At 42.8% G+C, this 125681-nt stretch overlaps 5 protein-coding genes and 11 non-coding genes across 17 annotated transcripts in view; 11 read left to right on the forward strand and 5 right to left on the reverse strand.

Annotated features, from left to right (window-relative positions):
- The window catches only part of fgd5a (FYVE, RhoGEF and PH domain containing 5a), a 29000-nt gene extending 26526 nt beyond the window's left edge, over positions 1-2474 (reverse strand). Inside the window, exons 1-2 of the mRNA XM_070843050.1 lie at positions 2422-2474; positions 1-542 (exon numbers count right to left, since the gene is read on the reverse strand). The exon at positions 1-542 is cut by the window's left edge and continues 2246 nt beyond it. Of these exons, the coding sequence (XP_070699151.1) occupies positions 1-542; positions 2422-2431 (552 nt within the window). The 5' untranslated portion in view covers positions 2432-2474. The remainder of the gene's footprint in view (positions 543-2421) is intronic.
- A 21008-nt stretch (positions 2475-23482) lies between these two features.
- On the forward strand, positions 23483-28309 carry uba3 (ubiquitin-like modifier activating enzyme 3). 2 transcript variants are annotated; one of them, XM_070842235.1, is made up of 17 exons: positions 23483-23503; positions 24336-24456; positions 24556-24636; positions 24737-24819; positions 24930-25010; positions 25181-25224; positions 25565-25629; positions 25747-25902; positions 25986-26088; positions 26257-26370; positions 26678-26731; positions 26894-26930; positions 27034-27115; positions 27207-27307; positions 27432-27495; positions 27634-27688; positions 27803-28309. In XM_070842235.1, the coding sequence occupies exons 1-17, from the start codon at positions 23484-23486 to the stop codon at positions 27889-27891; spliced, it is 1350 nt and encodes a 449-aa protein (XP_070698336.1). In that variant the 5' UTR covers position 23483; the 3' UTR covers positions 27892-28309. The 2 variants fall into 2 exon arrangements, with proteins under 2 accessions (XP_070698336.1, XP_070698327.1); XM_070842226.1 differs by lacking the exon at positions 23483-23503 and adding an exon at positions 23519-23665.
- Positions 28310-28972: 663 nt separating this feature from the next.
- Positions 28973-38807, forward strand: tmf1 (TATA element modulatory factor 1). Its single transcript, XM_070846663.1, has 17 exons — positions 28973-29566; positions 29659-31046; positions 31401-31504; positions 31875-32001; positions 32084-32189; positions 32831-32973; positions 33571-33737; positions 34189-34345; positions 34585-34677; positions 34812-34968; positions 35084-35276; positions 36091-36160; positions 36240-36332; positions 36423-36545; positions 36650-36808; positions 37012-37137; positions 37243-38807. The coding sequence occupies exons 1-17, from the start codon at positions 29431-29433 to the stop codon at positions 37381-37383; spliced, it is 3483 nt and encodes a 1160-aa protein (XP_070702764.1). The 5' UTR covers positions 28973-29430; the 3' UTR covers positions 37384-38807.
- trnar-acg (transfer RNA arginine (anticodon ACG)) lies at positions 35743-35815 on the forward strand. Its single transcript has one exon. It is a non-coding gene; the product is annotated as a tRNA-Arg (tRNA).
- A 1900-nt stretch (positions 38808-40707) lies between the features above and the next one.
- eogt (EGF domain-specific O-linked N-acetylglucosamine (GlcNAc) transferase) lies at positions 40708-57787 on the forward strand. The gene is made up of 15 exons (XM_070848441.1): positions 40708-40911; positions 41572-41672; positions 41952-42060; positions 42266-42360; positions 42455-42559; positions 46152-46258; positions 46837-46940; positions 47885-47977; positions 48284-48355; positions 49411-49497; positions 55482-55550; positions 55844-55905; positions 56075-56194; positions 56577-56679; positions 56978-57787. Exons 1-15 carry the CDS (start codon positions 40708-40710, stop codon positions 57122-57124), a joined length of 1578 nt encoding a protein of 525 aa, XP_070704542.1. The 3' UTR covers positions 57125-57787.
- trnae-cuc (transfer RNA glutamic acid (anticodon CUC)) lies at positions 42651-42722 on the reverse strand. Its single transcript has one exon. It is a non-coding gene; the product is annotated as a tRNA-Glu (tRNA).
- trnae-cuc (transfer RNA glutamic acid (anticodon CUC)) lies at positions 43858-43929 on the reverse strand. The gene has a single exon. It is a non-coding gene; the product is annotated as a tRNA-Glu (tRNA).
- Positions 44703-44775, forward strand: trnar-acg (transfer RNA arginine (anticodon ACG)). The gene has a single exon. It is a non-coding gene; the product is annotated as a tRNA-Arg (tRNA).
- Positions 45772-45844, forward strand: trnar-ucg (transfer RNA arginine (anticodon UCG)). Its single transcript has one exon. It is a non-coding gene; the product is annotated as a tRNA-Arg (tRNA).
- On the reverse strand, positions 49677-49748 carry trnae-cuc (transfer RNA glutamic acid (anticodon CUC)). Its single transcript has one exon. It is a non-coding gene; the product is annotated as a tRNA-Glu (tRNA).
- Positions 50195-50266, reverse strand: trnae-cuc (transfer RNA glutamic acid (anticodon CUC)). The gene has a single exon. It is a non-coding gene; the product is annotated as a tRNA-Glu (tRNA).
- Positions 50832-50903, forward strand: trnae-cuc (transfer RNA glutamic acid (anticodon CUC)). Its single transcript has one exon. It is a non-coding gene; the product is annotated as a tRNA-Glu (tRNA).
- On the forward strand, positions 51779-51850 carry trnae-cuc (transfer RNA glutamic acid (anticodon CUC)). The gene has a single exon. It is a non-coding gene; the product is annotated as a tRNA-Glu (tRNA).
- On the forward strand, positions 52232-52303 carry trnae-cuc (transfer RNA glutamic acid (anticodon CUC)). The gene has a single exon. It is a non-coding gene; the product is annotated as a tRNA-Glu (tRNA).
- Positions 53331-53402, forward strand: trnae-cuc (transfer RNA glutamic acid (anticodon CUC)). The gene has a single exon. It is a non-coding gene; the product is annotated as a tRNA-Glu (tRNA).
- A 20138-nt stretch (positions 57788-77925) lies between the features above and the next one.
- tafa4b (TAFA chemokine like family member 4b) lies at positions 77926-97669 on the forward strand. The gene is made up of 4 exons (XM_070848395.1): positions 77926-78040; positions 85689-85844; positions 95123-95247; positions 97395-97669. Exons 1-4 carry the CDS (start codon positions 77926-77928, stop codon positions 97404-97406), a joined length of 408 nt encoding a protein of 135 aa, XP_070704496.1. The 3' UTR covers positions 97407-97669.
- The last annotated feature ends 28012 nt before the right edge of the window (positions 97670-125681 follow it).

Consider the following 125681-nt stretch of genomic DNA (forward strand, 5'->3'; position numbering starts at 1 on the left):
CATTTCGGCTGGACAAGGTGTCATGTTCTTGTCATCAGTGTGATTGCCACCTTCAGGCTGGTTCAAGTCATTGTCAGTGTTTTCATCCTCAGTAGTGTCAACAATAGAACAATCATCTGCTTTGACTGTGTCCTCAGAGGCAATGCTGTCACCATCATTGTCTAATATATCTACTTCTTTTTCAGCTTCCTTCCCAATTTCTCCTTCTACTACGTCCTCTTTGTCATTGTGTCCTGCGTCATTGTCATTAACCCCATCCTCAGCCTCACTACTCTCTTCTTCTTTGTCCTGATTCTCCTCAGCCATTTCATGGAGATCTTCTATCTCCCCATCAGAGTGTGCCAGGTCTCCGTTACTCAGGCTCTGTGGCTGGCAGGGCTCCCCATGGGTGTGAGGCTCATACAGGGCTCTGGGCTTGGGGGCGACAGGAGGTTTTGGACCATGGATAGGGGGACACGACCTGGACATCAGCTTGGACTGCACTTTGATGGTCAGATGACTGCGGACCTTTGGTCGAGGGACTTGCAGAGGGTTCTGAAAGTCTGTGCAAAGAGAGTAAAAGTTAATGAAACAGAAAATCTAAACCCCACTTGATAATAATTAATTTCTTGGATTCTTTTTGCTGCTTTACTTAATATCTACCTTTATGCAAGGATAAATATGTGGGTCCTGTTTTGGTATAGAATGCTAAGAGGAAGTCAAGTCCCGTACAATAGTCAGTGACATGCAGAATGCTGCAGGGGACATTATCAGCAGGAAAAACAACAGAGCCACAGGGTACTTAGAGGAGGAACAATAACATGTCCCTGTCTGGGAAATGACACATGCTGGTTCGACGCTTATAGAAGAATCAGATTTAACAAATGATTGGCTAAGTCTAATCAAAAGCTTTGAAGATACTTTTATTATTAATCCAAAAGGACGAATGATTAAACAGGCTTTATCCATAATCGCAACATCCTAATTTTGTGCATCTTGCTTTCAAATGTGGCAGCGACCTTTAGTTAAGTGTTAAAAAATGTGAGCTCATTAAAGAGCACTGCTTTCGAAATGTAGAATCGTCATGAAACACTCCCGTACTTAACACAGTGTATACACCCCTTGTCTCTTCCTGTTATTTAGTACCTGCCCTGACGCACATCCTATTAAACCCTGCGTGCACTCTGGCTATCTCTTGGTGTTTTCTCTCTCTCTAGAAATCAGTCTGATATGATTTTGTTTAAGAAACTGCCCTTGTCATATATGGCTTTTTGGTCACACTTAATTTTTTTATCTCTATTAATGTCAACACGCTCTCTCTTTCAAGAATTCCATGTTCAATAGCTACTGCAACAAAGCCTCCTTGAAGGACTCCCCACAGGATGTCCATGGGGGGAAGGACATTAACATCATGGCCCCCCATCACTCCTCCATGAACCTCTCTAGGAGCACACATTTTCACAACACAAATGGACTTCCTTCTCGTCATTCTTCCCTGATTCTCACAAAACATAACTCACACCGCCTCACGCAGACGCATATAAGCACACACACTTTTTTTTTTTTTTTTTTTTTTTGTGCTGAAAAGGTCCTTTGAGTGCGTCAAAGAACAATAAAACTGGGAGAGAAAACAAGAGTCCCAGTCTGACAAAGCACCCAACTGCAAACAACAGGATGTGAATTATGCAACAAGAATTCAATTACAACAAATGTTTGAAAAACAAAGGAAGAGATAGACACTGGGACCTTGGCAGCACCAGGCTCACAGGATATGATTTCAGACTGTGTCCTCATCAAAAAATGTCACCCACTAAGCCTCAACAACGTGTCTAAACTCTAAAGTGACATGTCTGTAGAACAATTCTGAAATAAAGCTTTTCCTTTACAGAAATCACTTACAACTGAAGCATTTGTAACTTCTTTCACTTCATAAGGTCAGAGGACACTGCACAGGTGACCTTCGCTATAGAACAATGGCTCTGACTGATTTCCCAGACAGGGATTATAATCCCAGTTCTAACCCTTTTACTAATCTTAGAACAGATCATTTCTTCCAGTGGAAACTTCCACTGAAAGCACTCCAGATATTTGCACTTGCATTGTTTTTATGGGAAAACACAGCAGGATCATTTATAGGAACATGTCACTATCTTTTAGATAATGTATGGATACTTTTAGCTCTGTTGATATTTTTATTTAATCTCTGGAAAAACTACTGCAGAATCCCTCAATTTGCATTGAAAAATCAGTTAGTATGTAAAATATGTGGAGAACAGGTGACACAGCCGATGTTTCCAGATAGAATTAACCAATTTCATGAATCAACACCGCCCCCATCCCTCTCACACAGGCACACACACTTCTCCCTCTGCTGTAAAACACTTAAAGTCTGGTTTCCAACTACTTGACAAGAGCAGAAAAGACAGAGAAGAACAACCAAACCTGCGTTCATTGTGGGACATCATTATCCACGGGAGCCCACAGTTCTCATCCTCATGCTTCCTCACAACGACCGCGTCCCTCGAAATCACTTCAAACTTAATCCGGACACAAACACATTGCGGGGAAATCAAGTGGTAAAAAGGAGTCGTGCCTTGGTTTTCTCCAGTGAGAGTCTACTTGTGTTCTCAGAGTGGCTCCTGAGCGGTCAGCCGGCGTGCATCTCCACTGCTGATGCTCCAGTAAACTGGTGCGCTCTTGTGTGGAAACGGGAGGTGCAGCTTGGCGCTTCCTGAGGCAGGACCACAGCAGAGCGCGGACACGGAGCGCGAACCAAACCCTCTCTCTCTCCCTCTCCCTCTCTCTCTCTCTCTCTCTCTCTGTGTTTCTTATATTTGCGATGCGCAGCATTATATTTCAGTTACTGCTGAAGTTTTTGCATAAGAGAGCATGCGTTGGCTTTTACATTCACATCTGGCCACGCTGCGTCTCAGGACACTTTCACAGGTGTGTGCAAATGGCGACGTGTTTTAGAGGCAGCAAGGTAGACTAGAGTTGGGTAAGTCCAAATCTGCTCCGTTTCCACAGGTTTGCAGCGTGAACATGAAGTTACAACACAGAGACAAGATACAGTCCATCTCTGCAACTGCAGCTTTAAATCTGCTGCTACCGTTTTTTGCACACTATTATTCTTTCAAATTACATTTGCCCGTGTTTGGGTGCATGGCACATGTCCCTTCACTGAGATTCAGTTAACAACAGCTGAAAAGTTAAAACCCACACAATAACATGGGCCGCTCAAACGTGTCCTGATGTACTTTTCATCCTTGGAATGGCTGTAGAATCAAGTACATGGAGGATTACTCAATATACAGAAGATATTGAGAAATCAGGCATTTCTCTCCAGCATGTTTTGCTCAGGATTATTTCCTGGACCAGAGCAGTGCATAGAAAGGTTCCTCAAAGCAGTTTCCAAATACAGTTTCTCTAGGACACGAAAGCTTTTGCTATTGGCCAGGCTTCCTGGCCCGGCATCTGTTGCATGATTGAATGAATGCAACCCTTTAAAAACCTCTCTTCATAACAGGAAACCGCTCTCCCTGTTTCCTGCACAACAGGCAACACTTCCTTAGCAACAGATGGGAAAGGTTGGCGATGTTAACCCCTGAGGTAACCTCAAACAGAGCTGATTGACTGGTGCTGTGCAGAGACTGATGGTCTGAAGAACAAACAAACTTTGACCAGCTTCGTTGTGCGACTCATGGTGGGCTTTCAAGGACAGAGGCACCTTGTGCAACGCAGGGAAGCTGGGATCGTCGCCCACTTGGGGTCTTTCATTTGACAGCTCCCAATGCTGGTTTTACACCCACACACTGAAGGTCAAACAATGTAGCAGACTTCTGGGACCTTTGCAGCAGAGCTGAAGTAGATGGTGATAGATTAGAGAAGCACAATAAAAGAATTAGTGCTGTATCACCGCAGGGCTCTGGTCCTGACTGCTGCACTGGTGTACAGACCCATACATTATACGCAGCAAAATTCCCATTCCAGATGGTTTGGTGCAGGAAGGATTAAGCTCTGCTGCAGGTGCGAAGCTCCATCAGACTCATAGAGGTGGTTAGAGAGTGTTCATAATCACCTCATCTTATCTTTGCGCTTGCATGAACGTGATCTCAGTAAACAATATACATTTCGGTGCGTGTGATGATCCAATTTCTAAATTATTAACCGTGTCACTAAAAAGGATATTAAATATGAAATAATCTCTGTTGAATATGGAGCCATTGTGTCTGCTGCAGTAATTAAGCTGTTTATTTGTGTAAATAGGACGCTGAGTAATGTATTTTGCAAGATGCTACAACACCATCAGAACAATTAAATCACTGTGACTCAGTTGTTTTGCTTCCCCCTGTTACAATGTGATTCTGTAATAACAATTAAGGGGTGTTGAAGCCAAGACAATTTCTAATGTGTCAGTAGTAGCACATTTATAGCTGCCATAAAGTAACCTTTTGTTTTTGAATTGGATGACTAAAGATAGCTCCACTCTGGTCTTTTGGCAGCGCCAAATTGCCCCTCTCAAGAGTATTCTCCTCACAATCGCTACATATGACCTTTTTTTTTTTTTTTTTTGGTTTCATTTGTGCAAAATATGTTTTGCTTTTGCAGGGCGTGCAAATAGAACCTGTCAAGAGTATTGTGCCATGTGGCTTCAGAAAAGAATGGCTTTAGGAGTAAATATCCCTCCAGATGTGGCACAGACGGTCAAAACATGTTTTTGGACGGAGGACACAAATTTCCTGGACCGCCTGTAGCTGCGTGCTGTGCTCTGTCACCCCACCTGGAACACAACTTGACTGGAAGAGAAAAGGGGAATGGAGATATTAGGAAAAACATGCCGTAGTAGCGGGGAACAAACTGACTCTATCTCCCCTCACCTCGGCTACACACACTAAACCAAACAGGAAAGGGATCAGGGAAAGGGGTCAGCAACTTGTTCCCAGAGCTGAGACAATCCATAACACCTGCCTTGCCAGCGACTGGACACTGGACTGAATGGATTTGCTGAGTGTTTTTATTCCCCTCTGAGACTACAGCTAGGTGCCATCGCATTTAATACAGCAGATTACTGGAAAGCACATCTTTCGGTTTGTGTCCCACTACGGCACATTGTGTTCTTTAATGTATGTCAGCGGCAGCTTTGCCACAGAATTAATTTCTAGGTATAAAGAAGTAATTCAATCATACTGTTATGCATTCTGTAGTGTATGAAGTTCAGGTATTGATATATGTGATAATCAAGTGCAATCAGGCTTAGGTCTTTCACTCTTTAAAGTGACCCGAACACCTTTGTAATTAGATGGCAAAGCGTTTGACTGCCCTAAAAGATCGAATCATTATTGACACGCTGTATTGATTTCCAGCTGTGTACAAATAGTAAGGACCACAGCGCTCCTCGGAGACTTGTGCGGTCGCCCTTAGCCTTAGATTCTGATTAAGGGACTTCAGAGTAAAGGACATTTATATAACAGAACAAGAGGCTATATTGAAATGTCATAAAACTGAAGAGTGTTGAGATTATTTTAGGATTAATGGAGCTTTGACGCGATACTGTAGACAATGCATTATTAAAAACAACCACATAAACTGCTGGCGCACAAGAAACTCAGGTGTCTTTATGCATAAAAATAGTTTTGTGTAACCTGAGTGAAATAAGAAAACCCTGTTGTCAGCAGTGTACACTCCACTTTCACTACAATATAAAACCAGCAACCCCCAGTGACTGACTTTGCATCCACACACACACACACACACACACACACTCGGAGATTCTGCAGTAAACAGGTGGACCATAGAAGTCAGCACTTCATCACAAAAGCAGCAAATACAGGTTTAATTCCCCACTGGTCCTCCAGAACTCCACAGCAAATCAATACATCTGGCCTGTATCATTGCTGTCATTTGAATAACAAAGCCACATTCAATATTACAATATTACATTCAAAAAATATTTGAGGGTTGTTATTGCTGCAGCGCTGTAGTCATCACAATGTGTCTTTCCCCCCATGTGTAAGCACTTTTTTTAAAAATGACACATGACTTGTCCAAGCAGTGACCGAGTGGTGTGTCAGAGGCTCATTAGGTCACATCAACCTGAAATTTCAGAAGGGCTGTTTGTGTAAAGTCTAGCCTACTCTAAAATAAAGTGGCTGCACCACTCCATTACCACAAACACAGAGTATTGTTGCTCTGCGGTGAAAGGCCGTGGCTGTGGCACAATAGCTGTCACATTGCCGTTAATTAGTCTGAAGCCAAGAGAGTAGGTCAGGCTCTGATAACAGATGAAATTGTTATTCTTTTTCCCCCCAATTGCTGCAGAGACAAACCTCCAAGCTGCACTGTACAAACAGTGATTTACTGGTGCAAAATATAATTCTCAGGGAGCCCTATAAAAAAAGATCCTCTCCAAATAAAGCACAATGACACAGTCAAAACATTATACGCTGCCATTTGGCGTCACAGATTAGCAAACACTGTCGAGGGCCTTTCGCTGTGAGAGTGTTGAGTTTGTGTGTTCTGCGTCTGTAGGTTTCTTCTGCGTTATATATTTCCTCAATCTCCACAGTGTGTTTTTGTTCATCATTTTAATGGCCTTTGAACACTCAGGTCCCATGTGGCGATAAACATGAATTCCCCGCGTGGGATCTGCTCCGAGCGTGTGAGGTGTGTGCTGTACATGCCTGCATATGAGTGTGCATGAAGCAAGTGAGTGTGTCTTCCACTAGCGCCGCTCAGATTGTGTACTGCACTACAGGATCTAGAGGGAAAACAATAGGAGCACAAAAAAAAAAAAAAAGCCTTGAGCGAGAACTTACTCTTTCTGTGAATGTTTTCACATTTCTCAGCCAAAGGAGACTGGGAGGATGCAGATTCTCTTGCTTGTGAACGGCACGTCTTTGGCAAAGCTTGTTTATTCTCTCACGCAAGTCTTAACTGTGGATGTAAGCACACTGTAAGACTTATGTAACAACATGCAACAGAAGAAACTTGGTCATTTAAACCCACAAACAAGGCTGAAGTATGTGTGTCGTTAGCTAGAGTGCTTTCACACTGGAAAGCTAAACCATTTATTTCTTCATGGCAGAGTTTCAAAATGAAATGTTTTTTTGTCAGATGAATAAAAAACACAATAACTTTCTGCACAATACCAGCACGACACATACGTCAAAGCTCTGATAAACTAGGACTATTTATTCTGAGAAGTAGCATGTGCTTAAATTATGAGTGCTACAAAAACAATGATACTCATACGCACACATCACAAGCAGGAAAACATATCTGGGGGCTTTCCAACTTCTTCTGACAATGCATCTTTTATCACCCGCGTGCACAGATATGAGTGAGCGATGTGATGTCTGTGTGCGCTCCCTCAGCCCGGCTCTCCGTGGTCTAGATAGCTGCACCAGAGTGTGTGGAAAACACAGATGGTTGTTGCTTTTGCTTCTTCCGCTAGACCTGTGTGACCTTTTTTCACAAAGATAACAGGGCGGTCTCTTATCCCCAGGACCCCCCGCCCAAAAAACAGCCAGGCCTGGCAGCTCAGACAGAGCACTTCCTCCCTCCGAGCTGTCCGATAGAACAATATCAACAGCTACAACCACAACCTCCCTTTTGTGTCTCCACCAGGCTTTTGTATCGGAATAATTAAGTCCTTTCTAATCGAGACCGTTCCCTGGCGGACAGGAAATGAGAGATCTGCATTAAAATGAGATGAAGTTTTTGGTAGTTACAGTGTGAGACCCATTCTAACTCACTGGCCTTGTGAAATTTTGCTTTCAGATGAGAAACGCTGTTCATGCCATGCAGCACATGTGCTGTCGATGAATAATCAAATCAGAAAAGCGCCCTTTGAAATTTAAATTGGAAAAATTTGATCTGTGATTTAGTGTGATTTAAGAAAAGCCAATTAATTAAAGTGTACAAACGCATACTAACCATGCTATAGGCGTCCATTTTGGATCACTGTGCTGTTTTTGTGTACTTTCATATGCTGATTTTCACTTACCCTGCCCATCACGGCACTGCACAGCTACTTTCTGACAGCAATTGTAGATGATGTCGATTACTTTTCTGCATGTTTGAGCATTTGTATGCAGTCCGTGCTCCCTCAGGCTCTGGAGATAAAAACCATTCAATTACACACCTTGAAAATAAGACTGGCATTATTGTACATGTCTATATTTTTGTTATCATCAACAAATGTCACACAGCCAGACAGGAGTAAATAATGCTCTTGCTGGGAAGTACTCTATGCTGCAGATGAATACACTCTTGGTTTTCAGCGTCACGACAGTGCACTCAGAATAAACTGCAGCGTCCAAGCTCGTGGTTATTAAAGGAACATGTCACCCAGTGCATCTTTGGGCAACAATGGATTATTTACAGGAGAAATATACAACATCAGCAGACTTACCCTCTTTTGATTTCAAATTACGATCTGAAGTCAAGTCCTCACACATCTAACATCACTCCAGCCAACTAATTTTGTTCTCTACATCCACTGCGTGTGTCTTATTGTGTCCTTTCTGAATGTATGTCGTGCCAACTGATGCTCAGATTCACTTCAGGTCATTGTGATTTCTCCTTTGGCAGGACACTTTTTCCCTGGACACTGATGTCCATACTGTGAACACAAGGTGACCCCACAGGAGGCTGTTATGGCGAGATATAAAAGCTTATTTGAATATTTTTTTTTTTCTCGTAATTCCTCTCTCATTCATTCTTAGCAACATCCTCCCTCATGTTGTTGTTTCTCTTTTGTCTTGCATTCCTTTTGATTTCTCACACACACACTGTGAAACACACTCACGGGACATGAGAGGTCTTGCTGTCCTGGCTCTGGTCAGATATTTTTGCTGAGGTGGTTCCAGCCAGGCTCTTGTGTATTCTCACGCGCAGTGAGCCTCGGGGGATGAAGGGTGTGGTGCCGGGGTGGGGGGGGGAGGATGCTTCATGGAGAAACTGGAGGGTTTTCTACCAACATCAGCACAAACAGCCCGGTCAATTTTCATTTATGGAAGCGGCAAAATCACCAAAGTGTGGAATATGCTAGAGCATGTACATTTGATCATGCGATTTATCATGAGAACAATGCATAGGACACAACATTGCTGCAGTCTATTGGTGTGGTTAAACTGGTGATATGGAAAAAGACGCTGACCTGTGGAGACCTGTGTGCTCATCTGTGTCTCAGTGGGAAAGAGCAGAGGGCGAGGACACTTATAATTACATTATCTATAAGTAATATCTGCCCCGAGTGATGGCTGTCATTGTCAACACCGTGTCAGCTGATGTCAATCGAGGCTATCACTCCCACAGAGGCGATGTGTTTCCATGGCAACCTAGAGGTCAAAAGGGTCAGCTTTGATACAATGAACCACAATCAATCGTTACTGCCGTAGCAACACATTGGCAGGGCGATATTGCCCGAGTTGTCATTATTTGGTGCAGTGAAAATCCCTCTTGCTCCGTCTCCTGGGACTCACTCTCTCTCCTCACCCCTCATTGACCCAGTGGCCACAGTCTGTAATGCCCACTCTCGCTTTCCTGCGTGGGGCCTCGGCTCTGCTGTGTCGTATTGCTTTATGAATCCAGCACTGTGGCGCCAGTGCAATAACCAAGATTTAAATGTCAGCTGATGGAGCCATTTTAAGATTAAGTAGGTGATAAAGATATATTACTGTAGACAAAGTGTCTTTTTAAGTGTCCAGTGTGTAAAGGCTGGAATATTTGCTTATATCTTGTGTGTGTGTGTGTGTGTGTGTGTGTGTGTGTGTGTGTGTGTGTGTGTGTGTGTGTGTGTGTGTGTGTGTGCTCATGGGTAGACAAATAAATATTTTGCACGTTTTTTTTTTCCCCATTTTCCTCTAACGAGGTTAAGTGGCACCTGGAGGTGAAGCACAGCCGAGGTAATAGCTGGACCACAGAACAAAAACATTTGGAGCGTTCATTTTGTCATGATTTATTCAATTGTGTTTGGTTTCCCTGCAGTGAAACCAGATTCAACCCCATAGTACTGAGTCATGGCAAAAAATATTTGACTATTATTGAGAAATACATGTTGCAATAGAAGCAACAATCCAGACAAAGCTAATGAAATGTGGCTGATTGGATAAACTAGATTTATTCAAATGGCATTGCTGTCAATGAACTGAATTAGCCGGCGTAACACAACTGTCATTATCACCATTATCGCCTCTTCAGCTCTCTGTATATACTCAGACTGTATCCTGCAATAAACTGAATTGAGCAGGATGTCAGTGTTGCATCCTGCCAGGCAGAACATTTTTATTGTATCGTTTCAAAAAAGGTAGCTGTGAAAGCCTCAAACATGATTCCACTTTTTCAGTTGTGTTGCAGAATATATGAAGACGAAAGAGATATAAAAAGAAAATAACATTCAGAAAGTATCAGTGCTCTTTCTAGTGTAGCAGCAATAGGACCCCACTGTGACAAAGTGTGTACCTTGAAGCAGTATGCACATTTTATGAGCTCCATTACAAAGTTTGTGCTAACACACACATAAACAGGTAATAAAACAGGAGATATCATCCTTAGGGTAAACCTCACTATTGGATTCCTGTTCTCCTCGGGATGGACACATGCTTATAGTGCTAAACAAAACCCCTGCTCCCTTTAGCAACAACACCTTTCAGCATTTTTCCCCTCCTGCCTTTGGGAGATGTGAATGTGTGTGTGCACAGGGAGGTGGTCTACATTCATCCACAACTGCACTTTCCATAACACTCATAAAGGTGAGGTCAAGGGGTGAGGTCTGCACGGGTCCTACAGCGTGGGTGCACAACTAGTGTCAGTGAAATGAGATGTAATATGCGGCTGAGTGGCTTTTATCAAACCGATGCGTCCTTGCAGCAGACAGTGAGCGGGACGGACGGTGACAGGCAGGGAAATGAAGCTTTAGGTGACCACTGAGATGGAACAGGAGATGTCTCAGTCAGATAAATAGCAGCAAGCTAACAGCAGAGCCACTGGGCTCCCTGCAGAGACTGTCAGTGGAGCCCGACGTAAATTATAAGACAGACACATTTGCACCAGTGGGGTGCATGCTACAGCAACTTCGGGCCAAAAGGGCACATAAACATAAATTTTCATCAGTAAGGTGTATGTTATCAAATTTGAAGTATTAAATTTGATGAGATTAACACAGATTTAGTTTTTTGCGCAGCTGTGAGCAGTGTCCTAACCTCCAGAGGACAAGGCTGTCACAGTCTCATCTCCGATGTGCATCCATTACTGTGTGGAATTATAATGGGACAGAGCCACTACAAGGGCAGAGCCAAACACTAACATGATTATGGTAATGACTGCCAACAGCTACTCCTCTGAGCGCCTGAGAGATGTGCACAGAAAAGGCAATTCCTGACAATTAATCAAAACACATAAATAGACATAATGTCATTGACTTTCACTTCTGCCAGACAAGCGATTGGTGAATGTTTTGATACCGCTAAAGCTATTCAATCATTGTGATGCATGGGGGGGATTTGGCAGACTACAATACATCATGCCAGCATTTAGTTTACACTTTGTCAGCAAATGCACTTAGCCAGAATCACAATTTTACATGTGGGAGACCTGTGGCAGATATTTCTGCTTCTCTCTGCGACTGGGCTACAAAAACTGTGAATTGGCTGATTGTATTTCAGATGAAACATCCCCAAGGGGTTTGCATTGTGATGACAAACCACATGGAGTAAAACGATTCTTTTCCTTCGGCAAAATACATTGAAAATTTTGCTTTTAATTATATAAAGGTGGTGATGAGTCTGAGCATAAGGAGCTTAGATGAAACAAAGCCAAGAGTCTGGAGCGATGCTAGAGGCACTTCACAGATTCTTGGTCTTGACTATTGGAAAACAGACATTTTGGCCTGACGGTGGCACGAGATGAAAAGTTCAGGGATCATCAAAATTCTTTAAATTTCAATTTGTATCACTGGGGATAAGCTTTTTGAATAGTTGAGATAATTCAATCTGGACCACACGGGTGACTGACCGACAGATTTAATGACATACAGAAAATGCATAAATCCATGGTGTGGCTAAAAACAAAGGCATAAATAACACTCTGGTTAACTACGATCAAAATGATGTGAAATATGATGCAAACATTCTCTTATCTTTATGTCTGATCTCATTAATATCATACAAACACTTGCGCCGACTACAGAACGAGCCGTATTTACATCAGATCGTACTTGATGGATTGGAATTACATTCACAGCAAGTCTATGCTAATTTCTGAGCTAATCAGAATCAGTGTGAGTTTCTGCAGCGTATTTTAGCAGGGCTCTATCTGCCTGACATCCCACTGATTGGATCCTCCGCTGCTGAGGGGAGCAGCATTCACCCACACAGGGTGTAAATCCCAACACCCCCTGTGAGCCACCAGCCTTTCACAGGAACATCCCACCTCAGCACACACGCTCACTGATCTAATGCATGTGTGATCGGTCGAGTATGTGCTTAAATGCAAGAGTTGAGTAGTTTTTTGGGTTTTTTTTTTTTTCAGACAGATGGTTGCCCCCCCCCCCACTCTCCACTTACAATACCACCTTCCTACCCCCTCCTTTTCCAAAAACACATGGGTTTGATTTATGTTCTAACCCCATTAGCAACTTTCTCTATTGCTCCTCCTTTCTTCTTTTAATTGCAGCAGGTTTTTTCTTGTCTCTCACCTTTTCCTGTCCACACACACACACAAAAGCTGCTAAAGGAAACGATAAGGGAAGGTGCTGCTTCTTTGTGGGGTTGGAGTCGAGCGGTTATATATGGCTGTGGGCTTTGAATCAGTAGACAAAGCCTATCGTGCTGATCCACCTGAGGATGGACCCACAGGAAGGACTGACCTCCCGCCTGAGAGGACTTTATACGTTTTTCATATTAACTACCTGGGAAATCTAAGGGGGATGTCTCTGTTTACTGGTTTCAGGCAATATGAAAATTCCAAATCCACAATAAACAATGATATTTTCCTGTCCCCCCCCCCCCATTTATGTTTTTATTGCTTTCCCTGTAACATGTGGTGGGATTTTTCCATCTCAGTATCACCATGGGAAGAATATAACCAAGACAAATACACTATATTGTTCTTATCAAACAGTAGCTTAAGGGCCCCCGTATTTCAGCAACCTTACATTATCACAATGTGAAAAATACGGCATTGGCAACACCTGCTCTTATTTGATTTCTCACCATTCAGATGCATAGTGTGTTTTTCTTCTTCCAGCAGAGGATACATTAGTTTAACACTCGCCGAATCGTGGGTAGTGGTACAGAGCCTATAGTTGCTGCAGGCGAGGCGTCAAGTGCTTGTGATATTTTGGGGCAGATTGAGCAAGAAACAATACAAGATGGGCAACTTTGATGTGTGTGATCATGTCAAGTGTAAAAAAAAAAAAAAAACAGAAGCCTCGTTCCCTGTCCATATCTCTGGATATAAGCGCCTGGATTCAAGTGTGTGTTGCATTTTATTGGTCCGTGAGCATCATAAAGTGGTGCATGGTGTGTTTATTAGCAGCGAGGGGCCGGCTTTAGCCATGATGGAGCTGTATTGATCTTCCATCACCACCCCACATGCTAATCTTGGCAACTGTGATTGAACACTTAACAGATATTTGCTTGTGGGTTGTGAGTGACAAAAAGTAGAAATTGTCAGCGGTGCACCTGGTTTTTCAAATAGAAATGTAACTTTCTCCAAAAGCCCCACATGCATTGACGAAGAGTGCCATGTGTTTGCAGACTGCAGGTTCAGAACCGGAGCATGTTCTTCGGCTGCAGCAGTGAGGGTGTAGCACAGTCTGGAACAGGGCGAGCGAAGGAGCCCGGTGCAACACCACCGACTAGAAGTGCTGAAGTATGTTCTTCAATCGCAGTTCCTTAGGTCTCAGGCAGGCAGGTAAACATAGAAACTCACAAAGACAGGCAGACAGGATCCAAAGTCCAGAAGCAAGATCTTGAGGTCAGTGGCAGAAGGCAGTGTGGTTACCGAGGAGCAGGGAAGGTCCGAAACAGGCGAGAAAGCAGTCCGATACATGAAGCACAACGTGGCAGAGAGCAGCAGGAGAGGGAGGCTTATGTAGTGGCATGGTTGATTACAGACGGGCAGCACCTGTGTGAGGGCGTGGTTGATGGGGTGGGTGTGGCTGATGGCAGTGTGGAAAAATACTGAGAGGTGGCTGCAGGGAAGAGCAGAGCAGAATAGAAGAGCAGTGCACTAGCTTGTTGCCAAGACGATTGAATTTTGCAGATGGGTATTTTGTGCAGGAGCTTCCAATTTTTTTGGACTGCTGCTGCCTCACTTTTCACTGCGTTTAAAAACGGTGCATTAGTGCACAGAGGTTTAGAAATGTAAATCTCCAAAGTTAAGGCCTAAACTGAATTTCTGTCCTCAGAGGTGAATTAATTTGTTCCAAATGTGGCCCGATGCTGATGACAACCGTTTGTCCCCTGCTGAGCCAATAGATTACTTCATTCTGAAAACATCCAGTCAGGCCGATCAACTGTAGAAGGACAATGGGTAAACTGCAAATAGATACTCCACCAAACCCGAAGGCTGTTTACTAAGTGCCAATTCTGTTCTACGTACCTGTGCAATCATTTTATTGTGTAAATGGGGAAGGCGGCTAGCAGGAGACTTTTACAGTCTTTGACTCAGCGAGCTGAAAATGTATTTAGTGGAGCGCCGACGGTAGGGTTCACATGAAAAAATCAAAGTAATTTACTCTCTTTCAAGTGTAATTATGAGAAATTATACATTATGCATGTCTCATTGTCGTGGTTTAAGGGTGGAACTGAGTTATTTGATTCTTCCCTTTTTACTTTTTTTTTTAATACTCTCCCATTTAAGAGACAAACAACTGTTGGTAGCTCATAATCTGCAAAAAAAGAAAAAAGTTAGTCAGTGGTGAAAGATCTCAAGGACTTCATTTATAATCAAGCACTTTAAACAAGACTGTGTGCCAACAGTTATGATCGCTAGCAGAATCATTACCTTCTTCTTCAGAGAGTTATAAACTTAATGACTCAGCATAATCTCATTTTCTACTTCATTATTAATCTGTTCCTCAGCAGCTGTTATCAGTGGGGAAAATCTGTTCAAAATGAATGGTTTTATCTTGTTTGTTGCCGTCACTGTGCAAGCTGTTCATACTGCCTCACGAGCTCATAGTCAAACAGAGGTATAGATAGATAGATAGATAGATAGATGGATAGATAGAAATACTTTATTGCTCCCCGGGGGGAAATTCTGGTGTTACAATAGCATTGAAAGTTAAAGTGACCACCACCATAAATACAAACAAATAAATAAGCAAAATCAAAATGTACAAAATGTACAAAATTAGATTAGGAAACTCAAAAATCTGTACATGTATTCATAGTTTACATCCATATTTTGGATTTTACGGTCCAAGATAAAATCCTACAGGAAAAAAGAATAACTTTAACCTTCACATACACTGTTCAGGTGAGCTTTAATGATGTGAACAGGCAGCTGAGTTAGACAGTCTCCATTCCATATGCACAATACCCATTTTACAGATAAAGCCAGCATGTCATGTGAGTGTGACAGTGTAGCAGGACTTTCATTCAGCAAATTTATTTGTATTTATTAAATTGCATCAAATGCACCAATTCACAATAACATGTATGAAACTACTTCCCTAACTTGCACGGCAAAATGTTTGTTTTCAACTGGCATACGACCCGCACACAGTCCAGGCTAAGACTACAGCTGTAGGCAAGCTGTTTTTGGAAAAGCCGTAAATCCCCACTGGATGAGGTGTAATGAGGGAGTGCCCGGCTGTCATCCCCCTCTGCACTGGGCTTAATATGGTAATACCTGCCCTCGCAATACCCCGGCCATCAGCAGAGAACACAACCAGGGTTTACTCTCTTTATTACCTCAGCGGAGCATTTAATTTCCAGGGCATTCAGGTGGGTTAGTGGCATGAGCAGGTGGGTGTCAGGATTGGCAATCACTCAGTGTGATGCTGGGAGACGGTGACACACGACAAAATCATCACTTCTGGCAAGAAGGTGAGCGGAAGAAAGAGGGACAGAGCGAGTGGCTGTGATGGGTTGAGAAAGGGAATGTGTGCAACAGACAGTGCAGTGCAGCGTGTTACGTATGAATGTGTGGGTGTCTCTGTTGTGTTTTATACAGTCAGTACACTGAGTCATGTGATGGCCATTACTTCACTGAGTGGCCCACAGGAGCTGGTAAGCACTGCTTAGCCATTACCTTAATAAATAAGTTAGCACCCAAATTCTTTTTAATCAAGATCTCATTTTAGCTGCACTCTAATGAATACATTACGGTGGGTTGGGGAAAACACTGAGCTCAGTACCGGCTGGCGAGTTGCTTGCATCTGCACTAAGGGATCCATTGTTATTATTATAACAGAGCTGGATCTAGGACAATCATGTGTTGTGCCTCATGTCAATCAATCAATCAATCAATCTTTATTTATATAGCGCCAAATCACAACAGTGTTATCTCAAGACGCTTTACATAAAGAGCAGGTCCAGACCAAACTCTTTAATTAGAGAGAGACCCAACGATTCATGAATTCAAAATTAAGGATTCAAGAATTCCCACATGAGCAGCATCAGATGTTATATTGAGCAACAGCGGAGGAAGAACTCCCCTTTAACGGGAAGAAACCTCGAACAGACCCAGGCTATCAAATATTCCTGAAAGTTAAACAGTTCAGTGTTTTATTTTTTTCAAAAACGTACTTAGAGTTGTGGCCATATCTTCATTAAGTCATGATAACATTGGGTTGGACACGAAAGATGAAAATTCAGATGGTTTATGCAAACTAAGGGTTGGGGGCGCTTTTAGTTTAGTTAGTGACAACACCTGAAAGTTAGTTTTTAGCAACTAGCAAAGAGGAAACAATAGCTTATTTCCACATCCGGTAGACAAGGACCAACATTAGCGTTCATTTGGAGTTATCTAATCCCTGAGAGAAATACATGTGGCTCATTCAGGTGCTACTTTATATTTACCAGTTTGTCTTTCTGCCATCTGGTGCTGGTGGTGTTTTTACAGCTGTGGGTTTGATGAGAGCAGTGACAGTGAAGCAAAACAGTAAAGTTGTGGCTGTAGAACCAAAACAATGAGCTGAAAGGTGCTAAAATGTTCACAGAGCTGTGGGGAACATTGGGAGGGGAAACACTCAGGTGAATGTTGTTACTGTAAGAATATTGATTGATTGAAGACATGGAGACCAGTGCTGAAAAGGGGCCAGAGGGAGGAAGACGGTGTGGGATGAAGGACCAACGATATTAATCCAGTAACAATGTTAGCTGTACATATGATTATTTGTTTTACACACTTCTTTTCCCTGTCTGGTGGTTAGAGTCTTTTTAGAGGCTTTTTAACTACCTCGCTAATCGATGTGTATGAAAATCTGCTAGATAATTAGAATTATTATCTACTATGTTGTTATGGAATTTAGGTTTTTTATGTTCCAACTGAATCGAACAATAATCCTCAATAACAATTCTTAAATTGAAAAAAAACGAACAGTTTTTGATCATAATACCATTTGACTTTGTTGTTTAAAAGAAAAACCTGTATGATTGTTTGACTGCTTGTGTTTCTGGCACCGTCAGTGACTCCATATTCCAGCATCACCTCAACTAACTTGGGAAGATAGGGACGATTACCGGATTACCAATAGAGGTAACAACAACAAAAGTAAGATCCAAGCTGCAATAAACAGAAACTGTCATTTAAACTGCATCATTCTTGTCATGGTATTAATTAGAGTGAGGAATTGAAATTGATGGTTGTTTTATGTGCTCATGGATTAAGTTATGTCTCTTTACACTGCAGGCCGCATGCAGACAGCCGCCATAAAGATTTAAAATCAGGAGGAAAACACAAATGAATAATCTCATGATTCATTAATATGTGATATGTCGAAGTGAAAATGTGACTCTTTTCATTATGTGATATAGTCGGTCTTAAATACGAGTGCATATAAAAATGACTTACAGCCTCAGTGGATGGAACATATAAATCCAACTAATACAGAGAGAACTACATTATTACAAGGCTAAAACATATTTTAATACATATTGCTGCAGTGAAATATCGAAGACAGAACAGCACGTTTTCTCTTAGGTGTCACTTTTACAATGCAAATCTCACAGGCGGTTTAACTTTAAGGGCTGCCAGGTGCCCTGCTGTTTATTACTACGGTGGCGATGGTGACAGATTCCAGGACACTTTATCTTGTAAACATCTGAATCCATTGACGGAGGAGATACGCTGTAAGTTGTGGTGGTCCCATCGCTGGTTCAGAGCCCCAGCCGTCCAAGCCTCCAGCCTCTCTCCTCAGTCGTGTTCTGAGCGGAGAGGAAGGATATCCCCCACTTCCTAAAGCTCCACCCTGCCCCGTGCTCTGCAGAGGAAAGAGGAGAACATAAAATGCAGGGCGAAGGAACTCCCTGGGAGTTAGACATTAGGGTGGGAACAGCACAGACTGCTTCTCTAGCATAAATCGATGGTTGGTGATATGGTTTGGCAGGGTGAGGGGCTTGTCGTGCCTTAATCCGAGTTTGTGCTTGTTGTTTTGATCACTGGACTTATTTGATTTGATTGAAATATTAAGATCGAGCAAAAACTGCCCAAAAGTGAAAATGTCAGAGGAAACTTCTGAAGCAATCCTCCTTCGTTGATTAAATGAATCAGCAATGAGTCATTGTTCTACTGTGGTTTTGATGGAAAAGGGAAATCACATCCCCCACGCTACCGTCACAGTTTGGGGTAGGAATGAAAGATTCCTTGAAAAAAATGGACACTTGTGTCGTTGTTATGGTCATTTTTGCTGTAAGGTGATGAGCATCTGAGGTGCTGACAAAGTGCCACTTAGCCAGGTGCTCTTCTACATTATGGATCAAACACACCACACAATATATTTTAGAGAAAAGTGAGCTACCTTTGGATACATACCTTCTCTGTCAGGTTCAACATCCTGCTGGGATGGAAAGTCTAACACTTGAAGTATCTGTTGTTTTCCATGTCAGTCCTCGGTGTGTTTCACTCCTGCGAGGAAATTCTTGGGTGACTGCAGATGGACTGGATTTTGTCTCCACAACGAGACGATGTCTCTTTTTAGCAAGGAGGGGACAATAAGGATGGAGGAATGGCAGAGCAGGAAGCATGGTCAGGAGGACAGGAAATAGGAAGCACAAGCAGGAATAAACGCTGTTGAAATAGCCGGAGGGAAATTTCCGCTCCACTGTCTTGAGCCTCTCCTGCAAGTAATTCCTCTGCTGCCCTCGAAAGACACAGAGAGCGAGCCTCTCACCAAAATTAAGGATCTGATAGAGGGAATACATCATGTTTGATACTAAGACCACACTGATACAAATCAACATAATGTAGACATGCGTCCATGGGGATGTGCTATTTATCTTTCAGACCAGTCGGAGCTCTATAGGCTACAGTAGGTCTGTAAACACATCAGCACTTGTTCTACCACCCGTCTATGCTATGTTGTATGTGGCTATAAGAACAAATTCCCTTGTGGTGTAACTGTGAGGAACTCAAGCTGTCAAAACCTGAAGGTATAGCTAATTTTATTCTCTGTCTTGCTCAGACGTAGATCAGAATATTGATACCACTCTCAGATATGAGTGGTTTCAATATTCTTAACTTCCTGCAAGAAAGCGAAGGAGCGTGCTTCTAAAAACGATGCTTAAATCTTCACAACAGATGCTGGAAATTAAAATCAGATATGTATTTTCATTCATCTTTGTGGGGATTATGACTCAGATTTGGCATTTTACTGGAGTTTATTGGTTTTTTTTTTCTGACTTAGCTTCTTGCCCTGCACGCACGCATGTCTATGCCTCCGTCTCCTGATAGCAGGAACCCGACCGACTCTGTCTGCTGGTAAATCCTTTAGTTTAATGTAATTATTTGCCAGGTGCCCTTGTATGTTGTTTTAAGTCCTTAAGTGCCATGAGTTCAAATATAAGCTGAAAAGTGTACTGTTGTGTCATTTGTACATTTCAGTCATCTGGAGTTCAAACAAACAGTTTAGTCATGTGTAGTGAATAAACAGACTTAATGAGAAGCTAAATGGTCAAAGGTATGTTGCCTTTAAAATGAAACCACACTATTGTAAGTAAGTAATGAAAAATTTAAATTATGTTTAATGCCCGGCATTGAATCACACATCAATCAGTTGATTCAAAGTCAATACTTTTTGGTCTAAATCTTCAGCTTTTCCTCCATCTCTGAAATAGCTCATGGGGGCCAAACAGCGGGGAAAAAAATAAAAATCTATGTGCTGTTAGATCATGGCAAGTCCTCCACCCCTGTAGGCAGGAAGTGCCGAGCACAAATCGTCTGTAGGGCTCTGCCCATCAGAAACAGGAAGAACAAAGTGCAAACCAGCAATGGCGCTACACCCCTCACGTTAGGGAGATGGATTGTGTTGTTAAACACCTTGGTGATGTTGCAACAACCGAATGTAAGATCTGAGCCAGTCTCTTCACTTTGGAACAGCTTACAATGGGGACGCTGGTCGCAGTGCTGCTGCTGCTGTTGCTCCACTTTTAAAAAATAATGAATTAGAAATAATGTGGAAAAAAATATTGAGATTTCAATCTTCATCGGGGGAAACGGCAAACAGAGTCAGATTTTTGCCCATTATCAGTGGTTGTTTTTGACTTCATATTTTAAATTGAATAAGAGAACCCACAGCCCTGAACCATCAAACACATTTTCACAGCAAATAAGATCTATTTATAGAGCTTCTTGGCAATAGTGAAGTGAATAAACTCCAGGCAATTTCACTTAAAGGTAAACACATCCATCAAATATTAAATAATTTAATAAATACCTCACATTTCCTGCTTTAATACAAAAAAAGTGAAAGGATAGATGTGTTTTTTTTCCCAAGGAATCTATTCAGAGAGACTTGTGCAGCATTTAGATGCACACCAGCACACTATAATGTAATAATATATGAAGATAACACACAAGCGTGTGCACACACACGTGTATTGGGATCATACAGCAACACAACACTTTGGTTGAGTGTATATATAGAGTCTAATTACACCGTGAGCAGTGGCGATAAATCACTGGGGTCTTAATCAAAGCACTACAACAGAGAGAGTCATCAATCACTTACTACAGCACAACACAACATCAGCCTGTAGCGTCTCGTTGTCTTCTGGCCAGCAGCCCCACTCTGTGCCTAACATGGGACATATCGCTGTGACACATTATCATTAGCACAATCAACACCACTTTGGACGCCCTGACGGAAAGCCATCAAATGGCAAATGGATATGGAGATATATGGGGCCATAAAGCTGACAAACCCTGATTCCCATGTCAATGCATGTAAAATGAGCAAAGGAAAACGGGATTTTCTTCTTTTTTTCTGACACAAAACATCAGCCGCTCCTCTGAGGTTCCTCTTCCCGGCAAGGTGTCACGTTACCGATGGCCTGCTGTGATCAAGTATTTCAAGTAATGGTCTGTTCAACTCTGGACTCTTCAATCTCTGCATGGACACGCTAACTGTAGTTGGCTGTGATGGATGGCAAAGCGCTGGGTCACCTCAAAGGCACAGTAGTGACATTCAGAACGTCTCTTCATAAGATGGGGGAGTGACAGATGGCATTTCAATGGAATCTATAAAAATGTGTCACCACTGGAAGATGTTTTGACTTCAAGTCCTCTGCTGCCCTACTTTAGATCCATTGTGCATTAAAGACCTTCAAAATAACGCTGGGGGCAAAACCAATAGAGGAGGCACTGCCTTCAGCCTGAAGTTCTGAGCACAATCATACCTACTGAGGTGTGCTTGAGACTTATACTCCCTCAGCACTGGTCCTCATTCACAATACAACCAATTTTTCAGTGTCTTGTGGGCTTCCATCTTTTTTTTGATGCAATATCATAACATTTCCCTGCTGTTTAACACGAGAGCACAGCTGAGGTTAAATGAAAGGGGACAAGACAGACAAGACCAAATAGAAAAAAGAGCGGAGAGAGGAGGGCTGAGATGGCAGGCAGTCAGCTATGAAGGACATGGCCACTGCAGTTATTTTTAGTTATCAGTTTTCGGAGGCTGTCATTCGGAACATCTCATTAAAAATCAGAAAGAAAAAAAAAAAAATCGCAATGCTCCATCAAACCATTCAAATCACAGAAACTCAAAAAAAAAAAGCCATACGTCCTGCTGCACCCCCCCCCCCCCCCCCCCCCCCCCCCCCATCTCTCTCTCTCTCTCTCTCTCTCTCACACACACACACACACACACAGTATCCTTTATCAGAGTCTAATAATTTGCCAGGCTATCAGTGCATACATTAGCCATATCTTTGGTGACCCCTGCAAAAGGTACCTCCACCACATTCCCTCTAATGTTAGAGGGGTTGGGGACAGATGGATTCAGGCGTGTCTGTTAAAATGCACAGAAGCTCATTCAAGGTGTATTAATCATTCTGTAATGAGAGATCAAACAGCGAGATTCATTAGGAGAATGTGGACACACTAGATCGAGTGCTTCAGGGAGATATCTTCTCCGGTTAAGTCGTTAAACTTAATAATGTGATCTCAATTTTATGTCTCATTCATGCCGAGCGCCTCGTGCAGCAATTGGCGATGAAAGCAGCTCAACGCAATAAATCTGCAACACGGTCAATTTTTATGCTGTTTCACGCAGCTGTTTCGTCTTGATTGTTATTGCAAGAAAAGGACATAACAATTACACAAGAAGACACGCTGTAAATCAACTGTAAGACTGAATTTTTGATCCAGTTGCATCCAGGCTAACCTGAACAAATTGAATGACTATTGCTCTTTAAACAAGTGTATTTAAATCAAAACGGGCAATTTCTCACTTCCTAACTCTGCTTGACTGTTGACTGGTTTTATAGATAATTGCTTGAGTTATATGGCTTAACCATACAGAGCAGAGCAATTAGTATTAGAGCCAATTATGTCTCTCTTTGCCACTACACAGCTACCTTCTGCATTGCTTTAGAAAGGCCACACTCATTTTGCATGCAGAAGTGCCAACATTTGGACATCTGTATCTCAACATTAATATGTGTGAGATATATTAACACAGTGTGATAAAGTGTGCAGTAGGTGTGCACACAGTGGAGGATGTGCTTTGTCTGTGGGCCAATTAGAAATAAAGGGTAAATGCTGCCACCTGTTGGATCTACAGTGAATCTGCCATCTTTGTAGTGGTCAGTTGACAAATGCTGCATTCATAACCATCGGAAATCTTGACATTCTCTTAAAACTGTATAGCTAATGCTACGCTAGCTTGCCTCTATCGTCTCCAGACTATTACTTCATAGCTCTGATAATCTTATTTTAAACTAGTGTTTCAATTTATCTACGTCTGTGGGACCACTTTGTTATTCTTACCTTAGAGATGTTGCTTTTCCTACCGCCGACTTCAGCATTTGAAGGCAAATCAGTAGCCAAACATGGCGGACACGGATGAGCCGTAAGTAGCTGCCCCGAAGAAACAAGCAAGAAACAGTCATTAACTGCCCGAAAGATGCTTTCAAATCTCATTAACCTACGAAAGCACAGCATGAATGAACCTTCTTTTATTCTCTCTTTTTAGGGAGAAGAAAAGAAGGAGAGTAGTGGAGCTGACTGAGAAGTTAGTGATGAATTGGTAGAACTGGCGGAAGGTTTGAGGTTACTAGACAGGAGGAAGGGAAACACAAGCTAGCTGAAGAAGCTAAGCTAATATTTATTGTAAACAGAGTACACAGACAGCCAGGCTACGGACAAATAAAAAAGGCTAGTAGGTCGTGTGTAGCTGACACCGTGCAGTAAAGAAAAAAAGCGGTGTCATTCACCTCTATGCAAAGTTAGAGGTCTTTCCTGTACCTTGTTGACATGCTAGCTGTTCACTTAGCCTAGCCACCGGGAGCTGTGCAGGCAGGAGGGTAACTTTAGATAAACCCTCAAAATGCCAGAGGGCCAGAAACGCCCACCTGTCAGAAATATGCAGTTTTACTTTATTTTCATGGAGTGGGTAAATTACAAAACGTTATGCATGCTAGAGCAGACGTCAAAACACAGTGTCAATGCAGCACTGCAGTGTAGTTTGTTGAATCCCTCAAGTTATTGCATGATCTGCTGTGAATTATAAATAGCACCTTCACTATGTGACAGTGTTGAGTTTAGGTTTTGATTGATTTGTTGTTTGCATGACTTCTGTGCGTAAAATCAAACCCTGAAGTATTAAGCATCTACCATGAAACACTTTGACTCTGTTAGACCTGCTGCTGATGCATCCTAAATGTACAAATTGTTGTCCTCAGGATGGTGGTTGATGGAGGCAATGGAGGCACCTGTGAGTGGGAGGGGCGATGGAACCATGTCAAAAAGTTTCTGGAGAGATCGGGGCCCTTCACGCATCCTGACTTTGAACCCAGCACAGAGGTAACACCTACAAGGAGCAGAGTTATTGGTCATTGGATCCTTCTGTGCCATCATGCGTGTGTCTCTAATATATAATGTCTTGATCGTGTCTCACCACAGTCATTGCAGTTTATGTTAGAAACCTGCAAAATCCTGATCATTGGAGCTGGTGGTCTGGGATGTGAGCTGCTGAAAGACCTGGTATGATCACCATTAGTATGAATATTTGGAGGGTGTTTTATTTGTGCTGAAGTGAAAGGCCAACACACTGTTGTTTGTTTTTGTTCATGTTGGGGCTCAGGCTTTATCAGGCTTTCGCAACATTCATGTTGTCGACATGGACACCATTGATGTTTCAAACCTGAACCGACAGTTCCTCTTCAGGTCAGTAGTCGCGTATATGTCTGACCCGTATTATCTGTTGATGTAATGTTTGAGGCAAGCAGGTGTGTGTGTGTGTGTTTTTTTTTAAATGTGGATGTAATTTTGATCAGACGGAAAGATGTAGGTCGGCCCAAGGCGGACGTTGCAGCTGATTTTATCAACAGCCGAGTACCTGGGTGCTGTGTTGTCCCGTATCCTTTTGATTGAGCAACTATTGCAAGATTCTGGATGCTTGATATGAATGCAGTTGTTTAAAATGCCCAATGCACAATATAAGAATGTAGGCATGTTTACCGTACAGGCTCTTACAGCAAGTGACCGTTCTGTCCAAACGTGAACTTTTCCTAAATGCTTTGTGCAGACATTTGAAGAAAATTCAAGACTTAGATGAAACATTCTACAGACGTAAGTATCATCTGGTCTATTCATTTCCCAATTCTCTTACGAACACTCACTGATACTTTTCATAAAAGACACAGACTAAAAAGTTATTCCAGCACAGGAGAAATTTATTTCACTTGCAACTTGCTTGCTATTTTGGAGAACACTGGTTCCCTGACTGAAAAACAGCTTTGCTCTTCAGTCCCAGTCTGTAACAACGTTTAAATGATAACGTGTTCCATTTTTCGCTCTTTTACGCATCTCATGTTCTTGTATCATGAGATTTTGTTGCACTTCTAGTGCTTGAACTGTTTCATTATCAAACATAAGATATGAATTAACACATTTTTCTGTTTTCACGTAGAATTCCACATAATTGTCTGTGGGCTGGACTCTGTAATTGCCAGGAGGTGGATGAATGGCATGCTGGTAAGTTATTTCTCCTCACTACCGTCTTTGTCTTCGCTAAATCTTCCTTTGTGTAATGCTGGCATTAAAGAATGGTGAAGCTGTAATCAAACACAGTCCATCTGTCTTTCTGTGCAGCTGTCTTTGCTGGTGTATGAGGATGGTGTCCTGGACACGGGTTCCATCATTCCTCTAATTGATGGTGGGACCGAAGGTTTTAAAGGCAATGCCCGAGTCATTCTCCCGGGCATGACCGCCTGCATCGACTGTACATTGGAGCTTTACCCTCCTCAGGTGAGACTTAGTGGTCTTACAGAAAATACAGCAGTTCCTGGTTCCTGGTCAGTTTGTTGTTGCTAAAATACACTACTTTGTAGGTCAACTTCCCCATGTGTACGATAGCCTCCATGCCTCGTTTGCCAGAACATTGTGTTGAGTATGTCCGAATGCTGCTGTGGCCCAAAGAGAAACCCTTTGGAGGTATGAAGACACCCTGCAGTTACTTTTATTCCAATGAAATGGTCTTTGTAATGTTTAGAATTGTAATAAAGGACGACTTGAGGCTCAGCAAAAACTGTCCCATGACTTACAAGACCATTACAACTCTTGTTAAGTTCTTTTGTGTGTATTTGCGTGTGTGTGGATTAGATGATGTGGCCCTGGATGGGGATGACCCGGAGCACATCCAGTGGGTGTACCAGAGATCTCTGGAGAGGGCAGCAGAGTTCAACATAACAGGAGTCACATACAGACTAACCCAGGGTGAGCACACACCGCAGATCTATCTGTCAGCACCAGAACAGTGCTACTTTTCTAGCAGCTACGCTGGGAGATGAGCCAAAGTACATCAAGCACACAAAGCTGCTGCTGTTCGAATGATTTTGGAAGTTTGGTATCTTAGTCTGTGTGTCTAAAACACTATTTCTTTTGTGTAAGAAAAGCAGTAAAACATTCCAGCAAAGATGTCTCATTGATATTTGCTATGATCAGCACATTTTTACAGCTGTTATGTCTTTGATTGTCTATATTTGGAAGAAAGCAAAACATATGTCCTATTTAAATGTTGCAGGTGTTGTTAAGAGGATAATTCCAGCTGTAGCGTCGACAAATGCTGCCATAGCTGGTAAGTAGCTATGACTGAATAAATGTGAAGGTGCTTTAAAAGAAGCCTGTATACCTTAAGTTTTTATGCCCTGCTGTATAATAGTTAATCATTTCCAAATAGTACTGACTATATTGACTTGACTCGGACATAACAGTTTTTTTTCTGACTTATTTGACCCAGCTGCTTGTGCGACCGAGGTTTTCAAAATAGCATCAAGGTGAGTTTGCAGGCTCTGTTTGGCAGACGTATGCACAAAGTAGAAGCTGTAGAAGCTGTGTTCATTTCACTGTTCCTCATGACATTACCTTTTGCACCTGCAGTGCCTACATACCTCTCAATAACTACATGGTATTTAATGATGTCGACGGCCTGTACACCTACACTTTTGAAGCAGAACGGAAGGTTTGTCACTGAATTTCATCGACCAGTTCAGGTTTACTACAGCGTTGCCTTTTTTTTTATTAAAATATGTTTGCGTTTACTTGTGATGCAGGAAAACTGTTCAGCCTGCAGCCAAGTACCACAGGACTTGCACTTTTCTGCATCTTCCAAACTTCAGGAGGTGTTGGACTACCTGACTGAGAGTGCCTCCCTGTAAGTTTGCCTGCCCGATTATGATTTATTACTAATTACTGTGTCACCCTACTGAAGCTCTGCTTAAGGGCACATTTGCTTGTTCTACATTGTTTTTAACAACCAAGTATAATGCACTTTTCAGACAAATGAAATCACCAGCTATAACAGCGACAGTGGAAGGAAAGAACAAAACATTGTATTTACAGGTAATTAACGTCTGGTTTCACACTGTGTAGTGTTTTCAGTTCAGTCTCATGGTAATGTGAATCTGATGAAAGTAGGCAGTCATGCAAGTTTTAGTTTGTGGTTGACGTTCATGACGTAATTAGTATTTTGTTTTACAGTCTGTTGCTTCAATTGAGCAAAGGACGCGGCCAAATCTGTCCAAAACCCTGAAGGGTGAGGTGCTTTACTTAATGAATATATTTCCTGCCATGCCCGTGCTCTGAGTTGGTCTGATGACTACACTGTGAATATGCTGACTCACTTGTGTTATGAACATGTGTTTTCCAGAGTTGGGGCTGACTGACGGACAAGAGCTGGCTGTAGCCGATGCCACCACACCCCAGACCATGTTGTTCAGACTCTGCTTTACCTCATAGGAGGCCAGCTGTGACAATGAAAATGGCATAAAACTAGAACATTTTACAGTGTTTTCATTCAGAGTGTAAATTATTGTAGCTAATATCATTGTTTTAATGTACCTATTGACAAAGGTTAATGTTTTGCACTGAAAAGCCAAATCATAGTCAATAACGTGTCATGTTATTGTTGATAAATTGTCCACAGATGTTTAGGGTTTCTGCATTAATATGTTATCTGCACTACAACCTGAAGTGTGCTCTATGCAAACAAAGAGATGAGCATTGGTTACTTTGGAAAAGATGATTCTGTACTTGTTCTAGTTTTGAATATTTTGAGTATTTATTTATTCCAACAAAGTTTTTTTTTTTTTTTTTTAGTTGCTGTAACCACTGCAGTGGTAATCAACAGACACTGATAATGATGTGTGAACTGGAATAAAATGTTTTTCTTACACAGTTTTTGTTTTCTCTGCACGCCTACAAGAGAGAGAAATAAGATTTACTGCATGAAATATATTTGGTGTCAGAGGCCATTTTGTTTACAAGTGTCAACACAAACTGAGCATTTAATTTTTAAGGTATTGACTGACATAAAAAAAAAAGAAAAGAGGCTGCAACAAACATATTTAGCTAATAATATATACTAATTGTAGTTGCATAGAAATCACCAGTCCAAGAACTAGGAGTTAAAATCCATGAACAATATGCAGATTTGTGGATTTTAGGTGGATCTAACTTTTTTTCCCCTCTTTATTGAACATTTTATGTGCAGACATTCTGCACAAGTCATGATTAAAAAAAAAAAAAGCAGATATCATTCCAAAGAAATACGAGGTGAATAAATAAAAGAATAATCTAAACATAATGAATTATAACATCAATAAAAAAGTACATCTTTATTAGGAGCTACAGAAAATAAGTCTTGCACAAATTAGATTCAGTCAGAAAAATATTAAAAACAAAATCTTTCCTAATTAAAAAATCTCACTTAATGTGAATCTGATAAAACCAAAGAGACAGGCCTAGTCAGACCGGATCATGACGTCATGGTGCTACGTGGAAAGGAAGTAGCCAGCAGGCTAATGCTAACTATGCTAACAAGTTGAGAGCGACCAAAACAAACGATGACGGCTGAGCAAAGGAGCCGAAAAAAGGGCTTGGATTAACCGGGATGCCTTTGCTTTGCTGGTCGCAGTAGAGGCCCAGGTGCTGTAGTAGACAGCCGTGTGTTTGTACAAGACTGGCGTGTAGCGATTATGTGATTTTGCCTGCCAACTGGACAGTTTTCGAGCCGAGACCGTAACGCTATCTGGGGTAGATGCAGCCACTGTGCACTAACGCTATGCTCTGGCTAACTTACCGCTTTGCTAACTCGCTAAGTGGTCGCTAGCTGCCCACAAAGCTTTTCTGGACAGAAGAACATTTGGTTATCGTCGATAACGCAGAATGCAGAGCCGGTTAAAGTGATTGTGCTTCGTGTGGCAACGTCAGGTCCTCCTTTAAGATCCGTGTGACATTCCCTGAAGTTGGCGATAGCTAGCTAGCCTTGGAGTAGAAATGAGTTGGTTCAACGCGGCTCACCTGTCCAGCTTCGCCAAACAGGCTTTAACATCAGCTCAGAAGTCAATCGACCGAGTTTTGGACATAAAAGAAGAGGACCAGTGGGGTGACACCGTTGTAATGCCCTATGATGGTGAGTATTGTGTCACAGGGTGGTAACAGCTAATGTTGTCATATGCAAATCTGGGATTTCTGTTACAACTGGTGCATTTTCTGTTCTGTCAGATGTTGCACTACCTGGCAAGCTGGCCTTAAGTGGAGGATGGGGAATGACACAGTGGGAGGCGCCTCCTGCAGAGAAGACCACCACTCCTCCTCCTTCCTCCGAGGCCATCACCACTCCTGTCACCCGCATGGTTGTGGATGAATCCGAAAACTTTTTCAGTGCCTTTCTGCCACCCGGAGATGTACAAGGTGTCACCAAAACCCAGGTGGTATCTGTACCCCCTACTAAGTCTCAGAGGCGGCCTCAGGAGAAGAAGGAGGAGGAAAATAAAGAGGTCCAGTATGAAGAGGAGACTCAAAACTCAGAACCGAGTGATGAGGATCAGGAGAATCAGACGGTAGCTGAGAGCCAGTCAGTGGAGCTCGAGTCCTCACCGGCTGAACCTCATGCAGACACTATCCTCCTGGAGCCAGTGTCTCCCGCTTCTTCGTCCAGTGATCTTCCCTGTAACCCTGACAGCAAAACGAGCGATGAAAAAACAGATGCTAGCCCAACAGTTTGTGTAGACTCAAAAACAGAGGAATCACAGGCTCCACCTGATCACCAGGTTCAGCCGGACACCACAGACTCCGCCGAACCTCCTGCCGTCACTTCTGAACCTAAGAGCTCTACCCCCTCTGATCCCTCCCCCTCCCCCTCCTCTAAGGAGGCGCTCATGGAGCAAAAAGACTCAAAGGTGGAGGACCGTCAAAATGACACCCCGTCTCCTCCAGTCAGCGCTTTCTCCTCAGGAACCTCTACCACCAGTGACATTGAAGTGCTGGACCATGAGTCTGTGTTGAGCGAGAGCTCAGCCAGCTCCAGGCAAGAAACAGGGGAGGGCAAGGCTGGCCTTCACCTAATGCAGGGCTCTTTTCAGCTTCTCACTGCCTCCACTTGTGGAGATTTCCCCCGTCTGGAGGATTATTCCAAACTCACGGAGAGTTGTGGCTCCTCTTCGGATGCATTTGAGCGCATAGATTCATTCAGTGTGCAGTCACTGGACAGCAGGAGTGTCAGTGAGGTCAACTCAGATGATGAGATCCCTGGCAGTCGGACACTAGCGTCTGTCACTGCAGGCCCTGCTCCTTTAACAGTGTCATCAGCTGTATGTCAGAAGCAGGAAGATGGAGTGGTGGCGAAGGAAGAGGAGGAGGAGGAGGAGGAGGAAGAAGAGGGCTTTACTGAAACAATGAGGGAGCAGTCGCTGGATGAGATGGAGGAGAGTGGACGGAGTGCGACGCCCGTTAATAGTGAGCAGCCCGAAGAGTTGACAGAACCAGAGCAGGAGTCGGAGGCTAACGTCACACTGACTGACCCCACCTGCAAAGCTGCAGAAGAGATCTCTCCACCAATCACAGAAGAGATGAAAAGTTTCTCAACAGTTAAGATTTTGGAGCTTCAAAAGGTACCAGTTGGTATTGTGTTCCTATGTAGCAACATGTATACGTTTAAGAAGTCACAACGAATGCATTTAACCAACTCAGTATTTTGCATAGAATGCAAAGTAGAAGTAGATTGTTTTCAAAGATTGTCATGTCATACTGACGCTCACTGTCCAGAGCAGCATGTTGTTTGTTTCCCTCTACAATATACAATAGTATTATTATAATAGTAGTATTTTAAAATATCTGCATAGTTGGATTTTGTGTTCATAAAGGTTTTGTTAAAAATCATTTCCTTATGAGTACGTTTTCTATTTTCTGTGCAACTGCTGTTATGAACAGACAAAAATATTATATATAATATTGTGCACATGTAGGTTATTGATGAGCTGTCAGGCCGCCTTGAGAAGAGAGAGTCTCAGCTGCTAGCAGTCAGCAAAGACAAGGCCAGGCTGGACGAGGAGCTGGACAATCTTAAAGAGTGAGTATATGGCGTAAACCCGCTTCGCAATGCTTTTGATGAGGAGGCTGTTTTGAACAGGGGACTAATCTTCTTCAGCTACGACATCGAGGTCAGACAAGGCAACGTAGTTCCACTGTATTCTGTTGTTTCTATAAAACGAATACATGCCATGAATTAGTTGAACTCTTTAATCTTCACCTATATACCTTTATGCACACGTGTAACTACTCTACCTATGAAAAATACTGTTGAAATTTTCAAGCGATGTTTTCAGTAACTCTCTCTGATTGTTGGATGCTTAAATGAACCTACTTATGCCGCCTCAGCCTTGGGGCTGTATAAAATTTGACAATGAACTGTTACACTAATGAGTCTGTTCATCCTCCAGTGAAGTGCTAAGCCTGAAGGAGGAGAGCTCCACTGTTCAGTCTCTAAAGGATGAGTTCACCCAGCGCATCGCAGATGCAGAGAGGAAGGCTCAGCTGGCCTGCAAAGAAAGAGACATAGCCAAGAAGGTATGTATTTATCTGCTTTGATGTTAAAATCCAAACTTTAACATGTCCAAAGTGTCACTGATGGTGTATTTCTGTGCTACAGGAAATAAAGGGCTTGCGAGAAGAGCTTTCTACAAGACTAAACTCCAGTGATACATTGGAAATCATCAAAGAGAAGGAAGAGCAGATCAGAGGCCTGCTGGAGGAAGGCAAGACTTATTTAAATAGCAGACTGTAACTGTTCTTCTCCAACCAACCCACACACTTCCACTGTAGACAGGCTGCACTGTCGAGAAAACGTTTTACACAAAGCCACATGTGAAATCTCTTATAAAACCACAGCCATGTTTCACAAAGTGTTGCTCAAGTAGTACATAAGGTGATGAAAGAATTAACATGGGCATGATTTTGGGAAGTGGGCTCAAGAAATATCAATGCAAGACAGGTTATTTACCACCAGGGTATATCCATGCCAGAAGGCTACCTGTCCCACAATAGCAGGAGTCCCAGCATATTTCACTTAACAAATTTTATTCAGTATGGGACACTTTATATTTCTGACCTTAGTGTGACAACTAATAATGTCTGCAGATTTGCAAACTGATTTGAAATTGTGTAAAAAGGCTCTAAATGTCCCTCACAAACTGTGGGACAGCATTGCGCTCTGAAAGACTTGCAATTTCATGACTACAAAGTTATAACAAGTGATTTATCAGGGAAGCCATGCATAGAACAATCTTGAAAGGACAGCAGCTGACTTTAAACCAGTGCTCAGCCGTAGCAGGCATCATCTCAGCATCTGTTTCTAACCTAAGCTGACTGAGCAGGTGTTTGTTTCTGTCACTTTTAGGTGAAAAGCTGTCGAAACAGCAGCTGCAGCACAGCAACATCATCAAGAAACTGCGTGTGAAGGAGAAGGAGAGCGACGCAAAGATCGCCAAGCAACAGAAGAAAATCAAGGAGCAGGACGAGGAGCTCAGGCAACTGCAGCAGGTCAGACTGTAGTAGATGGTTTAAAATGAAAGAATTTTTACTCCGCCACTGCAAAATCATGCTGTGGTGATACGAGCGGTCAACAAATGGAATCCAAATCTGTTCTCCTCACTGTCTAAAGCTGCCGACACCACCTTCCCTCAAATGCCATTTGAACCACACTCATGAGACTTGAAAATGACAGCAAAGCAAATTGAAACTCAAATACAGACCTCAGAACTAAGCTGTTGCTGCTGCTGCTGCGAGTTTTCTTGCAGATTACGGTTGTTTTTAGGCTTTAACATGATGATAATGGATAGAGTAGCGTGGGTCATGTCCGAGTTAGTTTGTGGTTGATATTTTTATAGTTTATAAGGATGCAAAAACATAGTTAGTAAATGTTAAGTGTCTTTGCCTTCTTGTTTCACCATGATTCACTCCTTTTCCCTCGCTCTCTTCCATCATGTATATATGTAAAACTAATTTTTCCATTTCCGTTTGATATTTGTTCCTTAGTTAATTTTCTATGGTTTTTATAGTGTTCTAGTTATAACTTAAACAACAGTATGTGGTATAACCCTGGCTACAATTCCAAATCCATGTTTTGTGTGTTCTCAGGTTCTAGATGCGAAGGAGGAAGTGGAGAAACAGCACAGAGAGAACATCAAGAAGCTGAACGCCGTGGTGGAGCGGCAGGAGAAGGAGCTGAGCAGGCTGCAGACAGACTCTGAGGAGCTGCAGGAGAAGAACAGGAGCCTCCAGGCTGCTCTGGACAACTCTTATAAGTAAACACTGACACACCCTGCTACCCACACGGAACAATACCAACCAGAACTACTGTCTATCTAAGCCAGCTACTGTATTGCATTGTTCTTCATATTTCAATGTAGTATTTCCTGTTTGACAGTGTACAGGGCAGACTAAGAATATGGAAAGTGCTATGTTTATTCTGTGGATCTCCAGTTTGAAATCACACAACGTAATTGAGGTTTAAATTTTGATTTCCACCTTTAATTTGAGGATGTTTACATCTACATTTGGTAAACAGTATTGAAATTGTGTTTTTGAGGGACAGAAAATAAAATAAATACAAATTATAAAATGTTATTATTAGATAACAAGTATAATCCCCAATCGGCATTGTTCCATTTTAAATGCAGCGCGCTTCTTACAATTAGGACAGCTCTATAATAGGGTCATGGTGTTTATGGTCTAACGCTACGTCTCTGGTGTTAGGGAGCTGGCAGAACTTCACAAGGTGAATGCCAGCAGAGCCAGTGAGGCCGAAGAAGCAGCTTCCAGCAGGGAAACGCAGGCCAAGGAGCAGCTCGGCCTGGCTCTTGAGAGGGCACAGGAGGAGGCCAGGATGCAGCAGGAGGCCCTGGCTGACCAGGTAACACAGGCTCACGCTGTAGATCTCGCTATGTTTGCTATGAATGTGACTAAAGCATTGAAGGCTCATCTGTTGTGTTTGTTTTCCTCTGTGTGTGATGTAAAGCAATGCTGTTTTTTATACACACCCTTATTTAGAAATATATTATTTTTACACCCTTGCTTAATTTTCTACACTAGACACTTATTAGATCACTGCCGGGTTTAAAGGTTATTAATTCTTTCTGATGTTGCTCACAGGTGGCTGACCTGAGAATGGCTCTGCAGAGGGCTGAGCAACAGCAAGCAAGGAAAGAAGATTATTTGAGGGAGGAGATCAGTGAGCTGCAGCAGGTAACATAATGTAATGTTAGAAGGTGTCCTACCAAGCTGGCTCCCTTTTGACAAGAAGCAAAAACGACCATAATTTTGACAGGGACGGGACTAATTTCATGGGTGCCATTTTTTTTTCTTGTCATCATCCACAGAGGCTTCAGGAGGCAGAGACCAGGAACCAGGAGCTCAGTCAGAGTGTTACCTCTGCAACACGGCCCCTTCTGCGACAGATCGAGAACCTACAGGCCTCACTGGGCGGACAGACAGCATCCTGGGAAAAACTTGAGAAGAACATCTCTGATAGGCTAGGTAAGACACAAGCCTTTTGGTGTAAAACGATCACTAAATACAGTATTGTACCAAGTGAGCAAAGAGCTTCACGCCTCTCTCGTGCTCCCTTTATTCCACCTTTTCTTTTCAACAGCGGACGCCCAGGAACAGCTCGCTGTTGCCGTGGAGAAGGAGCGATCGGCAACAGAAGAACTGATGTCCATCAGGTCCCAGCTGGCCTCTCTGGAGTCCCAGAATTCCCTGCTTCGCCAGGAGAAGGCCAGAGTCCTGGCACAGCTGGACTCTGAGAAAAACAAGAGGGAGAAACTGGAGGATGAGAGCAGCAGGTAACAAATTACAGCTTAAAAACTCAAGTCTACAACGCTGAGTGATTAAGGTACATCCAGCTGTTATTATCACTTATACTGTCTGTTCTCAGTGTATCAATAACTCCACAGCAGACTGCAAGTAGGACTTTTTTTTTAGAAACCTTTACGGTAAACTTTAAAACAGTTGTAGATAACATAAGCACGATTTGTGCTGCATTCAATTTCTCTCTGTTGCCTAGGTTCTCATGATAATCTGTAAAAACTATCGGGGGGGGCTTCTTGTGGGTAGAGTTAAACCACACCACATCTCCCGTTCCGATGCTAATGATCCCTGGAGTGTTTTTGTTTTTACAACCGACCCATTTGTGAGTCAGTGTGAAGCAGAGCCGCCCCCCCCCCCCTCCGTAATAGAAGCAGTCATGCATGAACACGTGGCCTTTGTCCCTCAGGGTTATCCTTTGTGAGTAGGCCTGTCGTTGTGACGGGGCCAGTGGCGCAATGGATAACGCGTCTGACTACGGATCAGAAGATTCTAGGTTCGACTCCTGGCTGGCTCGTACCATTTTTAGCCCGTACAGAACGGGTGTAAATTACACATGGTGTGCAGAGCAGGAGGGCAGCGCCACAAAGGAACAAAATATAACTGGATACTGTGATAAAATGCTGGAAATATGACTGTTTAAGTTCTTGGCTGCTTAAGGAACCATTAGATCGGCATTATATTTCACACCATTGTACTGGGTTAATCTAATTTTAAGCATGCCAGAGGAGTATTTCACTGGTTTTGAGTCACTGGTTTGTAGTGACGCATTGCTTTATTCTCTCAATGTAGGGAGCACGTGGAGCTAGAAAATCTGCGAGGAGAACACATTCGGATGCTCGATGATGCCAAGAAAGAAAAGGTACCATAATACTCTTCCTACTCTTGTTATCCTCTTTGAAACAGCGGCCTCATGCGCATCTTTCTGCTTCTTCCACCAGCTGCTGCTGACCAATCAGTTAGAGATGGAGAAGATGAAGGTGGAGCAGGAGAAGAAGAAATGCTACTTGGCACAAGAGGCACTCAAGGAGAAGGTTAAAGATTATTTACACCGATTTGAATCTTTTAAGACTTGAAATTTTTTAATTTTGTCCCCTAATATTTGTGAATTTATTCCCTATCAGGAGCGAAAGGTGATGACCCACTCTGTAGGAGAGCCGCCAGCCTCCTCCACTCCCTCCCTGTCCCGCTCCAGCTCCATCAGTGGGGCAGACAATGCTGGTCTGCACACGTCTATTCTTTCCCAGGTACATCCAGGGAAAATGTAAAAACCTAGAAATGAAGATAAATGTGTACATGCTTGGCTTTATGTAGCTTGACTGGTGTAATACTTTGTTTTATTTGTCCACAGGATGACTCTTTAGATCACTCACTCGGTACCATGACCATGTCCGTGTCGATGAGCGGGACCAACCTGTACGAGGCCGCCAGGCTGTCTGGAGGCTCCAGTATCTTTGAGAACCTCCAGTCTCAGCTCAAACTCAGAGAAGGAGAGATAGCACAGCTGCAGGTAGCAATTCAGAGCAAACACACATACCTTTACCTGCCAGCACCGCCTTTCTGCAGACAGAAAATCTACAATGTTTTTGAAAAAATTATATTTAATTGTTAAAAAACAACATGTATCAACAGCCAAAATTAAAAAAAAAAAAAAAGGCCATGTCCTGTATTAAAAGGCAGTAATGTGGCACTGCTTTTCTCCTGCCGTTGCAGCTTGAGATCTCCAGTCTAGAGAGGAGTCGTTCCGTGATGGCAGAAGAGCTGGTTCGCCTCACCAATCAAAACGATGAGATGGAGGAGAAGGTGAAGGAGATCCCCAAGTTGAAAGTTCAACTCAAGGTAAGGGCTGACACTTGGATGGAGGATGGAGGTCTGTGTGAAGTTTCCTCCCGAGAGGTGCTGTGTTTGCAGAGGCTCCTCTGACTTGGCTGATTTGTGTTTCAGGATCTGGAGCAGAGGCACAACACCATCCTGCAGATGTACGGGGAAAAGGCCGAAGAGGCGGAGGAGCTGAGACTGGACCTGGAAGATGTGAAGAACATGTACAAAACCCAGATTGATGAACTGCTGCAGAACCAGAAATAAACAGTTTTCACGGTGCTGCGTGAGCTCTGGGACACACACAAACAAATCAGCCCACAGTCTTAGCCACAGAAAAAGATAGGGCAGAGAATCTAAGTTCAAGCACTGTGTCAAAAGAAAATTCATTTATCATTATCTATTATGTTATTTTAAATGATTATCACATACTATATTTAAGTGGGTGTTGGAATTATACATAACATACGATGTATTATTACCGAATCAGTATGAAGGACAGCCACGGTTATGATTCGAGTGTCCATTTGAAATCTTTGGGACTTGCTTTTGATATATTGAACCTTTCACATAATATTACATAGACAGTTTATAACTGTAGGAGATGGTGAAGGTTTTTCTTTTTTTTTTGCACTATACAAATTCATCCTTGTTTATTTCTTAATGCATAATCAGGAAATAGTTTAAGGATTATATAAAAATATTGTACAGAGAAATGTATGTATTGTTCTTAACTCCCTACAAATCACAAATTGTGGTGTAGACTTGAGAGTAGTCTGTGATTGAAATCCCCAAGACTGGATTTTAAACCGTATAAATATGTAAAATAATAAACATTTATTTGGGTGGTGAAAAACACTGATTTTTAATTTAAATTAAATTAAAGTTATGTCAGCCGACCCTCTAGGGATAAGCGGTATAGATAATGGATGGGAAAGCACATTAGTAGTCAGCAAGTACATTAAACACTACATTATCTTAATGATGCGCAAAACCCTTTAAATAAATCTCCATGTTCTGAACAACTTCCCACAGTTGTCCAATCTATATTTACACACTGTATTTTTAAACTACCCCTGCTCGTATAAATGTTACTGACACTTTAATACACTTTTTTTAAACTGACAAACATCTTTTTGTTAATCATATGTTACAGACTTTGTGGCTCAGAGGTAGAGCGCGTCGTCCATTAATCAGAAGGCCGGCGGTTCAATCCCCATCTCCTATGAGTCAACGAGACACTGAACTCCTAAAGCACAGCTTCAGTGTGTGAAAGAATAGTCTCCTCCAACTTGGATGTAATGTAAAATCGCTTTGCTGTACAAGTTCAGGCCGTTTACATAACCTACACAAGAACAGGCGATGTACTTATTCTAAAGGGAATAACATCACTTATCACATTTGGATATAAAATTCTATAAAAATATTGTAAAAAATAAAAAATTCTGATAATTCTTCACTCTGACTTAGATGACTTAGTGTTGTTTTCTACTGTAAAATAACCCTTAACCTATAACAGGGGTGTCAAACATACGGCCAAAAAACGGGATGACTTTGCAAAGTGTAAAAATGAGAAGCAGAGAAGACAAACTTCAGGTCGTTCATAATGTTTTGTAAAAAGATAGATCATTTAATGTGAACATTTTCAGAATGTACTTGTACTTTTTTTTGCACTAAAACAAAGGGAAAGACTTGCAGTTGTTGTTATTTATATATTATATTATATTATATTATATTATTATGCTGTGATTTTGCTGGGGCGGCACACTTTGAGATCAAATTGGGCTGCATGTATGTGGCCCCTGAACTAAAATGAGTTTGACACCCCTGACCTTTAAGAGCCCACAGTGACACAGACCTCTTTATTTATTTATAATATAATTATAGCTTTATCCTTGAATGTAAGTCAGTGACGGCTCCTAAACATCCAGTTTGTGTTCCCAGGACAGCGTTTCCAAAATGTTGGTCTACCTAGCTGATTTTAAACAGCCTGTTCTTGTCATTAAAAGGTAAGTTTCACACAATTTAACCATTCTAACACTGTCTTAGATTACAATTAACCTGTCCTGACTATATTTTAGGAAAAAGCTGATGCTGTGACACATATTTAACATTTCAGATCTTGGACATTAGGGGTAGAATCTCAAAAATAAGTTCAGAAATGAGTTCCTCATGGTCCAATTAGTCTGTTTTAAACCCCCCATAGTTTATTTAAAGGAGAAAAGGGTTCTTATGGGTTAAAGGAAACTTCACTGAGCACCTCCAGTATTTGGGACCGGCTCACAGCGCCGCCCTGTGGCCGTGACCGGACACCGCAAGCCGGTATGAGGTTTCCGGTGTTATGGCGACCACCGGCAACATCCCCGCTTCAATCTGCGGTGCAGCAGGCTGTGCTCTCAGGTAACCTGCCTCTCACTCACACACACCTTGATTAATCCAGCAGTAATGGAGGGTTTAGTGCCGGAGGATGTGTTTGAACCGTGGAAATGTAAAATATTCCCCCGGTCGTGTCTCTTGTTCTCTCTGCTCGGTACAACGTAAATTAACGTTAAACGGTCTCAGGTTAACGTTAATGCCGCGCTAGCATAAATATGTCAAACATTAGCTTCAAATTTAAAAGTATTCTCACATTTTACCCCCCTGATAAAGAAAGGAGTCAGTAATGCGTAGTTACCCGCACTTATCCTCAGTCTTAACATCTCTCATGTCAAGTCTAAGGCGTTTAGTTAACGCTTACTGGACTAACTAGCTCACTAACTAGCTCACTAACTAGCTCACTAACTAGCTAACTAACTAGCTTAAAGTTTGGTTGTTGAGCATGAAGGTTAACCAGGTTGTTAAAATGAAGTTTGCTTCTCCTCTGTAAAGCAAAGCAACTTAAAAGATGAGAGTAACGCGTTTTAGGAGGAACAAACTCAGCTTTAAATAAACCATAATAGAAAATTAGCTTCAATTTAAATCCATTAAAATACAATATAAAGCCTTGTTTTCACATTTAACCACCTTGAAGTCTCTCATGGAGATGATGTGTAATTGATGACTGGGGATATCTGAACAAACTGTTGTTACCAAACCCACTTTATAGACTTTATAGCTTTGTATTATTAGTATTTATTTTGCTGCAAGTGATTTATAGCAACATTAATCCTCAGTAGCTTCTTCAGTTGTGCAAAGATGTGGGAGCCTTTGTTATAAAGCACAGTGTGGTTTTCTTTTCTCTGATTTTTGAATGTCACTGGCTTAACAAAACCAGATGGATGATGGATTTGTGACTGTCTTTGTTGCGCGTAAATATTGTTTTGGCCTCCTGGCCCTGCACAGCTCACATTATTACCAGTCGTGAGTGCTCGGACAACAGTCGGAAAAGGGTCAAGGAATGCTTCCTTTCCTTATGTGGCGCTCAGATCCGCCTGCAGCTAAGTTCCCACACACTTGCTTGTGCCCACATGCTTGTACACTGCGGCGTTGGGCTGTCAACCAAGATTACAGAGTGCAAGTCTGAGTCTGTGTCTTTCTTGTTTTGTTTTTTTTTTCCTCCGCAGAGTGCTGTGAAGAGGGGCGGCTGTCTCACATGTCTGCGTAATTCTGACTATGCTGCTCTTGGTAGTGCTGGGCATCGTTTTTTCTTCCGCCGCGGTCACCGCCGAGAAGGCTGACAACACCGACCACAAACCACCAGCACTGCTGCTGCACCACAGAAGTGTCTCTCTGCCGCCAGAGCACGTACCCTACTTCCTCCACAACAACAAGAGGGTCGCCAAGCAATGCCGCCTGGACCCACTCTGCCCTTTTAAAGTAAGATATGCACTCTTTTAACTTTCCACTGGTCAAAAGTTTTTGTTTTTTTTCAGGGTAGAGCAGTAGCATGTTAGTTCCTCTGAGTTGTGCTGTACTGTGAGGAGAAGTCTTTGTTAGCTGACTGTCTTAAGATTTTGATCATGACCAACATGAGACTGGTTGTTGAGTTTTATTGTCTTTTAGTTTTTGTGTAATATTCTCCCGGCCTTTCGTCTGTGGCGTCCCACCGATGCTCCATACAGCATGAATTAGAAAAAGGTAGAAAAGACGGCTGTGTCAGTCCTCGCAAGGATAAATATTTTTCACACGTCAGGATTTGATGTTTGTCTATAACTGTTAGCTCACATGTGACCTGCTAGGAAAGTGCCAGATGGTTTTAGAGCGTTTTGTTCAGCACTGGAGATGACTGGAGACAGACGAGTTTACTTTACGGTTGCAATTATGACCATCGAAAGAGGAATATTAGAGAAAAGCATGTTTTAGATACTTGCTTTTGTGAAAAGTTATTTTATTTTGACCTAAATTGCAATTTGTTCCATAGTTTTAAACAGATTTTAATCATCAGTGTCCTTTAAAAAGATCAAATTTGATGGTAAACTTGTTTCAAAATTGTACATGAAAGTCCCTCTCTCCCTCTCACTCCTGTTTTTACAACAGGATGCACTGCAGGATCTCTCTGCCTGTTGGGGTTACGAGAAGAACTGTGATCCAGGGAAGCGCTTTAGCTATCCAGTCTGCACCAAAGCTGACTCTGGATGGTACTGTTCCTCACATCCCACTCTAACACACTTCATGCTCTCACTTTGTCCCTCTCAGGGGTGTAATGCAGTTCACATAATGCATTTATAATGAGTCAGTGATGTGTCAGGAGCTCAGTAATCTGAAGTATAACAAATGATAGCAATCTTTTACTCATAGGTATTAAATTTACTGAACAACAGTCTCCATAATTCTTAGTAAAAGTGAACACATTCATATCGTGCATCATTGATGAGCCATAACGGTCTTGGCTTTGCTGATCTGCCTAAATCTGTCAGGGCCCGTTCACTGGAGGCAGCCCAGGAGCTTTTCTGGAAGCAGGCTGATTTTGGCTACGTCAAGGAGCGCCTCTCTGAGCTCAAAACACTGTGCAAGGCCAGCAAGCCAGTAAGTCTGCTCATTTCCTCAGTTCCCACGGACCCAACTGAGTCAACAGGAAGAAACAACAGGTAGAACCAGACGCTGCGTTAAACAACAGCCTGCAGACAATGGACCTGGACATGACAGGAGTGTAGAGAGGCTCTCACAATCTCTAAGATCCACAGTTTATTGATTTAAATACTAAATGTTTTCATTCTTGATATTTTTCCAGGGAGACTCATCATTAAGATGTAGTAGCCAAACTCGCTTCTGTAAGGCAACTAACCTGTACCTGGATTTGCGAAAGCCGCGCAGGAGTCATGAGAGGTCGGTAGATCTGAAAGTGACATGCACGTGGAAAAAAAGCATCACCCCAATGCAGATGACAATGTGTTGAAACTCATCCATGTTTATGCTGCAGATACAAGGAGGACTTCGTCCAGAAGGGCGAGATCGGCGGTCACTGCAGACTGAACCGACACACTCTTGCTGCAGAGGGACAGCACAAGAGCCCCTTGCAATCTTGGTGAGGCAGGACGCACACATCACCACGTATAGTTTAGCCAATGACTTTGGCACGAGCTCCAGGTTCATGGTTATTATTAGACCAAAAACTTTTCCCTGACCGGGAATCGAACCCGGGCCGCGGCGGTGAGAGCGCCGAATCCTAGCCACTAGACCATCAGGGAGTGGAAGATGGGCTTTGTGCTACTCTTTTTGAAATGAATGACATGTGTCCATGGCTACATATGCATAGTTTTGTACATTCTAATGAGATTAATTCATAAAATGTTTGTGTTCTTTGATTTGTGGCTCCATGCATTTAGATATATAAAATTACATGATTTCAGAGTGGATATGTTATCAATATTATTTTAGTTATTAAATAGGACTAAATTTGTGTTGCTTGACCGGAAATCGAACCCCGGCCGCAACGATGAAAACACCAAATCCCACCAATTAAACCACCAGGGAAATGCCCCTGTTGTTTCAACAACTTGAGTTTTAGGTGCAGTGACAAAGACTATCACTAGGTGGCGCTTTTCTCCCTCACTGCACTATGTTGCCAGTAATCTGCTGAGCAGACATCTATAGATATTAATGCCCTGTACCACTTACAGGCGGCATGTTCCATCATTACAGAGTGAACAGTTTGGTCTGAAGGATGCACAGGTCTGCAGACACCTGGTACAGACACACAGGCATGTTGAGTGATCCGTAACAACGGCAGGCAGCAAAGACGAGCCGCTCCCCCCTTTCCCCTTCCTCTACAACATCTCAAATCACTGTTGCTGTGATCATATTTCTGAATCTAGTGGAAAACACGTCGCTGCTTCTTAAACCAGTCCTCAAAGGGGAGGCAGGCAGGAATGTGAGGGGGGAGTTTCTGCTCCATGCGTGTCCTTCTACAGAAAAATGTGAGAGGCTGCTGGGCCAGTGGCACAGTGGACATTAAATTCAAATAACTGTTTCAGTCAAACAACCTTCAACACCACTGAAGGAAATACTCGCTATCATCACTTGAACTGAAGAGCCTGATATTAGGCAGTGAGGTTATAGGCAGTAAGGCTTGTCATGACGCAAGTCGTCAAAGGCTTGAGTTTGATGAAAAAAAAACCTTGTGGATTTAATCATAGTTGCTGAGCTTTGGCCAATGACTTCGGTATGAGCTCTGAGTTTATGGTTAATAAAGTGAGGCATGAACCATGTTCTTTGATGTGTATGTCAGTGTAAATATCCTTTATGTTCACATGGCCTTCTCAAGGCACACAGCCTGATAATGAAACAAGCCAGTATTCAAACAGTGGTCACATAAAGAGTGTATTCCCTGACCGGGAATCGAACCCGGGCCGCGGCGGTGAGAGCGCCGAATCCTAGCCACTAGACCATCAGGGACAGTGATGATATTAGGTTGTCAAATGTCCACCCTCAAAGCATCATAATGAGGTTAGATTTAGCCTTTGAGTTGTCTGTGTTCCTCTATTTGTGAATTGAAAATGGCGTATACACTCTCATATAGTGACACAGGCTGTCAGTAGGTCGATAAACTCCTGTACTACTACTGTGTTGCCAGAAAACTGCTGAACAGGCGTCTGTAGATATTAGGGTCCTGTACCGCTTAGCGTCCAGCCAGGAGAATTCACATTATGTGTCATGCGTACTTTGAGTCACATCCTTAATCACAGAGTGCACAGTGTAGGTAAAATCTGAACGATGAAGTCCTCTGCAGACAGCTGGTTCAGACACACAGGCATGCTGAGTGATCCGTAACAACACCAGGCTGCAAAGAGGAGTAGCTTCCCCCATTCACATCCTAGAGAGACTTGTTGACTGAATGAATTAACGGTCCCTATTGGCACCTTTTGTCATTACAAAGGATCTAACAAACAGCTGGCGCAGTGACCTTCCTTTGAAACTTCAAACAGAACTAATGAAGTCACTCCTCCCCCCAGACCACAGCATATATTTGGTCTCATTTAAATGATTAATTTGTCTACTTATACACTGCATCTCAGGTCGCTGTTGTTATTGTTGATCGTATTTCTGACTATAGATGAAAGCACGTTGTTGTCTCTCTAACCAGTCCTCAAAGAGGAGGCTGGCAGGAATGTGAGCGTGGAGTTTGTGCTCCACCTCTCTGTTTTGTCAGATAAATGCTACACACAGAAGGGCCAGTGGCGCAATGGATAACGCGTCTGACTACGGATCAGAAGATTCTAGGTTCGACTCCTGGCTGGCTCGGAAACATTTTTTCCTTGCATGCAGAGAGACCTGACTGCAATAAACTAGAACACTGTGACCAAATTTGACTTCATATATCAAATTGTGCTTATAATGCATATCTAATTTAACCATTTAAACATTTTTTTTAGTAATTAAACACTTCTGTTTGCTATTACTTAGTAACAGTAATGGTATTACACTAACAGTATTGCAGTAACAGTATTATTATCCTGTTAAGTTGCATAAGTTGTTGTTACGTTGTTAGAATTCAGCCCTTTCTTGGACACTTTACTCCATAAGCCGGCTTTAGACCGACATTGGCTCTGCATGAAAAAGCTGTTGTCTGTGCGATCACAGCCTTACACAGACGACAGCTGGACCCTTCCTAATCTTCTGGATTTGACTCACCACTCAATTCAAATACTCCTGTCTATCATATCTGTGTGTTATATTATTGGAACAGGAAACGCTCCACTGAAGGGCCTGGTATAGTGAATCCTGTGCCTGTTAGTCTTACGTCTGTTTCATCTTGATCATTTACTCTTGCTAGTCCCACCTTTACCTATGTTTGAACAGAAAATGATGGAGCTTGACCTCTTCCCCATCACCACTTGAAATCAGAAACTAGCCTCCCTTAACAGGTTCTTATCGTGTGAGTTAAAGGGCCTGGTGTTGTTTGAACAGTGAGATTCCTGTGTGGTGAATGTTGTGTCTGTCAAGTCCTCAAATGAATTTCATCACATGACTCCTGCCTTTAAGCTGTGCCGTATCAAAGGATGCTTTACAACTGATAGTTACAATATCCAGAAATGTTCTGTAAGTTTGAAATGATGATGGAGTATAGTGTGATAGCCACATCCCTGTTGTGGTTCTCAGAGATGTTTTCCTCCCCTCCTACCTCATATGAATGGTTGTATAAAAGCACTAATGGCTTCACCCAAAATACCACCACATTTTTAGTCACTATAAGGCCTGTTGAAGTTTCCAAGTGAGTGAAATATTGATCACTGCACGGGGCTAGTGGCGTAATGGATAACGCATCTGACTTCGGATCAGAAGATTCTAGGTTCGACTCCTAGCTAGCTCATTTGTAGATTTCTCATTTGCTGACACAGTTGTGCCGTAGAACCTATAATAAACTAGAACAATCAATCATTTCAGTTAGATGTAGGAAAGCCTAGGACAAGTTTATGTTTGGATGCGTTGGATTACTGATCATAGGAAATTATATTGTTCTAATGTTAGATGTGCATCTACCAGGCATGGAACTGCAGAGAAGATGGATATCACAACATCATCTACTGCTTCATGATTTTATTACAGATTGAACATTAGAGACAACATAATCTTGCTCAGGACTTTATTGAAATGATGATGCTGTGCTGGTTTCGTAGGTTTGCTGAGCTGCAGACATACACGGAGCTGGACTTTCATCCCATAGAGGATGGACACTGTGACATCATCATTGAAAAACCCAGTGTTTTCATGAAACTGGATGCTGGTAAGTAACAAAGATTTATGCGAATCAATTTAAAGCCCGACTATCTAAATATTGCTAAAACGTTTTTTTATTATTATACTTTAAAAAAAACTGTGCACTTGCACATACACACATTCAACTTGTTTGAAGCTCGACATTCGATGAGGATATTCTTGCAGTGAATTGATGATTCAAATATGTGTTTAATGTAAATTCTATTAAAACTCTCTGTTAAGGAGAGTTTTCAGGGCCGAGAGCAGAAGGTGAGCACACAGACGCAGACCAAAGGTTGAGCTTCAATTCAGCTGAGTTTATTTTTCGGCTGAGAAGTCGCCACTCATATATACCCAAAATGTCATTCATCATTCACACCACAAAGCAAACCCTTCTTGCTTCACCAGGCCCCTTGATATCAACACCAGACCGAAGCAGAGGCTTGAAACATCAGCAACACATAAATGAATGATCAGAAATACTAACAGTTTGCATCTGCTTGTATAAAGTATGCCCGTTCCTGTACACATATCTATAAATTGATTTGTGAGAGTGTGTGGTCTAACTACTAACACTCACTTAATAATTGTGTGTTTTTCTAATAGGGGTGAACATGTACCACCATTTCTGTGACTTTGTCAATCTCTACATCTCCCAGCACATTAACAACTCCTTCAGCTCGGATATCAACATCATCATGTGGGACACGGTGGGTACCTGACAATTTCCCCTTGCAGCTTCAGTGGGTGGAGAGGGTGCAGCTAATTCTGAACATATAGTTTCTATGTAAAGTTAACCAGCACATACTACACAATCAGGAAAACATAGCTGTAAATTACAATAATTTATTAACTACTTGCTTGCCTCCTTTGCACTTTCTTCCACCCGTACAGACTGTGGTGAAATATTGAATCTATTTTTCTGACTAAGTAAAACACAAAGCAGGATTCCTGCCTCCAGTGAAATAGTTCTTCTAGCTACATAAGGAATAAACACACTTTTATGAAATAAATCAATACAGATTACATTAATTTCATCCTTCTCATAGAAAGAAGAGTCACACTTTGGATCACAGCGATACTAAACATAAAACCTCTCAGAATAAACACAGTAATACTGTAATACACAGTAATATTGAAAGGGTTTTGTGTCCAAGACAAATGAAAAATGTGTCTGAAAACTGAGTTTGGATTTGAGATCGTTTGTCTGCAATGCACCACAGCCACAGTTGTTTTAACTAGTCGGTGGCAGTGTGTGCTTGATGAAGACATCAAGAGGAAACACCAGTTGAAAAACACAAAGCTTTGCTGACAACCTCATCCGGCCCATTGTTCCCCCCACTGTGCACAGAGGGAAAGAGGAAGAGGGAAAGAGAGAAAGAGAAATGGGAGGGAGAGAAAACTGTCAAGGAGAAGGAAAGCAGTGACCTTTCAGCACAAGACTGCACACTGCAGTTCAAACAGTGGCAGACTGCCGGATAATAGTGTGATAATAGATTTGATATAAAACCCAAACTTTAGAGAGATACAACCAGATGACTGACTCTGGCACTGCTTAAGGCTGAAGCTGAATTTAAGTTTATTGGTTTGTTTTTCATTTCAGATGTCACATTAATTCCTTCTCTTTTTTTTTTTATTTACCTCTTTCCCCCAGAGTTTTTATGAGTACGGAGATCTGTTCGGTGAAACATGGAGGGCCTTCTCAGAGTATGGCATCATCCACCTGAAGACATATGACGCCAAAAGAGTAGGTCATTGTACACTTTCTTTCTTCTTTGAAAGCGTTGAACTCATCAAATCACATCAACATGAAAGCCGACGGAAATGAAGCCCACGTTTAAGCACTCAAGTGATCTCCGAGAACAGCAGCTCAGAAAACACCGCGGCAATTTTATATTTATATGTTGCCTAATTGTTCATATACACCCAATCATTGTGGAGCACTTGAAGAAGCCGAATGAGTATGCATGTACAACAGCATGACACAGACACAGACTGATTTCAGTGCCACGCTGCGTGCTTACTTTGTTGATTTATTCATACTTGTCCATAGGTGTGTTTCAGAGATGCCTTCTTCTCTCTCCTCCCAAGAATGAGATATGGCCTGTTTTACAACACACCTCTCGTAAGTTACGCCTCTTGTGCATGTGTGTGTATTTGTGTGCGTGTGTAGCCACTAACCTGATGTACTTTACATACGTATTTGCTTTGAGCAAATTGCAGTGTCTCATACTTTCGATGCCGCCTTGTTTGCGTCTTCATTTATATGTTTTTATCCCACATTTTGTGATAGATTTTTTCCCCATCATTTATCTGCCTCTCCTCCCACACGCACAATGATATCCAGTTTAGTCATAAACATGTAGTTCCGGTCAAATATTTATGCAATGTATTCAAAAAGCTCAGCAAGTGCTTATGTTATTTAAATGATAATTCCAAGGAGATTACTATAAAGATGATGCCATGTAAATATGTGTTGTCCTGTGGTTTCAGCCTTGAGGTGTGAAATATTGATAGGTCAGCCTCAAGCTGATGCTTTTGATTGCCCCTGCAGCACATGTCATGTTTATATTCATGTGCTTACATTTGCAGCGGCAGTGCAGCAGTGTATGTGTGAGATTCTTAGATTTGAGAAATGCATAGGCTCATGTCATATTCTTTCCAGGGAGATTAGGAAATATGTTTACAATTGTGAGATTCCCACTGTGTTACATATTTTTCATCACAACCCGGTGCAGTGCAATGACAAACAGCTTTTTCCCCAAAGCTGCGGACAAGCTGCTGAACCCATAACCCCCCTCCCCCCAAAAGCAACTATCCCGCTCCAAAGTGCAATATACTATATAACCGCTGCTAATGCAACTGCAATAACTGCCAGTGATTATGGTATTTTATCTGACTATGCCTATTTATTAAATGTATTTATTTTCATAGTAAGTGGAGTGTATTGCTGCTGAACATGACTTTTGTTGTGTTTTAATGACAATGAAGTATCTTTCTGTCTAGTGTGGCCAGGTTTGCCATTTCAAAGAGTAGATTATCTAAAAATACACATGTTGTAACTCTTATTGCATGACCATATACAACCTACAACAAAATAATCATTTTAATATAATATTTTGAATTGAATGCAAAGGAATTCTTATGTGAGTGACACTTCCTGTGTTGTGTTGATGGCAGATCTCAGACTGCTACAGTGAAGGGATGTTTAGGGCGTTCTCCCAGCACGTCCTCCATCGACTGAACATCCCACAACATGGGCCAAAGGTAAGAACCACTAATTAACATAACACTTGTTAACATACAGGGGAGGACATGTTTATAATCCAACACAGTTTATTAGTGTAGTAAAGGTGGCAGTGAAACTTACAATGTAAACTACTCTGACACTTACAGAGGTGATGATATCCAGTAATCAAACAGTGGTCCCATAAAGTGTGCATGTGTTCCCTGACCGGGAATCGAACCCGGGCCGCGGCGGTGAGAGCGCCGAATCCTAGCCACTAGACCACCAGGGAACTGTCTGTTAGCTTCAATATTTATTCTGTTCAACATTATTCAGTTTACACTTTGCATCTTCAGTTACAGGGGTTCAAATGAAGCCTTTGTCCTGCTATATGGATGAATTTAATGATGATTCATGTTAGTGGTCAGTCACTCATATCTTAGTCACTGACTAACGTGCACATGCACACTATTATTCCAAATATGACAATATTCTGAATTTGATACAGGTCATGTAAATAGCATATTGTGCTCGGATGTGGGGTATAGGAGGAGATTTTTGGATATTTGTACAGAGTAGTCATAATGTGCATCTCCATTAGGTGTTTTTTACAGCAGCTTGTGACACAGGGCTTCTAGCCTGTTAATGGTCATAACAGTGTTATGTGCATTTATGATTTATGGTTCTTAAGGCAGTGAAACAAGTCAGTAATCAAACAGTGGTCACATAAAGTGTGTGTTCCCTGACCGGGAATCGAACCCGGGCCGCGGCGGTGAGAGCGCCGAATCCTAGCCACTAGACCACCAGGGAGCTGAAAAACTAAACCCACAATCAAAAACCAGAATATAAGACTTGCATGCCAACCGACCACAGCATGTATGTGACACTGCTGCTATCACTCATGCTATTTTGGTTTGTGTGCTCTGTCCATTCACTTCAATGGATATTCTGTTCAACACAAGATTATCAATATTACAGCAATATGTTCAATTCCGCAAAATGCCTGTTTGGATGATGAGTAAAGAGGACCGTCAGTATCTAGTAACCATAGTAACTGTAGTCACACTTTCTTTATCAGTTTAGACGTCAAAACAATATTAAATGTAAGGGTGAAAAAACATTTGAAACTGACTATCATAGTTTCCTGCCCTCTGTTTGATAAATGCTGGTATAAGTTCTAGCATCAGTCTGAACAGGAGTAAGTACATGGGGGTAAGACATGTAGTAACAGATTACTGAAGGCCTACTGAAGTCATCTGCTTTGTCCAGTGTCATTGTCTGTCCTCATGTAGACATAAAAGACCCCACCTGGACCTGACCCGGAGTATACAACTCTCCTTGCAAGCGTTTGTGGTGCAGTAATTTCTGCAACAGCTCCCTGGTGGTCTAGTGGCTAGGATTCGGCGCTCTCACCGCCGCGGCCCGGGTTCGATTCCCGGTCAGGGAATGCCCTTTACAAACATTTTCTATCTATTATTCGGTTTTCCTCTCAGACTCTAGTGTCGTTGAGCGTGTTTGCAATTTTACTTCTTTGGTAGTGGATTACAAGGATTACATTCAATTTTAAATGAAGCATTCAACATACTCATTGTTCCGTTGGTAAGCTCTTAAGAAGTATTGCCTTGAAGATTATGCTTTTGTTCAGTGGGCTGAACATGAAATGGGCATGTCAGACTCTGACTCTCCCGTGGTGTTTATGAGCGTCAGGCATCACTCAGCCAGATAAAAACAAACCCAAAGAATGGTTCAGCTTGGACAGGTAAAAACAAACCCCAACCTCCAACCAGATTACTTTTATTTATGTTATTTTAAGCCACTCTCTAGAAAAACAAGCTCAGGGTCTCGGCCTGCATGGCTCCAGAAAGCTGTTATACGGCACATACTGGACTTCTTCTGTGCTCTGATTTGTCTATTTCAGCCGAGTGAGTATTACGTTCCTCTACTGGTATTGATGAAAGACTGACAGATTTCACACAGGAGTCTTATGAATCTTGCTGTTATTCAAATGAAAAAATCAAACTGTGATTTCCATTTAATTTTTTATGTGATTTGATGAAAAATTATGATGTAATTCAAATACAAAAGCCCAGCTTGCATCTTCACTTCCAACATTAGGTCGTGCTTTGCCTGCCAATTGAAAAATTAAAAAAGTAAAATTTTGTGATGCATTATCACCCATAGAAAGTAAAACTTATTGTACATCATTCGCTCACTTATTCAATATAAATTTGACTGTCGCTAACCCTAACCCTGCAAACTGAATTGTGTTTAACAGGATAAATATTGTGTGGAACAGAATAACCAGTGACAAGAGTATACAGTTCCCTGGTGGTCTAGTGGCTAGGATTCGGCGCTCTCACCGCCGCGGCCCGGGTTCGATTCCCGGTCAGGGAACACACCAACACTTTATGTGACCAATGTTTGATTACTGGCTCATTTCATTAACAGTCTGTGTGCCGTGAGAAGGCCATGAAAACAGGAGACAAACACATGATGCTTGTTAAGTGTTTATTTCTTTACAGTGCTGCAGAACTGACCGTTAACAGGGAAGAGGCCCAGTGTCACAAGCTGCTGTAAAAAACACCTACATACTCTGTACAAATGTCTCCCACCTGAATAATATCTGCACACCCCACATCTCAACCCCACGTCCATATAGCAGGACAAAGCCCTCATTTGATCCCATGTAACTGAAAATGCAAACTGAAAACTGAATAGTGTTGAAAAGAAGAAATATTGTGTCGAACAGAATAACCATTGAAGTTAATGGACAGCTCCCTGGTGGTCTAGTGGCTAGGATTCGGCGCTCTCACCGCCGCGGCCCGGGTTCGATTCCCGGTCAGGGAACACTGTTTTTCACATTTGTTTTTAAACCATGGTTACTGAAGTTCAGATCACAGGTCAATAAGATGCTGACCTGTTGATCTGTGTTTTTGGTGTCCTGCACCTCATAATCTCTCCAGAATCTAAATACACTTTGTGTGCTTTGTTTGAATACCTTGCAGTTCCACTTCGCTTGTTAGACATTGGAGTAGTTTATTTTCGTTTATTCATACATACATGTTCTTGGTGGTGTAAGCCAGTGATTCCCAATCGGGGGCGCTTCTTAGGTTGCTGGGGGGTATGTAGAAAAATTTATGAGTAGCTCAGCGAAAAAATAGAAATTACAATGTGATGGAAAAAAAAAATAGAAAACACAGTCAGCACTAATATATGGACACTATTTGTGAATTTTTTAGCAAGCAAGAAGAAAAAATTGAAACAGAGAGCTGAAGGTAAAAATGGTTGAATTGGACACATAAAGTAACAGCTAGATGGTTGAAATGATTATATGAACCAAACTATCCTTAACACTGGCTGTTTATGGAAACATATGGTGACAGTATTCACATCGATATCATTAATGGTTTATGATTCAAATCAACACTGTAAAAAAGCACAACAGATAACAAGGTGGCTTTCATTATCTTGAAAAATTCCATGTTCAAAGAATGACAACAAAGAATGATGATCATGTTTTGTAAAAGCACCAGAAGTGCTGGATCAGCAGACACTGCTTGCAAGTTTGCCGATTTGGTGTCGTTTAACACACGTACCAAAATAGCACGAGTGACAGGAGCAACTGGCAAAACAGAAGTGACAACAGCAGTGTGACATACATGCTGTGATCGATTACTCATCTCAGGTTACAAGTCTTTGCAACTTCAAATCACTGCGTTGAAAAATGATCAGCAGTTATATAGTTGAATGTACTTTCAGGCTCGTTAAGTTATAGATGTAAAAAAAGATCTCTCTTCATCCTTTCATTCAAGACTCAACTCTTGGCATACAAGTCATATACTCTGGTTTTTGATTGTGGGTTCAGTTCTCCAGCTCCCTGGTGGTCTAGTGGTTAGGATTCGGCGCTCTCACCGCCGCGGCCAGGGTTCGATTCCCGGTCAGGGAACACTGTTGTTTTCCTGATCTGTGTGACAAAAACATGAACGCCTTTCTCCTGGCGTCTCTGCACTCTGACTTTTTTTATCGACTCCTCACTCCCTCTTGCACCTCTTACTCGCTGATTCCTACTTATATCAATACTTCTCCATTTGTGACCATAAACCTAAATGCATCGAGGTTGAATATCTTGCAATTGACTCTGACGTCTACAACACTTAGTGGTCCAACATGCACAGCAGAGGGAAATGTTTAGGAACAGCTGTCGTATTCAGGATTTTCTTTTTACTATTGTAGGACATTTTATTCCTTGTGACAGAAAACGACACAAACCAAAAGAAGAACACCCCAACTGTGTTCCTGTTTGACGTTTTTGATAACAAAGCAAAATTGTTGATTCTGCTTAGACAACAGAATTAATAATTTCTTCTCAGGCTTCAGTCAGACACTAAATCTATAGCCATCTTGGATTGTTAAGACTTTTTGCAGCTTAGTAACATTTTAGAAATGTATTTTTTCTTTAAAGTGAGCAGTGAATATCAGTTTGCAGTAGAAAGTTTTTTTTTTAATTGCTCAGTTCGCCTACTGTAAAAAAAAAAAAAAAAGTGCATCATGTTAGGTTCAGGGGAAGCCACCAGTGAAGTTTTAGACCTGTGTACGCACTCCTGTCAGGAAAAGCTTTTAGAAATATTGTTTTGTATGATAATCTGAAACACTTGGAAGCTGCAGACGGACCAACAGGATGCTGCTTTTTGAAGCCGTTGTCCCATATTGCATTTATATTCCCATACCCAGTTGAGTGGTGTCTAATTTGGCGGATTTCGTCTCATGTGACACAGTCGTGTTGTAATGCTCTGGGCTCTGTGCCACAACTGAGTGTTATGTCTTCCAAGCATGTGTTTTTTGGGTGTGGACTATTGAGCTTGGAAAGTTGTTCTCTTCTTTCACCGATCAGGCTTTCCTCGCAATTTTTAAGCCAAGATCATGTTGTTGTTACAGTAAACTTTGCATTGCATATGCGATGGAGAGCCAAGTCACTGGGACTCACTACAACCAGACTTCACCCGCCATCTCATTACTATGATAAACAAGGGAAAAGGGCTCCTCTCTGATATGAGTAGCCTTGTAGTTTTAGTACATGCATAAGTACAATACATGCACGCACATTTACATACTATCACAGCCATGCACTTACCTTGTGTTCATCTCCTGCATCTACAACTCTGCAGCCCTCCTCACAGGTGTTTTATGATCCCAGATTTGAAGTGCATGACTGTATCTTTATGACCAGCAAAGGCCAATAACTTCTTCTTTCCTGTGGAGCAGCTCATTGGGTATTCATGGCCCTCACTGGAAATATGCTAAGAGGCTTTTCAACAAGACACGGGGCTGCTAGCGATAGTGGGCCCGGCGACTGAATGAGAGGTCTTCTCGGCCCTGACCCTCTCCCCAGCTCCTCCTTTCATCCCTAGATTAATGGCACAGCCAAAGACTCACCGCTGCTCTCCTCTATTGTGTCCTATTCATCCGCCTCTGCCACCCCTCATCCCCTATCTCTCCCTCGTCATAATTTGCTCTGGTCTGCTCTTCCACAGAATGCCATCTTTTTCAGTCCTTTTTAGAAATTGAAAGAAAGAAATTAGCTCTGTGTTGAATGATAAATGTTCACTGGTTGCACGTTAGGTGTTTCGCTGAAGTTTGGCTTATTCATTAAAGTCAAACTGTTCAGATTGTAAGCTGCTGTCAGTTTCATTACTCTGATGTAAGAACATTTATTCCCATGTTACAAATGTTGATACCTTAAAAAAGACTAAATTCTCCCTCAGAACACAAGGTGGCAGTAGAAGAATATAGAAGCATCTTAGTACACACACTGTATTAACTAGTACAACCACATCAGAAAAGAAAACCTGTGATTCTACTTTTCATGTGATGTGATTATAGCCAACTTATCCTTCCCCTGCGCTGTATAAAGGAGAGTTTTTAAGTAGAGCCTTTTTAGTTAGTTTGAATGAGCATCATGTTTTTCCCAGCAGCCTATCTTTTCTGTCCTTGGCTGATTGATTATTGGGTGCATTGCTGTTTTTAGGAGGGGCGTGTTCGTGTCACCCTGCTGGCTCGCAGCACAGAATACAGAAGGATATTAAACCAAGCTGAGGTGAGTCCAACGCTTCTCTTCTGTCTCTTACTTTCTTGCACTTGCTGCCTCCTTCTCCTTTCTCTGTTGTCTTTCCCCTTCCCTCTTTCTCTTCCTTCACTATATACAACTCTGCCACTCCCTCAGCTCCTTTCCCACCATTGATTTACTGCCCACCTCTGTTAAGGGCCTATTTAAAATCTTATTTGTTATAAACAGTACAAGTAAAAAACGCTTGTGATTTATATGGTCACTGCCCGTATTTGTTTGCTATCCCATTGATCAGAGAACACGCCTCTCTGTTGTTGTTACAGCTGGTAAATGCCCTCAAGACTGTGCCTTTACTGGAGGTCAGTGTGGTGGACTACAAATACAAGTGAGTTATAAAGTGCATGGCACATTACTATTCGGCGCTGCTTAGCATTGGCTAAGGATGTAACCGCGCTGTATAGGAATAAAGAGAGTGTTTAGCTTTTAAGTGGTGTAATAGTGACAGTGTTTACACAATGAAGATGATTGATGTGTGACTCCTGTCTGTCTCTCAGGGATGTCCCCTTCCTGGTGCAGTTGAGGATCACCCACAACTCTGACATCTTTATAGGGATGCACGGGGCAGGTCTCACACACCTCCTCTTCCTCCCGGACTGGGCTGTCATCTTTGAGCTGTGAGTGACACCCTTTGTCTGCATGTGAGTGATAGACAGAAAACGACAGAGAGGGGAGCAGGGAGAGCGACAAGTTTGGCAGCGTCGTGCGCCCAAAGTGCCCCTCAGACACTTTGTGTATGACTGTGAAAAACTGTCTAATTAACCAGGCTTTCATCACACCTGGCTACCCTGGGTAGAGGAGCTGATTGGAATGTGTGTGCGTGAATGAATGAGCATGTATGGGAGTCTTTTGTGTGCATTTGGGTGAGTGACAGAGCGAGAACCACGGTGTGTATACAGAGAGAGAGCGAGAGGGGGGAGAAAGATGGAACAAGAAAGAGTGAAAGTGAGGCAGACCGAGGAGAGCAAGAGATAAAGTGTCTGCATCTGTCCCTCCCAGATATAATTGTCAGGATGAGAGCTGCTATCGAGATTTGGCTCGGCTGCGGGGCATTCGATACGTGACTTGGCAGAAAATGGACAAAGTGCTCCCACAGGACAAGGTAGGGGAAACTCCCGAACCAGCCATTAACTCAGAGGCACCTCCGCACGAGCTTTCTCGGTTCATCTCACATTCTCCCACATAAACACACTCACACTCTCATGCACATATTTAATTAGGTGCAATTACAGGCCCAGCAGTACAAATGAACAGACTTAATTTCTCATTTATTCCATCTCTCTGTCACCTAAACGCAAGGACACCCGGACAACACAAACAAACACGTTCCGACGCTCTGTGTTTCCCCATACTTTATATTGCCTTTTAATTTCTACACTTTCCTTCATCACTTCTCTCAGGGTCACCATCCCACCCTCGGGGACCATCCGAAGTTTACCAACTACTCCTTTGATGTGGGGGAGTTCATGCGCCTCGTGCTGGAGGCAGCTGATTACGTCACACACCATCCCAAATGGCAGCGTCGTACCCCTCATGATGAACTCTAGAGTCTGTGAGTGTGGGAGGCAGATATCTGGCTGCTGACGAACTTTTAACACGAACCTGCCATTTATTGTGAACTGAGGACCTGTCCACATTAGCAGATTGTTCTATTGCCTCATCCACCAGTGGATATTAGTGGTCTGGTATGATGTGTCTCCTCCTGTCTGCTGCTGTGATAAGTTGGGAGAGTGAAAGCAGTATGGCGGACAGGCTCGGGGGTTGAAAAGCTTCCACCAGCTCTATTAGCGTCAAATCAGTTAAAGGACGAGGCGCGTGCAGTTGAAGCAGCTGGAGAGCGATTCGATGAGTCCTATGTTTCTTCATTACCGCCACCGCGTCTACTTCATTCCACGCCGACAAAGTTAGCTAATGAGCAGCTGTTACGGCGTCTCTTCACACGCGACATCTTGTCACATTTGATCAGAGTCACCTTGATGCAAGCCTCTTCAGAGCTGTTGACAATCACACCAGAGTTTCTGAGCACACCCAGAATGCAGCAGACTAATATGACGTGCAGTACTATCGTGGCGGACTCATACATAACGTGGCAGACCTGGACTGGTTTTGCAGTTATTTTGACATGTGAATTCATGCGGTTTTAAGTTATGCTCCTCACAAACACTAATAACTCTTAAAATAAGAGACAGAGGGTAAGTGAAACACTCCTACTGCCAAGAGGTATTTTATTTTACACCAGTATTAGCATTTGTATGTGTGCAAATACAGTAATACTTTTACACACTATAATAGTAATTGCTGTGAAACATGTAGTGCTGTGCTTAAGTCTTAGGCAGGTGTGAAGAAATGCTGTAAAGTAAGAATGCTTGATTGTTTATTTGTGTCAATTAACAAAATGCAAAGTGAGCGAACAGAAGAAAAATCTAAATCAAACCAATATTTGGTGTGACCACCCTTTGCCTTCAAAAGAGCATCAGTTCTTCTAGGAACACTTGAGCAAAGTCAGGTGTTTTGTACGATCATGTTTAGGTGTGTGATTAACCAGTTATACCAAACCGGGCAACGTTGAGGACGCAGTGGTCACATTATTAGACACATTATGCTTATTTCCCTTCGAAATCAGAAGATGTCCAGCAGCCATCAGCTCAGAACCAGCAGAAACCAGAGGGACCAGGTACACCCATCTACTGTCCCGAGAAGTCTGGCCTGATGTGGTCCTCATGGAAGAATTATGGCCAAAAAGCCTCTGACATGAAAACATGGCTGAGCGACTCAATATGCACGAAAAGGCAGCAGATGCTCAAGCTGATGAGTCCACGTTAGAATTTGATTGTAGCAGAAGGCAGTTTGTTCGCTGAAGGGCTGGAGAGCAGAACAGTGACGAGTGTCTGCAGGCAGCAGTGAAGCTGGTGGAAGTTCCTTATAAGTTTGGGGCTGCACTTCTGCAAAAGGAGTTGAGGATTAATGGTGTCTTATATGTCTTAGATACTTATAGATCATGCATCACCATCAGGGAAGCGTCTGATTGGCCCCAAATTTATTCTGCAGCAGGACAACGACCCCAAACAGACAGCCAGTGTCTATAGGAACTATGTTCAGTGTAAAGAAGAACAAGGAGTTCTGGAAGTGATGCTGTGCCCCCCCACAGAGCCCAGATCTCAACATCATCCAGTCTGTCTGGGATCACTTGAAGAGCGAGAAGGATCTGAGGCAGCCGACATCCTCAGAAGATCTGTGGTAAGTTCTCCAACCTACCTGCTGAGTTCCTTCAAAAACTGCAAGTGTACCTGGAAGGATTTAAGCTGTCTTGAAGGCAAAGGGCGCTCACAACAAATACTGATTTGATTTAAACTTTTCTTCTCTTTGCTCACTTTGCTTCTCACCTTTTTCTTCACACCTGCCTAAAACCTTTGGCTCGGTACTGTACATTCAAGTATTTTAACAGAATTCAACACTCCAGTGTTTCATGCAACATAATGGAAATAATGTTGCTGTTGTCAGTTAAACATCAAAAATATCTGACAGGCTTTTAAAATCTACCTTTTATTTTTGCTTCTTTATTTACAGTTTACATTCATAACGTTTATTTAAAAGGCCTTCTGTCTTGTTAGTTTGATGAAACATGCCATTGATACATTGATATTGATGTCTATTTTTGTTATTGGGTCCTTTTTATATTCTACCAAAGGAAAAACCTTGTCAGTGTGGTCAAATGATGAAGGTGCTGCTGTTGTCTCTTACTTTTGTTTTAAAAAAACACTTTTGAATGCTGTTAGTTTGATGTACAGTAAATTGGTCTGACGTGTGAGCACAATTTGCATGCAGTCTGATGCAAAGCACGCGAGTATTTTTGAGATATCAGAAGACCATTTCGACGTCTCTTGTCCTCTCTGTGAGCTTGATGTTTTATTTATCCATGAAACCGCGTTGGACTCTGTCAGACCTTTTTGGTCGGGGCTCTGCTTGACTTGTAGGCGATTTCATATTCAAAAGCCGTGTGGTATTTTGAAATAAATAATTCTAAAAAAATGCTGAAGCATGCCGCCCTGTCTGTGCCGGCCATACAGGCATCAGAGACTTAATTCATCTTAATTTAATCAATCATCTTCTGAAGTCTGACCTTGGAGAGGAAAAACTGAAGCCTGTGTGTTGTGGGATCTCGCTGATACCAAACAGCCATTTGCTGTGGATTTCATTACTTTAGCCAGTTTGGGTCTAAGGAGGGAAAGGGCTCCTCGCGAAAGGGCACCGGTTCAGTTTTTACTGTCACTGCAATAAATCTGGATGACCTCAAAAAGTTAGGAGTGTCGCGGCTCGGCCACACGGGGGCAGTATGACACCACACATGAGGCCAAAGCGTCACCCTGCGCTGTGTGATCGTCCCTGACAGGCCTGCTCCAAACAGTGCAGGGTCTGAGGACAATTTATTCACAAATATATCCAATGGGTCATAAGGAGACGACGCTAGTTGGAGCGGATTTAGCTCCAGCATTACAAGTTTGCTGTCAGCAGTGGTGGTCCTGCTGCGCTCTTTGCGGATGTTGTGTCTGAACTTTCTGAGTATTGACAGACACCGGGCCTGTCTGGGATGGACACTATTTATGGCCCTGCTCGGGTTACTGCCGGTGGCCTCGTAAAGAAACGAAGAATATCTGTGCATGAGGAAGGAGGAGGAGGAGGAGGAGGAGAGGGGGGGATCAAAAACAGAGGAACCAAGATGGCTGTTCTCATTAACCTTCATAACCTTCAAATCGATGAGCGCGTCCTGGTTTTTTAGCGCAAAACCTGCTCACTGGGTGGATCCTAAACGACGCACTTAAGCAGACCCAGCTGACCTTTTAACTTTAAGCATAAAAGTATGCAAAAGCCTCAAGCACACATTCCTCTGTGCGTGGCGTGGCCGTTGTGCGCGCACAGTGTGACCTTTTACTTCACTGGCCACCAGGGCGCAGCGTGTGCGCACTTGTGTTATTAGTGATGACGCTGGCACCCTCTCCATCACCTATAATCACCGAACAGGCCTCACATTCACCGCCCAGAGCTCCTCAGCAGACATGTTTGGGTGGCCTCGTTTAATCGTGCCATAAGAGTTCGCGCGTTTTTCCTCCAGAAATGATGTATTACTTTGCTCTGCCGCCTTTAAAAGGCCTCCTGCAATGAAGAAACGCGCTTTAGACGCGTCTGGATAAGAGAGCAGAGGTTTAATCACTGGCAGTAAAGTCCTCAGATCACGTCTGAGTCGTAATTCACACTTCAGAATTGTTTTTTGTAAAGCTCGACACACCTTACTGGCTGTTTTGTCTGACTCTTAGTGTCCTATTTAACTTTGTCTGACACTTCCACTGTTACAGACACCACCGCAGTAGTATTCTGAGCTTTCTGCTCCATTATTTACACAACTGCAGCAAATATTGACTTTATTTCTCCAATTATTGCCTAAAACTGATCTTACAGCCATTTTTCTCTGTGTTTTACAAAGTGACCATTAGCATAATCTAATTTCTCTCAAAAGACAAACATTTCTCTCTACTCAGACAAATCAATCACAATCTTCTCATCTTACCTTGGCCACTTTTCCAGACGCACCCCCCCCCCCCCCCCAACACACACACACACACACACACACACACTAGGAAAACTGTCTTTCAGAGGAATTAATGTGGGAATATCGATTATGTGCAGATATTTCCTTAATGTTTTTCTCCCCCGGGTGATGAATACTGGGGGAGTGATGCCCCTATGAGATCCTATAACCCCACTCCTTTGATACACGACACCCCAAGAGGACGCCAGCCTCACCTTTCCCCCAGCATGTAAGGATGCTTCTGCAACCTTTAACTCGCCGCTCCTGCTTCAGAGTGAAGCGGATACACGCAGTCAAACATGTTAAGAAGACCGATGGCTCTGCAGCAGCAGCCGGACATGTAATGGGGAAGCAAATTAAATTTCACAGCTCACACTTTTCTAAGTCCGTGTTTACGTCACATGATGTGGGTTTCCTCTGATGCTATCTGGCCCCTGTGAGGAGGGATAGATGAGATAAGTGCTACGGGCTGTTGCATCCATTAGTTGCCTCACTTTGAGATAAAAGGCCCTCCATCCCCAGTGTGACGCACGGGTCCAGCACTGTAGACGCAACCACTCACCGGTGTAGACAGGATATATTGTGTTTTATCAACTTTCTGCTATTCGCTTACACTTTGCACAGTTAAGACACTTTCCGTCTCTTTCGCCTGCAAACTGGATTAGCTGGCTGTCAGCAGAGAGGAAAGCACGGTGACAGGACAGGCTGGAGCTGTCCGGCGTCCTGGATTTACATGCAGCGCGTCTGGCTCTCTGTCCACGGTGCTGGAAGTAGGACTTTAACTTCAATTCAACGTTTTTATCTGCATCCTGCAACTGCAGGGCTGCATGTACCTGAGCCCACATCAATGACTAATCTCTTCTCAGTCAGACAGTCAGACAGATCGATTTGTAATAGATCCAAGCCTAATTAATCGGTTGAAAATATCACGCACCACTTTCTCGCTCATGCACAGTTAGCAAAATGCCCATAAGGGGCCGAGGACACTGCCAGACTGTGTTAGAGTTTGCTTTGAAGATAAATGCCCGTGCTCTCTCTCTTTTTTTTTTTTTTTGTAGTCCTGACATCCATTACCTCTCGTGGCACATGGGTCCTTTTTTTTTTTTTTGTGCTTAGATAAGTTAAAAGGCACACGTCTCTGAAGTACTCCCAGCAGAAATGCCTCCACTGCCACAGGGCTCGCCGCGCGGCCCGGCACTGCTGGCAACAACAGGAAAACAAGGAAGACATCTGAATGTATCGGATACTCCTCACCTTGGGTCGTTAGCAGACATCGACCTCCTCCAAGTCTTAACGACTGCAAATACAGCGCAAAGCAATCAATCGCCATCAACACACTAGAATATTCTGGGGATGGAATAATTGATAGGCTGTCTCCTGGTGCGTAACGGAGAGGCGGTGGTGATTAAATTCTGTTTAACATCTCGGTGGGGGGGGGGGGTGGAGGGGTAGGTATGTGGTGGTGGTGGTGGTGGGGGGGGGGGGGTATCCGCGCATATAGCCGAGTATTGATATCCAGACACCATCTGTAACGTGATCGAAGTGTGGAGGCGAGGTGGACTATTATGTGATGATGAGGGGTCATGGACTCGAGCACCTGTCAGTCAGTCAGGAACAGTGACACCCATCAGGCCCCCTCCTCAAACACACACACACACACACAGCTTACACACTCTTAAGTGAAAACTGAAGTGTGAGATGTGACTTCCAGACGGTGATTATTAGGCAAACCCTAAACTTTGGCAGAATATGTTTCTGACAACTTTAAACGGTGGGTGAGCAGCTGTAACCTGCACCCAAACTAACTCCATCTGTTGGCTTTAAAATCATCGTTCCTCCTATAACAAAACATTCTATTCTGCAGTTTGGATAATGGATGTTTTTCCTGACACGTCTTAAGACTCATTAGCCATTCAAGATGAACTCTTTGCGGTGTAAGAATGGCTGTCATGTCTCCCATTTCTCCTTGGACATAGTGGCACAGGATGCCCCCACCGCCTTCTCCCTCTCCCTCTCCCTCTCCCTCTCCCCACCCCAACAGTCCAGGCTACTTGTAAACTACATGACATCAGTGAGGAAGAGGGGGTGTACTTGGGAGCTGGTGAACTGGGCGGGCGCTGTTGCACGTGTTCTGAATGGGGAAGACGGACTCGCATCGCATTTCTCGTGTCCAATCGATCCCCGGTCGGGAGGAGCGACGGGAGCGCAACTATCACTCCTGCATCACTATACCATCACTCTCATCAGCATCTCTCCGGCGGCTGTAACGCCTCCATGTGACAGTCGTGCGCAGGGGGATGAACTTGTGTGAAGTGTTCGCCAGAAACAGCAGCCCGGCGTCTCTTTGGGGGAATTACGCACTTTTTATGACTTTCTCCTCAGTGTGGCTTCGAGATGGGACGCGGCGAGATCGTGGCGGGTTGGACCACGGCGCTACTGCGTGAGCCGTGTTTTCTCACCCGGCTCCGGAGGGCTCGTACTCTGGCGTGGCAGTAGCCCCCCTCCCTCACCCCCTCCCTCACCCCTGCTTCCCCGTGCTTGTGTGTGCGCGGGCTCCGGGAACTGGACAAGAGGCTCTAAAGGATTGCCCCGTTTAGTGGAAACCAAAACCGGTGGAGTTGGGAGCTGAGAGTGGCAGAGCGCTCTACTACCTCACCTTTACAGTCCCCTGTGATCATGCCGTCGAGTTTATAGATTTGGGTAAGGTGGTGTTTATATTTAAATTCAATTAGCATAAATTGGCATTTTAATCCCCTGTTTCTGTTCATGGCGCGCGGTCAATAGGCTGATAATGGGGTCAGGCGGGGACTTTGGCTGTGGGAGATGTGGGACATTTTCTCCGTGGGCAGCGGGGAGAGAAGGGGTGGCGACTGGCTGACTGACTCACTAAACGACTGAGCGAGCCTGAAAGCAACTTTGATGTTCTTTTGCCGAGCGCGCGGCGGACCCGTTTTGCCGAGGGACGATTTCTTAAAAGAACTGCGGGATTTCCAACGAAAACCTCCCCGTGATCTCCAAGTGATTCCCTCTCGGCGCGTGATTTCCATGCGTAAAAACGGGACGCGCGACGAGCCGATTCCGCTGACCGTGTGTAGCGCGTGCAGTCGGTGCGGGCAGGGAAGATTGAGGTGAGATTGATGCAGTGTTTCACCACTGAGAGGTTAAATAAGCGATCGGGCTGGAGCTCGGCGCTGCTTAGTGCCTATTGAGTGATCCGTGAGGCTGATCCGCTGACCGGGCTCTTTTCACGCGCCCTCTAATCGCTTTGCATGGATTCGTGATCGGCTGGGAAAAGAGAGGGGAGCGCGCGGAGCTCAGACATATGGGAGAGAAATGAGGTGCCGCCGGGTTCTCCGGGCAGATTGCGCACGGAGGCAGGGAGGTGTGTTGCAGATCCTAATGGGCGCACTCCATTGGGCGCACACACTCTCCCCCCTCTCTCTCTCTCTTTTTCATGCGCACTCACACAAACTGAGGGGGGAAAATTACTTGGTGCATGTTAATGGGCGCAGTAATGAGACCCAACCCCTATCGTGTTGTAATTGTTAGTCATCCTTGTCTCCACCCCTCCCTCTCCCACCCCCTCCTTCCCTCCCTCTCCCTTTGCTTATATCTTCCGCTGTCCCGCTGCTCAGGTCTGCAATTTGTACTGTATTGAAAGAGTGTAATTATTTCCCCATTGTTTTTAGCGCGCGGCACTGGCACTCCACAGAAAGTGGTGTCATTAGTGTGACGGGGCGGACAGGAGAGGGGAGAGAGGGGGGGAGAGAGGACAGGAGAGAGAGAGAGGGGGGGGAGGTAGAGGAGAGCCTGGTGGAGAGGATCGGTCCAGGGACTTAATTCTCATTGACAGTCACATTAACACAGGAGCAGCACTCTTAATCCTGGGGAGATTACTCTCTCCAACCTGACCCCCTGTCACCCAGCCGTCCTCCCCACACACACACACACACACACACACACACACACACACACACACACACACACACACACACACACACACACACACACACACACACACCTGTATGAGGATGGACGCCTGACTGTGCTGCCTTTCCTGCCTGCAGTGGATGACTTCTCCTCTGTCTTTGTCACTCTTTTTTTCCCCCTCACCTCCTCACACCCTCCCTCCCTCACCCCCACTGCACTTTTCACAGATTCACACACACACAAAGACACACACATTCACACACTTGACAATTACTCCCCTCTCCAGGCTCACTCTCATCTGGACCCTTCCTCTCCGTCGTCCCCCTTTCCTCCTATAGTTGCCCCCAGTGGTGGGACAGCCGGTATCCCCACAGGAGCGTTGGGCTCTGCATGTCTCAGCAGCCTCCCATCTTCTTACCCCACGGAGGGCTGTTCAGGATGACTGGCTGGGAATGAGGGGGGATGGATTGTGTGCATTTGTGATTGTGCATGAGGACACGGCCAAGCAGAGAGGCGACGGACGGCAGCGAGGAGAAGGAGGCGAGTGAAATGAGCTGGAGAGACAGAAAAAATATTTGTGAAAGATGAGGCGAGGGAGGAGATAGTTTGTGTAGTGTGTGTGTGTGTGTGAGTGTGTGAGTGAGTGTGTGTGTGTGTGTGAGTGTGTGTGAGAGGGAGAAATACTGTATATATGAAATGACCTGTGTTTGTGTGTAAGTAATAGGAGGAACTCTGCACAATGAAATCTTTTGAATCTGTCTACGTCTTCATGTGTGACATAGACAAAACACTGTGTGATGATGGTGATGGTGATGATGATGATGATTGTGTGTGTGTGTGTGTGTGTGTGTGTGTGTGGGTGAAAGGCGTTCCAGATGATAGGCTGGATGAATAAGCAGGGATCAGGCATGTAGGACTGGTGAGGTGACAGCAGCGCGACAGATTGGAAATCACCTCCGCACACACACACACACACACACACACACACACATACACACACACACACTGGAATTAATAGATTGACTGTGATGAATGGATACTTCCTGACTGAGGAGGAGGAGGAGGAGGAGAAAAGAGACGAGAGGAGAGGTATTCTTTCATGTCATGGGCAGAAAGATGGAGAAAGGCCTCTCATTTGTAAATGACAGTGTCCTGAACAGCTTTTCATCTCGGGCAGTTTCCGGGAGACATTGAACCGGAGAACATGAATAGCCGTCACGCAGAAGCAGCGGACAATAACGTTTTCACTCATCCACATGAAATCAGGTTCAGAGAAAAAAAAAAAAAAATTACACTCCGGGACTGATGTCTCTTCTCAAGCAGGAGAGCCATGACTTTAAATGGAGGACGGAGAGATATTAGATCAATGAGAGTCAGTGTGGCGTGTATCTGTTTCATGTCTCAGCCACTAAACCAGAGCTGGGCAGAGGTCACAGTCATGGTTAAGAAAGGTTAAAGTTCAGATGTGTCCCACAGGCTAAGTAGTAACATGTCATTCCCTGCTAACAGTGTGTGGTGGCTCGGATCAGATCCACGAATAAAACGGGAGCTCAAATCCTACAGGGACTGATTATTAAAAAAAAAAACCCACTGCCCACATCTCTCTGTGTGGATAACAGACTCACACATGTCCTCTCCCCTGTTGTGCATGTTGCTCAGCAATCTTTAAGAGAGTTTACTGACTCAGGGTGGGGTAGTTTCATCTATAATTAAATCTACATGCATCGTTATATGTTGGAATTGTAACCAATGACGTAATCTGTCTCCAAAGTACTCAAGATCAGGTTTTACTTTTAGTGTAATTTGCCTCATTTATTCAGTAAACATTCAATCTTGTTCTCAATCGTATCAGCCTTTACAGCCCTAATTGAGCATCATCTTATAAGAACATCACACTAATTTATCAAAATAATCTGGCCAGGTTGATATATCGGGTATTAATTTATTTATTATAGCTGTATTGGTATTGGTGTATAGGGAAGCTGGGAATTAATGACCTGCAGGAAATAAATGCTTAAACAGGTTTGAAGCCAGTTAGAAACAACATCACCACTTTTAGTTTTTCCACCAGAGAGCAGTGACCGGTTGATTTTTCAAATGTAAAATCCTCTGCTTGTCCACAATTCTTAAAAAAAACAGTTGTAAGGCATCTGTGTTTGTTTAAACCCCTAAATAATCCTCAAATTACTATCCCATTGAAATTTATGTGAGCAGTTTGTTCTCTGATTTCCCTTTTTTTTAGAAAAATATACATCCTTTTTTTCTTTATACATAGATGAACTCTGTTTACCTGCCTTTTTGGTTAATATCATGCCATAGTAGTTTAGTATCTACCTATCTGAAGGTCATAGTTTACCCAAATTACTTTACACGCACACAATGAACTGAAAACATAGTTGATCCAGTGTCCTGCCAGCAAAATCACTGTAACTTTGGATCTTTCCTCTCACACAGTACATTAATAGTTACCAACATGTAGGAGCTCCACAGCTGTGTGTGTGTTCCTTGTCCTCCATTCTTCTCTCTGCCAGTCAGTCAATGAGTGACAGCAAGGCCTCGGTCTCCTGTGTGGTGCCATCACACCATCCAGACTCTCTCCACTTCCATCTAGGTCCAGCTCTGACTGACAGCTCAAAGGGCCACGTGGCTTTGCTCCGTCTAACCCAGAGAAGACAGCGAAAGGCACAGCCGCCATATTCCAACTCACCAAAGTAGCTGAGGGTTAGTGGATTATTGTTCTCCCTGTGCCAAGTTCTTTAAAAGAGCCACTCATGTACCGTTCATGGATTTTTTTATTATTTTTTTTTAAACATCTGTTTGGAATTTTGGGGTAATTAATTTATGTTTAATTTTAGTCATTTTCAATTACGAGAGCGTTTTGAGGACACCGTAACCCTGCGAAAACCAAAAATAACACCCACTTCACAGGCCTCAAGGTGATTTCTCCACAGCTCCAACTCACTTTGACCATGACAAATCTCCCGAAGTGATAGTAATGATTGTAATTGAACAGGCACAGTTCCTTCCCACAGTGCTCTATCTATCACCTTGGATGCAATCTGCTACTTCCACTCTTGACTGTGTGTGTGTGTGTGTGTGTGTGTGTCTCTGCGAGAAACAGTGCGTCCCTGTTCGCTTCCCTCTGGCAGCTGGCAGATGTGCCGGTAACCGTGAGCGGCAGTCTTAGCGTGTGGGAGTGTGTTTGTGGGATTATGAAAAGCTCCCAGCATGCTCTGCAGCGGTGGTCCACTGTGAGGCCATGGCGAGGAATCGGGGAGGTGGTGCCGAAGCCTGGGGCGGTCATCGCAGCAGCCCTCGAACAAAACTGCACTTCACGGGGGGTAGGGGGGGGGTTCAACTGCAACCGTGTTGGATGCAAAGCATGAAACAGGGAAAGGATGGAGAGGATAGAAGAAGAGTGGAAGCCAGGAAGCCTGTAGGTGTTAGCTGAGCGGATGTGTGAGGGAAAGGCTTCGGCAGAGAGGAGAGCGGGGAGTCAGGATTGAGGGGTATCTGTCAGAGGAGTGGATGAGTGTGTGTAAATGTGTATGTCTGTGTGTGTGTGTGTGTGTGTGTGTGTGTGTGTGTGTGTGTGTGCTGGAGGTGATGGCTTTGTAATGAAAACAGCAGGCAGCCAGCGGTCGAGTCGAGGGCCCTTCTTGGTGGCTGACTGATGTCAGTCACCAGCGGACAATAGCCTCCCTTGGGGTTGGTTGCTCAGATGAGGATGAATCATTATGGCCTGTGGATGTGTGTGTGTGTGTGTGTGTGTACATATCTAGAGTCAATTCACCTTCACTGTAAATCACCCAGGAAGAGTATTTTTAACAGTTTTATGCATATCTCATCCATAATGAAGTCTACATGCACATTTAGACTCTAAAGGCTAAAAACCTGTTCATATGGTCACATTAAACACACATAAAGTACATTTGGGGTTTTTTGGGGGGTTTTAATTATGGTTAAGCATGTAGTGGTTATGGCTACGGGTTGGGTACGACTCCAGGGAATGAATGTAAGTCAATGCAATGTCCTCCCAAATGATAAAGAGCAAAGATTTGTGTGTGTGTGTGTGTGGTGAGAAAGTGCATTGATAAGAACATTTGTATGAAAATGCTTTCGTGTCAGCATATCTGGTTCTGATATCCTTGTATGATCCTTGTATAGGATTGCTTTGTAAGAGTGTGCGCCTGTGTGTGTGTGTGTGTGTGTGTGTGTGTGTGTGTGTGTGAGACAGAGAGCGGGTTAGAGGCCTTGCTTGTCTCAGGAGAGCAGAGTGATACGGTGTCATGCTCCAGAGACCCACAGACAAATTAATTCACTTATTGACACTGCTGACACGTCTCAGTGACTTTGTAAAATGAACAATTGATCAGGCTTCCTCTCGCTCTCCGCTCTCCGTCTTTGTCTCTCTCCCACTCTCTCACGCTCTGTTTTCCCGACCTCTCTCTCTCTCTCTCTCCCCTTTCCTCCCTTCTTCTCTGGAATTTCTCACTCTCCAACTCCCTTCATCTGTGGGTTTCTTCCTTTCGCTTCTTTTTCTCCTTTCTACTTGTATCAAGCTCCCCTTTTCCTTTGGCTGGCCAATTGACAGGCGTGGCACGCACAGTAATTAATATAATTACGCGCAAGCTGGTCATTAGCAGCAGAGGGGACTGATATAATCAAGATGTCGGTTTGTCTGCATATATGAGTTTCTGTGTGTATATGGATGTGCAGAGATAGCAAAGGAGTGTGTGTGTGTGTGTGTGTGTGTGTGTGTGTGTGTGTAAGAGGGAACATGAGGTTGTGAAAGCAGCTTCTTCATCTGTGCATCATGAGGTTGTGAGTTGAGCCTCAGTAAGTGTTTGTCCGGAGCTTTTCTCCCGGCCGGAGAAGTTGTTACAACTACAGCGAGACCGAGGCTCATAGAAAATCAAAGCAGGCTCTACATCAAGGTTGTTTATTTTCCATTAATCATAATTTGGGCACAAAACACAATGAATGGCTGCTGCTCTCTGGAGACTCACTGTCAGGACCTCGGCCTGCTTTTGTTTGGCTCTGGGCCGCCGTTCGATTCCAGCAGTCACAAAGGAAGGGCCCAGTCGGGGAAGGCAATACACTACTACACACACACACACACACACACACACACACACACACTTTGCTCTTATCTGTTTCCTTTTGTCATTCTTTGTACAGAAAGGAGCAAGGATCAGTGACTGGGCGTGAGAAACCATGTTTTATTACTTGGCTGGGCTGTGCTGTCTCCCTCCTACCCTGCTGTAGTACACCACCTCTCTCCTCTATACCTGTCCTCCTTTTGATCTCTGTGCAGGTTGAAGAAGGAAGAAAAATTTAGAGAGAGTATGAAGAACTGGTGGATAAACATGTTTGCAGTGTAAGAATCAAGAGTGGAGATTAAGAAAGACAGGAAAGAAAGGACACTGTAGACAAAAGTACCGTAAAATGAGTATGAAAATACAAAATTTGCATTGAGAGAACATTTGTACTGGTAACAAATAGTAAGGTCAGGATGTGAGAAGCAACTCTGCATTTGCATTTTCAAATGATGCATGTGCTTGCATGTATGAAACAAGTGTAGTGGGAAGCGTTGCAGCAGACCTCACAGGGAGGAGAGCTTACTGAGTGAGCAGAACAGTACATAAAGATTGCGCTTCATCATTCTAAATCACAGTTTTTACTTTTTTTTCATCACAAAAGCAAGACAGCCCGCAAGAATACAAGAGGAGTGACAACAGGGGAAAGGCATCAATATTGCAGATACCTAGTTTGTCTCAAGTGTAGAAGAAAACATGCTAAAATGCATGTGGGTGTGCACAGCCATCTAAAAACGTCTCCTTTGCTTTCCACCTTTCCATCCATCCTCCACTGCTGAGGGACACTGACTTTTAATGGCCTTTTATTGCTTGAGTGCGCTGGATTTACGGCCCGGGCCGTGCCTCTGTCTGTCGGCAGGTCTGAGGAGGGTTGCTCTCATCTGTCTGTCTATGCTGGCCGTCTGGGTTTTAAACAACAAACTTATAAAGAAGAAACCAGGGACTGGGCCGTGGCCACAGACTTGTTGAGTTAGCGGGCTATCAGCCAGTTTGTGCCTGTCCTTTTTACCCCCCCATCCATAAAACAAGTAACAGCCTGCATCTGCCTCTCCGACTCCTCCGCTTTAGTGGGAGAGGTTGTTAAAATACTTTAATAACACTTGCTAGCATTGCGGGAATGAGTGATGCATTCAGCGGAAACCGGACTGTGAATCGAATGATGCAGTGTATGCTTTGTGATAGGGGTGCTCTTCATAGGTGTGTGTGTTTACGTGGACATTTCTGTACTTCATAGGCAGGTAAGAAGTGTGAACTGTGAGGGGATGTGTGTGTGTGAGTCTGTGAATGGAGTGTGCTATCGTGTATACTAGCTGGAGAAGTGGGACCAGACTCCCTGCTTCCACACATGAAACACACATCAGGACTCTGATCATTTCTGACTTATACTCGTGAAAGAGGGGAGGGGGGGAGGGGAAAAAGAGATAGAGGAAGTGAGAGGAGTGCTGAGAGAGACATGAAAATGAGTTAGTAGAGAGAGAATAATGGAGGGTGGGGTGGCGTCGGGTGTTGGAGGCACCAAAGTCTCCAGACGCAAACACAAACCCAGCAGGTCCCACAAACAGACACACAAACACACATAAATTTTGTGGTCACCGGATCCTGAGACGATGGCTTGTGCAACAAGGTGGGATTTGGACTTAAGTGCAGGCCGATCAATTGAGCTGTAATGGTACCTTAGTGCCAAGGCCATTCTCTGAGCGCCGCAGTCAATACCAGAGCCAGGTAATGGTCCTGAATTCAGACTTTCACTCCCAGCGTTTTCTCTCCCCTCTTTCTTCCTACCTTGCCATTTCACCAAACAGAGGATCCTCCACTTCATTGTTTGTTGGTTTATTGGAAGAAACGGCACAACGGAGGAGGTGTGGTGGTACGAATGGTTGGCAGTAAACACAGTGCGGCGTTATTATGTGTCGCTCAGATGACCTCTGACCTTTTCCTATGTAAGACATCTGTAAGAATTAGATGTAATACATGTAGATATAAATGCACAGATGCTGCGGAGGAACACAATGTAAACTATCATATCTAAAACATGTCGTGGTGTCGGCAGAGACGTCGTCATAAACATGAACTTAAACCACATTAAAACAGAGTTTATACACAATTTAAACGTACATAATGTGTATCAGAGTGCGTACTGTGTAGTTTGCAACTTCACACTTACTCACATAATTTTCAAAATAGTCCTCATGACTGTGAAACTGTAATTAGTGTCTGCCACCGTGAGAGGAGCTCCCATGCACATTTCACAAACATATGGACACAAACGTGTGTTATCTCACACAGACATGCCTGGTGATGTGTCCGTCTATAAGGTAAAGGAGAAAAGATGGTGGGATGTGATTGGAACTGTGTTTGTAGCCGACAGGAAACAGTGGGAGAGGAGACACTCTAATAGAAGGTGGAAAGGGGTGAAAAGAAAGAAAGAGAGAGAGACGCACACACACACGTACAGAGGCATGGATGCTGTAGAGAGCACTCTCTCTTATGACAGACACAGGAGGGAACAAATACGAAACAGGAAAATAGCGGGCTGTGGCGGCTTAAAATGAGGGGATAGAAAAACTTGAGGGGTGCTTGGCTTCTGCGTGCATCCTGCTGTGTTGATCTAAGTTTTTGAGTGTCTCTGTGTGCGAGAGTTTGCTTTCGTGTGTGGGCACACACCCGCTCTGTGCGCCCAGCGACCCAGAGGAAATGGCGTGGAGCAGCGTGCTGCACGGGTTCGGAGTTGAGGGCAGACAAATATATAGAAGCAGAACATTACACACCCTAACTGAATGTTAATACGCTGCATATCGGCAGAAATCTGAAACGCTTCACATAAGATTCCACTGGGCTTTGTGCCTTCGCCCGTTTCATTTTCAATATCTTTCCGCCTTAGGGAGATGCACTTTGTTTTACACTGATATGCTTTTTGTCTGCTTGGTCTGTGTCTGGGCACAGAAAATCAGCACTCTGAGATATTGGTGTGATGCCTGTGAGATCTTCAGTCTCGGTGCCTTTCTGTTTTTCACACACACCAAAGCCTGTGTGACGAAGCCCGTACTGGCACTTGCGCCCCTCTATCTGGGACCCCTGCATTTATGTAGCTTAATTTATTTTAGTATTTAATTCAAGCAGTTTTAAATTGATTACAAATGTTAAGTTCATTAGTATTCAGGACAGAAAAGTATTCTTGTCAGTGTATAAAAAAAACAACTTTGCAAGAAAACAGAGACTAAATTATTTTAGTTAGCTGCTGTTAGGGTGAATGATCTGCTGTATTTATCTCATGGTAGTAAAAGAAATTTGTAAAGTATTACTGAACTGAGCGGCTGAAAAATGAATAAATTGTGTGCTGACACATTGTTTTTACGTAAACGTGGTCAGGTAGATGCAGCGCCCTCAGCTTGTGACCCAGCAGGCAGCATGTGAGAGTTTTACACATCTCATATTTAATTAAAGGCCGCAATTGGTCCTTTAAAGCATCCGGCCAATTCATCAGTCTAACTGTGAAGCACTTTCATAAAATGGGAGCATGTGAGAGAGACAGCACGCTGCACATAACCAAGAATAAAGGAGTGTCGATTACATCTCACCAAGTGTTGGACAAACAAACAGTACAGGATGTTCTCCATTCTCACAGTTGTGCCAATAATGGAATTAGACGTGCCTTAAATGAAACTCAAGATGAAGGATCACACATTTGCAGGCAGTAATTGTACATTTTCTGTCCCCACATTGACCAAAATGTTACCTGTTCATGTGCTAGACAAAAGGTCAAAGGTCACCAAAGCAAGCTCCCTGAAGATCAGAGTGAGCTTAAGAAATATGGACAATTTGGACAGAAGCTGTTGAGCAATCTTTCTATTTAGTGATCAACCAAGTGACCGACATCATCATCTTTAGGTGGCTAGTGAGGCAGAATCAATCAGGATCTAACGATGAGACTATCTTGGCAAACGATCTGAAGCAGACTTCTACAAATACATATCTCATTCCCGTTTCTGTCATCAAGTCTGATAAGCAGCACTTTAGGAAATGCAATTACCCCAATGAGCGATAACGTGTCCATTTAAGAAAAAGATAAACCAGACGTATTTGCGACAGCGCTGAAAAACGAGCACTGTTACATACCAAGCAGGTGACACAGAGGTTATCAAATAATGGTGCGCCTTCTATTCCTTGCAGGTGCTCGCTTCTGTTGAACAGGAACTTTCTGTCCTTTCCTGACAAATGATATAATCCCTGCGACTGACAAACAGCCATCAGTAACAGCCCCATCGCGCAGAAAGTGTGTCACTGTCTTATTTTCGATGCGTCTCGTTCACGTTTCCCGATGTGTCAGGTAAGGTCACTGAGATTCTATGTGAAGCTATCACTTTGCCAATTCATGTATGCGTCTGTTTGTGCATGTGCGCTCAGAGAGTGCTGGCAGATGATGCTGTTTGGATGCAGGGCACACAGATATATTTGTGGCCGAGGTGGGATTTTCTCATTGCATGCCAATGAGCCCCCGTGTCACTCCTGTTAGATTACTGCAAGAAATGACACAAATCAGCCCTTCAGCCCACAGAGACACACACACAGAGAGAGAGAGAGAGAGAGAGAGAAAGGAGGTGGAGAGGGTGATATAGCAGGAAGGGTAATTTTAGAAAGAGCAAGACTTGATGTTCTCAGATAATCTTGAGCATGTCTGTGCTCTGTTTGTTAGTGTACATGTGTGTGTGTGTGTCCTAACAGCTGCCAAATCCGACGACTCCTCACAGCCATGATGACCAGCTGAGCCCTCACACACACACACACACACAGACCTCTGCGTCCATCAGTGTGAGGGACTCCTGAGACTTTTGAATATTTTGTACAGAGCATGTGTGTGTAAGATTGTGTCTTCATGCACATTAGATTAGATTCTTCATGCACAGATTGTTTACTAAACCTATTTATTACTCTCTTATAAGGCCACTATCTCCCTGTGCGACACAGTGGAGGTGACGAATGTGCCGTGACTGATGGGACGTTTTGTCCCCGAAGTCCCGATGAGACTGAGCTGCATCTGGAGACCACACATACCCGCAACACACACACACGTGCACACACATGCACTATTGTGCTCTTTTAATGAGTGTATCAGAGAACAAAGCTGATAAAAATGCGTCCCATAGCCCAGGCTTTAAAAAGAGAATAAGAAATGGGCTACTGGGCTGCCATGCAGCATTCCTAATCACACTGCACACACAGCACACATGCACCTCGCATACTTTCACATACTGTACTGGAATGAATGAAACACACAAACACACAGATCTGTGGATGCAGTTGTACATGCTACACACGAACAAACAAAACATACAAATGCAAATTTATATCTAAATACTGTGCATGTCAAGTGGGTACAACCCTTCACTCCACTGCACAGGATGGCTTTGACGTCTGCATTTGCATTCCACTTCCTCTGCAGCAGCACACACACACACACACACACAAGAGGAACTCAGGATACACATCCCACTACTTTATGCACGTGTGTGTCTGTGTGACATTCTGCTAACATAATGTATTCAGTATATGTTTAAACTTATTCTTACAGTTCCCCATCGCTGCTAAAATTCTTGCTTTTTTATTTTGCACGGTCCGTCCTTTCACCCCCTCTTCATTCTCTGCTTCTCATTATCTCACCTCCTGTTTTTTCCCTCCTCTCTTTTCCCCCTCTGGCCCGTGTCGCTCCTTGATGATGTTTTGAGAGATAATTCATCTTTGTCTCACTAGTTTCCCACCTATGTGGAAATGTGCTTGTTCCTGGGGTGCCTCTGCTCGATCCTTGACTCATTCCTGGCCGTTGCTGTTGGTTTGTTGCCCACCAGGGGGCAGTGGCACTACACTGATGGCTCAGTGGAGGTATCAGGCTTGGTTGGAGCTGACACATTCCCAGGAAGTTCCTGAGCATGGCAGCGGACTGAGCTGCATATCAATGAGTCATGATGAATAATGAAGGTTCGAGGAGGGGAGAACATTTTGTTATTAATGTGAATCTGTTGTCTTTCATTTAGATTGCAGAGTTGGTCCCTTTGTCGAGAAAGGTGTGTTGACACACTCTTATGGCGGGATGGTAATTTACTCGGCACTGACTGTGTGTGTGTGTGTGTGTGTGAGAGAGAGAGAGAGCGAGAGAGTGTGTGTGTAGAAGTGCACACAGATCAGAAGCTGTCACTCTGCTGTAATTAGGGAGAGTCTCTCCTGCCGACACTGTTTGAATTTACCTTGCAAACACTGTGCAAATGTACTGTGGTGTGTGTTCAGTATCAACTTGTGTGTCAGGCTTGTTTGATCATCTGATTTGTGAATGTTTTAGATGTGAGGCCGTTCTGCTGTTTTTTTTTTTTTTTCCTTATGTACACCCATTTTGGAATCAGTTTAAGTTTTAATGTTATGTACACTGTTTTAGTGCGTCCGCCTGTGTGTGTCTGTACATGATGTATGAGGGATTGTGTGTTTGTGTGTGCCTGTGTTTTGGAGAGAGAGGGAGTGCTGTGTGTGATGTCTAGAGTGGGGATCACATTCAGCCTGGGGGTAGGTGAACCTATTGTAAACAATGGATCTGACAGAATCTAGGCCTTCACATCTCTACCCCTGTGTGTGTGTGTGTGTGTGTGCTTGTAGACCTTCATACAAGGCCATTGGAGGCCACTGAGGAACCCCAGGGCAGACTGGCCTCTCTGACCGAGTGTCTTTGTACCTCCTCTCTCCAGGGGGCGTCTTCTGTTTGAGGTGAGGAAGAGGAGAAGCAGGAGGACGAGGAAGAAGAGGAGGAGGAGGAGGAGGTGGAGGAGAGCTGAGGTGCGGGTGAATGCAGCCATGGCCTGTGCACCCTGTCCATAGAGGAGCCTCGGAGTGAAGGGAGATCAAAGAGACGACCAACAGGTGAGACGACACCCTGCGCAGGTGCATGTGTGATGGCAGGAAGAATAACAAGAGAACAAAACATCCACGACGGGAACTAAAGGTTGTGTTCATTATCAAGTAATTAGCCTTTTTCTATTAAATGGTTTGTTGTTTAGTCTGTAAAGTTTCAGAAAAATATAGGATTTGTATGGAAAAGCAAAAGCTATTCACATTTCTTAACGTAGAAAGGCAGTAATGCCTGAAAAGACACTAATCCATAATCACATTTATTGTCAATCAATTGGTCAATCAACTAAATCCATTCATTTCTGCAATAACAGCATCCCAACTGCATTAGAGCAGTTTTGATAATAGTTTTTTTTCATTTGTTCCAGCAGAAAATAAAGGTTAATTTAAACCCTAATTTAATCCACATATGGTTATTTATGGGCTCAGTTTATTGTTTCTTTGTAACCTGTCATGACTCCCAAAGTCACATTTTTGTAATTGACTTCTGCCGGAAGAAAATTGGAGGAGTTAATCCTAATGTGATACTAATAGGCAGAAAAGGATGCTGGTAGTACAGTGGTACCGCCGGTGAGTTAACTACTCCCCCAGTATACAGTGTGTCTGTGCAGGGGGATTATTTTCCTCAGGTCTGCTCTGTTCTCCAGCTTGTCACTTTTTCTTTTGACCCTTGACCTCACCTCTCACATTCTTTCGTCTTGTTCCAAAAAAACATTATTTTTGTTTGCTGTGCTGTCTTTTTTTTTTTAGAGGTGAGGTTCTAACCTCTTCCCATGTCCTCTTCCTCCTTCTCTCCCCCCCCTTCGGTCCCTCTTTGCCCCCCGTTCTCCCCTCTCCGGCTCTCAGGATGAAACTGTGGGGGAGGTCAGCTTGGCCTTTGCAGGTGGCCTTCCTCGTTGCCTTGGTGATACTCTGCATTGACCCGGTGTCGGCTGGCAACCGTAACCATCGGGGACAGACAGGTACACCAGGTCTTGCTCTGAACCTCCCTTCTAACACCACCAGAGGTTAATTACACTGTCACTGCAAAGGGACAACACATGTTCCCTGAGCCTGTCGCTGTCTGACTCATCCAGATCCTGGAGGAGGCAGCTGAGCGGGGACAATTTGCTCTGTCCCTCAGTATGACATAATGTAATCTAGACAAGCCCTTGTTTTAGGCTTGGATGCGAGCACGCCCCTGTTTGAATGATCGAGCCCGTGCGGATACAAATGGCACTTAAGCTGTCAGGAGCTGTCAACACAAATGGATCAGTGTGGGTGTGATCGGATCTTTTCAGAGTGGTTACAGACATCCAGCGGTTCGAGACCGATGCTGTTGTTCTGACTCTTTGTGGTCTAGGGTTGCTACGAAATAGGGTGCATGTCTCGTGTAGAAGAGGCCATGTAGGCTCAAGACCTCTAATCCCCAGGCTCATAATTGCCAGAGCCGGCATTAATATGCATAGCTCTGCAGTGTCCCCTTCAACCAAAGCACCACTTCACTTATTCCCTGAGAAATTCATGAAAAAAGATAGAAACCATAGCCAGCGCTGATTTAATTGAGGCCCACGAGCTAAATCTATTCTCTATCTTTAATTTCCATAAGTCATGGAGACAGGCCTCCCCACTCTGACAAAAAAATGACCAACACAGACTTATTAATATTTAATTGGGGCCGGCTATGGGGACAGTTGTGCTGAGTCACAGCATCTTGCGACACAACTTGTTGGCAACAACCTCCCAGTCACCTCCTCCACACACTTAATTATGACAATTTCCTTAATTATGTCTTGGTTCTTACGCTCACACTGCTCATGTTTTGCAAGGTGACCTTTATGTGCCACAGAAATGCTACCAGTATCCAGTCTCTGCAGTGAGTGATTGTGTTAGTTTCCCTTTGACAGAGAGGAGGCAGCCTGCTTACGGCAGGGACACTACTAATTGCAGGCCCTGTGTATTGTGAAGGTCAGCATGGGTGCCCGCCCCCTTCTTATTTCACTCTGGCTGTGAAACAAGATGACTCGCTCCCAAAATGACTGGTGCTTTTTATTAGAGCGTTTACTGTAATTTGTTGAAGTTTAGGACTTGTTGGCTGTGAATACCAACCTGACACACACACACACACACACACACACACACACACATGCAGCTTTTTGAGGCTGAAAAATAATTGGCTATACATTAATGAGATATGTTGTTTGTGTTTTCTACTTAAGTGTGTTTGCTGCTGTTTTGCTGGCCGTTCATTGAGGCATTTGTTTGATCCATGTTGCTGGTGATGTACCACTTGCTGCCACATGGTGGCTCTAGAAGTCAAAAAATGCTCCTCTTCATGTGTGTTTTATTTATTTTTTTCTCAGTGGTTTTTCTCAGAGGCAATCTGTTATTTTACAGAAACCCACTTCAAAGATAATAAGGATGGATGGATGACTGGAATATGATGATTGACACTTGTCACTTGAAATAAACATTAAAAAAAACAACACCTACTTCCTCTTTTGTCACGGAAGTAAGAGATTTTATCAGCACATGACCAGCTGGCAGGTAAAGTGTGAAAAAACACACATTTCTTCTAACCTGCAGATTGCAAGTACTAGATTCATCTTAAAAAATATATTTATATTTATATCTTTTGGTCTTTATTGCCTGTCATTGAAGCAGGATGTAGAAATCAATTGTCTAGGAGAAAATCATCCCTGTGGTTCCCCGTCTCTCTCAGTCCTGACTGCACAAACATTCGCACTTAACAGCACAAAAAAATGCATATAATTCACTCAGCACTGAGAAAAAAAAGGGCTTTTCTTTTCCCCTGGTTCATATCTGAACATTCAGCACAGAAAATGATTAACTAATGCACTCATTACTACTGTGACAGCCGGCTGTCACAAAGAGAACGAGGCTATGTAGAACATTATGAAAGCTATTTCTAAACATACAATGAGAAACACTTAAACACGCCCATAAGATCTTTAATGCTGATCATTTAGTCTTTTACTGAGTTTTGTAATATTTACAGTTCATAAACAGGAGCTGTCAAGGTAATCCAACACAAATAATAATGGCCTCCAAAGCCATGTGTTGTTTGTCATTTAAACATCAGACTTTATTTCAGCTCACAGCTCACGAGCAACATTCCCCAGTCCTGTATATTAACAGTTCCTTTTCCTCTTGTTGCCCGAATGCTTGAAATTTGATTATCTGAAACCAGCAGTTCAGTCACTAGCATGAAAAAGTGATGTACCTCCGTGTGCAAAACTAACAGTCGTTGTGGCAGCTTTCCACAGCTTGTTATAGCATGCGTAGCGAACCAAACATTTTTTCCTGAATTCATGGAGTGTTAGCGGGGCCTCGGTTGCCCTTCTTGGCTCAGGTGGGGAACAACTCTCATTCTGCATGAAACTGGCTACCGTCAAGGCCACTGCCATACTCGCGCACTTTGAATATAAGCGAGCGCACGGCTGTGTGCACGTGCATCCGTGCATGTCCATTATTTGAGCATTCAGTGCACCTCTGGCTTTGTGTTCTTATCTGAGGCTGCTTATAAGATGTCTCCTTAAAAAACAGCACTGGCAAGGTCTTAGAGAACAGGTTTTATTGGGGATAGATTTGTTGCACAGGAGTACTCAGCTGCTCCAGCGACCTGTTATGATAATTAGCATAAAGCCTGTGGGCCTGTTAAACACTGATAATGTCAGGAGGATTGATGGGCTGTGTAGGATCAGGGTGAGGAGGAGATGGCGCGAGTGAGGAAAGTGGAACCAAGGGGCAATGAATGATCCAAGAGGGCAAACGAAGAAAGAAAGGAGAACGGATTGGAAAAAAAACAACATTAGGAGTTGCAGCAACTAAGTGTGATGTGAAAATGTTGATTTGTAGTCGAGAGAATGGGGGAAGATGTTTGACACGGTTTCCCACTTTGTTCCACACAGCTGATCGCTGCTGTCTTGCTCCTTTGAAACTTAACTGTGTTCCTGCAGAGACGCACAGTATGTCCCCTCTACAATGACTTCGCCGCCTCCAACAGATTTGCTGGATATCTGGCCTTTCATTGCAGTGGACATGCTTGTCAGGTATTGACAGGGGAAAGACACAGCTTTTTGATAAATTGCACAATGTACCTGCTTGCCTGTGTCTGTCAGACTACATCAATCGCCTGACTAACCCATCAGTTCAAGGTAGCTTGGTTTGTTGGCTGCCCAGCTACTGTTGCCACCCCCCGCCATCCTACCTCGCACCACACCCGCCTCCCTTCGCCTGCCGTGGGAATAGAAGCATTTAGCCATGCTTGAGAAGTCTTTTCATCTCAGCGTGTGCTGGGCTCTATTACAATGAGATGCCCATAACAGAATGGTTTAAAGGCAACATTGAGACATTAGATACACTGTTATTATGTGTATATAGCTGCAGGCTGACTGCTCAACACATGAATCTTAAGCAGATGAAGTGTGAGAGGCAGCAGCACGCTGAACAGGGACTGGTGGAGGGAAGACAGAACTGAGAGGGTTCACAGTCCAGCAGCGGTGCTTTGTGCTGCACCTCAGACCACATGGCTCATGTCTGGGACTTCTCATGGTTTGATTCAGACTTCTTGGTTTTGGCTACTGCTAGATATTGACCCAGCTTTATGCTGTTCACTCCTGGAGCTCTGAAAATCATCTGAAAACTCAATTCCCAGCGACATTTCACTGCAAAAATCATATATATATATAACGATAAACATCAGCCTGTTAGCTTTGTCAGTGTTAGCATGCTGACATTAGCCTTCAACCCTAAGCACCACTGAACCTTCGCACAGTGAATATAAAATGCCCCCATGTCACCAACTCACCACAAACATAACACTGAAATATGTTTACTATGCACTCGAATTAATAACATGACAATATAAAGACAATACAATACAGAGTCTTGCAAGAGTGTTTGCTATAAAGACAAGAAATTGCTTCACACCTCTTGGTTCTGTGCAACAAGCGTGGGCGGTTTTGAGTTCATTTCTCCCACATGGAATAGATTTTGGCCATAAACTCGGTGTGATTCTGACCTCTATTGATTGATTAGATACTCTCCAAGCTCAAGGGCATAATTCATAGCTATACGGCTGCTTTAAAGATGTCCAATTCCTGTTAAAAAGCAGGCCCACTCTTACACGCTCACAAACATATCATGTAAACATCCGTTCAATTCATGCACACATTGATGCATCCGTCTATTTTTATTATATCTTTCAGAAATTAGCAGAGTGTTATTGGTGACTAAACCTGACCAGCTGTCATTATTAAAGCAAAAACAGTCAACACAATCAAAATCAGGAAGCCATTGATTGAAAATATTAATGCAACTGAGACCTATGGTTTTATTCTTTATATTCTTCAACATAGAAAAATGTCCTCCTCATCACCGTCAAATACTTTGATTTTGCTCTTGATTCAGAAACTGAGATCAAATCCACAAACCAAACAGACTTTCATGTCTCCTCAAGTTGTAACATCAATAATTTCAGATATGATGTTCTATATAAGTTGAATGTAGCCCATTTGTGCAGGTCTGAAGAAGAATTAATTATTTGTTGGGGCTTTAATAACATGCTCAGTTGGAGATCATGTCTGCACTCACTCTTGAAACGGCAATTGGCCTCGAGCACTGGAAAGTGGAAAATAACTTTTACAGCCTTTTATTTCTGCATGATTTGATTTTCTTTAACTTTTCAAGCTGATATAAATCTTACTGAAGTAAATTTCTTCAGTAAATTGTCAGCTGAATGAAAGTGATGTGATGATATATCAGAAGTAATTTGTCAACTGCAAAAAAGAATCACAACTTTGTTATATTTTACTCATCGTTTTACTGACAAGGCAACAAATCAACCGCAGTGTGAAAAAATGTGCTTTTGGGTGCAGCTTGTCTCCACGTGTGAGGCCGCGCTGGCAACATCTAAAACACACTGAAGTTGTTTTTAGCATCCTTTTGAACTGAAAGAGAAGCTTTTAAAAATCTTTGCTTGAAAAGCACCTTGAAATTTCATTTTTCATGTAAACCACAAAAAGCTCCCTCCTGAGATAATAACAGAAATCACTGAGAGACAAGCACGTAGGCTTTCCTCATGTACCTCACACAAATACATAAACTTCATCAAGATTTAAACTAGCCTAACACACGAGGAAACGGGAGGAGAGATGAAGTTGAGGTGGGTTTATCTCCCACTGCTCACGCGCATCCTCAAAGGTGAACAGTTTTGAAACACAAACAGCCCTGGCCAGGGTCTGATGTAGGCAATAAAGAGAGGAGACCTGTGGACCTCCTGACCTCATTATGCCAGCAGGAGGCAAGCCGCTCTTTGTTCTCTCTGATGCCTGTGACACCTCCTCTCCTCCTCCTGTATGACTCCCCTGCTCTCTCTCTTTTTCTTTCTCACTAACAAGGTGCCTGTTTCGGAGATGGGGGCAGCCCGTTGACCAGTCTTAACCAGTGGAATTAATTCTCAGCACGGAGAAATGATAATGAGGGCGTGAGTCTGTTTAGAACAAATGCAGCTTGATTGTGTTTGAATTAGACTTTTGTTACTCATTGCTTTAATTGTGATTATTACTGTTATAATTACCGCTGAACTGATAGTTCTCGTTCCGCTGGGCTCTGCTCTATTTTATTATATTTAACGTTTTTAATCAGTAGATATAGTGTTTGTGTGTGTGTGTGTGTGTGTGTGTGTGTGCGGTGGTAATCCGGCAGCTGCTCCAGCCTCAGGAGAGGCTGAGACAGAGGAGTGAGGGAAATGAAAGTAGAGGGATGATAGCGGAGGGGCGCCCTCAGAGAGCCTAGGATCATTGATGGGGCTCTCTAGAGAAGAGAACAAACAAACTTTAAATCAGAAAGGATGAGAGGGGCCATGGCCTGCAGAAATGGAACCCTCTGCAGAGTGTGTGTGTGTGTGTGTGTGTCTTGTGTGCGCTGTGCTTGTGTGTTTACAGCTGTGTGTGTGTGTGTGTGTGTGTGTGTGTGTGCACTGTTGTGTCTGCCTGCAAAGCTCATTCAGCTGAGCATGAAAAGTTTTGGAGTCTGGGTGAAGTCACGTACATAAATGAAATCTGGGCTTATAGTACAGTATAACCAAGGTTTTTCCAGGGCCGTAAAGAGGCTTATAGGTAGTAATGTCGCCAGCAGGGTTTGCTGTGCTCAGGAAACAGTGCCGGAGACTCTCAGGAGTGCACAACAAGCTTTGAGAGCAAAGATAAGGCAGCTGGAGTCTGTTCCAAAGCCATAAGCAAAGATTAGATATACTAAACATTTTACTGAACATTTGTGTTGCTGCATTTTCCTTTAGGTGGCAACAAAACCCTCCTACTGAGAGAGTCGTGAGCTGACTGAGCTGCGTGAAAGCAACATTAGCATTAGACATTATATAGCATATACTTTTAAACATTAATACACAATATAAGCCTGTTCACACAGTATCCCATAAGCATCCTAATGCCCTTGTACTGCATGTGAATGGACCGTGCGCTGACACATGTGGCTGATGTAACGATGTTAGAATAAAAACCTCCACGCACACGACTCATCACTGCATATTGTTTTTACTGCTGTGAGGCCACACGCATCTTTCAGCACATGGAGTCTGTATCGTGAAACACATTTTCCTTTGGGGGAAGACAGAATAATCAAGGGAGAGATACTAAACTGTTTTGAATAAGCAAAAGTAATTCTGATGTTAAATGCATGTTGTTTCAGTATCATCACACACACATAAAGACACATTTTGCCACCAGGTAGAAAGCTTTGAGTTAAAATTTACTTTAAGTTAAGCGCACCCTTCTGTTCCATTACTGTCAAGGGATTGTTATAATTAACCAGACCAGGGTCCCCGGGGAAGTGTGAAGATAATCAAGGGAGATTAGATGCTGTTTGTGTGTTGGAGGTGTCAGGTGAAAAGCAATTATCCTCACATGAATTATGACTTTCAGGAACACACGCACAGGCACAAAACTGCAGAGAGGCAAACACATAAACACAGAGATGAAACCATAAAATCCAGACGTTTGTGAATACAGGTGCACAGGTGCAGTGCACACACACACACACACACACACATAAACATACTGTATGTGTATAGAAATACATACACTGAACACTGATGAGTTCTACTCCCTCGTAAAAATGTTTGTCTGGTCTTTGCTCAGATCAACCGGTTTATTATGTCTGAAAGGAGTCCATAGAAATATTATTTTTTCAACAGTTCCTGCCAGCGTTGTTTTTCTCCCTCCTGCACACAGTGACAACAACAGAGCCTCCTCTGTGTCTAAGTTAATGAGGGCAATGGACTGAGAATAAAAGTTAAGTATCACTAAAGAGTGTTTACTTATGAATCAAAGAGTGTGAGACTGGAATAAATTGAGGAGTTTATACAAAAGTAAATAATTCAGCAGATTTGTTTAATCCTCAGAGAAGCTTGTGGCATATATTTGATTGTTATTTGCAGCACAAATTTATTTGAATTTAGACTCGATTTTTTTGGGAGCAACAAACCGTCAAAACAGCAATAAGCCACCCTGAAAGTTAATGAATTTCTAGCAAATAATTCCCCCTCTTCTCTCTTTTTCTCTCTTTCTCTCTCTCTCTCTCTCTCTCTGTCAGTCTCATACCAGGTGAAGCAGGGGACATGTGAGGTGGTGGCCATCCATCGCTGCTGTAATAAGAATAAGATTGAGGAACGCTCTCAAACCGTCAAGTGTTCCTGTTTTCCCGGGCAGGTTGCTGGCACCACCAGAGCCAGACCCTCCTGTGTGGAAGGTAAAAACTCCACAACCTCGTGTGTTTGTGTATGTGCATGGACATGCATGTTCGTTTATCCCAGTCAAACATTTTGAAGATAGAAGGAATTTTTTCCTACAGTCGGGGAAATACGTTTCTATGGCTTCACCGAGAGAAATATTCTAGATATGTTGTGCATCAATTTACACACGTTTCCTTACAATTCTGCAGCAGAGCCTCGACCATTCTGCCGAACCTCGGGAACGTGACTAGAATTCAGAATGATGTTTTATAGGTTCGGACATGGCTTGGCTGCAAAACATGTTTTTGTAATGATTGACTCTCTGCTCTCAGTCTAACAGGGTCAAAGAGGCTAAAAATGTTTTTAATCATCTTGCATCAATAAAGCTGCTACACGAAACTTCTCATCTAAAACACATCATTACCAAATTCGTGTTGAGATATTAGGAACATGAATAAACAAGTCCACTGTACGAAAGATTAATAGGTTGGACTTCATTTTAAATTGCTGCCAGGTTCGATTTTGTGTGAAACTTTATTTTTTAAGGCACAAAATAGGAAGACATTGCTCTTCTTCCAGTATAGACGGAGCTAAACTTTTTTAGGGGCGGTCAAAAACAGGAAAAACTGATGGAAAAATGACACCTGGCCTTACAAAGAAACACACAAACTGTTGTCTTTACAATTAAAACTGAGGCTGAATAAATGCACAGTGACATACGTTGGAGCTCATTTGAAAAGGGGTTAAAACATCTTTTTCAGCGCATAAGCATGAAGTAAAACTGTATATCTCTGCCCTGCTTAGCTAACAATATGTGGTTCATCAGGAGAACATGAAACACGAGATGTAAAAGCCACTAATGCAGGTTATGGAGGCCTTGTCACCAGTGCCTCCTCCCCCCCCCCCCCCCCCCCCCCCCCCCGTGCCATATTAGAGGAGAAGCAAATACACGACAGCTGCTGGACGAGACTGGAAATTTACACAGCAGTTTAAAGGGCCTGATTTTATTTGGGACACCATTCCATTTCATATCTAGTCGTGCCTCTAGAGTATACGACAGATGGTGATAGAGAAAGTATTGTCTTCTGAAATCTGGTCCAGTCTTCCAGGGGTCAGGGCACTGACCCCGGGAAAACCAGCGCCAGTTTTGTGGGGCCCAAATAAAAGAATCATTAATTATACAACATAACATGTACAGAAGGTGATAACCCAAGCACTGGTGAAAGGGGAAATATAGGGGAAAACATGGATAAAATCACGATATCAGATTATTACGTTGTTCCTAACATACACAGCAAGCACATATGTGTGTAAGTGTGTTTGTGGCTGTTAATGTGAGGTGTGTATGCGGGAGTGTAGTGACAGTGATGAAAGCTGCGGGTCCTTCTCATAGACCTTTGATCCACTTGTTTGGCTCCTCCGCGAGCTGCTGCCCAGCAAGAAACCAGCGGTGTCACTGACCCCTATCATCCACAGACGGTCCGCTGAGATCACAAACACACACACACACACGGTGTCAGAAAACCAGATCCAATCACACCGCATTAGTCCCCTTCCAGCGGAAAACACATGGTTGTCTCATACGTGAGTAGATGAGCCAGTGAATCTACGAAGCACCCTGGTTACTCACACTGTTAAGGTCAGCCGGGGAGGGGGGGGGGGTGGTGGAAACTGAATCCACACTCACACAGACACGAATGACCGGTAAACCAACACAAACAGAGACTACGATGAGATGTGAGGGCAAAGATAAGATGATGTATTTTCTCAGATTTGGAACTTGATCCGATTTTCTGTTTTTGGTTTGTTTATTTCCCATGAATACAGAGTGTGAGCACATTAGCATCCTAATGCAGTAAATGAATGATATGGTAATTGTTAGGAGGGGGAAAAAAAACAAAACAAACAAAAACACACCTCATCCACTTCAACCAAGCTGTGGTTTGTTCTCCTCTCTTAACAGACTCAATACAGTAAGGAGAAGTTAAAAAAACAAATAAACCCCCCCCAAAATTTACTTTTTTGATATTTTCTGTATTTGGGTAATGATTTAACTATTTTATTGACACTGGCTTTACGCCCTTATTGTACGGTGTCCTGCAGACTCTACCGCTATATGAGTATTAGCAATTGCAAGATTGTTAGTGCATCATTTCTTTCTTTTTGTCTGATCTTGAAACCCAATATATTGACAAGTACTGGACACCAGAAATAAATATTTCATGTTTTATATGTAACATGAACTCCCTGATGAGTGGTATCTATATAGGATATATGGAGATATGCTTCTGTTTGGGGTCATTAAGACGTCAAGCTGCCTGTTAAAACTCTGACTCTCCTACTTGGGGTTTAGAGTAGTGCTGAATAAAAAGCGCTGTCATCTCCAATCACAGATTCAGAGAATATAAACCCCCAAACAGAAGTAATGCATCATAATTTTCTCCAGAGGACCTCCGTCGTCAGTTCAAAAATGATGTTTATGAGCAATTTTCATAAATGTTGGAAAAGCCATTAACTATCAAGCTGATAAAACAATATTATAATAATTTTGTACTTTCAAAAGGACCCAAAACACAAGGTTTGGGTTAATTAACTGCGATTCATCATCCGTTTTTTCATTTGCACTCTTATCTACACACGCTCTCACTCGCCTCTTAGTTTCATAGTGAGTCATTTTATGTCTTTGAAATGAATCAAGCCAATCTCATGTCTTTGTATTTCAGTGTGAATCACTTCTGACCCTCTGTGCCGCGCGCTCTAAGTGTCCAATCGCCTCCCATACTTGGCGATCACGAGCGTCCACGCAGCACCTCCACATGGTGCGATGCTGTTCCTGACGGTGGCCAGTAGACGGTGCTTTTCCCATTCTAATGACTCAGTCACAAACACACCTGCCAGTTCATTTCAGCACTGTTAGAAAAGTAGATTTGTTGTTTAACCTCTTTGATGAGTTCGTAGATGGGAACAATTGGTTGATAATGATAAAATCAGGCAACCATAGCAAAGATGATTGGCTTTGTAATGAAAGTTGGGATAAATAAGGAATCACATGAAACATTGCGAACCTTTTTGGAATAGGTATTGCCCTGATGCTTTGCTTTTTTTGTTCACTTCACTTTTAAGACCCAGTGTAGTTAGACAGTGATGAGAAGCTAATAGACAGACAGTTATTACTGTGCTGCTGAAAGTCATTCAATGAGAAATTCTTTTTGATGGACTTAATCGCTTATTCTTTCTCTCCTTTACAAAATCACACACGCAGCTTAGTTCGTCCATCACAGTGGTCATGAGGTTTTCTAATTTCCTATTCATATCTCACCTCTGAGTCTCACCGCCTCTCACTTCCAAATCCAGTGCTCAGCAGCACTTACCTCGTGAGTCATGCTTGACCTCTGAGTTCACAGTTACAAAAGATCTCACCTCACCCAGCGCTGTCTTAAGCACACATCCGTGCACACGCACACATCCACGCATGCTGCTCTCACCTTTTAAAACTTGAGCGCTGATGGAAAGAGACAAAGCTCTCTCTGTAGCCTGCCTTTGTAGAGAAGCTATAGTGTAAATGGACTTACATTATTGATGCAGGCTGAAAGAGGAGTAAATGGCAGCAGGTCCCATTACTGGCTGCTGCACCGTGGAGCCCATTACTGCGAGACTAACTTTTTCAAGCGAACTCCATTCATCAGAATATTCTTTTCCTGTCATTAATCATGAAACACGCACTTCTTTCTGTTTTTATTTTCTGTTAGACTCAGTGGCGGCGCTGTTGAGGGCGAATTAAGAGTCAGTGCTGTGAATAGTTGTGGTGATTTGGTCTGAATCAGAGTGCGAAGAGTTTTCAGGATTAGAATTGATGACAGCCAATGAATAGAGGATCGAGAGGTCAGTTTGTTTTCAAGACTACTCTACAGGGGAAATGTACTGGCTCCACTTGTGTGTCTGCATCTCACAGATTTCACATTCTGGAGAACACAGTTTGGAGAACAAACTGGCTCGTCTGAGTGGAGACAAAATGTGTGTCCACTGTTTGTTTTTACCGCAGGAGCATTCGGGATAAATAAAATGTTTTTTGTCTCACTTTGGGTTCTGCCAGATTTAGTTAAGCTCACAGGGTTAGTTAGGAATGTGTTGGTTATGGCTCGGGCTTGTGTGCACCACCGGGGAATGAACGTAAGCTTGTGCAATGTCCACAACGAATCCTCACATAAAGCACTCCTTGTTTAGTTGTTGTGCAGCAGCAAAACATTGTTTTACTCTTCTCACTTTATGTAAATGCCAGTTACAGGAATACAAGAATGCACAACATTTACACCTACATTAAGAACTGAATGTAGATAAAAGGATGCAAGCATTGGCATCAGAGTGTACTAGAGTGTCAAATGTAAAGCCGTCATGAGGAATAACCTCTTTCAGGGCGTCAGAGCGCCTCATCGTCAAGTTAAGGAGTATTTTAATGTTGCTGCTGCTGCATGCAGAGCTAAAAGGAACCACTTTATGTACTGCTGTGTTGTTAAACCTCGTGTTAAACAATGTGTCACATTAATTGAACAATTATGCTTTTATCTGTTATCTGCTTTTTTGTTGTTGTTGTTTTTTACTTGCTGTCTTTCCACAGACAGCGTCATTAAAGTGTGTGTGGTGGCTGGAGAGAGACAGAGAGCACAGAGACCCGATAACAAACGGGGGGATAAGTAGGTTTTGTCTGGCGTGTGATTTGTTGAACTCAGCGACAGACAAACTGTTTTTCATTTCTGGAAGAAGAAATCTAGTTTCGCGTTTCAGCACACATCAACCTGCTGTTGTTTACCGCCATATCCGCCGCATAATGTCGTGCTTTTGTCATTTTGTCAGGCTGTCCCTGCGTATGTGTGTAACCGTTCACCGTGTATAATCTTTTTCCTGACAATTTTTTCACTGCCCTTTCCACTTGTGTTCTCTCGTCATGCATACCTGGGTGTGCTGGCACGGCTGTGTGAGCTGTGGCAACAGAGATACAGTGTGTTAGTAAATCATTGTAGAAAGAGATGGATGCCTCTCTCCAACTGCTTCTGCACTCCAGGATCACTGAGTGGAACAGTTACAATGCCTGAGGGTATCCATACCTCTGGGTCCATCCCCAACTTCTTGTTTGTGTGTGTGTGTGTGTGTGTGTGAATGGTACACCATACTCCCTTTAAATATTAATGACCTGGGAGCAGGACCACAGCACTGCTTGTGATTGTGCTTTTACGCCTGACACTTAACGGCACAGTGGGGACTGCATATATGTGCGCACACGAAACACACAAAGACACCTATATGTGCACAACAGGCACGTGCACGCGCGCAAACGCACGGACACACAGATGTAAAGTAAAAGTAAACTCCCTACTGCAGTTTGTGTTGCTCCATCGAGTGAGCTAAAGCGGTGCCTTTGTAAAGTATTAATGGGCAAACACTCAACAGACATACGCCTGAGTGCACATTCTGTATTAGTATGCTCAGCCTTACATCAAACAGGCTGCATTTGAATGATACAATGGGATATGTAGTCACTGAATTAGGTTTTTTTTTTTTCATATCAAAGGCTAATCTATTATTCTTTATCATGTTACTTGAATGACTTGAGATGAAAGGGTTAGAGGTGAAGTAAGTCCCTTTGAACTTGCATAGTTGGTGAGTTATTCAATTCAATCACATAAAATACACTGTTGGATGGTAGAGTAAGCCGGCTGCTCTGATGTCACATTTCCTGCCCTCTAAAAAGAAATGGTGTGTATTCACAGATGAAATGTTATCATTTATACGGCGTGGGACGTACCGGATTAATTTAAACCTGGTTTTCTCTTCTTTTAAGGAGAACAGAGTGTGATCTTATTTATTGTGTTTACCTCTGGTGAAAATTAGAGCATTTGTTCCTCCTAAAGAAATGCTATGCCCAAAGCTCGAAGGTTTGCACGGCGGGTCTTAAATACCTGCGGAGGTGGAACATGGCCACTGTCCACTGGGCGAATAACAAGACACTGCACACACAAGGGTGTAACAATAACTCAGCATACAGGCTCATATTTGGTCACAGTGCTTTGACCAATGTGCCAATTACGCGTTCCTGTAAAGTCACAAAATAAAGATGTGGATGAGAGGACCTGCAATTTCAACTTTGTCCACTTGATGTCACAAACATTACAATGACAACTCAGACGGCATTGCAGAAGCCGTGTTGGGTTGAATGCTCATACATCTGTCACACACACACACACACACACACACACAGCAGAAATGAAAAGCCGTAGCCACAACAGGCGTAACGATGAGTGACATTTATCGAGTGTGTGTTAGATTGACGTGTTGTGATCAGTAGGAGAGACAGACCTGTAGGCAGCCTCGTAGCGTGAAACCTCCGCAGACCTTATTTAGGGAACCCCAGAGATTAGGCGACAACCTGGGGAATAACATAGCCTCAGTCCCTTGTGTTGCCTAATCACCTGCACCTTAAGCAAAGCACCGTCTAGACGTTTGCCCTCAGCTGAAAGTTTGAGAGAGAACTAAAAAAAGGAGCCATTTTGAGTGCAGATTCAATTGTAATGAGCTGATAGTAACTGTGATGAAATGTACGCCTGAGCTGAAAACCTTTTTTTTTTAATTAGCATACGCACCTTGTGAATATAAATGTAGACTCTTAATGAGACTGATGCAACTGGAGTAGGTAGGCTCAGAGGTATGTTGTGCGTTACACTCATTTTTCTTGGAGAATATGCCGCTTCTGTCTATTTCAAGAACTTAGCAATGATTCACTTTCACATTTGCTTCTTGAATATTCTAATGAAAATATTACAGAGTGGATAGGACAGAGAGAGTAAAGCTGCCAACCCCAAATTGGCTCAATTATTTTAAAAGCAACTGAGCTAAAGCTGCTTATTATATATTCATTTACTGCTTTATATGTTTTCTACCTGTCATTCCTTGGTTGTTCACAGTGACTGTGATAACAAACAAACTGCACATCCATATGAATCGTGACAACCTGTTAGTGATTATGATGTCAGAATTAACTACTGCACACACACACACACACTAAGTAGAGCTGTAATCTTTTTATCACTGACCTGCTGAGACCTGCCAACATATGAACTGTCCATGACATCACTGGCCTTGTACTGGCTACTGTTAATTTCCTGACATGACGGGCAGGTGCGTGTGTGTCATGCCTGCCCCGCCCTCCCGGTACAGCATGAGATAAGCTGCAGGGAACGCTAACTCCATAATAGCACTCTCAGGCCATGCCCATTAGCTCTAAATAACACTCTTGCAGTGCAAAGCACCGTCGTCGACACCATAATGGCCACATTAACGAGCATTACACAGCCATTGGTTTTTAGAACTGCTTACTGCCACTGAGCTAATGCATCATAACTGTGTGTTCAACATTACACCCCGCGATAGCTAGCTCCAAATTTTTTTTTGTGGCGACTTGGCAACTACTTTTTGGTTGGTGTTGGCTTTTCCCTTCCTCCTACATTCTTTCCTGTCTCTGTTGTTGCATTTGTGCTGCCGATTTTCCACACGGCTTCAGTTCGTTACTCACCTCGTCTCTGTTCCCTTTGTTTAATCTGCTCCTTTCTCCGTTTGACTCAGGGATAGTTATCCTAAAACAGCCTCCTTCCTCCCCACCCTTCTCCCTCTGCCTCTCTCAGTTCCCCTCGCTGCTCATTTCCACACTACAAAGATGCTTTCTTGGTGAACACCTATTATTTAGCCTTGTCTTTCTTCCCCTCCTCTCTGCTTTCTCCCAGTCACAGTGTTTTCCTCTTATGTGATGCTTGAGAGGATTTGTCCATGTTTTGCTTTTGTCCATGTCTCTTGCATTATGCAGCTGAAAGCCAATTTTCCTGCCAATACCACCTCATCTCCTCTCCTTTGTTGGAAACAATAGTCACATCAAGATTCCTCTCTAAACACCATCCATCCACCAATTTGATGAAGTTGGAGAAATGGGTGCTTTTGATCCCTCCCTGAGTCTTCACTTGAGACAGGAGGATGGACGGATGATGAGTTAGGAGGGAAGGAATTGAGTTATTCTCGACTGTCGGGCTGTCTCCTGTCTAGACAGAAGGTCAGATAATCTGGAAGATTTGAGTGTCAGCTGCTAACACATGAGAAAACTTTGGGTTTTAACTCTGGATTAAGTGTAGAGCACACCAAGCTCTGAAGGTCTGCTTCATCTATTTACTCACATGCAGACGTCCAGCAAATGATCACCTCATTTAAAAAGATACAATGAGGGTTTCAATCACTAAAATAAATACTCCTGAAGGTCCTTTTCATATTTTGCATGGAATGCAAGGGAGAAAAGTTTCAGAGGGGGTTTTTATGCTTGAAATCATCATACAATAGATCATAAACATTAGTCTCTCTCTTGTCTAAAATACATAAGAGCAGGCTGTTTCAGTTGATAACATTGCTTCATCATAATCCCGTTCTTGCTCCCTGTGTTATGCAATAAGAGTAATACTCACTGGCTCATTGTCTAAATGTGCCTTGTGTTTTGCCGATTATACCAGAAACAATAGCGAAGTTAAGTGATTAGCAGCCATTTCATTTAAATTATAATAACTGACTCACACATCTGCACGGTTGCTAAAAAATGCACACAAACTCACCTCAGAGGATAGTGACAGTGTAGTGTCCTATATATATATATATTATATTCAGTATAATTCAAGGCCTTTTATTAGTCACTGCAGCCTAAAGTGTGGCGGGGAAATCTTGTATCATATTTCCCCTGTTCTGTCTACTCTGTCTTTTTTTTCTATTTTTCCTCTCCTGCGGATGCCAGATTTAGCCGTCCCGTGCAGGCTTTAAGATCCCATGTTGAGGGATTACATTAATCTGATTAAAATGAAAAAGGTAACTGCTATACATTTTAGCTCCTGCGAAAACCACAGTAATCATATTACAGATGAAAATGACACATGACTGCTACAGAACCACAAGTGCTGCTCATGGTGCTGGTTGTACCGTAGCCCCAGCAGTAGGATCAGCACCATGGACAGCGCCTGTGACGTCTACACTGAGAATAGATGGTGCAGAAGCTGCCTTTGTTTTGGCAGTAGTTCTTGTTGGCTGTGGATATTAAGTGAAATATAACTGTACAATATTAATGAGTTATTGTGTAAGTAATGGGGGTAATATTTATGTAGTAAATATCACCCTATTCTTGGCCCTTCTCATTACGTCGGTGCTTTTCATCATATCATGGTATCCATTGCTAAACTGCCGTCTTTCTTTTCCTCTAACCCTCCATTTGCTGCTCCAGCCTCCATCGTAGCCCAGAAGTGGTGGTGCCAAATGCAGCCTTGTATGGATGGAGAGGAGTGTAAAGTCCTGCCTGACCTGACTGGCTGGTCCTGCAGCACTGGCAACAAAGTCAAAACCACCAAGGTGAGAGGAATGTCTTTGTACGCTGTGCACACGTGCGAGCGCAGGCCCGTCTGCCTCGTTCCCCTTAACATCTGTGTGTGAGTGTTACTGACACTGGGCACATTTTGTGCCCGTCATGTCACACATGCTGCCCTTCATTTGTTTCCTGTGCCATTTTCTGTGCTTGCGCAGTGTCAACTACATGTGTATCTGGCCAACTCTAATTATTTCAGAGTCTTTGACAACTACTAATTTGTAAGCAACAACAAAACATGTAAACTTATCAGCGTTCAGATCAAAAAAGCCCCCTGAGAAATTCGCGATGTCCAGAAAGAAAAAATAAATGTATTACTAAGCATCTTCCAGCTTGGCTAACATTTGATGTAGCTTCAGTTGACCATGATCCTCAGTTTTTTTTTTTTTTCCTGTGAAACATCTTGCCTCAATTAGTGTCTGGTAAACAAACTTTCAACTGCAGTAGATGACTCTTATTGCTGCTTTTTATACTGTATATGAAAAGAAAGAACTCTGAAGTACTTCCCAACCTAATTAAAGATAATCTTACAAAACAAAGCTTGTTTGGATTCTTAAGATGCCCACAAATAAGTGCTGCGTAATTAAAGCACTAATTTCAAACATCAATAAAAATGTACAAAGAAGATACAGAACTACTCAACAAACAAAGTGGAAACTCCCATGACTTTATCTCCTCAGGCGAAGGGTGACAAAAACAAAAGACCTCTGTTCACTCTGTGCACCACACAACCACTGTGTGCAATGCCTTGTAAACTGATGCTATTCAGATGAGATAAATTGATTTAAATGAGGGTCCTTCATGGCCCTTTGTAAGCCGTCGAAGTGTGAAAGTTAATTTGCGGCACTGACGACCTGGGTGTGTGTACGTACGTGCCGGGATGCGTGTGGCAGGATTGAACAGGTGCAGTATATTTACAGGTGAAATACAAAAAAGAAACAGTTGTGAGGGAAGTGGCACAGGCGCCATAAGAGTAATTGCTCGAGAGATGGCACAACAGCACAACATCTGTCGTATTCATTAGAATGCATTATGGCTGGGGCCTTCCACAGAGGCTTTACAATTAAGAGTCATAATTAAATTGGTGAGTGGGATAGGCTGAGGAACAGAGGCACTGCTGGGCTCAGTCATAGGCAGAGGAATTAATGACCCTGAGCCCGCCACCAACTCTGGGACTGATGGGTGCTATTATCCTAAATCTAGTGGCTTCACTTCTTCTTGTTCTTCTCCTTGTTCTCCTTCTTCTCTCCCTTTCTCTCTGTTTTGTGTCTTCACCCTGTGTGACTAGCTGATCAGCTGAAAGAGGAATGAGGAGCCAATGGCTGACTGCATCAGTGGACATTAATTGTGCATTTACAAGGTGCTTTGGGACCGGGAAGCAGTTACTTGGAGACTTGGTGGCAGATGTCACTGAAGATAGTTGCAATGAGACATCGATTCCCTGGCAACTGCTCACATGGCCCTGTTCTCTTGCTCCCTCTGTGTCTCTTCTTTATCCTGCGTCTCTCCTCTTTATCCTGCATCTCTTTTTCTACCCATGACCTCCTTTCACCACCTCAGTGTCTCATTCACCATGATGATCTGTATCTGTCCATCTTTTTCACTCCCACGCATCGTAGGTGTGCTGTAGAAAGATGCATAGATTGCTCGACTGAGGCACTGGAACTCTTTTTCAACAAGACATAGCTCCACAAGATATATGTTTTCACACACCCCAGTGTCACATGTGTAGGTTTATGGTCAAACATTTACTGCATTTTTAGGACTACAGTCATTTTTAACATAGGAATGTATCCATTTATTATGAATGCACATGGGATGGGGTTTGTTGATGGAAAACAAGCTCTGTACAACTCCAATTATACGCCTTCAACTTACTGCCCATGTGTAAACAAACCATTACAGCTCCGAGACATGTGAAATCCAGCTTTAGCAGTTGAGACACTGCTGGTGCCTGCAATCAGTCAACCAGCTAGACTGCAAACAAATATTTCCAATCCAATGAAAAAGACATAGAGCCAAAAAAATAGCAAGCAGATGGTATGATTATGAATATTCTCCTCTGATGGCTGATTGGCTCTTTCAAATGTCTCTGAGACGTTGATTCTCTTTTCTTATCTTTTCCTTTTTTTAGGTCACACGATAGCAAGAGAGCCACGAGGAAACCTGAAACTCTCCACGTGGAAAGGATGGACGACTCACACATATTTACTGTACAATGGCGGAATGATCAAGGAAAGGACTGCTGTCAGCCTATCCATCACAAAGCAATGGGATAAATGTCCTCATCACAAACTATGTACATTTGGCTACGTGGAGCCACACAGGAGGCATATACAGTATGCTGGTTGTTGAGACCAATGGCCTACAATCATGGACATCCAGGGTACATCTGGACACGAATGGACTCTTATTTTCCAATAATGGACAAAACGAGGACTGATCAAAAAATGGTCAATTTCAAACCGTGATTAAATATTTCAAAGTATATATTTCAACAAAGCATTTGTGGATGAGTTTGAGATATGATATAAAAGCTGTGCTTAGAGTGCTGCTGGACACAGTTCAGACCTATTGTCAATATGTAGAGCTTATTCTGGAGACGGCTGGAATGAAGGAGAGAGCGGCTCGTAACTAGCAAATAGCAAATTAGCATCAAATTGCTCTTGTGGGTCAAGTCACTACCATGAACACTGTTTTGCGGGAGTCATTTTGCAGTTCTAATTAGGAATTGCAGTGTAGGATCATAACAACATATTAAAAATTCATGTAAGATATTTGCACTAGTTGAAACCGTTTGGGAATGTTTTGTTTTTCTAGATATCTCCCATCTTTTGCTGTAGATGTCACATGAAATTGAAGGTGAGCATTTTGTATAATGTCTGACGACTTGAAGTAGAAGTATATATATCTATATATATATATATATTTATAGATATATATATGCCCCATTATTAGTTATTGGTTAAAAATGGCTCTGACTATTAAGCCTCGCTCACATACAGCTTGGTATGAAATTAACTAGCAAAGTGTGATTCATCTGTTTCATTTTTTGCCCAGAACATTTCCAAACTCAGCCTTCAAAGTTATATATCTTTGATCTATTATATTCAGCCTGTGACATCTCTTATGTTAACTGTTAAAAGGAGGCCCATAAAATGTTCAAACAAGGAAGAAGAGTTGTCTTTATGTTGTTATTTCACTTTATTGGCCTTCTTTTCTCTCTCTAAAAGCACGGTAAATACAAGACACTTGTATGAATAGGGGTCTTTTTAAACCACCATTATTAGGAGATAAAGTATGTTTTTGTGCGTGCATTGTCCATTGCCTCCAGAATCCTCCTTAACATCAATGCCTCACTGAGATATACTGAGATAATTGCCACTGATAATGGCATTTCAACCCATTGCAAACATGTTTTTTTAGCCTTCAGGGCTCGATCATTACTGCAGCAAGTACAATAGCACGGGGCCCCAAACAGCCACCTTACATCTCTCAATTATCTCTGTCCATTCTCCCTCTCACACACCCCTTTACTTTGAATCATGTGGCCCTCTCTCTCTCTCTCTTCCACCACATGGCATAACATTAGGAAGATGGCACAGTTAAAATACTTTTCACCCTCTCTGTGCCACACACTATATCTTTATTTCTCAGCTGGTGGGACTAGTGTGCTGCTCTTTGCTCTCGTGCTTTCCAAATCTTTTTTTTTTCTCTCTCTCTCATAGACTCATCCAAGTGCAAGTCTTTCTCAAAACTGTATCTGTCTGTCTCTCTGATACGTGAATGTGTTGGGTCAGTGTGCCCAGGGGTTAGCCCGCCGGGGGCTGCTCCTCTGCGAATGAGAGCCTCTGCTTTCAGACATGCTGCTTTGTGAGCTATGATAAATCTGTGGGAGCTGAGCCGCTGCCTCTCCAGCTCCAGTGCTGAGCGCTGAGCCAGAGGGAGCTGGGGGACAGCAGGGCTACCAGTGGCAGACAGCTCCACTCTCTCATTACTGAGAGGCCTGGATAGCACTGGGCTTCTCTCGGGACCACTGACATGGAATATTTTTAGGCCTACAGTGCAGCACTGCAGTTAGGCCAGTCACACCACAATGCCCTCTTTCCTTGAGCTGCATCTCAGCAACAATGGTCCATTTAAAGCGGGGATGTGATGATAACATTTTGCAGCCGTATTTGCAGACCAGCAAGTACACCAACGTTCACATCGACACACTTTTTCAAACTTTCGCCAGCCTCCTACCCACCCTCACCCTCACCCTCACACACACACAGTTATATGGGAGAAATGAGAAAGTGACGAGCCTTAATTACAGCCAACATAAAACAAAATGTCTCCAGAACTGTGCAACATCAAACCATATGAGGGCTCTCCTCCCCTTCATCCTTACTTCTCTCTCTCTCTCTGTCTGTCTCTCTCTCTCTCTCTCTGTCTGTCTCTCTCTCCCCCAGAGGTTTGGTGTTCTGCAGATCATCCTGGCTCCTTGCTCCCCTCCGCCCTACATGGCTCTCTGCAGCAGAATCAATATTTGAGGACAATTTGCGCTGCGCTGCTCCCTGGTGGCTGGGGTTTGACGCTGCAACTCCTCCTTCAGTTCCAACCATGCTTTGACCTGCCGGAGACAGATGTGTAGCCCGTCTTAGGTCACCGCTATTTAACAAGAAAATCTGCAAAGCACACCCTACGTATATTTACAACTGCTGTGCAGGCTGGCCAGGCCTGAAGCAGAGCAGACGCACACTCCTCTGCTTTTGCCAATTTATGAGACGGAAGACGACTGAACTCACTGAGAGGCCTCAAGGTATCTTGGAGGGATTTCATATTACCATATTCACCTTTAATGAGATCTTACCTAGCATGCAAATTTAGAAGGCATCTCTGCCCGTCCATGGGTCAATACATTGTCTGGTCCTTTGCAAAAAAAACTCACTCCTTCAAACTAACTTCCGACGTCCTTGTTACCAGCTGGTTCCACATCAGTGAAACAGATCTGTTCACTGTATGAAATGTGTTTACAGGCACATTCTAATGGGATTATATTGTAAACTATAATAACTAGAAAGCGATGTGTCTGTGGCGTGCCAACAGGGGTCTAACCTCCCAAATGTCCCATGGAGACTGGTTGCTTTCATCTCCATGGGTCAGTAACTTGTGAGACCCAGAGGGCAGGACCCACCGAGGCAAACGAACAAGCATGGAGAACATGGCACCAGAATAACATGCTAATGAGAGAGGATCAGCAGTTGGAATGAGAATGGAAAACAGGCGAACAATGAGCTACCTAAAAGGGAAAAAAAGTAGGATAAAGAGGTATAGCTATAGTGTTTGAGCGAGGGGGAGTGTGTGAAGAGTATTTTAAGTATGTCTTTGTTTATGCGCTAAGCCTGGGTGGCTCCCAAGAGGCCACTAGAATCGTCAAACCAAATGCCTCCAATAGTCCATCATCACACTCGTCTGCAATTCACGCAATTGGTACCTAGAGAGGGAGAAATAAAGGGATGAAACACCGTTGTCTTGGCTTATGCATCATCTTTTGTCAAGTCCAATTTGTATTAGCCTCCAGCCATATCCAGGAAATATGGGTTCAATCTTCAGATGAAGTGAGTCTGTCAGAGGCAGAGAGATGTGTGACAACTTGAGTCAGCTCTAGGAAAAGAGAGCTGTGCCATTGTGGAAGAAACAGGCTCCAAGTCCTGCTGTCTGAAACTGATGTTGATTTAATATAAGTCAGAGGGAGATTAGCTGATGAAGAAGATCTGATCTGTGTTATCAGTTCCGGATGGCAGTCACTGGTCTTGTCACTGTCACTTCAGAGAGAACAAATCAGCTCGAGCCAAAATGTTTCCTTCAAGAGATCAAATCTTTAGCCTAACAACCATGACATATAATTACTCAAACGCTCTCAAAAATACATTATTCAAACTCCATCTAATTGTATTCAGGCCTTTTATCATCACTCAGCTCACTTGAGAGCACAATGCAGTCAGTCCACTTCATTCAGTATTCTGGTGCAGCACGTGAGATTAGTGCAACATGGTCACGTGAATTTATTGGCTACCACAGCCGGTTAGCTGTGAGGTGATGGTGTGGGGATTAATTGCATTAGCTCCACTCTCTTACCAAGCATAGAATATGTGACAAAAACACCACAGCACAACCCATTAAATTCAATGAAACCAAGCAAAAAAAGAAAAAGAAAAACCCAGCAAACAATCAAAAGTGTCTTTAATATTCATTTTGCGGCAGGCCTGCGACAGGCCGATATTGACGGTGGAGTGAACGGGGGATTCATTAACATCTTCTCCCTCACTGCTTCCTTTCGCTGAGCCGTTCCTTGCTGCGTCGTCAAACTCACTTATCTCTCTGAAGCAATTAGCCACTGGAGGCTCCATTGACCTGAGCCTTTGTTAGACTAACGGGCTACATTAGCATGGCCGTAGCCTGGCAGACTTGGCAATGCATGCGTCAGTGCCAATGTGAGCAGCACTGATAAAGAGGAGCCCTGCGGTGTAAACGTGCACGTGTGTGTGTGTGTGTGTGTGCGTGTATGTCTGGGAGGCTGTAGAAGCTCCATACATATACTGTATAGAAACTGACCGCCACCATTGTGCTATTTGTATTGAACACCTATATACTCGTTGTGTGTTTGTGTAGGATTCTGTATGTGTGTGTGTGTGTGTGTTTGCTGGAGTCCTGTTTGCACAAGAGAGCATGTGAATAACTAAATTGTCAATGTAAGCAATTCATATCTGTGTGCAAAATAAATTTTCTCTGCCTTTATGCTACGACATGCTATTCACGCTGGATGCTCGGTAACTGTGATAACATTCACGGCAGCTATCAGACTCCAGCAATATACATTTCGATACACAATATCTCCATTGGGTTTGTGGTGCACACGTATGACAGAAAGTGACAGATCTAATTTTGCCTTCTGAAGCTATAAGATTACACACAAGCACACGTGACAGTATGATGAGTTGCAGCGCTTGCAGAGGAAAAAAAGGCTTTGTTTGCTGTCAGGGACTGACTGGGAACGAGGAACAGACTTTTTGACTCAGACCGGCCCGCCGAACAATGTGCTCCAGTGATATTCCACCACCCACACAAACCATAACCACACTTTGTGTAAACAAGATTACCGAACAATATTCATAACATCTAGTAATATCATAATATCTTAGGAGGAGGAGGAGGAGGAGGCTAGAAGAAAAACATATTGGAATAATTGCACTGGCATCTTGGCTCTGACTCAGACTACATCTGTCTATGCGCTATCCTCATCCTGGATGAGGACATTTACTATAAGTATGATATTATAACATTAAATAAAAGGTGTAATGTTAACATAAAATCAACATATTATTTATATAACGTTTGTATATTTATGTAATGTCATATAATAGGATATAATCATTTCAATTAAACATTACAGCAGTTTAAGAAATACACTGCCAACATTTATGTTTTTGTTGGTTTTGTTTTTCCATTAAATCCTTAAATCCAAGAAAAAAGAGCCCCTAAAGTCCTGAAAAGTGATATTTTATTTATGATGTCTGAACAACCTACTGTCTTGTGCGCACATGAAATTCACGTGTCTTTATGTAATGCCGACTTCTTCATGATGCTACTTTGACTGTATACTATTTCACATTACATTGCTGATTATTGTCACTGTAACATGTAAGCAGCATTCTGATGTAGTCGTCGAGATTGGAGCGCATTTTAACTGGTTTTCGTCCTGTTGGGGAATTCAAAGGAACCCACTGTCAACCTACACAGCAGAGAACGACCCATAATGATCATCATGTGCGTTCCCAATTGAACAAAACAAACGGCGCCCGATGTAGCCAGCGAACTAAACTCTAATCTTACTCATCTCATCCCTGTAGCCCTCTGTCTTACCACTCCAAGTTTACAGTTAAACAGGTGTTAATGAACTCACTGGGCTGCTCTCTCTCTCTCTGCTGACTTCATGCTCACTAGACTGAGGCGATTGACTGCTAACGGCGTCAAGCGGCTAATGGCGCCAAATGAACCTCTTTCCCGTTTGTCCATCTTGTTCCACTCCACTGTCCATCCAAACAGGGTGGGGCCCAGGTAACGTTAGAGTGGACTTGACCAGAAGTAATTGGCTGGGAGAGAAAGGCTGACAGATGTAATACCCAACCACTGTGGCTGGCAGCCCATTCATCTGAGCCAGTCAGCCACACAGCACTCAACAATTTTCATTTAAGCCGGAGCTTTGGTTATTTAAAGTATGTATATTTGGCATTGCATTGGCCCACTGGGAAAACCTCCAGTGCTCCAGATGGACAGTCCATCATTGTTTGCTGTCACTGCTGAGCATATAACTATAGAGACCAGAATGTGGTGCGTGGCCTCTGGCAGTGTGGTATAGGAACACTGCTATTTAAAGCCTGTTTCTAATTTGAAGAAAATACATTTTACTATCACACTGCATTACTGCCAACCATGCGCCCGTCTCCCTGACATGTGAGACACACGACACAACAGAGAGAAACATTAGGATGACACGAATATATGAATTTAACTGTCAGACCAACAAACCCCATTTATGCTTAAGTAGAGAAATAGCCCACCAGTAAGTGTTTCAGTGTTTACGCCAATGACAACAACGGCTAAGTGTGCCTGCATTATTCATAATTAATTATCCAAATGCGCTACTCCTTCCTTATTTACTAAATTAATGGTTTGTTTGCCAGAGAAATGTCTCCTGTCTGGTATGTTGGGTGGAGAACCGGCGTCCTCATAAATTTCCCTGGCAGGTGAGGTATGGAGAGAGTGATGAGACAGAACAAGGGAGGATCAAACAAACACAAACCATTAGTTCCGCTGCTTCTGTGGCCCGTTGCTTCAAATTCTGTAATGCTGTGGTCGCAGCTAGCCTCTGTCCCTGCTAGCACGTGTAACTCATACGTTCTTCTTTCATTCATCTTTCTGCAAAGCTGAAACATGTTCTTTGGTTTTTTATTGCCCATTGTAAGCCAAATGGACCAATCTAGCATTGGACTTGATGCTGAAATCTGACGCCACATGGTCACTGTGTGTGTCAGTTGTTTTGTTTTTCTAGCAATTTAATTAACTACAGATTTGCTTATGCTGTGCTCACATGGTGTGGAGCATTCTCCTAAATAAAGTTGGGTTTCATTAAATTACCACAAACAAACTGGGAAACAGAAAACCTGAGGCTAAGCAGCATATCATTATAGGAGCGTTTGTTGATTTTTGGGTCCATGTGCAAAATATAATGAAGCTGCCACCTATAGTTTAATTCAGCCATGGAAAAGGCTGATGGCAGTTTTGTTAGACAGCAGAAATTACCGTGAAGAAGCTTGAAAAAATGACATGTGGGTGTTTGTAGATGTGAACGGAAAGGATGACGTATGATGTGCTCACTGCCACACTGGGGTTTTTTCATGGAAACTGTAGCTTATTTTGTATATCGTTGAATAGCTTTGAAAATAACGAGTGATTAAAATTTACTATCTACATTTTACTAGCAGATACATATTTAGCTTAGAATATTGACAGAAACCAGATGGAAATGTTTAAGCTTTAAGAGGCATGCGAATAAAAGAGGTGGTACTTTGTCTTAATATATATTAAAGGCATCCTGCTGGTGCTGTAGAGCAGGCGGATATTTAGACACATATTTTCAGAGCCTCCTGAGCGTGGCTGCACATCTGCCGGCACTGGCAGCCAGATGCCGTGCCCTCAGCCAGACCTCGGCCCAGACGACAAGCTCCACAGGCAGTGACTGGCGTCTCTCATGCTGCTCTACCCTGCTCGCCCTCAGAGCTCAGGGCTATCCGCCTCTACGGCTGCCTCTGTGCCAGCCTGACAGATGCCCTGTCAGCGCAGATGTGAGTGGTGTGGGGGCGGTAGGGGGTGGCAGAATAGAGCTAAATCTCTGTGTAATCAACGTGTGTGGTTGGGAGGTGATGGGGGCTCAGCGGGCACGCAAACATTTACAATTGGCCAGGCAGTCCTTGTAAACAGGAGTGGTTGTACAAAAGAGGCAGGTTGAATAATTGATAGGATGTAAGAGGATCTGGCTTTGGGGGATTTTGGAGCATTGATTCTGGCTGAGAGGGAGAGAGAGAGAGAGAGAAAGGCTTTCCTGGTGCTAACCTTTATAAATGCTTTTTTCTTTCCTTTAGCACCTCGCCTCTCCCAGACCCGGTGCTTCTTTGAATGCCAGGTATAGTTTTTATGTCTACCGCCATTTCTTTTCAGCCTCTCGCTATGTTCTCCTTTTGTTATGCTTCTCTGTGCGAAATGGTGGGTAAGCCATCGTGCCAGTGTTTCGGCAACATAGCCAGAGAGAAACAAAGGAGCAGATGGCCACAAAGAGCATGAAAAAGAAATAAAGGAGAGAAATTATAGAATAAGAAAGATACAGGACACGGGAAAAAAGACGAGGGAAACAAAACAGACAAACAGGAAGACGAGGAAGAGGAGAAAAAAAAATAATGGCGTGTCAGTAAAAGGGTAGAGAGAGGAACACTGTCACAGCAGAACATTTCATTCTGTCTGCCTCTGGCACAAAATGTCAGAAAACAACTAATATAAGTGAGATTTCCCCATTTTACCTGGATGAAAGTCATTAATAATCCGCTCTCTCACACACACCAAAACATAGATACACACACACACACACACACACACACACACACCATCTATGCTGTGGTAACCCTTTCATCTCGCCAGCTGCAGGGCTCATAAAACGAGTTGATATAAATACATTTAGCAGCCTGGTGTCAAGCCAACAAACACACACACACACACACACACACATACACACACACAAATGTGCAAACACACACACATGGATGCAAACACAGACACAAGCACACACTGTTACACAGCCTCTTTGACTTTGAATGCTTCACATTCACATCATGTCTGCAGACTGAGAAACAAGCTTATCTGTGGTTGGTTCACTTGAGCTGTACTTTGCAGAAGTAGGAGAAAATGCCTTGAAGTCTCATTCTCGTCTTATCTAACAGAATAGGTATCAAGATGTGACATTTCTCCACACTGGTCACTGGCAGAAGCGCCGCTGCCGTGTTATTGTTGTGCGAGTGATGGGCACTCTCTCTATTCAAATGCAAATGTGCCTTTGAACAAAGTCATACAGCTATACCATCAGGTGCTTTCACTGTTTATTGCCTGTTTTTTTAAAACTTCTTTTTATCGGAATACATCACAAACACAGCATACTGTACAGAGCAACATCAGAATAATTTTTACTTCAAAGTCACACGCATTCATATTTATCTTCATACCCAACTGACTGCAATTACTGCAGTCATTTAAAGTCCTGGTCTTGGCTTACCGTAACACTTTGCAATTAGCTATGACGGCTATGCTAATGCTTTCCCTCCTCTTGGCATCTGTCTGTGGTTTCCTACAGAGCTCATGTGTCTGGGGAGAGTGAATAAAGATGAGGCCTTTTTTTGGACTTGGTCTTGCTCCGGGATTTGCTTTATCTTTACTTCAAATGAGGCCCTTTTTTTTTTTGCATGAAGTAACCGAGAACAGTGGGTGGCTTCTCCCCGACAAGAGACATGTGTTTGTTTGGCATTGGGTGGGTGGGTTACATCATCTAGCCGTCCGCCTCATGGCCATGCGCTCCTCTGTGCCGACACAAAGACAACGCGCTAAGACCATCATCAGAGGAAATTAGCTCAGAAGCGTTGAAAGCGCTCGCTTCTCACAATAGCCAGTGGCCATGCTAAATCATTAGCCTGTCACTTCGTTGGGGTTGAGTCCAATTATTCTCTCAATCCGCCTCCAAACTAAATTGCATTATTGCAATTATATCCATTGCATGACATATTGTCGCGGCAAGGGTGTACGAGATGGGGAAAGGAGTAGACGGGCCGAAAAAAAAAAGAAGGAGACAGAGGGGGAAAATAATTTTGGAGGCATTATCAAGCACCAGCAAACGCCTCACTGTTTGCTCGCTGGCTCTATAAAAGGGCATATTGATTATGCTTTCTGCTGTAATGGACGTTTGTATTTACCACATAAACATCTCTCCCAATCGCCCTTTCTCTCACTCCTTCTTATTGATTAAGATGTTTCCATGTCAGGCTTTGTTATAGGACCTATTCTTGTTACTTGTTACAGACTTCCTTCACTTTTCCCTCCCTTTTTTCTCATCACAATCCCTCTACCTAACTCTCCCCCTGTCTCTCTCCACATCTTCTGCTGTCACAGCACTCTTGTCATCAGGCTGTCAGCACTAATCATGGTGCTGCTTATCACTGTGCATCAGATCATTATCCAGTCCTTCCACTCTGATGAAGTCCGAGGTGTGGTACAGCACAGTCCTGACAAACCTGCCTCCGGTACTGTTGGCGTCATCTGCTTGAACTGTGGATCATAGTTCCTGCCAAGCGAGTCAGGCTGCCACTGGGATGTGAGATCATCACACTGAGGTGTTCTGCAGTTACACTGACTGACTTCATACTACTGAACTTCAATCTCCAGCTTGACACGCTTACTGGCTCCCTGGTGCAACAGTGGACCGAATGATGTCAGAAAATAATATTTCTGCTCTCTTACTATAAGATTATGATCAGCACTCCAAGTGTAAGTTAATATTTGAACCAGCAACTTCACTGTGCAGTTTCTGATCCTGCAACAGCCAGTGTGGTTTACCAAGTTTACCCTTTTAAACATCGTACGAGTGTAGTCAAGGCCGTTTTCTCTGCCTCTCCTCATCCCGTGACTTGCACTGGACAGCTGTGTGTATGTGTTTGTAAGTTTGCCCTTGTGTGAGTGCCTGTATCTTTTCTGCAGTGAGACCTTGGACCCAAATGTAATTAGACTTGGTAATGATGTGGCCTGTTTACAGCTTAAGCCCTCTGCTAATGATAAATGCACTTGACATATGTAGTCCAGACTACACTTCAAAACGAGAGTGTGGGACAAGCTCCACGTCAGTTAGTCAGCCAGCGGTGATGCATCATTCATTTACGCGCTGCACCTCCTGCGCTGAGACCCGTGTCCTCTGAGGTGTTTTGGACTGACCACAGTTTTGACAGCTGACTAATCAGTCCAGGATTACGCAACTACAGAGAACCTAAAACTTAGTTAGGCATGTTTTTTAAACGGTACAGCCGTAGCAGATGTGTTTCATCTGCTGATCTGTTGATACTTTACCGTGCATTATAGCTAAAATCCTTTTACTTTTCCTTGTGGTAGCACAAAAATGTGTGGGAGACAAGCGTAGTAATGAACTATCCGTTTAACCCTGGCTTGACATTATGAGAGAGAGAGAGTTGCCATGCTTGTCCAGAGCCCGAACCACCTGCTCTCCCTCCTTGCTCGCCATCCTGCCTGGGGGTCACTGTGGACACACTCAGCAGACCTCCACTTAAACTCCTTGGAATCTCACTGCATGCCCCCCTCATTAATCCACTCAGCATGTTTGTGTGGCAATATGTGCATTTACATGTGGTAGCGTGTGGCCAGGAGTGCATGTATGTTCCTGTGTGTGTGTGTGTGTGTGTGTGTGTGTGAGGATGCTGGCCTGCTCCCCAGGGGGTGAGATGGTGGAGTAGTTGGGGCTATGAGTGTGGTGATGTGACAGCGCTGGGGCAGAGCAGGGCCAGTTGGTGAGCTCCATCTGTGGCCCTTCTGTTCCTTCACTACGTGACCTTTGACTGTCTTTAGGTGTTACATGACAAGGATATCTGAGCCACAGCCCTTTAGGGCTGCCAGCGCTGCAGACTCAGTATACACAGAGGTTAGCTGAGAGTTGGAATGTGCATAAGTGGCCTCAAAATGAATCACACCTCCTGCCAAAGGTCAAATGACTGTTGGATTCAGGAGTCTATGTGTGTCTGTGAATGGGTATTACTGGATAAAACTTAGAGGGGATGTAGAGGCTTTGATTCACACTTGACACTGTGCTAATGAGAGAAAAAACTGTCATTTCACAGTGCTAATTTGGGTGTAATATCCCAAAGTCAGCCAATCCACTGAGGAGAGGAGAAAGAGAAAATTAAGCATCTGCTTCATTTCCCTAACTGGCCGTAGCCAGACTCATTAACAAGAACTATGCCCATACAGAGAGACTCCATCGAAGCCGCGGCCCTCATAGAAACATGCACAAAGCCAGTTAAGGAACTAAAGCACGTAGCAGACTATAAAGTCTGCATCACAGCTCACCTCCATTTTCAGTCACAGAATCTAACAGGGAAATCATATCATGACAGCAGATTAGTGACAGCCAATGACATTAACTTGAAGGATCCTTTCATACTATCAGAAAGACTGATGTTCCAGACATTGCTGCTGACATGTGTTTCCTGTGAGTGTGAACATCCTTCATTAACCTCTGTGTTTATGATGGTGAGCTGCAAGGCCAGCTTAAACAAAGCTGCCTATCAGGCTGTTCAGCTGCCCGGGAACATTTCTGGGTCACTAAAAGGGAGAGCTGAGCTCATAACAAAATGGTGGCTGTGGAGCCGCAGAACCGCATTTGTAAACAAATTTCAGTTTGAAACTGCGGCAGTGAGAACGTTTTCACTGAAAGAGGTTAGCGAGAATCAGAGGAATCAATTAGCTCTGGATGGAGCGAAGTTCTTAGAATTCATTAGTGACAGCCTAATTACAAAGGAACAGTGTGCTGATAATTACATCTGCAATAATTAATACACTTATTGTAACAAAGGAAGCGTTGAGAACACAATCATCAGCTAATAGCCTTTTACTGAGTTGATACAATCAGCAATTCTGTAATGAGAGATGACAGAGCTCGAAAACCTGGGCCTAGTGTGGGGAAGGACGGGGCCTGTTGTTACAGCGGAACATAGAAGAGTCTGGGTGTTAATGTAGAAACATGTGGTCGTCAATAAGCAATAGCCGTAAAATCACAAGCTGGTTGCAAAGTATTTTGAATTTACCAGTTTTAGCTACAGATAACACATTATTGTAGATAAACAAGATGGGGCACGCAGGCAAAAATGGTGCAATTCTTCACTGAAGGAAGCGAAACACTTTCACATTTCTGTCCTACGATGATAAACCATGATGGACTTGATGGATTCAGTGGGGACAGCAAAGCTCCATGTCCATCAACGATCGTACACGCAGTTGTTAGCGTCCATCAGTACAATACTCTGGAGGCACATCGAAGCTGACACTGGATCACCAGTGGATGTTGTGCGAGACTTGTGCAGGAGTCAAGATCATCCTTGATGGCAGGTGAGTCATCTTAGTCGTTGTGTTGCTCTTTCAGCTGAGAAAAAAAATGTTGATCCCATCTGTAGGTGTGACAGATGTTCATGCAGCTGGTGCTTTGTGGGGATTTGGTAGTTTGCTCTGATGGGCCAAAAAAGTGCACGCAAATGTCAGTTGATGATGTTTTTCTAGTCTTAGTATGTGTGGTTGCATTCGGGTCACAAGTTGTGCCTTTGAAATATTCATTTGCGTAATTGTTTGCCCTAAAATGAGCTGATGTGAAATAAATACCGAATGTCTCTGAACTTGTCACTACTCAAAAACAATAGGGTTGTATTTCAATAACATATACCAGAGTATTAGGTGACTGACGCTTCCTTACAAATAGGCCAACAGTTCATTTTTGTGTTGATTTCATAAGTGAAGACATCTACAGCACGTGTTTTATTGTAGTAGTTTAGTTCCTGGAGTTCAGCTTAATTAGCTTTTTAAGGAGCAGCCAATCAGGAGACAAGACCATTGGCCTATTAAGTGTCAGCAGCAGTTTTCTGCTCTGCAGGGAGAGTGAGATAAAGATTTTCTTTCACTATTTTGGGTTTTTTGAGAGTTCTGTGGAAAATTAATAGACTTGGTTCTTGTGTATATTGTGTACGCAGCTAAAGGCAAGTCCAGTTTTTCAATAGTTATATTAATGAGTATTGTTTTTATCGTGCAAGGAGTTTTGTTGGGCTAATTGAGTGTGCAAAGGGTGCAGGATAATGAGAATTGTGGCTATATTATAGGGATTTGCAGTTTAATAGTGGTATTTATTTGATTATGTGCTTTGTATTTATATGCTGCACCCACCTGTTTAGTTTAATAATCTTATTGGTGTATAAATAGCAATTTTGATTCTGCAGTAATTTGTTATTTGATTGATGTCATTTTCGTTTTAAAAGCACATTCACGTACATATAGACACCCACAAGTGTGCAGGAGAGCTTGTTTGGAATAAAGATTCATTGCTGTAGTTAAAGCCAGGTCCACGTGCATTATTAGCCATGCCTCACAGCAATCACTATCTAATTAACCAGCTATCCCAGACAAGATTTTAAAACCCACATAAATAACAGCGAGAGAGAAACTCTCCTTGATGTCTCAATATAGATGGAAAAAAATGAATCCTATAATAGATACCACTAATTATCTTTGTAAGTTTTGCCGTTTCCTCTTGAATCTTACCAGTCCACTCTGCAGTATCCATCCTGCTGGTAATTTAAACCCACGAGAAGAGCGTCCTTTTTAATTGATTGTTGTGTGCTTGGCAGGTAGTGCCCGGAAACCCTGGGCCATGATCAAGGGAACTATAACTGCTCATTATTGTCTAATAGCATAAGATGTCCACAGGGAAAGTCATAAACCATCTCCTCATTATTACTCCTGCACACCTTTGCCTGTGCGAAATGATGTAGTCCACAGCAGTGCAAATGCATGAAAAACCCCACAAGATCAGACTGTCTGCTCTGCCTTGACAGATGTCAACATGTGAGCATTTGTCCTTGGGTAAACCTCCAGTGGGTTGGTGGGGGGGGGAGGATATGTGACTATATATGATGTAAGATGTAAGAAATGAGGAGTCCTTGAGAGAGTTTGAAGTTTTATTTGTTGTGTTTGCTTGTGACACCCGTAGTTTTAAAGACTCCAGTATTGTTGTTATGTGACATGTGTGTTAAGTATTATTATATATTATTATGTGACAAACTGACTGTACATTTTCAATATCTATTTTCTATTTGCACATAACGGCTACGGCATGTTATTATTACTGTATTAGCTGTATAGATATCAGCTGCTTAACCCTGGCTGTTTGGTAACATGGTTGAGGCCAAAGCCTAAACAGGTCATTTCTGTATAACTAATCTGTGAAAACAATCCAGGCTGTGAAAACATTTGATTAGACAGAAATGCCAAACTATTTGTACTTATCCATTCGTTTCAAGAAATACCAAAAACACTTTTCCAAAGATTTCCTCCCACAGCTGATGGGAAAACAACAAGCAGCAACATATGATGATGAAAAGGATGCAAAAAGCGATATTCTCGTTTGTGATGGTTTTACATAAACGGACTGAGGAGGCTTCATACAAAACCTGACAGAAGACCAGCGCTGTATTGAAAAAAATCTAACTGGGGTCTTCTGGTGGCTCACCCAGTAGAGCATGTCCCAGTAAGCTTGAGTCCCCACAGCAGTGGGATCCAGCCCGGGCCCTTTGCTGCATGCCATCTCCCCCGGCTATCCTCCATATAGTCTTTGGAGACAAATTATCGGAAGTTGTTGAACATGGATTTACTGAAACACTTCTGAGCTGATTAGAATTCGTTGTCATGGTACAAAATCTTTTACAATATTTAGAATAACTATAGGAGGGACGTTCATCATTGGCTGTTGTCACCCCTTTGTGTAAATTGTTGGATTATATAATTCAATCAAGGACATTTCAGTTATACATCCAGCTTATTTCAGTTATTTTTACCACAGTTCCTGCCTCAAAGGTTTTCAAAGGATGGCACTGAACATGGAAATAACCCCACTAAGGCGAGATAAACATCCATAATAACCTGAGGATACCTTGGTCACGACAACAAAATCACTCAAAAAAAAAAAAAAAGAGAATATAACAACAACCAAAGAAGGACATGAAATGACAATGTAGAAGATCAGAAAATAAACAGTAAGAGAGAAAAGCAAACGTAGATAGTAAGACTCTCTGACAAGGTCACTGCACAACATTGTCCCGAACAACATCACCAGTGCAATGATACACAGTCTGGCGTCAGAAAGAAATTTTGTACACGTCAGTAAGGGCAACACCTACAACCACTGTGTTGTTGAAGGGCTTCTGCTGGCGGCGGTGACCACAGAGTCAACGGCACATCTGCACCCACTGCCACACAGCAGCCCGACATGTGGGGAGAGAGGAAAAATAGACGGTGCAGGCAGACTGAGACAGTCTGTGAGTGTGTGAAACAGGTGTAGACTAATGCTCAGTTTATTTCACGTCCTTACATCCTTATTTGAGGAGCACCGGGCGTTTTACTGCACTGAAATGAGTAGAAGTCATTACTTATATCGACCTCTTGGTTTCTGCTAGCACATCTTGTGCATCACAGCAGGAAGCTGTTGGAGGCAGCGGACTGAGTCATGGTTAGATCGGTCTGTGCCAATCCGTCTGTCTAGCAGACAGGCATATTGACTTTCATTCATAGGACATATCTCGCGGTGTGTTCAGGGTAAATGTTAGAGCTATGACTATGCTTGACTGATGCAGTAGATCTCCCTCAAACTAAAGTAAATATTCCTCTCATGAGCAACCCCGGATAGGAAGCTACCGGCTGTCAGCGGGACATTCACATCTCTATTACACCTGGCAGGGCACGACACAACTCAGCCAGATATGCTGACTGCTATTTACACCCACTCACATCTAGGTGCTGTATTTCTGACAGATTGGCCTGTTCCACCTCCAGCTTCATCCATTTCTTGGTGAAAATATGCATACAGACTTACAGTATGTATCATCATGTCCTGGTAATATAGTTAATTATATCCATCATTTTTTTAAATTTTTTTTTATAACCTCACCCTTATTTTTCACAACTCTTCGTCATAATTTCTTGCCTGTCACAGACGACCCGCACATCTGCCTCTGTCACCGAAATCTGGCAATGCCATGGGCGAGTCAGTTCAATATATCATTTCCAATTGGGTTGTATTAACTTAACTTCCTGCTTTCAGACAGACATCAACAGAAATTATTCCCACATCTGTTTGAATGAAATAGACTTTCATTAGTCTTTGCATTTAATGCTGGAAATACATGGTTTAATGCTCTGGCGTCATTATGAAACCACTCCAAACTCAGGGTTTGTGGGAAATGGACTATGTAGTTGCTGAATCGTGTTTCGTTTTACATCTGAAAAAGTTTCAATAGATGTAAATGAAGCTCAAAAGGGTGCATCACTGTCTTAACACTTTGAAGAGTTTGCCGGATGGTTCCCGGAGATGTCTGACTAGGCTGAATCAATTATGTAGTGGATGTTTTCCAGACTTAAATCTTGTAGGAGAAACATTGAAGTTGTGGTCTGTATATTCTATGAATGTAAAACTATGAATGTAGCACAGCTGTGTCCCTATATTTTATATATTAACCAGGTGTTTGAAATGGCCCCATTTTTCATGTAGTATCATCAGGTTAAGAGAGAATTCAGTTACAATATATATAATATGTTAAACTATGGCAAATGTACTTAATTTATTAACTATTTCAGATTGTTTTCTTGTAGAAATTGTATTTTTCATGGCTTGACCTATGTGCCTTTTTCAGTGAGGACATAACATGAATCTGTGCTCTTAAAAGGCCAAAGACAAGTGAGAAATAAAAAGTGAGAAATAGAAAGTGAGAGATGCCTAATTTTATTTTTTTTCCTGTGATTTTGTGAAAGACTTATTATTTCTATAATTGAATGAATACGCCTCCTCTCTGGTTCACAGAAAGCTTTGACTCAACCTTGATAAATGTCTCTTCTATGAGTACCTATGAATATGCAATTACAACACACTATAGGCATCTCTCACACTCTTGTCTGATATATGAAAAGGATAAAGAGCTGGTGTTGCTGTACATAATGCTCTCTGCTTATGACATCTTAATTAGCAGCATCTGCACTGGATCGCAGCGGTAAGCATGTATGATAAACTCCCCAAGTCACCAGAGTCTATAGGGACCTGCTTCTAATGACTGCTGACTATTTCGCATTCTGCGGCAGGTCTCACTGCTGTCCTTGGAGGGTTGGATCCCGACGTGCGCACTCCCAGGTCAGGCCATGAGCCTGTCAACCTGAGAGATTAAACTGAGGGGGAAATAGTGGTTTGGCAACAGTGGGAGTACTCTGGAGGCTCCTGGGAGACTGTGTTCATGTGCTGGCTGCATGCATGCGTATACATATGTCTGCAAATAGATAATTGTTTTGATTGCTTTTGGATCAAAGCCTGTATGTTACTGCATCTATATGACATATACATTTAACATGAGTGGCATTTGAATGCAGTTGCTTCTGCATTCATTGCTGTGTGCACATGCAGGCGATAGACACAATTACACATCTATACAATGCCACCACCATCTACTCTGTAGATGTGTGGCCTCAAATATTACCATAAAGTGGGTTTAATGCTTCAACACTTCTGTCTGTAATAGAGAAATATGGATTCAACATCTGTCAATCAACATCTGCAAGGCAGAGGGCTTGAGGCTTAAAATCAAACGTAATCAGTTTCTCAATACAGAAACCTCCCCTCCCATTTACCTGCCCCAAAAATAGGATAAATCAATTTGAATTCACTTGAGAAATGAATTACATACTGTGTGCTTGCCTGCACTCAGCTTTTCATTCAGCATCACCCGAAGAGAGCAGGAGGTGAACTGTGTCATATTACAAAGACAGCATAGCAATAGATAGGACCGACCCGTCTTCTATGAACCTTAATCACCACGCTTGTGGAAGTCCAATAATTTGTGACCTTCTGAGCCATGGGACAGGCTCTTTGTGTCCCTGAAGGAGGACTGCACCACCCACCCTCCAATCTAGTGGTACAATGATTAATGCCCTGCCCTCATCTTTTACTCCCTTACATCTTGGATCTGTCACATAGTGTTCTCAGCTTCTTGAAAGTTCACATTATGTCTGGACTATAGTTTGGCTTTTCCTCATCTTAACGCTTGTTTATTAAGGTGTTCAGTCCAATTATCCAGCGACAACAATAATATAGCATCAGAGACACTGATTGAATTCCAGTCCCTCCCCTGTCAGTGACTTTGTCACAAGGCTATCTATCCAAAGAATTCTTTAATCTGATTGCTTCATGTAGATCGCAAGTGAATTTTTGTTCCTACTGGAGTCCCCACTATTCATGTTTTATTAATGTCATATGCTGTCGAACTGGGCTCTCCTAACTGACTTACCAAGTCATCCCTTTCCTTGTCACAAATCAAATTAGCCCAGGCTGTGATTAATCATCAGACGGAGCACCCAGTGAAAGGGGGCTGGCACCTTATTAATTTCCTTAATTACATCTTGTATTAGGTTTCAGAATCGTCCCGTCTAATTACGCCGCCTTTGACTCCCAACTCTTTCAACCTGGCTACACAAATTATTTGTGCAACCAGGGGTACTTAAATGGATTCCATATAATATAGGTGAGTGTGATTAATGTAATAAAGATGGGGGGAGGTTCAGGTGGAAGGGGTTCAGTTCTTTTATTTGCTACGCAACAGAAAGTCAGGGATAGGCGAGAGAGTCACATGCCGTGTTACACACCATGACTGAAACAGGCTTTAAATCATCTAATGAAGTTTAAGGTGATATCACCTTGAATTCCTTATCACTGCAACCTCAGTGTAACAGAGTCAGACTCTTTACTGTGGCTCACACAGATACAGAATAAAAACATACATTTAGATGTATTGTGGCAATAACAACTGAAATATTGTAAGGTGTCTTTGAGCCTGATTTGGTATGTTCTTTAAGATACCATGACATCTTTAATTGGTGTAAAATTCTGGGGTAAAATAATGGCGTAATTTCATTGTCTCTCATATGTAGCCAGGGTAATATCAATATATTGCTGTTTAGCATGCAGTAATGTCTACAGAACTGTGCTTCCGGGTAGAGAAAAATTATGAATCAGCCAAATGATCAACACATTTCATATGAGTTTGTGGATAGGCTTGCAGAGCTTTGCTGCCACTGTCATTATTTGTGTTTAGAAGGCAATTCTGGAGGTGCTGAAATGAAAAAGAGAGATTATGTGGCTGAGTGCGCACACCCTGCGTATGAATCATAGGAGAAGGACTGTGCCGTTTAATCGATGACACAGTCCAGGCATTCATTTACTAAGTTGTTCATTTGGGGAGCGAGTTTAAATAGTTTTGCTCTGAGCAATTCAGGAAAATGCACAGCCAGAGTTATATGAAATGAGTGTGGTGGCAGGGGACATCCCCATCCCGGCCTGCAGCGTACGATATCAGGGGATCACGGTTCCACTCTAGTTGATTCTTTCACTTTAAAGCTTTGCAATACTGAAAAATGCCCCGTGTAAAACACACAGAACTGCCCTCAGTGAAGCAGATTTGTTGCTGCTGTGAGTGCTTTTTATATTATCATGACTCTGATAGACAATCGGGGGCTTTCTTGCCATCTGAAGGAGCAGCTCAAGTGATAGTCACAGTTGGCAGGTGCACCCCCTTGACCATCAGTGGGCCACAATCATAATGAAACATTATGTTACATTTTGTGGCAGATATTAAGGCAATTATGGGTGTGTAACAGTGTCTTTGACTGAAGAATACATAATGGATTTATTAGGCTTTGATGACTAAACACATACAATTAACTACACAACTTTGCAAAGCATCTGGAGCATCATGTTACATACAATACTGAACACAAAGAGCTTTTGATAGATTTCGCTTTTGAGAATTCTTCTTTGGTGGAGCCTTCTTAAATGAATGCTGATACTGATTGTAAAAAAGGGACAATTAAGTGAAATATCAAAATAAAAATGTATATATTCAATATATAAAGATATGAAAATTATTTCTTATCTCACATACTGGACAGTAGCCACAGCAGTTTCAAACCAACCACTGACTGCTTCTTGCTGAACATGTGTCTCACCTTTTTATTTCAGTGCCTCCGTTACATTATGATGTTTATGTCAGCTAACATAATAATAATAATAATAATAATAATAATAATAATAATGATCCTTTAATTGATCCCCATGGGGGAAATTCAGGTGTTACAACAGCCAAATGTACAACATTAAAGTACAAAATTAAAAATACAAAATTAAAAGCGCAATAGAAAAAAAAGTAACACACGTTAAAAAGAAAGTGTCAATTTAAGTAGCAGCAGGTATGAGAGCAGTTCAAATCAAAGTATGGTGTATAGCAGTATGGTATAATAGTATATATATATATATATATATATATATATATATATATATATATATATATATGTGTGTGTGTGCAAGATACAGACAAGTACAGTACCATCATCAACCATAACTTCTGGTATAGTAATAATAATAATATACTATATGAATAGAATACAGAAATATACAATTGAGTCTCTTTGATGCCAACGTCACTATTTTTCCATCTTTAACGGCTGCTTTGCAGAATTACAGAATGTTTGAAGAAGCTGTTCAAGCTAGGTCAAGTGGGGACAGTAGACATTTTCTCTCTTGAGCGTGAATGCAACTTGTGAATGTGACAGTGGTACAAGTTTGGAATAATGAAACCATATGAGATAATGATGAGACGTCCTGTTGGACTGCATCCAACCAGACGGCTGTCAAGTATTTCTTCTTACTAGATCCATGAGGGAAAAAGAGCAAACAGAGCACTCTTTGTCGAGCGCTCTGAATGTGTCGAATGATTTAAATTCATCCATGTGTTTATTGTTACTATTGCTTTTGGATATCACACCTACTTTTTGATGCTAGCCAGATTCTGTACCGCGGTAAATCAGCTACTGTATTTTCATTTCTGTTTCACGCCCCACGTCTGGCTCATCCCACGTGGGACTACAAGACATGATGTCACTTTAAAAAGCATACTGTTCATCTTCCTGTATAACATATTAAAACAAATAATTACCACATCATAAAGTACGGCTATATTCAAATAAATTGTTCACAATGAAACCATAGTGCTAAAGGTAATGCAGTATGCTAAAACTGTCCTATAAAGGCTTGTTATGGTGCCGTCCTCCAAACAGTCATTCTATTTTACATCAAACAGAAGAAAATGCTTATGAGATGTGATTGCCTATCCATAATCAGCCATGTAGACTTATTTTTATCGGTTCTTTTTATACATGCTGAACACACCGGACAGTATCGTGAGAGTGAACTCATTATGCACAGAGCTGTTGCAACACAAATAAACGACATGGGGAATTTACAGGCCTTACGACGGCAGCAGTGGGAGAACAGAGTCATGCGTTACAGCAGGACGTTTCGTGCGGTCTGTTTGTCAAGCTGCACTCATCGATGGCTCCTGACGAATGAAATGCATTGTGCTGATGGCTCAGGCAGTAGTATCTCACTTCCAATGTGGATCAATGGCCATCGCCTTGAGACACAGACACCATTCTATTTGGGATGATAGCTTGGGGAAAAACAAGGAGGGGAAGGTAATACAAAATAGTAATACCCTGGACGGTCATACCCAGGCACTGTCGTGGGAATAACATCTAAATTGATTTCTGCACCATGCTCATGTTAACGTTCCACTGTAGCAGCAGAGTTTGCTATACTGGCTACTTAAACAAAGGAAGATGTTCAACCCTTTCATGTGCTGGCGTGTCTGTTTGCTTGTTGCTAGGTTATGGTAATTTGCTAAACAACATAGTCCGCTGTGAGTTATATGCATTCCCGGGCCCAGATAGCACATTATGGTAATTCATTCTAAATTCTGGTTTGATAGCCTGAACAAGACTTGCAAAACAACTACAGGTCACACCCAATTGTCTCTGTAGCTAATGCAATAAATGCCTGCCTGCCTGCTTGGCACTGTATAGAGCGCATGGCACTTAGATTTCACCTGCCTAAGTGAAATGATAGTGTTGAATCTAAATGAGGCACGCTTGGCCCTCCAGGGTGGCTCCGTCTCCTCCTGGTCCAAAGACTGTGTCCTTCACAATCCCTGCTTGCCCTTGTGCCTCTCATTTGCATACTGGAGAACAAAGCAGCTCATTGGCTGAGGGTGGAATTGGGGAAAGCAGTTCCATCCTGCATCCATTAGACCACCCATTAGATCACCTTTACCATTAACCATTAACCCAGACCACAGACTCTGCTGAGAGCTGTTTGTAACTCTAATGCATCGGTGTGCTAAAATGCCGTTAATGAATGTAAACATAGATAAAATAGTAAAAACACGCACGCGATGCAACACTGACATTTAAGTTACTGCTTGCACACACATGTACAGATTCAATGCACCAATCAATCTTTGAAAAATAAAATAAATGAAAGGAGTGCTGCAACACAATTAAAGGCAGCTAATTATTCTATTAGTTTAAATAATCACTGTCTCTGAACCCTCTCTGGTGCTATGTGACATTAGAGAGAAACCATGTTTTTCACTTCAGATCAATTGCCAAATGTCACACTATGATGATTATTTTTTCTTCTTTGGGATTATAATGTTTTCAGTGATGTAAATCCACAGCTTTTTTGTGACACGTTTTAATGGAGAAGGACAGTGATTCAATTTCAAAGGCTGCGGGATGTAAATGACTTTGAGTGAGAAGTCCTTGAGGAGTAAAGGGTGTAATGTAGATGAGACAGAGTCAGGTAATGAACACAGACAGTCACAACAGTAACTGTGTGAAGAAAGTGAGAGTTTTAATTCATCATTTTCCTTTGCAGAATCGTGTGACCCCCCCGATCCTTAAGGATGAGCATAAGCATAATTTTAATCTTTTTTGAGTAGGTGATTATTAAAGTCACACTACAATCATGACACGTGAACTGTTGGTACTAACCTGTAATTATTTAAGCTTTTGTTGATGTTCTTAAACAACAGTATTGGTAAAAATGTATTCACATTTAAAAATACAATTTATTGATTGAAGAAATGATGGTAACTTCATAGTGAAAGACAGATACTGAATGAACCCAGTGACATGGCAAAAACTTTTCCATCAGTGTGTAGGCAAGACAAATGCTCTAGTTTTCCTTTCCATCGTTCAAACTTATGATAAGTTCACTGCAGCATGCTGTGTGTGGGCAGGTTTGGACTGACGGCACAGTGCTCCGTCTCTGGCAGGCAGCCTGAAGGCCAAGTTGCTGTTGTGAACTCTCCATTCAAACTTGGACAGACAACATGAAATTTCATCTGACATCCACTGATAAAATCCCAAAGTACAATCTGTTCCTGGTTATTATACCATTATATATATATATATATATATATATTTATCTTTTTACCTGTGCACATAACAAATATACTATAGATATTTAATTATGCTGTATCGCTAATATACTAATAACAGAAAATGTGTTTTCCAGCAGCAGTTAGCAGATAGATAGATAGATAGATAGATAGATAGATAGATAGATAGATAGATAGATAGATAGATAGATAGATAGATAGATAGATAGATAGATAGATAGATAGATAGATAGATAGATAGATACAAAGCAACACCAGGGGACAAAGGTGAGGTTTCTGTTGTCTGGTCAGTCAGTATGTGTGAAAAAACACATGCACTCCTTAGTTTTCACAGCTAAGTGCTTTTAAGCCTGCAAGGTGTGCTGTGTGTCCTCAACCTGACTCTTGTGTGATGGTCCCGGTCTGACAACAGCAGACTGTTCACACCGTCTGTGGTGACCGGAGAGGCTTCTGCATCCCCTGTGCTCCACCATGAAAAGGTCATGAAAGCAACAAACGACAAAAAAAGTGTGTGTCTGTACATTTCTGTATTACTATAAAATACATGTCGGCAATTTATGAGATGTAAAAGTGGACACTGGCACGAGGAACTCCCTGCATGTAAATCTATGTGACTTATAAAGATAAACACAGAAGGCTTGTGTCCAGGGAGCAAGCACCACGATGCTGTATATCATATCATATCATCTGTGATATGTGTCCTTTTATTATATATACTATATTAATATCATATATATTACAGTGTGTGTATATAATATATACTTAAATACAGAATATTTGTAATATCTATGTATCTATGTATCGATGTATCTATGTATCTATCTATGTATCTATCTATCTATCTATGTATCGATGTATCTATCTATCTATCTATCTATCTATCTATCTATCTATCTATCTATCTATCTATCTATCTATCTATCTAAAGCCCCCTCAGGCTCAAAACAATGGATTAGTTTTTCTTTTTAGTCATTCAGTCTCAAGTGAAGCAGTTGTAAGCCTGTGTGTTGATGTCAGTCCGGCTGCGTTTACACACTGCTATGAAAACTGCTCTCTTTTTGATGGTAAAATGTGGTGTTTGAAATCTCCCGGGGAGGCTGATGTGTGCCGACATTGGTTGCTGCACTTTGGGTTAAAGTATGAGAGGAAACAAGGTGAGGAAAACAGCAAAGCAGCAGATAAATAAATTGTCATTATGGCAGCTGCTGACAATCATAGACCGGCAAGTAATCTCCCTGACAAGTGTATTGGTGGTTGGCGGGCACGGCGCAGTGTCATGGGACTATGACAGTGATGTATTGTGCACCCGTCTGAGTGTGTGTTCATTTGTTACAAACAGTGGTGTTGCAGCAGGGCACTGGTGTGTTTCACTAGATCCTGTTTTGTTTTTTTTTTCTATTAGAGCATGTGCAGCTGTAGGCTGCCTCGTATCAGCCTTTTGATCTTTGCGATGACTACGTGGCAGCTTCTTCATCATTAACGTGCTAGTTATATGCTCCTTATAATAACGTGCAATTTTCCCATTTGTTCCGTCCAGTGAGGAGAATGATCAATGAAGAATCTACTCTAACATAAACTGTCTGATGTCATTACTTTACAGGGCCTCTAGTAATGATACCCAAAGTTGCTGAGCAGCCATCATTGAGACTTAAAGTTTAGTGTCATTAATGATTTTGAGATACTCTTAGTTTTCCAGCTACAGTGAATGTTAATAGTAAAGTCGACATTCACAGTGACTCATGGCCATAATGACTATAATTATAGACCACAAAGCCCCCACAGGTAAGGAGTGTGGCCTTTCCACAAATTATAGGTTGCTAGGCATTATTATTAAAGAATATAAATGTGATAAAGAGCAAAGACAGGATGTGGTGTCAAAGAGGAGCGGAGGCTCCCACTAAAAGCTCCTAAAAGCAACCAAGCATTTAACTTCTACGTGGGGCAAAAGTTTGTGTTTTGCTGAGATACCCTTGGAAGTTACTAATGCAAGTTTTATAAACAACACTTTCTGGCATCTTCTGTGCACGTCTTGGCTGTATGAAAAAGGTTGTCCTTGCTGTCAGGCGTTGATTAGCCATCCAGCATGATGTGGACATGGCTGTCTCTGTGTCTCTGTGGGAGGTCGGAAATACTTGATGGATGTCTCTCTTCTGAGAGTGCACAGCACCGCAGAGAGGGAGGAGGACTCGGCCCCTGTTATCTATTCAAGCTGTGTACCTTTCTGCTCTGCCTAAAAAGTAACAAGACCTCCCTCCACAGCACGGCTCCATCATTTCTCGATAGAGCCAAGGAGTGCATAAAAGAGAATAAGAAAAAGCACCTCTTCCATTTCGGATCCCCAAGCACCTTTTAAGGAAAAATCCACTTAGAACTTGCATAAGTAGTGTGGCAGAAATCCCTTGATTTTCTACACAAGCCCTGAATTTGAAGATAATCTTCACAGTACGTCATTGCGGGATGCCTGTCTCGCAGACCCTGGGTACTCTCTCTAAAAATACACACAGAATGGTTAAACAGACAAATGCACACATACACTCACATGTATCCATTCACAGCAACAACAAACAAGCAACCGGAGAGACTCTCATACATACACACAAACTCATTCCCTGACTCATTTTCTTTTGCACAAGCTCAATAAGACTGCAGGACACTGAATCCTATTAGATATGAGCAAACAAAGAAGGGAACGGCTCATTGAGGAGGAAAAACAGGCTGTTGCTTTCTCTCCCTTTGCATATTCCTTCATGATTCTGGCAAGACCACTGGGAGATTGATGTGTCTGTCTTTTTCGTACCTTCTGTAACTGCTCAGTGAGGCGCCAGGCTCCATGAAACTAGCCAAATTCCTAAATGATGAATGTACACTAGCGTATGTCCACTGGGAGAAGAAACGAATCGCATATCAGCTGAGAGAGAGAAGTTGATATTAAAAATCATCTGGAATTTTGCCTAGCACCATATTGGAAATCTTTATTCTAATTGCATGAATGAATTGAATGTGCTGTTCTGATAAATCCTCTCTGCCACCAAGGGAATTGTATAAATGAAGCATCACAGATTTGCTTGTGTGTTTACTGCATGTGTGTGTGTGTGTGTGTGTGTTTGTCTGCCTGTAAGTCATTTTCACATTACCTTGTGATGTTGATTGCTTGTTTACTCAAGCAAAAACTCTGTTCACAATGTTAACATATCATGTAAATGAAACTCTGACAAGATCTTGCACCCACATATTACGACATATCAAATTGTCATAAGAGGGACATTTTTCAAAGTATGAGTTACCATATGAAGAAATGAGAGACAGCATATCAGTATAGAAAACCATTTTTATTTCTCATAAGGCTGTCCTGTAATGTACTTTTATCTACTGGGGGATAACTGTATGTTTCTCCATTGTGACTAATACTTTCTCACTGTCATTTTGAATAAATCATCTCTCCCTGGTGTGTGAGAGAGAGAGAGGGAGTACGCATAAAACACAGACAAGCAGTCGCCCATGACCACTCTCCACAGCAGAAATAAACACTAACCGTCTGATTATGGTCCGAGTTTTTCTGCTGCTATGTTCTATGTCCTATTGTATCTGAGTGGAAAGCTCAGGGGTTGTCGTTAGTGCTGCTTTCTTTCGTGAGGCAGTTCTATACAGTGTTTTTCCTCATCTTTACAGAGACTACAAGCATTTTCTGGCTTAACCAAGGACATTGCTGAATGACAATAGTGACCAATACTTACTTTTATGACTCTGTTGAGGCTTTTCCCAATGCAAGTATATACTGCAAAGCAGTCCTATACACACCATATTGGGGGAACAGCTTCTGTGTAAGTATGAGCTGTACTTAAATTCAAGGGCTGATCAATATGGGGCTTGAGCGCCTAATAGAGTCTTAAATATATTTTTCAGCTTCTTGGATCTGTCATCGTATATGTAATGTATCTATATATGTATATATACACAAATTATCTTACATACAAAGAAATGAAGTGCTCATGAATTTACAGTGGGCATGCCCTCGAAAAAAGTCAAAATGTCCGTTCTCTATGTTTTCCAGCCTTCATTAACTCATTATAGGCTGCTAGTGGTCTCCATTGCTGAAAATCCAGTGTTTTTCAACCAAACCTCCTCCGTGTAGTCACAGCAATAGTGTCCTGCTGGGGTAGCCGGTCAAATACAAATGCTTTCCAACACAG

This window comes from Pempheris klunzingeri, chromosome 2 (assembly GCF_042242105.1).
Source record: "Pempheris klunzingeri isolate RE-2024b chromosome 2, fPemKlu1.hap1, whole genome shotgun sequence".
NCBI lineage: Eukaryota > Metazoa > Chordata > Actinopteri > Acropomatiformes > Pempheridae > Pempheris > Pempheris klunzingeri.

Bases quoted from the DNA above. Each gene is read 5' to 3' on its own strand.
- tmf1 (XM_070846663.1), top strand. From the start codon at position 29,431: ATGAGTTGGTTCAACGCGGCTCACCTGTCCAGCTTCGCCAAACAGGCT. The intron at 32,190-32,830 runs GCAAGACTTATT...TGTCACTTTTAG, and splicing joins CAGAGGCCTGCTGGAGGAAG to GTGAAAAGCTGTCGAAACAG. The intron at 34,678-34,811 runs GTAACATAATGT...CATCATCCACAG, and splicing joins AGATCAGTGAGCTGCAGCAG to AGGCTTCAGGAGGCAGAGAC.
- eogt (XM_070848441.1), top strand. From the start codon at position 40,708: ATGCTGCTCTTGGTAGTGCTGGGCATCGTTTTTTCTTCCGCCGCGGTC. The intron at 42,361-42,454 runs GTCGGTAGATCT...TTTATGCTGCAG, and splicing joins CCGCGCAGGAGTCATGAGAG to ATACAAGGAGGACTTCGTCC. The intron at 47,978-48,283 runs GTAGGTCATTGT...ACTTGTCCATAG, and splicing joins AGACATATGACGCCAAAAGA to GTGTGTTTCAGAGATGCCTT.
- tafa4b (XM_070848395.1), top strand. From the start codon at position 77,926: ATGAAACTGTGGGGGAGGTCAGCTTGGCCTTTGCAGGTGGCCTTCCTC. The intron at 78,041-85,688 runs GTACACCAGGTC...TCTCTCTGTCAG, and splicing joins TAACCATCGGGGACAGACAG to TCTCATACCAGGTGAAGCAG. The intron at 85,845-95,122 runs GTAAAAACTCCA...TTGCTGCTCCAG, and splicing joins CAGACCCTCCTGTGTGGAAG to CCTCCATCGTAGCCCAGAAG.
- uba3 (XM_070842226.1), top strand. From the start codon at position 23,598: ATGAACCTTCTTTTATTCTCTCTTTTTAGGGAGAAGAAAAGAAGGAGA. The intron at 25,011-25,180 runs GTATCCTTTTGA...TGCTTTGTGCAG, and splicing joins CCTGGGTGCTGTGTTGTCCC to ACATTTGAAGAAAATTCAAG. The intron at 27,496-27,633 runs GTAATTAACGTC...TTTGTTTTACAG, and splicing joins ACAAAACATTGTATTTACAG to TCTGTTGCTTCAATTGAGCA.